General features: G+C 39.0%; 2 protein-coding genes across 5 annotated transcripts; both read left to right on the top strand.

The window, feature by feature from the left end:
• The first annotated feature begins 7,226 nt into the window (after positions 1 to 7,226).
• On the top strand, positions 7,227 to 10,077 carry LOC109409721 (protein KRI1 homolog). Its single transcript, XM_019683212.3, has 4 exons — positions 7,227 to 7,491; positions 7,555 to 9,038; positions 9,113 to 9,288; positions 9,348 to 10,077. The coding sequence occupies exons 1-4, from the start codon at positions 7,365 to 7,367 to the stop codon at positions 10,012 to 10,014; spliced, it is 2,454 nt and encodes an 817-aa protein (XP_019538757.2). The 5' UTR covers positions 7,227 to 7,364; the 3' UTR covers positions 10,015 to 10,077.
• Positions 10,078 to 10,922: 845 nt separating this feature from the next.
• Positions 10,923 to 89,133, top strand: LOC109411467 (death-associated inhibitor of apoptosis 1). Of its 4 annotated transcripts, none has more exons than XM_019684995.3 (2): positions 10,923 to 11,135; positions 87,262 to 89,133. In XM_019684995.3, exon 2 carries the CDS (start codon positions 87,649 to 87,651, stop codon positions 88,855 to 88,857), a length of 1,209 nt encoding a protein of 402 aa, XP_019540540.2. In that variant the 5' UTR covers positions 10,923 to 11,135; positions 87,262 to 87,648; the 3' UTR covers positions 88,858 to 89,133. The 4 variants fall into 4 exon arrangements, with proteins under 4 accessions (XP_019540540.2, XP_019540538.2, XP_062710543.1 ...); XM_019684993.3 differs by lacking the exon at positions 10,923 to 11,135 and adding an exon at positions 71,023 to 71,434; XM_062854559.1 differs by lacking the exon at positions 10,923 to 11,135 and adding an exon at positions 71,077 to 71,441.
• Positions 89,134 to 127,879: the final 38,746 nt, after the last annotated feature.

Raw genomic sequence — 127,879 nt, 5'->3', positions numbered from 1 at the left:
ATAGCATTGTTGAGCATCATAGAGAGCATAATTTATATTCGGTTTTCAATATAGTTTCTTGTTACTATGCTAAGAAATAGAGAGATTCAAAAGTTTTTTTTCTACCTGCACCAGTGAACTTCTTGAGTAAACAGCATTCAACATCTAAAATTTAGATTCTAAATTGTTCATTCACTAATGCGATTTTCTTATCACCCTGCCCTGTCTTAATTAGAAGATATAAGTAATGCAGAGACATCCCATATGCACTCTTGCATTACATAATAAGGTTGGACCCTGCTGCAATCAATGTCGTTATGCTATCCACTCCTGAGTTTATAGTTGCTATAAAAATAATTTCGAAGAAGTGAAAAAGAATAGTACGAATCAACTTGTTAATAAAATGCTGCTACTATTACTATTACTACTACTCTTACTACTACTACTACTAACTACTACTACTAATACTACTATCAAAAGTGCAATGAGTGATCGTTGGCTTCCCAGTCTTGTTAGTAGTTAGAGGGTTAGTATAGACTGGTAATAAGCCCTGTCGGTCCCCCCAACACTGCGCGTAATCAACTGTTGTTAGATCATGCGACAGCGATTAAGCGTATGCTGGAGGCATGACAAATCAAGCGTTTAAATTAAAGTCAATAAAACAATGATATGATCATTCAGATTCTATTTTAGTTTAATTTTGTAAAGAAATGCTTTAATTCAAAACCTAGTTACTTTCAAATACTATTCCATTTACTATTTCATTAATTTTCGTTACTATATTTAATTTAGCTAATCTATAATTATAAAAGACTAAAATTGAAATTATTTAAACACATTTTCACTATATGACGACGCTTGATAAGCCATCGTCAAACCCATCACTCTTGGACAGGGAATTAAAATTAAATTAAAATTAAATTAAAATTAAATTAAAATTAAATTAAAATTAAATTAAAATTAAATTAAAATTAAATTAAAATTAAATTAAAATTAAATTAAAATTAAATTAAAATTAAATTAAAATTAAATTAAAATTAAATTAAAATTAAATTAAAATTAAATTAAAATTAAATTAAAATTAAATTAAAATTAAATTAAAATTAAATTAAAATTAAATTAAAATTAAATTAAAATTAAATTAAAATTAAATTAAAATTAAATTAAAATTAAATTAAAATTAAATTAAAATTTAATTAAAATTTAATTAAAATTTAATTAAAATTAAATTAAAATTAAATTAAAATTAAATTAAAATTAAATTAAAATTAAAATTAAATTAAAATTATATTAAAATTATATGAAAATTAAATTAAAATTAAATTAAAATTAAATTAATATTAAATTAAAATTAAATTAAATTTAAATTAAAATTAAATTAAAATTAAATTAAAATTAAATTAAAATTAAATTAAAATTAAATTAAAATTAAATTAAAATTAAATTAAAATTAAATTAAAATTAAATTAAAATTAAATTAAAATTAAATTAAAATTAAATTAAAATTAAATTAAAATTAAATTAAAATTAAATTTAAATTAAATTAAAATTAAATTAAAATTAAATTAAAATTAAATTAAAATTAAATTAAAATTAAATTAAAATTAAATTAAAATTAAATTAAAATTAAATTAAAATTAAATTAAAATTAAATTAAAATTAAATTAAAATTAAATTAAAATTAAATTAAAATTAAATTAAAATTAAATTAAAATTAAATTAAAATTAAATTAAAATTAAATTAAAATTAAATTAAAATTAAATTAAAATTAAATTAAAATTAAATTAAAATTAAATTAAAATTAAATTAAAATTAAATTAAAATTAATTAAAATTTAATTAAAATTTAATTAAAATTTAATTAAAATTTAATTAAAATTTATTTAAAATTAAATTAAAATTAAAATTAAATTAAAATTAAATTAAAAAAAATTAAAATTTAATTAAAATTTAATTAAAATTTAATTAAAATTTAATTAAAATTTAATTAAAATTCAATTGAAATTTAATTAAAATTTAATTAAAATTTAATTAAAATTTAATTAAAATTTAATTAAAATTTAATTAAAATTTAATTGAAATTTAATTGAAATTTAATTAAAACTTAATAAAAATAAAATTAAAATTTAATAAAAATTTATTTAAAATTGAATTTAAATTAAATTAAAATTGTATTCAAATTTTAATTAAATTAAATTTAAATTTATTTAAAATTTTATTCAAATTTTATTTAAATTTAATTAAAATTTCACTTAAATTTTATTAAAATTAAATTTATTAAAATTGAATTTAAATTTAATTAAAATTTCATTAAAATTTTAATAAAGTTTTATTAAAATTTTATTAAAATTTTATTAAAGTTCTATTAAAATTTTATTAAAATTTTAATAATTTTTTTTGAAAATTTAAATTAAATTTTATTAAAATTTTATTAAAGTTTTATTATTTTTTTTTAAATTTTGTTAAAATTTTCATAAAATTTAATGAAAATTTAGTTAAAATTTTATTAAAATTTATTTAAAATTAAATATAAATTAAATAAAAATTAAATGAAAAATAAATCAAATTAAAATGACTCACCGACACGATGAGGCCAAACTTAACGGAATCGGACAGTGTTTTGGAGATGACTGGTTCCGGCAACGGTACGACGAGAATGAACCGGACTTATTGGCCAGAAGCAGCGGCGAGGAGCTGACGGGTCGGACAACGGAACGACTGAAATGGTTCTTACCAGGTTGTTACGGTTTTAACCTCGGTTTTAACTAATTGAAACGCGCAATTTTTATCATTTTCCCGACCGACGAACGCTGCCCCAATCAACAAAGTTATTTTTTTAACTGCCGTTTAGGCAACTGTCAACATTGCGCGAAAAAATCGAACATTGAGCATAATTTCGGGGCTATGATCTATGTTCTCCAGAAATTTTCGATGAGCAACATATCTAACAAATGCCTAACAGTGTCGAACGCCTAACTTCCTCCGTGCTGGGATAGGTCGGAGCATTTTTCCCACAAGGAAAAAGTGACAACTGGTTTGATCGACACAATCATCACCATCACTTGCACCATCATCATTGATCATCAAGTTCATCGATTATTCTGTTCCAGCTGAGTACGGCTCAAGAAATTTTGACAGAAAATCGTTTCTTGACCGTTTCTTGGCCTATCTTTTTCTACAGTACTTGCGAGGTCAGTACCGCCCCTTAGCTGATTTGGGAATTGGTTGAACAATCAATCAAAATATGTCGATTTGGGAATCGACTGCTGATTTGGGAATCAGTAGATTGATTTGACAATCAATCAAAATATGTCGATTTGGGAATCGACCTGACTTAGCTGATTTGGGAATTGGTTGAACAATCAATCAAAATATGTCGATTTGGGAATCGATCTGAGTTAGCTGATTTGGGAATCAGTTGAATGGTTTGACAATCAATCAAAATATGTCGATTTGGGAATCGACTTGAGTTTGCTGATTTAGGAATCAGTACAATCAATCAAAGTATGTCGATTTGGGAATCGACCTGAGTTAGCTGATTTGGGAATCAGTTGATTGGTTTGATTGGTCGGTTTGGGAATCGACTTGAGTTAGCTGATTTGGGAATCAGTTGATTGGTTTGACAATCAATCAAAGTATGTCGATTTGGGAATCGACCAGAGTTTGCTGATTTGGGAATCAGTTGATTGGTTTGACAATCAATCAAAGTATGTCGATTTGGGAATCGACCTCAGTTTGCTGATTTGGGAATCTGTTTATTGGTTAGAGAATCAATTGAAGTATGTCGATTCAGGTGTCGATTTGGGAATCGACTTGAGTTTACTGAGTTGGGAATCAGTTGATCAAAATATATCAATTTGGAATCGACCTTAGTTGCTGATTATGGAATCAGTTGGTTAATTTGAGAATCATACGAAGTATGTCGATTTGTGAATCGACCTGAGTTTGCTATTATGGGAAACAGTTCATTGGCTTGAGAATCAATTGTAGTGTCTATTTTGGAATCTACTTAAGTTGACTAATATGGGAATTAGTTGATTGGTTTGAAAATAAATTTTGATTTAGGAATAAACATTGGTTTGAGAAAAACTTATCCATTGAATCAAAGGTTGATTTGGGATTTAGTTCAACTATTTGAGACTCCATATGGTAGTGTTGATTTGGGAGTCGTTGAGGCATAGACAGGATTGAAATAATTTGGAATCCGTGAGCCAATTGAAAACAAAATCAAGTGTGTAAAAGTCCATTAAAATATTATACTGCTTTGGAAAACAGTTAGTGGATTTGAGAACCAGTAAATGCATGATACGATTAAATTGAATTAGCCTAGGAACCACTGATTTAATTATTTCTGTTAGCCGATTTAAGAAGAACTGACTAGTTTTTATGCTTTATTGGTTCGAGAAGCGAATATGGAGTTACAACTAAGATGAATAAGAAAAATAGAAGTAGTACGTAGTTCAAGTATAAGATGATCAACTTCACCAATGGATTTAAACAATAGTCAACCGATAAAAAAAATGAATGTAAGAGTCCTTTAAGGGCTTCTAATTGGTATATCGGTTAATCAATTAGTCCTTGGTTTACTGGATGAGAAGTTAGATTCTTCAGCTAATTGGATAAGACTAAGGGAGTTATTTGGATCCGAACATCGATAGGTTTGTTGATACTCCAAATGCATCTGGTTCGATAATTTATGGCTGGGGACAATGGAACAATAAGTTAACAAATATAGCATAGAATTATGGTTTTAACCTGGTTTTACCTATATGTAAGAAAAATCTTAGAAAAAGCTCAATGGTGAAGATAGTTCACCAGCAACAAATGACTGTTCGGGAGGTTGTATTTCTGATATTCAGATAGCACGTTTGTTATTATTGTAAATTAATTAGTTTAAGTTAACTGTTGATGCATTTTTTTAATATGTTAGTTTTTGAGATTATGAGGTGTACAGTTGTAAATTTGTGAAGTTTTCTTAGATATATTTCTAGAGATAAGCTAAACGAGCATGGCAGTTGAGAGCCTGGGAAATAAATACAAACTGCTATTCAGCGGACTACAGTTGACGTTCGATAACTGCAACATGTTTAAGTTTTACTTAACGAACGGTGCAGTAACTGCAACGTCTTACAGACGTCAACTTTCAATATATTAAAGTTAAACTAACGTTCAATTCACCAGGCTGTTGATTTGGGATAATTTGGGTACATCATTATGACAGATAGTGGTGAAACAACTGCAAATTTGTTGCACTTAACAGACTTGAAGTTAAAAAGTTAAAAAGCATTGCAGTTGAACTGTTTGCTCATACCAAACGTCTACTGTAGTCTGAGAGTTTAAAAAAAATACTCTGTATGAAAGGGCAGCATAGGCAAACCTGCAATAGAAATAAATTTTGATTTTAACAGTTTTTCTACATTTGAAATTTCACGGAGACAACATTTTTTCGATATTTTTTTCTCAACTTATATGCTGTATATAAGTTTACATTTTTAACGCGCTACAGTGCCGTGCCATTAAAAAAAGTATATGAAAAAAAAATTAAAATCATCTGGAAGGAGGGGAAGTATCATATTTATTGGGGTATGTCATACACAAGCCCAATCATTAGGAATTTCCGGATAATATAAGATAGGAACATGCACATAATCATTGCTTATGGAAGTAGATATTCGTCATACGATAAGAGGCTCGGTAGAATGAATTGAGATAGAAAGACTGCACTCAATTATGAGGTATTTTATGACATCAGGGATGATAACAATATTCTTCGGCATGTTGTATGGCGTAGCCTCCTGTTGAATTTGCATTCATAGAATGTGGGACCACAGCTGATACGAATCGGTTCGTAAAATGAAGTGTTATAATATTCATATTTTTCTTGTTTTAGAAGAAAGGTGGGATGTAGGGTCTGGATCAGTGACGCACTAACACAAGAGCACGGAGAGAGACGAGACTACCTGACGAGGAGGGGACTTTGGGGCGAGAGGAGTGCGCGGGGAGACGTGTTTGGTGGCAGCTGCGATAAGGAAGCGGAGAATCCGGCTCTGGCGATTACCTGGACCAGAAGACGTAGTAGCGGAAGCGATCCGAAATGCGGTCACCGGCGGATACTACAGATATGAAATCCAAGAAAATAATGATTGAAACCATACTCCCTACTGTACCAAGGTCAGTGTTGGTAAAATCACACTCAAAGCACACTCATGAACCGCTCCTGCGTGAGCAAACTCGCGCGCGATTCTGAATCATTTTCTCACGCGCGAGATTTTCATGCAAAATCTCGCTCTCGCGAGTCAAGCGCCGAAATCTCGTTCGCTTGTAAAACGAATCCAAATCAATTTGAACGACATCCAATGTTGTTGTACGATAGGTTTGCTTTTGTTTTATCATATAATCCTAAAAACATCGATGTAACTAATAAGAATACCAAGAAATAAAGCAATGAGTGAAATCGCGAGTCAACTCATGCATGATTTTTTCAGCGGTGAGTTTGGCGAGTCAAGAATCGCGCATGAAAAAACTCAAGCATGAGATTTGAGAATTTGAGTTTTTGAAAAAAAGTGTCGCTAATCGAAAAGTGTCGTTAGTCAAAACGTCGCTATTTGGTTTGGTGCTGGCGCCATAATATTGCCGTCGCGGTTGAAACCCGAAGTTTCCCCGCACGCAACAATCGAATTTTCTCCAAATCCATCCTGAAATCCATACATTAAACCTGATCTGGCGGATCTGGCCCTCTATCCGGCGTACTTTGCCCGACGTAAAGCGGAGCTGGTATACTGTAACAGCGCACCACTACCGAAGCTAGGACCGATGCGAAAAATCCAACTTCGCTAGTCGAAAACTCTGATTTTCAACTGGATTGATATTATGCTTTTGGTCGAAATACAAAGTGACCGAACTTGCGAAAATTGATTTTTAACCTACTTAGAAATGTCGCAACTCAATTTGGATTAGTGCGTATTGTTGCTCTTAATTAGCTTAATGATGCGCAACAGAAAAAATATATTCAAATTTACTTCGCAGCTGCAACTTCGCATGTGCTTCTAGCGACGACTTCGATTTGGTGGTGCGACGATAATATCCTGATTGATATTTAATATTCAATAGATTCAAATTGGTGTTCCACAGCGGTGTATGAAAAAAGTTAACCGTGCACGATAGTACGCAGCCCAAAAGAAGCTTTTATTCCCGGGAAGACGTCAAGTCAACCTGTTTTGACGTCTCACGTCGAGTCATCAGGTTTGTTTACAAATGTATGCTGTCAGTTCCACGCACAAACAACATGTGCTCCGTCGTTTAGAATCTGATTTCCCTTATTTTTGTTGAAATTGTTATAAAAACCAGCTGTTGACCGTAATATTGATAGGATTTGTGCAGGCACGATGGGTAAGATTCCGCTTTTCCATGAATCGGACCAGGAGGATGACGGCGAACAAATCGAGTTCAAAACCAACAAGAGCTACGCCAAGCACTACGATGAATTTCGTAAGAAGGAAGTTCTGGGTCAATGTGAGTACCTGTTTTTTTTTAATAGTTTTTCCGGTATGGAACTAATTTTTCGAAAATTTTCAGTGAAAAATCTTGAATCCGAGGGCGAATCATCGTCCAGCGAAGATGAAACCACGGACGAGGAAGTGGTCGATCCGGAGTTCGACAAGGAGTTCTTCCGGACGCTGGCCTATCTGAAGCGGCGAGATCCGGCCAAGTACGAGGAGAAACCGCAGTTTTTCGAGAATGTAAAACCCGTGGAGGAGGTGGCGCTGGAGAAGCGCAAGAAGAAGGAGAAACCAATGACGTTGAAGGATTACGAGCGGAAGGTGATTCTGGAGAAGGGTGGCGTGTACGAGGACGAGGATGAGAATCCGAGGCAGCAGGCGAGGCCTGAGTCGCCGTCGCTGGTTCAGCAGCAGGAGCAGATAAAGGACGAGATCAAGCGAGCGCTGAGCAGGATCGACACGGATGATGAAGACGAGGATGAGGGCAAAGGAGGATTGCTGAAGGAGAGGAGTAAGAGCAAAGAAGAGAAGGAGCGAGATCAAGCGAATTACTTGTCGTGGTTGGCGGATAAAAAATCGAAGGAAGCGCCCACTGAGGAAGTGAAACCATTGGAGCCGCTGAAGGAGTTCTGGAGCAGTAAGTCGCTGTCCAAGGAGGATGCGTTTTTGAAGGATTACATCTTGAACAAGCGATTCGTAGACAGTTCCGGCGAAGTTCCCACGTACGACGACATTGTGGCCACTTCGGAAGATGAGGAGGAGTTGGAGAAGCAAGAGGAGTACGAACGGCAGTATAATTTCAGATTCGAGGAACCGGATGCGGAGTTTATAAAGAGATACCCACGAAACGTGGAGGAATCGGTTCGTATCGAACGCAACAAGCGAAAAGAGCAGCGACAGGCGTTGAAGGAACGTAAGCAGCGTGAAAAGGAGCAACAAAAGCGCGAGTTGGAAGAACTCAAAGCAATCAAGCTGCAGGAGATCAAGGATCGGATTCAAAAGTTGAAAGAAATTGCAGCAACCGAGAACATGAACATAAATGAGGAGGAACTGGAATCGGATTTCGATCCGGAAGAACATGACCGGAGAATGCAACGGATGTTCGATGAAGATTACTATGGAGTCGACGAAGGCGACCAGAAGCCGGAGTTTCCCGATTTGGACGAGGAGCTTGGAATCGAGAACTACGATCGGGAGAAGGTGGACTCGGATGAACAGGAGAAAGCAGACGACGATGGCCCGTATTGCGAGGATGATGACTTTGTGATGGATGCCGATTACGAGGAGAATCAGAAGAAGAAACAGGATAAGAAAAACTTGGAGGAAGAACTACTGGAAGCAACCGGCGGCAAAAAGAAGAAGAAAGGCAAGAAGTTGTCCAAGTTTGCGGAAGTGTTGAAGAAGGAGAAACCTCTGTTCGATCCGGAAGATGAGAAAACCTATGGCGAGTACATAGATGAGTACTACAAGCTCGATTACGAAGACATAATCGGAGACACTCCGTGTCGGTTTCGGTACGTGGAAACCGTACCGAACGACTTTGGATTGAGCATCGAAGAGGTAAGTTGAAAAACTTCTGGAGTTTACCTAAACATATAGAATTATTCAACATTAAATGCTCAAATTCATTGCAGATTTTGATGGCTAACACACGAGAACTGAATCGATGGGCCAGTGTCAAGAAGACGGTTCAAATACGACCAAAATATTCAGAGCTCAGTGAAATCGAAGTGTACAAACGGAAAGCTCAAAATGAAGAATTAAAGAAGAAACTTCTTCCCAGCTTGTTCAAACAACAAGAACGTGAAAGGTAAATATTGAATAAGTAAGTAATAGATGATAGAAACAAAAACGTTTTTTTTCTTGCAGCGATGAAGACGAAGAAATCAAGCAAAAGAAAGTGAACACAATCACTGAGCTGGACGTTGAAGACTCCACAGATAATGTCGAGACTGCTCCTGCAGAAGGTAAAAAGAAGAAGAAGAAAAAGAAGAAACAAGTACTTGAGCAAGAGTCTACTAGAGATGAGCAACCGAAGGCTGTCCCCGAAACAACTGAAACTCTAGACACGAATAAAGAATCCAAGAAATCTAAAAAGAATCGTAAGAGTAAAGAACAACACCTTGAAGAACCAACTGAACTAAACAGTACGGAAGAAACCCCACCAACAGAAGACAAAAAGGGCAAAAAACGGAAACGAGATAAAGATGAACCGCAGACAGCCCAAGAAAGCGTACCACATCCGGAGAAGAAACCTAAAAAGTTCAACAAAGAGCGCAAACAGGGCCATTTCAGCGCGAGCCAGCAAGCGCCGTCGAACGTCACCGATAGTCGACTGCGGGCGTTCGGTATCAACCCGAAAAAGTTCCACAACAAGCTGAAATATGGCGGTGGCAGTCAGAGCCAACAAGCGGCTTCTGCTGGGGAGCAGCATGAAAACAGGCATCATGGCCAGAATGGAAAGTTTAGCCATAAAGGAGGAAAGTATAAAAATCAACATTGGAAGAATAAGAAGCGGAATTTCGGGAAATCTTAACCATCCCGCTTGGTCTAAATGTAAAATTGCTCTGTAAATAAAAATGTGTTTTAAATGTTCAACCAGATAGTTAAACTATTAATAACATACCTTTTGAAAGTATTCTCCAGTACGTCCGAGCTTTCATTGTATTACGAATTCCTCACTCTACTGGACCTCTTTCGCAGCTAGCATAAGTGCGGGATCATGAATAAGACTGCGATTTTGCATCGAATCATGTTGGCGTCTTCTGCGCACTTATTCATTTTTAAGATGGTGAATAAGTACGCAGAAGACACCGACACGATTCGATGCAAAATCGCAGTTTTAGTGCAGTGGGAAATGTGCAATATATAAAACTTTCAAATTCTTCAATTTATTAAACGATTGCTATTTCTGGGCAGCATCCATTTGTTACGTAACGCTAAAATCGGCATTTTTCGACCCCCTCTCCCCTTCGTAACGCTTTTTTGTATGAAACTTCGAAATTTTTAGTATGGACTGTAACGCTCGACAATCCTCCCCTCCCTCCCCCTCGAGCGTTACGTAATTTGTGGATGGCGCCTTATGCAAAAATATGTCCTCATCGTCCTCTTCTCATTGTTTTTACGAACTTAAGTAAGGCGAAACATGTAAGCATTCCCGCATATACGAAACCATACGAAGTGCTCGACCACCCTTTCGGGATACAATTCGAACAGTATACGGTCCATTGTATATGATGGTCTATTAGGTTTCTTTTTGATTTTTTTTGAATAGCAACTTTGTTTTTGAGGATCCACCCTATAGTGAAAAGGTCATTAAGAGACAGTACGCAGCCAGCTGACGACTGACAGCACTACTGAGCTTTTTTCTGCTGAGATCATCGTGAGGTCGTTCACGTTCAAGCTTTGTTGGTGAGAAAGATTCGAGTCGAGTTAGCGAGTTAGCTTGTGAGTCTTGTGTCGTGGACGTCGTGTCGAACGTTGTGTGGTCGGTCTAGTTTTGTGAAAGGTGTTTTTCCCCGTCGTGAAAAAACAGTTTTCGTGAGTTTTCCATCGTATTTCCGATCGTCAAACAGTTGGAAAATGGATTCGCAAGCCCCCGTCCATCATCGTTAACGACTAGGCGCGCGCTACGGAGGTGTTTCTCAAAGGCTCAAGGTAAGTGAAACGAGGCTTTTTTGCCTTCTTTGCACACAAGGGGGAGATTTATAGTTCGTGGAATTCCACGGTGGAATCACACAATGAACTCACCAGCAGTATCCACGACAACGCGGGGCAAAGCAGGAAACCTTGTAGCTTTATTTGGGCAGCTTTTTTGCGTTGCATTAGTGTGCGTGTGAGATCCAATATAGTCCAGTGTTGCCAGAGTTTTGCAAACATACATACTTAGACCTTCATAATCATTAGGGTGGGCTAACGTTGTATGTAAAAATATAAAATTGGGTTGTTTAGTGAATAAAATATTACTATTTTCTGTAGCCTAATCGAAAGAGCTAATTTTTCTGAGTATAACGTGATTTTATTGGATTCAAATACCTTTGTTTTGATGGTTAAATTAACAAAACAGTTTTAATTTTCGTGGATAGAATGACAGTTCAATTGATAAAATGACAGTTCGACCCGAACAAAAAAATTTCCCCATACAAACTTTAAATGCATTTTAAAAATAGTTCCCGGACTCCAAAAATTATGAAATTTTGGATTTCGACTAATTTTCGGGCGGAGAATCCGAATCTCAGATAATCCGGATACCCCTAAAGAACCCAATTTATCTGATTCAAAGATTTTTTAGATGCTATTTGAGATCCCAAACAACTGTAAAATTTGCGTATGGTTGGTTTAGCCTACATTTTGCGTATCGCGATTAAAGTTTGTATGGGTTTTTATATTGGAAAACATATTTCTGTATTTTTCTTGAAAGTTGCTCAAAACTGTCTTATATTATAAACATATCCGATAATGTAAAAGTATAGCTTAGGATGTGTCGGAAAACTTTGTCGAAGACTACGAAGCGATCCGATGCATGTGGAAAATGGTATACTGTAGTGGTAGTCAATTCCAGCCAACAAGTTAAATTATTTAATTGAAATATAAATTGAATGATTAAATAAAATTATTTTATTATTAATGTTCCTGGCTTGCTGCTTCGCGTTTCAGGCGGTTGAACAGTTCTGCCACCGTTTCAAATGTTCTAGCGATAATGTCCATGTCGTCCGCAAAACACACTTGGAATCCACTACATTTCCCGGCAAGCTTGAAGGCTGCTTTGTCAACGAAATTAAAATCCCCTGTTCTGTTTTCAAACAGGATTTCATCATCATCATAAGCGATGCTCTTGGACACAATCTTCTTCACTGTCTAACTCATATTGGCACATATCTTCATCTGAATCAATATGAAAATCCACCTGTTCAGATTCCGACGATATTTATTTTTCACATCACAGTGTTTCAAGCTTTGAAAATTATTGTCACCAGTTAACGTTGAACAAATCGTCATCATCAAACATTTGAAAGCAGTTTTTTCGCTCAAAACAAAAGTCTTTGCTATGAAAATATATTCACTGTACAGGCATACCTCGATAGTACGTACACCACCGCTTCGTTTAGTGTACGTACTATCGAAACGTACGTACTATCGAATCACAAATTTTTATTTCAAATTTCATTTTCAAATCAAAGAATGTTATTTCTAGAACGTCAGGATTGCCAAAAAATTACATGTGGCCTAAGGGTCCGTTTATTAATTACGTAATTTTGCTTGTTTAGGATCCTATCTTTATTGGAAAAATCTTTTTGTGCTCTGGGAATGCTTCGTAGAGGCATCTCGTCTCTGGGAACTTATATTGGTTTTATTGGAATTATCTTTTAGAACCATCCAAACTGGTCTAGGTATAATTAAATCGATCTAGATCAGTTATATCTTGTTATAGCAACATTCTAGAAGTATTTTCTCCTGCAATATTTATTGCCGTGATATTTTCAAAATCTTTTGAACATTGCTCTTTCTAGTACACCTCCAAGAGCTTATTTTTTTTTCGAGAAGGGATTCCAAGAGGTATCCCGGAGCTCTTGGAGGAATCCCGGAACTCTTGGAGGAATTCAAGGAAAAAATATTTGATGAATCTTAGAAAGAATTCCTGCAGGTATCTCGGAATGAATTTCTGGAGGAATCTTGGAATGAACTCATGGAGAAATCCCGGAACGAAATTCCTGGAGGTATTCAGGAAGAAATTCCTGAAGAAATTCTGGAAGTCCCAAAAGTATTACAGAAGAAATACTTGATAAAGTATCGGAAGGAATCTCTGGATTAATCTTTGAAAGAGACCCTGGAATCTCATTAGGAATCGCAGAAGAAACTCCTGGAAGAATCCCTAAGGAATTCCAGAAAGAATTCCTGGAGAAATCTCGGATCCAACACCTAGAGGAATTTCGGAACTGGAAGAAACTTGAAACTTGAAGAAATCCCTAAAGCAAGCGAGAAAGCGAAATCCCACAATTCCGGTTCACTCCGAAACAATTGAATTGGTACAGCCTATAGGACAATGCAAGCCGCGGTTGCTAAAGATTTTTTTTTCTAAGTTTTCGATGTTTTGTGACCTTTTTATTTACGTTCGGACTTCAAGAGATTTCTTCTAGAATTTCTCAAGAAGTCCCCGGAATCCTCCAGGATTTTCATCCGAGATTCTCCAAATAGTTTCTTTTAGGATGTCTCTGGATTTATTTTTTTGACCTTCCAGATGGTATTCCTGGAAATTCTAGCAACTTCACCCAGAATTTCTCTAGGAGTTCTTTCGGAAATTGTATCAGAAACAGTGTTGGTAAGCTCACACTCAAAGTACACTCATGAGCCGCTCCTGCGTGAGCAAACTCGCGCGCGATTCTGAATTATTTTCTCACGCGCGAGATTTTCATGCAAAATGACGCTCTCACGAGTCAAGCGACGAAACCTCATTTGCTTGTAAAACGAATACAAATCAATTTAAACGGCATTCAATATTGTTGTACGCTAGATTTGCTGTTGTTCTATCATACAATCCAAAAAACTTCGATGTAAATAATAAGAACACCAAGAAATAAAGCAATGAGTGAAATCGTGAGTCAACTCATGCATGATATTTCGGCGATGAGTTTGGCGAGTCAAGAATCGCGCGTGAAACAACTCAACCATGAGATTTGAGCATTTAAGTTTTTACCAACACTGATCAGAAATTCTTACCGAGATTCCTTCAAAATCTCCTTGCAACAATCTGTAAGGATTTATTCCTGGAATTTCATACGAGGTTCTTCCCGGAGTATCTTCTAGAAATTTTTCAGGAATTCCTTATCAAACCTTTCAAGAAATCCTACAAGATCCCTGACAAGAACTTCATTCAGTATTCAAAGGTTCTCCGAGATCCCTCCAGGAACTTCTTCTTTCTTTTTTTCGGGAGCTTCTTCTGATTCAAGTATTCCTTCTGGGATTCCTACAATAATTTCACCAGATAATCTTTCCAGGATTCTATCGGAAATTCCTTCCGGGATTCCTCCGGGAATTTCTTCTTGGTGACTGTCAGGAATTACTTTTCAGGAACTTCTTCCGGAATTCCTCTTAGAGCTTCTTCTAGGAATTCTTTCAGAAACTGATTCCGGGATTTCTTCGAGAACTTTTTCCAGGAATCATCTAGGAACTCTTTTTTGGTTTCTACCAAGAGCTCCATCAGGAATTCCTGCAGACCCTTCTGGAATTTTTTCAGATGTTTGTAATAGAAATCCTCCTGGAGTTCATTATGAATTTTTTGGAGTATTTTGTTTTTGGAATTCCTTATGTAGTTTCTATAGGATTTACTTGAATAAACACAGGAAAAAGCAACTTAGTTATAGCTCCCTCTTAAAGGAATTCTAGAATAAGTTTGTGGAGAAACCACGGAAGGAATACCTGGAAGAGTTTCAGGAAAAATTACTTATGTAATCCTAGAAGGAGTAATGCTGAAGGAAATAATTTCTACAGAAATCCATTAATCTCTGAAAGAATCCCGGAGAACTTCCTGGAACAATTCTGGAAAGAGTTTTTGACGGAACTCCAGGCGGAACCTCTTAGAAAAAAAACTCCTGGGAAAACCCCAGAGGGAACTTCTGAAGGAATCCAAAATAAACTTCCGGAAGAATTTCATTAAGAGCACACGGAATCCCAGAAAAAAAGTCTACAACAAATTTGTGGACAAACCACGAGGGAAGTCCCGGATGGAATTCTTGTGGAATCCTAGAAGGAACTCCATGAGGTGAGCCACCAAGCCACCATCAAGTTATAAACAGCACACACACGCATACCCCCCATTTTGAATTAAATCCAACCACTAATGCGAGATCTGACGATTTTTTAAGTCCGAATCGTAAATAACAAAGCCATGCAACGTCAAAAACTAAGAACCTTTTCCTTAGCTGCCGCGGCTAAGTGCCCTACGGTACTCGAAGTTGTTTAAATTTCCGAATTCATGAAGAACTGTCAAATATGTTACACGTTTCGCAAAAAAAAACGTTAATTGTTGGAAAACGGAACAAAAATAACAAGTAAGTGAACTGAAATCAATGGTTTGGATAAGTACCTTGATGGGTTTGATTCATGTTTTGCAGAGCAATGTTCGCCGAGAAAGTAATTGTTTTTATTACCACGCAAAATAGAACCATCATGTGCCTTTTTATTTTATTACAACGTTCTATTGGTAAAGAAAGCGTTTATTTAATAACTGTGCAAGTGCTTATAGACTACTAAGCTGAGAAGCAGTCCTCCCCAGTAGGGATGTAACGCCAGAATGATGATGCCAGGGAGAAAATATCTCTGTAAAGCGAAGAATACTGCAATCATTACATCAAACGTACTCGTTCATGCCTTTCATTTCGCTACATTTTAAAACTGTTTAATACTGAAAATCCGTGTTATAGGAGTCTGCATAATACAAATTCATAGTATCGGAGTCTCTGCTATACGTCTACTAATGATTCGAACTCATTTTTGTAGATTAAAAACTAACTTAATTTTGGTGTACGTACTATCGAGGGTACGTACTATCGAGGGTACGCACTATCGAGGGTACGTACTATCGAGGTACGTCTGTACTCCACATGAGGAGTAGAATGCAGTGAATATATTTTCACGGTCGATGTTTTGATTTACTGCGAGCAAACTGCTTTTTATTTTCCGAAAAATTATGACGGATGCTTGAGCCTTAAACGAGACTTGTATTTCGACAATGATTTTTCATAAGGGCCTAACTGACTTGATCGATTTCTCTTCGTCAACTCTCTCTCTCTCTCTTCTTGGCGTAACGTCCTCATTGGGACAAAGCCTGCTTCTCAGCTTAGTGTTCAATGAGCACTTCCACAGTTATTAACTGAGAGCTTCCTCTGCCAATGACCATTTTGCATGCGTATATCGTGTGGCAGGCACGAAGATACTCTATGCCCAAGGAAGTCAAGGATATTTCCTTTACGAAAAGATCCTGGACCGACCGGGAATCGAACCCGTCACCCTCAGCATGGTCATGATGAATACCCGTGCGTTTACCGCCTCGGCTATATGGGCCCTTCCCTTCGTCAACTCTATCTTTCGCTAATAACTTGATCAAAACGAACAAAATCATTATTCTTTCTGTTTCTATAGCAAGATGTAGTCATCTTCTTCAAATTACAACCAAAAAAGTTTGGGAAAACTCGATACACATTCTGTAATAACACAAAGAGAGGATCGATGAAGAGAAATCGAAAATGTCAGGCCCTAATGAAGTATCAGTGTCGATTTGTTCAACATTAAATTCAAAATTGCAAGGATTTTGTTTTGTGAAAACCGTAGGTGTTGCGAAGAGGCATTGGCTGCACCGACTCTTTTAGCAGATAACTATAAAGCAAACACATGATTGCTATTGGACGGACCTGCTACAAAGCTGCAAGTATGATTTATTCAGTCAAGGTGTTCAAACGAATCATTGGCTTTTTGCTTTTCAATGATTGTTTGCCTCGCGTTTTTGAAGTGATAAAAATCTGTCAATTTTGCAGCAATGCAGCAGAAAAAGTATTATTGCAGTCACTGCGAGTGAGCAAATAGGATGATACTTTTTCATACGAATTTTCGCTTTGGTTGCAGAGAATTAAAACTTTGAAATTTCGAGTCACATATCCAACATGGCTGCCGATGCTGATGATACCGTAAAAAGCCTTAAATAATATTACAATAAATATAAAATGAAACTTACAAATTCGGTGTAATTATAGTGGAAATATCTATCTGGTGTCCAACCGTGACCTCCTCACTAAATAATTTAATTACATTGTCTTTTGTCATCAGCCGTCAAGCATTGTCATATAGGAAGCTCCTAGGGTGTGCATGTAATTGAAATATTGAAATCTAAAGAGCGCAATTATGCGCAACAGTAGGAACGTACGTACAGATCAAATTTGACACGACCGAAACGATCGACATAGGTGCTAATTCTGTTTCTATTCCCTTTTGTTTGGGCGGGAGCATATTTTCTTGCCTTGCGAGTGTCACTGCGGCTGTATGACTTGCGGGCGTACGATCGCCACCGGACTCTAATAAAAGATAAGCGCGACAATATCATTCTTGTGTAATAAACACGCGAAGTTCTTATTAGCCTTTGTCAGTCATAACTTAGTGAATGTGATCTAGCATACCCAAGTGGTGGATACTTCGAAACAGTTTCTGAATAGGTTTAAACACCGGGTGTCCAAAATATATACTTACGAGGGTCCAAAATGTATTGAGGTGTTCAAAACAGTGAAAACTGATGCTTCAGAAATCAGTTATTTCCATCAATTTTTCAGTCAGCAATGGCTTTGTGGGTATTTTAACGGACAATGGAGGATTTTACGATCACACTAACATAATCATTATGTGTAACATCCTCTGAATCTGTTTGATTTTGGCTTAAATTCAAACTAATGTTTTCTTTCGACCGTTACCCCACATTTAGGAATTATTTCCAGCAAATAAAATTCCTGGGGAAATAGTTCATAGGTATATACTGCCCCCACTCGCATAACAGTCCCATTTGACTTTTCATCACTTTTGAGTTAACGTTATGAATAGTCATCATTTTTGATGTACTTCCAAAAACAACAATAAAAACCCGATTTAATCCACCTATGGTGCACAGAACCCTTCTTAGACTTATTAAAATTATTGTAGTATTATTTGTATTTAACATATTTGTTTTGTGGAATTGACCAAAAGTTCTAGGAAATATTGTGGATTTGGCATCTAGTGGATTGGTTTCTAAAATAGCATCATGGACCATGGACTAAACTACCAGAAATGCCAGACACTTCCTAGAGTCTTGTATGGAATGTTTAAAAAATAGCTTACATATTCTGGAATTTTGTATCTTTTATTAACTGCTAAAAGATCTTGAATCGATTAACAAATGGGTAAGAAAATCAGCGAGATACACTTTGTCTAAATCAGTCAATTAAATTAGCTCCGAAGTACTTGGTATTCATGGTTATGGTGTAAAAACGACAAAAATGATATATCTACTAAGTTAATCAGTTTTGGCATTAGCTAGTTATTTTGGCTGTCTGGTTCTTCAAAGCTTTCATTTAACATATTGTTAGTTTCCATAAAATTCCTGTGTATTTGTAATTTGTAGCTTTCATTTGATGCTGAGAGAACTCAAATCGATTGACACACGGCTGATTCATTTATTATGAAGCATTTTGTCAAAGACCTCTTAAAAAGTTAAGTTGTATTACTCCAAAGTACTCCCCGAAAGATATCTCGGTTACAAAATGTCCAATCGGAATGAAATTCAAAAGCGTTCTTCTAGGGTGCAGTAGCTTTCGTTTCGGGCCTTAAGAACCCGAATCGGTTGATAGACGGCTGAGAAATTTATGGTGATACACTTTGTCAAAAATATCTAAAATAATTAAGTTGTACTACTCCCTAGCACTCTTTGAAAGATATTGCGGTAACCGAACGTCCAATCAAAAAAAAATTCAATAGCGTTCTACTAGGATGTAGTAGCTTTCGTTTGGGGCCTTAAGAACCCAAATCGGTGGATAGACGGCTGAGAAATTTATGGTGATACACTTTGTCAAAAATATCTAAAATAATTAAGTTGTACTACTTCCTAGCACTCTTTGAAAGATATCTCGGTAACCGAACGTCCAATCAAAATAAAATTCAATAGCGTTCTACTAGGATGTAGTAGCTTTCATTTGCTTCCAAGAGAACTCAAATCGGTCAACAGACGGCTGAGAACCGTGAGTGACATTTTTTTGTAACATACATACACACACACGCACATACAGACATTTGCTCAATTCGTCGAGCTGAGTTGATTGGTATATGTGACTCGGCCCTGCGGGCCTCGGATCGAAAGTCGGTTTTCCAAGCGGTATTTATACCCTTCTTATGGGTGTAAGAAGGGTAAAAATACGAAGTTTTATGTCAATGTGTGAAAAAAATACCAAGTTATGAGCATCCCATATCATAAGTACCCGCATAACAGTCCCATCATGGATTTTTGTGTTACGTAACATAAAATGAACAACTTTGTAGTGATTGTAATATTTTTTACAGTTATATATTCATGTGCAAAGCAATCTGTGAAAGTTTCGAGATGATCGAAATATTTTTCAAATTTTGGCGATTTTTCAAAGTTTTATATGGAAACAAGTTTTCAAACTTCAAATGCCGTTTTCTCAATTGGGTTGTTTAGTGAATAAAATATTGCTTTTTTCTATAGCCTAATCGAAAGAGCTCATTTTTCGGAGCATAACGTGATTTTATTGGATTCCAATACCTTTGTTTTGATGGTTAAATTAACAAAACAATTTTAATTTTCGTGGATAGAATGACAGTTCAATCGATAAAGTGACAGTTCGACCCGAACAAAAAAAATTCCCCATACAAACTTTAAATGCATTTTAAAAATAGTTCCCGGACTCCAAAAATTATGGAATTTTGGATTTCGAATAATTTTTGGGCGGAGAATCCGATTATGAAATAATCCGGATACCCCTAAAGAACCCAATTCCTACTTTTTGCAAATGGGACTGTTATGCGAGTGGGGGCAGTATACATTCTAGCAAAAGTTCTTTGAAAAATCCGCACAAGTTTTTGATGATTTCTTTTCCCCAAATATGCTCGTTCTATAGAACTAATACTAAAGTATATAAAGAATACTAAAACCAGTATTTGCCTACATTTATAGGTGCCTCTCAAATGACTTTTTTCATGGTAATGGTTAGCCTATACAAACGAAATTATGAAGAATGAGCTGTCGCATGGTGCACTTTTCAGCAAAACCGGAATCGTCCCTACCTGAAACGTCCTTACTACAGGTTCCGCCGGGGTACCCCAGGTCTTCCTAGGTAGGCCAAAAAATAGTTACTGTACGTCGCGTGTGTCCTAATTTTGAACGGTGTGAAAGAAGATCGCTATTGTGGAAGGATTAACCCCGTGTCGGGACTGTGTACGCTACAATTCAGTCCACAAGAACGACTGTATTCACCACCTGAATTCTGTATAAGCTTGGTTGGTAGGCTCGCATACACCCCGACATTTGGGTCTCGAACTGTCACTCTCGACTGCGGAAAATCTCTCATACATTGTTGAACGGTCGATGGTTTCGATCGGTAGTATCTAAGGCAATTGTGGACCAATTGACGTGCAAGGCTTCTCTCTCCTAACGGCCAGTATTTAAGTATCATAGTTGCCAACAACTGTGGTGCAGCATGCAACAATCTCTCATGATAGGATTGAACAAGTTTCCTGGTAAAGATGTGATGGGCTAGCAGAATTGGTGGGTGCTTCTCATCCTCCGGCTCCTGGGACTGGTTAAGCCTTTCTCCGATACGCAAAAGTCCAAACTCCTGGGAAATATAGGGACAGAACCACGTTAACGACGATTTCGAGGATACAGATAACCTCTTGGATAAAGCTTTCCATTCTTCCGGGAACGACTCCATTTGAACTCGGCGAATGAGAACTTGTTTGGCGCTTTTCTTCTCGGTGATTGTTAGAAATTCCGTTTTCGTCCTCTGGTTTCGCGGCAACTTGAGTAGATCCATCAGTTTCAACCAGAAAGCAGTTCGACGGTGCAGAACATCGAACGTATCTCTTTACTGCCTATGATCGTATAACTGTCCCATATGAATAGGAAATCCAGCAAATATGGGACTGATATGCGATCACAGGCAGTTTACGTGTCTCCAAACAATGGCATCCACCTGACAGACCTTGAATTTTGACACTCTATTTGCGATAAATGTATCTGGTAGGGTAAATGTACCAATAATGGTGCTATTAGTGGCTCCTTGTACTAAAATAATTCAATAAGATTGATAACACCACAAAATAAAAAGTCTGAAGACGTTAATCGGTAGCTTTTCACTTACATTTGTTAGAAAAAATGTTAAAACCATTGTTTATTTCAGTTTTTGCTGATAAATTACTTGCACCAACTATAGGTACACCGTTCCTATTGTGGAGGTAAAATTTAACATTGGTTCCTATAGTGGCGCATCCCATTGAAATCTTATGGAACCCACCATTATAGGAACACTACCACCACTATAGGTGCAAAGAAGCAAAAAAGTTAAGGAAAATAATTATTTAAAATAGGCTTTCCGCTAAATCCTGAACACAAAACTGAATTGATGTTATTAGTTAGGTATGATACATCTATTAAAAATGCCATTTGCAAGCTTTTTGGTCGAAATAGTGCTAAATTGCCACTACCACCACTATTGGTACTACCTCCACTAAGGGAGCTTTTACCCTATCAGAAGGCCGGCTCCAGAGGCACGTTATCCTCCATTTGGGACATTTCTGCCATCTCCATAATAATAGCCTATTTCATCATCTACCTGAGGGAAAGGGAAGGAAACAAGGATAAGGGCAGGTAGGGAAATAGGAAAAAAAAACCCTGGAAGAGGGTACTAATGCATAAGCGTACCACAATGGGTTCAAACAGCGCCCTGAAAAGGGCACTGTAATAACGCATAAAGCGAAAGAGAGCCTATAGCTCTTTACCACAGCGGGTTAAGAACAACAGAATATCCTGAAGATTCAGGTTACTGAAGTCAGTTTCACTTAATAAGTGTTTACCGAATACTCGGAAACGCAGTTGCGCAAAAACTGGACAGTTACATATCAAATGATACGAGTATTCCATAATGATCGGATTCACAGCTATCACATGCAAATGAATCAGGTTGATGAATATTCGCCATGTGATAGCTGAGCCGGCAGTGACCAGTCAATGCTTTGACCAGCATGCTGCAATTCTGCTTTTACAGATTTGTAAGATACTTCGCCACCCTTGGGGATGGCTCAGTACAATACAATTTAGTTTGACGACATGACTCCAAACTATTCCAGTATTGTCCGTGTTGAGTGGCAGCCCAGGTGTGAATCTGAAGCTTTACCCAACACTTCGATATCGGAATAGTTGGCTCAGGGCCAATGAAGTCATGTGATGCTCCAGTGTGAGCTAACTCATCAGCCATTTAATTTCCAGCGATGGAAGAATGGCGAGGTACCCATACAAGGTCAACAGCGACAAGCGATAACTATCTTCGACCTAGAGTTGGCCGAAGCAAGTGCTTTAATAGCAGCCTGGCTACATGAACAGAAGTATATTACTTTGCCCATTACGTGCTGCTGAAGTGCTGATTGCACTCCGCACATAAGAGCAAAGATTTCGGCCCGAAAAATGGTGCAGTGTCTACCACGTGAGTAAGACTGATACAGCCTTTGCTCACGAGAATAAACACCAGCACCTGCTCGACCTTTGAAAAGGGGGCCATCAGTATAACATACGATGCCGTCTGAAATACTTCTTTCCAGATATCCAGATGTCCACTCTTCCCGGGAAGGGAATTTCGTGGAAAATGTCCTATATGAGAAATTACAAGCAATTGTAGGATCACTTGGAGCAAGGAAAATTTTGTCCCAATGCACCAAAAGTGGAAACAACGAGGTGTGTTGATGTGCGGTTCACAGGAGTTTCCTATAGTAGACCGAGTACTCGTATACGGTAAGTGCTTCTTGTTTGAGATGAATGTGTAGTGGGGCAACGTCAAAAAGAACTTCGAGCGCTGCCGTGGGAGTTGAAAAGAACGCTCCAGGCATCGCCATGAAGCACAACCTTTGGAGATGGCCTAACTTTGATTGGATCGTTCTCATTTCGCCCAGCAGTTGTGTAAATCCATGTGATATACTTGGGTTTTAGACCCCAAGTTGTACCAAAGGTTCGCCGGCATTGCCCGAAGGCCATACAAGCTTTCTTGATTCTGAACTCAATATGAGGTGTCCAGGAAAGCTTGGAATCAATAATGACTCCAACGTACTTTACCTGTTCAGTCACATCGATTTCAGAAACAAAGAGACGCAAAGGTGGAACACCATTACAGTTTCGCCCTTCCGTATAAAGAACAATAGATGTTTTACTCGGATCAACCGAAAGGCCATATTGGCGACACAAATCCTCAATTACCTGCAGGGCGCTTAGTATCAGGTCGAAAAGGGTGCTGTTGCACATACCAACTAACAATGTTAGGTAGTCGTCGGCAAAACAATAAGTAGGAAAACCGCTGTTCGCGCACATAAGAGCGTCTGTACTGATCTGTCGGTATCTGATTAATCACTGGAGTTCCACAATTGATAATCACTGAATATTACGCGGTCTGTCTGAATACTTCGTTTATTGGTCGAAATAATCGGGTCTGGTTTACACGGAACTTGGTTGGACTGTCTGATTTACTCCACAAGTACTTAACTTAACACAGTAACTGTATTTCGAGGACGGAACTATTACAACGGACGCGGGACTTGTAACACGATACGATATGGACGGATACTTCGACACAAAAATTATATTGATACTCTAATACTAATGGATTAATACTGATTTGGACTAGAACATGGCAGTGGTTAAATACGCCCTGGCCAAGTTCGCAGGGGTTGACGGTATTAAAGTGAAGGAGTTTCATTTTGATTATTGTAATATAGAGTTCTTTAGTGAAACATACAGGGGATAGACAAAATGATCGGGACAGGCAAAATTTTCACTTTTCAAAAAATGTTCAGTTAGCTGTAACTTTTCAAAAAGTGCATCAAATATTCTCAATTTTTTACTGCAAGTTCTTCAACTAGTTGTGTATTAGTGAACAAAATTTGGAAAAGATCGAACAATTCTTCACAAAGTTATAAAGATTTTTGATAATGGTAAAATTATCAGATAGTCAACTTTGAGCTGTTATATCTCCGGATTCAATTGACCGAATGTAATGAATTTTTGACCATTAATGACTTATATAATGAGCTATGAAAAACCATTGACTTAACTTAATATTCTTAACACGGAAGAAAATTATAACGATTAGATTATTTTTCTAATAAAACACCAAATTATCCAAAACATCAACATCGTTTCAAAATTTAAGATGCAAATTATAGTTCATTTAGTTTCCCTCTAATTGACTTATATATAAATGCGTTTTGAAGGAAAGTAACAACATAGCCGCCAATAAATTGAAAAAGTAATGGGATGCATATTAAAAATAGACCAATTTACTAAAAAATCGTGAAAAAAATAAAATCGCTATAACTTTTTCGCTTGTTAAAAATTTCAAGTTTAGTCAAATGTTTTCCTGAGTTTATTATATAAGTTATGAATGGACAAAATTTCATTGCAATCGGTTCATTGAATCCGGAGGTATAACAGCTCAAAATTGGCTATCGAATAATTTTATCTTTTTCAAGAATCTTTATAACTTCGTGAAGAATTGGCCGATATTTTCCAAATTTTGTCCACTGATACACAACTAGTTGAAGAACTTACAGTGGAAATTTGAGAATATATGATGCACTTTTCGAAAAGTTACAGCTAGTTGAACATTTTTTGGAAAGTGAAAATTTTGCCTGTCCCGATCATTTTGTCTATCCCCTGTATCACCTTTTAAACACTTTAATGCGCCTCCAACGGTTCATCACGAACCGGCTGCTGCAGATGGAGTATGGCTGATCATATGCATCAGACATGCTCGATAAACAGGAGGAACCGCCGGGGCTCAGTAGAGTCTATTCCCAAGCAATAGTTCCAAGTCGGTTGGATTTGAGAAGGTTTTGATGATCGTTACAAATCCTAATAAAAGTATTATAGGATTTGTGACAGGTTGTGGTACCTTTTATAGCCAGCTGACTTCAAAATGTTGTTTGGGCTCTATTTCCCACGTTTCTCGGTTGATTTTGATTAGTAATTTATTAATGTCATAGTCGCTTTTTCGAACTTTTACAATGTTGAAGGAGATTTGCAGCACTTAATTGTGCTGATAGATTCGAAGCTAACGTGCGAACACTTAAACGCATTGTTGACGTCAATGCGTTCGACGTGACATTTTGGACAAAAACTGACTGCTTTATATTAACTGAACAACGTTACTTGTGTATGACTAGGTTGACATTTCTAGGCTACGCTTGAGAAAATGACATGGTTTATGTAGGTAGGACCGATAGGACAGTTGAACGAATTTTAATATTTTTCATAGTATTTGTAGGGGGATGAATACATAATAGTTGACATGCAATCTTTATTATTTTGAAATTTTATTGCAATTAACTGCCCTCCCCCTGGATATTCAATCTTGACGCGATGGGAGGGCTTAACCCATTAGCACTTTAGTGCCAGTTTATTCACCACTGCTTGGACTTTGAGCTAGATATATCTGGTTTACGAGTTGAGCGCAAGTGAAGGAATCGGCCGTAAGTGCTAATGGGAACCAAAGGAGTATCCGTTGTGCATTTATCACAAGTTCAAGACAAGTTATAATTCAGCTTGCATAGACCTAATCTTTGTATTCATTGAATTTTCTCCAATTTAACAATAATTGTTAAATTTAACGTAACGCAAGAGTGAGTAGGGGAGGCCTCTGCGTTACACTCATCATTCATTACTTGAAATCGAAAGTACACAGGACAGGGGACGCTAGGATAAGTTGACTTACAGCCTTACAAATTAGATTCATTACAATTAGAAAATTATGGACTGATTAGGTAAAGATAAAACTGTTGATTATAGGAGTTATATTTGTATTTCTTATTTTTATGGGTTTTGTGAAATTATAAAAGTTGACAAATAATCATTATCATTTTTCAGTTGACTGAACTTTTTTGTTTTTATATCTTAGACGGAATTATTTCACTGATCAAAAAAGCAGGAATTTAGTTAGGACTTAGGACGGTTGACAATGTAAAGGGTTACGATGGATATTATATTTCTTTGGACTGAGATGATCACAGATATGCAGAAGACGACTAGCGAAATTAGGAACACAATTTGATACATTATTGACTATATTTTGACAAATAGGGTTTGACAAATTTCTTTACAATATCGAATGGAAGCTCAAAAAGTGTTATCTAACACTAATATGAGAGTTATTTGGGGATGATGCTGGTGCTGTCAATGACTAACATCGGTTATTGACACTATTGGTAATCAGCTTGAAATGATTTTCAGAATGTATTATAAAATAATTGAGGATATTATCTGAATATTGCTCGGGGAAGCTGTCAGAAAAACTAGTTGCCCATATCGGCTAAAAACGCTAGCTCTGGTAGCTGTCTTCGAATAATTTTCAGAAATATCAAATGTTTAAAAATTAGCTACGACACATTTTTTTTTTCTTTTTGCTCTTTATATATTTCTTAAGAATAGTACTCTGAAGGCGTTGAAATAGACATAGACACCCTTTTTTATCTCTGAATGTTGTCCAATGACCTCGGAGATTTTCGATTATTGTAATATTGTTCAATTATCAAATCATCTTTGGAGCTTCCATTCGATCAAAACACTAGTGCGATGGGAAAAGTTAAAAACAGTATTTTAAAAGAAAACTACTACGACCTAATGCTAATTACTACACACTTTGCTCAAGTTGATCGTCTAGTCCATCGTGAGTATTAGTCCTAGTAGGGGGAAAGTTGGAAAAGGGTCCAGGCTTTGCTATCAGCTGTCCTGCAGCTCCACCTGGTCACTCTTCAAAAAAAAAAAAAAAAAAAAACATGGCAGTGGTTAAATACTGTTTGGCTGACTATTGAACCCTTTGGTGCATTGTACTGTGTGATGAATGCGCTTATGTACATGATCTATTATTACTGATGGTTACAATTGCTGCATTGTTGCATTTTACTGAGCGTACAGACAAACTCCTCTAATGCGGCTCAAAACCTTATTTCAAGCTTAAACAACCGCTATTATTGAGTTGCCTCAATAGCGTATCTGCTACGAGATTCCACAAAAGTGGTGATAAGACTCCGCCTTGGGGGCATCAACAAACACTCAATTTCCTAATCCCTGCTAGACGCAATATTGAGAGGAGATATCGGTTTTTGAGCATTTGATGAATCCAATTGGAAATCATTGGAGATATACCATGACTCCGTGTGGCTTCCAATATGGCATCGAAAGGCACATTGTCAAAGACACCCTCGATATCTAAGAAAACATCCAAACAAGATTGCTTTTGGGCGAATGCTTTCTCAATATCGCATACAACCTTTTGTAAGAGAGTCATAGTGAACTTACCAGATTGGTTGGCATGTTGGTTCACATGAAGAGGCACGTTGGCCAGATGAACATCACGGATGTGATGATCCATAATGCGTTCTAAGCATTTCAGAAGAAAAGAGGTCAAACTGAGAGGTCTGAAACTCTTTGCTTCTTCATACGACGCACGACCAAGTTTCGGAATGAACTTCACAGTAATATCCCGCCAAGATTTGGGAATATACCCTGTAGCAAAACTGCAAACAGGTAGATTTTTCAAAACATGTTTGAAATAATCAAATCCCTTCTGAAGCAAAATAGGATAAATCCCATCTGTCCTCTGTTGTCGTGGTCTCCCGTGCCTACGATCTTCACGCCCATTCAGGTGCTCATCGAAGTGCTGCTTCTACCTTTCGATCATCTCACGTCCGTCCTTATCCCTGCATATTTCGGCTCGCGGCACGAAGCCGTTGCGGGATGCCTTGAGCATCTGGGAAAACTTCCGTGTTTCATAGAAACGGCCCAGCATTTCCCCCCAAAGAGGCGGGTCAGCTATTTCCGCCTCTGTCTGTATCGCTCCACATTTTGTGCTGCAGCCTGGATCAACTGCTGCTGGCTGCTCTGACTGTACTCCACCAATCTTCTAGAGAATCCGCATCGAGCATATCCTCATCCGGCAATACTGCCTCGAGATTCGTCGCGTATGCTGTGGCAACATCCGGTTACTCCAGTCACTCTAGATCGTACCGAGGCGTACGTATACCGTACGTTGTTGACCATGGCGAGTTTCTGGCTCGTTTTTATCATCATCAAATAGTAATCGCGACGATAGGTTCTGACGTCGATAATGTCGGAGAAGTGTCGTACATCAATCAGAACGTAGTGATCTCCAAGTGTAAAGATAAGGGAGGCTGTGCTGAAAAAGGTGCTACGAATGACTTTGCGATTTTAGCCCGTAAACACCCGGGACGATCTACTTTTGGCAAAAATGCAATATCTTCTCTATTTTAAAACATTTTACTTTGGATTTTTTTTATAGTCGAGGGGAATAGTTGTGCTAATTTGTGCGTAGTACCTCCCCCCTTTTGCTGGTAGCCGAAAATACGAGGCTTTTTTTGAATTTTTTATAAATTCTCCATGTTTTTTGCTCAAATTGCATCGTTTTGCTAATCATCAATAGTTTTCACTGATCCTGGACATGCAATGTATTACTACTCATCATAGTCTGGTGAAGTTTTGATCCCAGAGATATTCTAAGGCCTCCAAAGTACTCCGAAGTTTGTATCACAAATCCAACATGCTATACCAAATTTTATTCACGATGAATCATCACAGAATCATCACATAGTCTACGGTGTCCAGAAAGCCTCAAAGCACTCCTAGAAAATACATGAATTTGGTGATCTAGGTCATCCAAACTACTCTGAAATTCATTTTCTCAAGATCCACAACATCTGCCATCATTTGTGTTCACTCTGCTCAAGAAATGTAATCACGTTGATATCCACTAGACCTCGCAATGCTACGAGCAACTCGATATTGTGGTAGTTGGACATTCCTTGAAATACAAATGGCCTCCAAAACACTTTGAAGTTTGGGTTACGATATCTACATACTGTATTATGCTTAAATTGTAAAAAATATTCGATGAATGTACACCTCATCCTTTTTTTACGTCCATGCTTGGCTAAGCGACAAAAAATTCTACCGCTAAGACAATGAGCAAACTCAACAGTTTTATATTTTTTTAAACATCTTCGTGATTATCAGAAGTGTACAAAAATATAAAAATGTGTATTTTGATCATTATTTTGTCGGTAGAATTTTTTTTCGCTAAGCCAATAGTGGACGTAAAATAAGGTTTGGGTGTAGTCTACATATACTGCTGATGGACCCTCAGTGCACTACTGTCATGCTTTTGGTACATTCATGGGATATTCCAGGCTTTCCAAACTATTTTGGAATTAGGACCTTCAAAGTCTACAGGCTCTACTCTTGTTTTTGTTGACTATCGGCATATTTTTTTTTCACGATTGCGTCTGTTGCACCACATAATATTACGAGTATCTCTCTGTGTTGCTAGCTATTCAGGTGTCCACTGTTGTCACATTTATGTACACATGAGAAATGGGAACCTCTGGTTCTGGGACTCAAATAGAGGGCATCTCCGGAGCGTAATTCCTTCCTCGAAAGCTGGTGCGCAAAAGACCTCTGACTGCTTCCTCCCACGGTACCGTTTAACAGCCCACGGACGGACGACGATGACAACGACACGACGTCGCCGACCGTCGTCGTCCATGACGGTTCTGATTGTTAATGCGTGCGTGTGCGCAGTACGCGGGGGAGTTGCATTGGAATGCATTCGTCCATTTTTGTTCCGTCGCCGTCATAATATGAGCCTTAAACAACAGCCGCATGCGCACAGCGGATTGGAGGCAGTTGTTTTTGCTTTGGCTTTGCATTTGTGCACTTTGCATGCATGAGTTTATTTTTCTCTCAAATTGCAACTAATGCGATGGAATGTTTTGTTTCGATTAATTTGCGCAGTTGGGCTGGTGTTTATATTAACAATTGATTGAATATCTTAGACCCATTCAATGAACAATGTAAAGAAAAAATCCCAGGCTGGATTGATGTTTATTCTTGTGGAAAAATAATATTTAGCATTACAATGTGCAAATAGCTAAATTGGTTTCTCTAAATTCAAACAACGATTCAATTCTGCTAAATCTAGAAGTGTGAATTGGTTACAAGAATTTTGTGATGATGTTGAAATGTTGTTCAAAAAACTTGTTTTAAAAATGTAGCAATAGAAAAAAACCCCCAAATTAATCCACCTAGAGGTAATAGTGCCTTTCTCGTCGTATATGTTCTTACGATCTTTCCGTCGACGTAAGTCAAAGTGTTCCTGAATCCTGATATTTTTTAAGAAAAGCAAGCATTTTATCAAAGCCATCATTGAATTGACTAAAAACTTATTGATGGCACATACTCCGACGTTGTGTTCAGCGTAAAGACAAAGCTGAATAATATCAGATTTCTCAGTTGACTGCTTGAGTACCTTCACTAATATTGGGGAGCTGATCAATATCAAGACGATACTAACAAGCTAAGATATAACTTTTTACACATTCACAGATCACTTTGCGGTCTTCGATAAAGTTTTTTCTGCACATTCTAGGTTATATTTTATTGACCGTTAAAAACAAGAACATAGTGAGTATAGTGAAACGTCTGTTTGTATGTGGGTTTAATATGTCAAGAATTTGTTCTCTTACACATATTTATCGCTTGCATTGATTTTATTTACTTTCGTAGTTCCGGCGAAGCATCAAACGCTGGTTGTGCAACCCTACCAGTAGTCTTTAATGTGGTATGAGCCTATTTTCTAGTTAACCGTTCCTCAGGTTATTAAAAAAGCCGTGATGTGATGTATCGCATGGTACATTTGGTTACTTTCCGGAACAGGTTCCGGAGCACCACCGGGTCTCCCGAATATAGTCTGAAGCAATATCATTGCTAACGTACATCAGGTTACCTAAAAAACCACGATTTGATTTATCTTATGCATGGGTACCAATCACTTTTACATTTGACCACTTCCAGTGGGACACCCAGAACTAGTTTCGGGACACTACCGGTTGTCTAAAATATGATCTGAGGCTATGTTCTTACGAATCGATCATCGTGTTATCAAAAAAGGGTCTGCAGTTGGCATAGTGGTTAAGGCTATGAATCGCCAATCCGGAAACGGCGGGTTTGATTCCCGTTCCGGTTGGGAACATTTTCTCGACTTCCTGAGCATAGTGTATCATTGAACTTGCCTCACAATATACAAATTCATGCAATGGCGGGCAAAGAAAACCCTTCAATTATTAACTGTGGAAGTGCTTTAAAGAACACTAAGTAGAGGAGAGGCAGGCCAAGTTCCAATGCGAACGTCGAGCTATAAAGAAGAAAAAGAAGTTATCAAAAAAGCTGCTATTTGATGTACTGTCAAACCCCGCGTATTCATCACTCTTTAATAAGACACTTTTTAACTTGTACCCCGCTCATTCGAAATTTGTTGAATTAAAAAAATGATCAAATGTCTCAGTGTAATACACTGTAAATACGAATGATACGATATTGTGATGTTACTTACACCCGCAGCGGCTCCTCGTGCAGCTGCTACTTCCGAAAGTTCTAATTTGGTGCTCTCCGACCAACAATCCGAAGCCAACAATCGTAAAATGTACAAGCTATCAATTCGTACCACCACAATATCTGTGAGATTTGTGTTCAAAAACAAATCATACAATCTAAACAAAACTAAAATAGAGTTAGTTTATCGAATTGAATGTTTACACAGGTAATTTGACAGCAATCATTGCCGAATCAGCGTGGTTTTATGGTACGACACGCATGGATTTGATTCAATTTCACATTTACAACTTTTGGTTCACATTTTACCACTTACCGATTGTCCCTGATGTGGTCTTAGACTAGTTTCATGCAAATTATTAATCAGTTCTCCTAAAAAGTCGCAAATTGATGTAATGCATGTATTGGTTTGGTTCATTCGTGCATTTCGCCAGTTCCGGCGAGGCACTCGAATCTGGTTCCGGAACACTACTGACCTGAGACTATTTTCTTGCTGACCGTTCTTCGCGTTATCGAAGAAGCCGTTATTTAGTGTGCTGCGTGTATGCGTTTGGTTTTTTTTTCTACATTTGACCACTTCCGTCGGGGCACCTGGAACCGGTTTCGGCACACTATTGGTTTTCCAAAGTATGGTCTATGATTTTTTTGTTAATCGTTCATCAGCTTACCTAAAAAGTAATTAAATGTGTCGAATTTATGGGTTTGGTTCTCCTTTACATTTGACCACTTCCGATGGGGCAACCGTTGTCCCCAATATGGCCGGAAACTTTTTTTTTGTTAAATCAAGATGCCTTAAAATCCGCGATTTGATGTGTCGCTTGCATGGGTTTGGTTCCCTTTTATATTTGGCCATTTCCGGCGGGACACCCGGAACCCGTTCTGGATCACAACCGATTCAGATATGTTCTGAAAATATTTTCCTGCTTACTGTTCATCAGGATATCAAAAAAGCCACGATTTGATATGTCCCTTGCAGTGTCGCGAAGCATCAGTGTACAGGTCACAAAATATCTGATAAACATCAAACTTGTATCACCCTGTCTCTGCGGTTTCTGATTCGCTCTCTCTACAGTCGCTAACACCAGAAAAGACAGAATCCCATCATAGTCACCCGGTCACCCTTGTTTTGCTACAATCATCCTGACTTGGATACGGCTCATGTGAGTGTCATGACTCTCTCCGTCGCCTCAAGCAGATGCACGCGCAACAGCATGTAAAACTATGCATGTGATAATACAAGCACGGTACTACGTCATAAATCCTATTCTTTTTGCATTGCTCAGTTTAAACGCACACATTGAGCGTACCACGCAGTTCGCCCTGGCTACGGCAAACGCTCTCACTTCGCCCGTTCGTTGCTCAGAGAGATTGATTCTCTAGCAACCCGCCTGAAGCATACTCAGCAACTGCTATCGCTGCAAAGCTGCGAAGGGTGGAACCCACAATATGTTTGTCATTCCAGGTATGACATGCTATCTGGTTCGTATCACCTTGGGAAGGGTGACTCCAGAAAGCGGTTCAAGTGATTGTCTCGTGATGGTCGCGATTATTCGCAAGACTGGTCCCTTGTATGGGTTTAATTAACTTTTATACTATGCCACCTCCGGCGGAACATCTGGAACCGGTTCCGATACGGTCTGAGAATGCTTTCCTGCTAACTGTTCATCAGGTTATCGAAAAAGCTGTGGTTTGATATGTCACATGCATGGTTTTATTTCAATTTTATATTTGGCCACTTTCGACGGGACTCCCGGAACCGGTTCTGGGACTCAACCGGTTCAGATATGGTCTGAGAATATTATCCTGCTTACTGTTCATCAGGATATCAAAAAGGACACTATTTGATATGTCGCATGCATGGGTTTGTTTAACTTTAATACTTGGCCACTTCCGGCGGGACATTTGCAACCGGTTCCGGAACACTACCGTTTCCGATATGGTCTGAGAATGTTTTCCTGCTTACTGTTCACCACGTTATCGAAAAAGCCGCGGTTTGATATGTCGCATACATGGGTTTAGTTCACTTTTATGTTTGGTCACTTCCGGCGGGACACCCGGAACCGGTTCCGGGACCACTACCGGTTCAGATATGGTCTGAGACTATTTTTCTGCTTACCATTCATCAAGTTATCGAAAATGCCGTAGTTTGATGTGCCGCATGGATGGGTTTGTAGCGTTTTCATATCTGCCCCCTTCCTGGGGTACCGGTCCGGAACACCTAAATGGCCATAACTCCGGAACGGCTGGACCGATCTGAACCATTTTCAATAGGAAACAATGGGACCAGATTCCGCGTCGAATGAACCGTCGGTCAATAAAATCGGTTGAGGTTTACTGCCAAAAAGTGATGTGAGTTTTTTTGTACACACACATACACACACACACATACACACACACATACACACACACACATACACACACACATACACACACACAGACATCACCTCAATTCGTCGAGCTGAGTCGATTGGAGGCTCCGGAGGCTCTATCAAATTTTCATTTTTGGAGTAAACATATAGCCTTTCGGTACACCTTGGTGTACGAGAAAGGCAAAACACGTTTCTGTTTTGAAATTTTGTACACTGAGATGATAAATTATCCTTTTCTGCTATGAAATGGCGCAAACAACGTGGGTATCATGATTTCTTGTCTTATTTGCTGCTGCTTGACCAGATCTTTGAGTCACTGTATTGTTGTATTTTCCATTTCTTGTTTCTTCAACAACACAGTGACTTCATATCTTGCAAGATTTAACTTAAGTGATGATCACATTTGCGGTTTCAGCAAAAAAAAACATAGGGTCACGGTGTCAGTAATAATCTTACTCTCCCAAATTCATACTGCTTGAAATCAAAGCGATTACGGGACCGATTTATTTTGATTTCTTTGTTATCATACTTGCTCACTTTTCACAAAAAAAAAAATACAAAAATAAGAAACAAAACAGTGCTCGATTTTTTATGTTGAGTAGGATGAAATTGGGAGCACCCTACCGAATAGGTGGAACTTCGTATGGAATATGAATTCAGTCATCGCGTTCCATTTAAGCGGCACAAAACGTGCTCGCTGCCCATCAGACACGGATGAGGCAAGTGGTCAACGTTTGAAGTCGAACATGTTTAAACCAGTTTGACTTTCGGAAATGTCACCCTATACCGCCAGCAGTAATTGTGCATGGAGTTAGCAACAATCGCTCGACACGGTGAAAAAATCACTCAAAACTGAGTATTTATGGAATAAAAACGGAAGTGTGTTAAACACTTCGCCGGCCATCACTTAGAATAGGGCTTAATTACTTACACTGTTGATTCATTGATAGATTAAAATTTATGAGAACTCGACCCTCAGTCTAGCCCTGGAACAAAAATGTGGTAATAATAATTTGCTGTTTCAAAATTGCTTAGTTTTGTATTATTATTATTATTGTTGTAGTTTTTGATTATCCTTGATAGATTCACTCCTAATCAATTGTGAGTGAATCCTACTCAATTCATTTTAACTTTTTTGTTAGCGTGTACTTCATAAAGCTCTCTTATTACGAGCTCTCAACGGCCAAAGGTTTTTGCAAGGTTTGTTCGCCCTCAAGGGCCCACAGAAGACAGTGAGGGCTACAAGCCAATGGTATGCAATGTATAAACAGTAAACACTAACTAATCGTCGTCTGAGTGCAACCAAGAGAAAAAAGAGAAACGGGTTGAAAAACCAACAGAAAACCTCCAAGTTGGTAATTCCTTTCATATTATTATTAGACTTCCTGTCACTGTCTGTCTGCTACCACGCCGGAGTGGCTATAGTTATCCCGCGCCGGGAGACATAAAGCACCCGGGATTGTCTCCAGCGAAGCGATCGTAGACTGTCTGCATCCTAAAAATAGTCGATCTTTTAATAATGTGCTACACCACCATCCACCAAACTATCTATCTCTTCATCTGAGGAAAATTCGACTGTCAGTCCTGAATTTCACTTCAATATCCATACAAAATACGCAATCGATAATTACTAAAGCATATCATTCGTTAATTGCCAGCCAATCTATCGATTTGACAATCTTTCTGATGGATTGTGATTCGAACCCCAACACTTCTAATTTGGTTCAGTATCACTGTTGAATCCGATCTAACTTAGCTAGCGGAGGCCCCTACCGCGGGACACGTTACATGTGATGGAATCGTGCATATGGATGGCCCCATTTCGTCATGACCAGCACAGAGACCTACACAGAATGCAAAATGTTGTCAAAAAGAACATCGAAAGTCGCGCAACCGAGACGCAGACGGATGGAGCAACAAAAACTCACTCGATCAAAGAGAGAGAGGTTCTACGGTTCAGCGAACCGTGCCACACCGCAAACCAAACTTCCTCTTGTGATGTGTGTTTGCATGCGGGATGATATGCATATGATTACTGGGTTCACATTTTTGTACTTCATCTTTTATTTTTTTCTGGCGTTACGATTCAACTAGGACAGAACCTGTTTCTCAATTAAACTTTATGAGAATTTGCACAATTCTTAACTGAAAGCTAGCATAGTATATAGCATTCCAGTTCATTTGTTTAGTTCAACGTCAAATCCATGAAAACACTAAGTCCTCAATTACTGCGTATACTGCCCCCACTCGCAAAACAGTCCCATGTGAATAGGAAACCCAGCAGTTTTGTACACCGTCCATCGTTGCTTTTATCCGTCTAGTAAGTTTCCTGAAAAAGCTGTTTTCTAGATCTTTCATAGCTTTGCGCGGTCGAAACTATCATATGCCGCCTTGAAGTCGATGAACAGGTAATGCATTGGGACATGGTACTCACGACATTTCTGGAGGATTTGCCGTACGGTGAAGATCTGGTCCGGTTTGATAACTTTCCACGAACTCATTTACTTCAGGTAATAAACGATGGTAGATGATCTGGGAGAATTCTCAGTAGGCGGTAATCAAAATAGTAATTGCTCGAAAATTCTCACACATTATTGTTGCCTTTCTTGTAGATGGGACAAATTATCCTTTTTTCCACCCCTCCGGAAGCTGTTCGGTTTCTCTGATCTTGACTACTAGCTTGTGGAGACAGATGACCAGCATTTACGTGCCCATATAGATTAGTTCTGCTGCGATACCATCCATACCAACTGATTTGTTGTTTTTGAGCTGGTGGATGACATCTTTAACTTTCTATAGCGTGGGAATTGATTTGTTCTTTTACTCTACATTATCTACATTCTCCTCGCAATTCAGGTGCTTGTCGGAATGCTGCTTCCACCTTTCGATCATCTAACGTTTGTCCGCCAGGAAATTCCTATTTTTAGAAGTGTAGAATTAGCCATTTTTTTAATGAATTTCCTCTAAAAGCTACGTCTGTTTGTCTCTGTTTCTGGCATCCCTCCAAGCCAACTTCCTTGTGGTACCGTTTCCCAACCTTGGCTGTCGTGATTCCTCAGTATGTTGTTATCTGGCTTTTCGTTGAACAATCAAGTTCCACCAGCAGTACTTCCAGAAGTTTTTTCCAGTAATTTCTCTGGGAGTTTGTCAATTAAACTTTTTCGTGATGGCTTGTCAGTCTTATCAATCTTCAGGTTGCCATGCATGTGTTGCGTTCTCTATAACGCAGTTGGTCGGCAGAGTGTCCGACCCAAGGTCCAACCGCGTTGAGCGTTCAACGCATGCTGAGCAGTCGAATTTCACTATCAACATTCTAAAAAGGATACGCTCAAGTAATTTTTGCTCAGCCTAAACGCTCATTCGATTGAAATAAACATGTTTGAGCAGTTTGCTAGAGAGATGATCGTTTCACTTGAACAGTAAAAACCAGCATAAGAGCCGAAGGAAAGATAAAGTTGTTGAAAGACGGACCCAATTAGAGGGGCGCTTCGAAACCAGTGTGGCCTTCTATTCCGCAGAATCGTAACTTCCCAAGTAACCAGTACCACTATATTTCGCCTTTTTGACCTTATAAGGCCATTATAGGCCAATATAGAGCAGGTCAGTTCTAGACTAGCAATGTATTGGCACGCAAGGCGAATACTGCCGTTCTAAGCATATCTGTACCATGTTGTTTTTCTACGCATACTGTCCCACTGCTCTAACTTAAATTCCATTTTAAAATCGATGTCAGAAAGATGTTTAACGTTATCGTGGAATATTCATTTGTGATGCAAAATGAAAAAAGTATCAAATTAACTTCAAATGGCTCTGTTACTAAGAAAAACACGGGTAAAATGCAAAACAACATGGGACAGATATGCTTAGAAGGGCAGAATAACAGTGCCATATGGTTACTTGGGTTGTTTTGTGGCTTAGTTGGTTAAAGCACAGAGAAACAGACGTAACAATTAGAACAAATTATATTAAAAATCATCGTCACGAAATCGTTATCGCCCAATACTAATCATGCCATGTTTGGACAAGCCACCTCTAGATGGCGGTAGTGAGCAAACGTCAAGCAGGAGCAAAAAACGATGCCAGGGCCGCGAATGGTCAATTGACCAACTACCGAATATTTGAATCAATCGGTAAAAAGGTAATCGATGGGAGGCGAATAGAGTGTGACGTCTGTTTATCTGTGGCTAAAGCGCCAGAATAGCGAGGGTTTGAATTCCACTGGAGGGAGTCGAGGGTTCGGATTCCATCAAAACAATTTGGCTCTCAATTTGTTAATTAAACGCAATTTGAAGGCAAGTGTTTACGACTATTTCAGACATACTAGCCGACTGGTATAGCCGGAAAAGGGCAATAAATTAGTTTTCATTCTCTGGCAATTCTTTCAGGAATTCCTCCAAAAGATGGTGCAGGGATCTCTTTTAGATTTCTTCTAGGCTTTTTTGAAGTCCTTTAAGCTATTCCTCAATAATTTATCGCAGTCCAGACAGCAGCTCTTACAGGAATACCTCCAGAAGTTTGTTTTTTCCTGACCAAGGACCTCCAGTGTGAATTTCTCCTGAATGCATTGTGAAGTAATTTATGAGGAAATTTCTTAAAATTTTAATGGAGATTTTGTGAATAAGACACAATCGGTGAAGCACTAGTTTTGTAGTAATGAGCTGTAACCTGAAGCTAAATAAACTGGTTTCCGGGCAAATGTTTGTGGGGTGGCCAAACTTTGTCACGAGAAAACAACCATCATGGTGTATTCCGAAGGTCTCCAGTGAATTTAGCTTACCCTGCTACAACAAACCATCAGGTAGATCATTCCGTTCCGGTTCCGGTATGATTCTGCAGCCATAGGTAATCCTGATGGTCGGTACACAATAATCATCATCATCATCATTATCTTTTGACTAAGCTCAAACTTATACAGTGTCGGACAAAATAATAAGATCACCAGCCATTTTTCATACAAAATGACCAAGTTTGGCGGTGTGATGCTCGGTTTCTAGTGAACCGATTTGGCTGAAATTTTCCAGACAGTCGGTCTGGAGCTCCGTGAATTTTGATTTGTATTTATTTGAATGAGTTCTGTTCACTACATCAGAAGTTATAGATACATGAAACAACAAAATAATAGGATCACTTTCAGATTGCCATTACCAAAGGATATATGAAAGCAGTCTTGCGAATAATCGCGACCATCACGAGACCATCACTAGAATTGCTTTCTGGAATCACCCTTCCCAACCAGCTAGCATGTCACGCCTGGAATGACAGACATGTTGTGGGTTCCACCCTTCGCAGCGATAGTAGTTGCTGAGTATGCTTCAGGCGGGTTGCGAGAGAATCAATCTCTCTGAGCAACGATGCATAACGGGCAAAGTGAGAGCGTTTGCCGTAGCCAGGGCGAACTGCGTGATGCGCTCAATGTGTGCGTTTAAACTGAGTTATGCAAAACAAATAGGATTTGTGACGTAGTACAGTGCTTGTGCTAATCTACATGCATACCTAGTTTTACATGCTGTGGCGCGTGCATCTGCTTGAGGGGACGGAGAGAGTCATGACACTCACATGAGCCATATCCAAGTCAGGATGATTGTAGCCAAACGAGGGTGACCGGGTGACAGGAAGAGCGAATCAGAAAGCGCAGATGCAGGGTGATACAAGTTTGGTGTTTATCAGCTATTTTGTGACTTGTACGCTGATACTTCGCGGCACTGTATGAGAGTATCTGATACTTGATGATTGATAAACAAGTACTAAAATTATGGATGCCATTTAAACTTGGGAACATTTGTATTGAATTGATCAAAAATAACCATCATAAAAATCTGGTGTTAGAGTTGCAGACATATCTCAAAAAAATTTTTTGTAGGTTCATTTAAAATTTAAGATGTTTCTAATGGATATTAAAGTCTAAACCTCAGCAATAGAATTTAGATGCTGTAAATCTTGTTTTTGTAAGAATCTAAGAAATATAATCTCATCTCAACAAAAATCTAAGATTTAAAATTACCTTATCTTAACAAAACAATCAGGCAATCATAGATTGAACATACATTCTAAAAAACACCATCTTCAACTAGAGGCTTTACAGACTGAACATTGAACAACATTTAAAACCTGAGTGGATCTATAGCCAGACTGTTAAGTCACAACGCATCGGCCAACGAGCTGGTGAAGATCGCGGACTGGAAGACGAAGCTGCAAGCAGTAATGGAAATTATCGGAGTTCTGAGCAAACAATCAGACGAAACGGTGAATTGTGGCGATTTGGTGGGAAACAAACATGGCATCGAGGAAGCGGCATCGCAGATCAAATGGACTCCTCAAGATTTGTCTGCAATTGATTGATCTACATCCAGACGATTGGCGTAGGAATGGAAAGATAGCAAGGCGTGGGTGCGATTGTCCGACAAGACGGATATTGGTGAGACCTTTTCGATTACAGTTTCTTACCGATTTTGGCAACACCCGTTTTTGTCTACTCCCGATTTTGGCAACACCCGTTTTTGGCAACATTTCCTTCCCGATTTTGGCAACACCCGTTTTTGGCAACAATTTCTTACCGATTTTGGCAACACCCGATTTTGGCAACAGTTTTTTACCGATTTTGGCAACAAAAAATTTTGACCAAAAATTTTTACCGAAAAATCGTTTGTATTTGTAAATGTAGTGTTATTTTATCCTTACTTTTCTTTAAAAAATCAAAATTCATTAAATTTTCTAAAATAGACAATTTTACAAATCATGACGTAATTTATGAACGTCACCTACATGGATCGTTTTATAGCTTGTGAATAGTCCATATTTATAATATAAGCCAAATTGACGCATAAAAGTTGAAAATTATCCACAAAATTTTTTTACCGATTTTGGCAACACCCCAATTTGGCAACATTAAATTCACCTCGTGTTGCCAAAATCGGTAAGAAACTGTACTTATCTGTCTATTTTATTGTTAAAATGCTCATACATCTTTTAACTATTTGCTATTTTCACCATCCTATCATCTATTCTGCCGTAATTCTGCAAAGTGACGTAAGCGCCATTCAAAATTTCGATATTTTTGGTAGATTATATATAATATCTAATGTAAAAATAACACTACGGTATTCTTGCTGTATTAAAATGCAAGATCTAGTCATAATCTATCATCTATGGAAAGAAACTTAGAGGATGAGCAAGAGTTAAAAAAAATGGGCCAAAACTTTCAATGTCGCTTACTTCACTTTGCAGAATTGCGGCAGTATTGGAGGCCGTTTAAGTTCTGGACGCTTTCTAAGTTGATGATAAGATTTATAAAAATGCTTGCAAGGACTTGGCCAGGTGTGTGAAAATGAGTGGTTCTATGTTATTGTAGATAGTAGCGAAATCTGTAATAGCAATGGATATACTCATCTTTGCAACTCCATCCATGATTTGTGCAAGTATTCGTACTATGCTATGCTATGCAAAATCACTTCTTCCATTTATTTTAGAAATAAGAAAAAAATTTTTTTTTTTCGGATGTCCACGTGGACATTGGGGGCGGGGGGTAGGGGTCAACGAAAAGTCCACGCTTGTCCACGGGGAGGGGGAGGGGTTCAAAAACCATGAATTTTCTGTCCACGTGGTATATGGACGGCCCCAAAGCAGTACGATCCAAATTGAAATGCTGTTGATTTGGTTATGAGTGCTTTGGACACGCAAATTAAATATAGATGACAGGTGGTAGAAAGTGTTTTGCTTTAATTCGCACCTCTCTAACAGATGTGAAGTAGTGTAGTGATGATCATGACTCTTAAGGTCCTGGTATCGAATCTGGGTGCGGGGGAACACTTTTTTTTCTAATTCTTTTTTTGAAATCAAAATATCCACAACAACGAATTGAAGTGAAGTTCCATTAATATTGAAGAGGCATTGGATGTTCTTTTGAAATTGATATTCAATTGATATCGAAGTACATAGTGCGAATCCAAGTGCCAATCCGTTTATATCAGCGTGCAGAATGTTTACCGTGTACTTTCAGCCTTTTGTGATTTCAGCCTTATGTTACGATTCTATAGTGTTAGCCTTTCGTGTTCAGCCTTTTGTGCATTCAGCATTTTATAATTCAGCCTTATGTTATCATCCCAAGTTATCGAGCTGTCATATTGAAATTGTTTTTTTTTTATATATATCCCAATAAACTACATTGTTTTGGTTTGTATGGAATTTTGACATTTCCTGGCCTTGTTGTTTACAAAATCTCAATAAGAGTGAAAGAGAAGGAGCGAATTCCCTGCAGAGCCCTATAGAGGTTTCTTCTTCTTCTTCGTCTTGGTGTTACTAGAACAAAGCCTGCTTCTCAGCTTAGTGTTTGATAGGGTAGCGAGCTACTTGGACAGTGGCCGGTATTTTGGCCACTCTTCGCTATAACTCAGTCAATTCCAAACCAATTGACTTGAAATTTTGTATACGGCTATATACTATACGTATCTCATCGCGTTCCAAAAATTGTGTCAATTGGTTCAAAATTGGCTGAGTTTAAGCAGAAAAGTGTCCAAAATAGGAGCCCTGCCGAAATGGTTTCACTTCTCTAAGTACTTCCATAGTTTTTAACTGAGACCTTCTTCTGGCAATGACCATTTGGCATGTGTATATCGTGTAGCAGGCACGAAGATACTCTATTCTCAAGGAAGTCAAGTAGATTTCCTTTAAAAAAACTTCCTGGACCGACCGGGAATCGAACCCATCACCTCCAGCATTGATCGCATAATATCGAATTCGAATCACAGAAACAGGGTGACATAGAAAACACAAAGCAACGCGTATGCGGGGGAGGCTAACAGTCTGTTTCTGCGCCTACAACAAATATGCGCAGAGCAGACACACTCTGTCTCCATTCAATTCAATTCAATTCCATGATGTCTGTCTGCCCTCCCGCGCATGACAACTCCGGCGGCAACGGCATCACTCAACCTATTCCGGTGGGCATATCCAGTGTAGCCGCCCTTTCTTTTGGACCTCCGTCATTCCTTCGCATAAGTCCGTCGTCGGTCGAACAAGCCCACAATTCAACGATTAGCATCTTCTAGTGTGAGCGCCTCCGCATCCTCGTCAGGCTCGTTCTCCGCTGGCATCAGGGCGACAGAACAAGCGCACTTGGGGTCTCAGCCGTCGTGGCAAGCAACTCTTTTGTGGCTGAAGCCTTTGGGAGACAGCCTTCAGCGGCCGCACTCGGGGAGGAATGGAACGACGACGGCGTGGGGACCCCATAGCAAGTAATAAATCGAGTCGTGCGGTCGAAACCTTCTCACGGTTGTAAGGCTTCTCGGTGTGGCCTCCATTCGCTGATTATTTTCTTAGTCAGCACAGCATCCCGCCTTCTGGGTCTCTCCCAAGTACGTTGCGCAGCATATTCCGTCGAGAGAAGTATTGTAATCATCTGGACTGGAGGTGAATTAATATTCATGTAGAACGACAGGGAGGTGATAATTGGCTTGTTCCAGTCGGATTTCGTCTAATATGTTATAAATGAAACCTGGCACCTCCAGGGATGGGCGGGTTCGATTCCTAAGTCCATTTTCCCCTTTTCCACCTCCTCGTTCATAATAATGTTTATCGTTTTTATTTTCCTTCTCTGAATTCTCCAGCATCGTCGGTGTCTTCTCACTGTAAGTTGACTGCGCTCTCTGTCGATTGGATCTTTTTTTTTCCGCCGACAGACCGGGACTTTTGTATGGCAATCTCGAGCCGTGCGAGCGAGAGCTGTTTTGTTATTATTATTCTTATTTTGACTTTTAGTGCATTCCAAAGCGTTTTTGATTACCATCGCTTCTGTGTATGTGTTTGCATTAAACAAGTAAGCAATGGCGCAGCGGCCGATTCTTATAAGAGTGTCTTTCCCTCTTGAGGCAGTGTTGGGAATACTCACTTGCAAATATTTTTTTTTTTTTATCTGTATTAACGAGATTTTTAGCCCTAGGCTAGTTCATCTCGGGACCCACGCTTTACTTCCCTTCCGAAGGAAGAACTCACATTTTGCGAGTTTGTCGGGAGTGGGATTCGATCCCAGGTCCTCGGCGTGATAGTCAAGTGTACTAACCATCACACCAGATCCGCTCCTTACACTTGCAAATAGTTAAACTCACTGACTACTACACTCAGCCAAATAACCTTAAGATTTCCATAAGGCCCAACCTATGAAATGGACTTCAAACAATTCATAATTATCCGAATGAGTTTCATAAGGTCGCTCTATGACGAAAAATCGTCTCACAGCTCGGCTTTTATATTATGTTTAGCAACATGGTATTCTCAAGCGTCGGTAGCCTTGTGGATAAAACACGGGCTCGGTGATCCCGACGTTCATAGGTCGAATCCAGTCTGCATCATTTTAAGATTTTTTTGTTCTTTTCATAGGTCTATCTTACGACAATTATCATAAGGTATTCTTATGGTATCCATAAGTTTTAGTTAAAACTTAAAAATTTCATAAGTTATTTCGATGAATTTTGCTAGTTTTTTTCGCTGAGTGTATTTCAGTATTCAAAAAATGGTGTTCTACACTACACTTCTAAACTGAAATGAGATGATTGGTTGGAATCTTTTTTATTAAGGGATTTTCTGCCGTAGGCAGGTTAAACTGAAATGAGATAGTAGCAAGTAAGTATAACTCTTGCAAGTGAGTATTCCCAACACTGTCTTGAGGCATCCCACAGTCTGGTCCACGACGCCGGACGGATGGATCGGGACGACGGGTGTGTGGGATGCTGCCGAGTTGATGATGATCGCGTCGAGCGAAGAGGTCCTAAAGGAAACTGGCAAAAACACAGAGAACTACCGCCGTCATGTTTTTGTTTTCTCCTCTTTAGGCACGTCTTTTCTTCAGCGACACGCTTCCTCCTCGCTCGCTCTTTCTCTCGCTCCATAGATCGTCGAATTTGGTGTGTATGTGGAAAATCTGCTCTTACGATGAGAGCCTTGGAGGAACCCGGCTGGCAGTGCGGTGGTTTCCCAAGAGTGAATAATAAAGAAACCGAGCATAAATTTGAGCCACAACTTGGGTATGGATGGAGTGGGGGTAAATGGTACAATTTTGGGTAGATCAGGTTGGTTTTAAAATGTTCTCAGGATTATTGTTCTACGTTCATAGTGATGTCCGTCCGGTCATTTTACAAGTTTTCGAAAACGCAAATTAATCATTGCTGCTTTCCAAGAGGAATATGTTACCATTTAGTTTCACGTACCTATAGTAATCCAAAAATGGCTACCGACGCACATATCCCGAGCAGAGGAGAATAGTAAATTAATAACAACATAATCACATAGCCTGTTTTTATATCATAATTTGTTATTGTTATTTTGCTGTAGAATAAGTTTAGTTATTATTCTTCTATAGAGAATGTACAAATATGTGATGAACAATAACACAATAATAACAAGTTCACAAATTTCCTGTTATTTAGTTGTAATTGATCTAACAAAACATGTTATTGAGTTAGTCCTCCAGGAACATTTTTTTGTTATGATATTTGTTATTTTGCCGCTTATGACAGGCAAGTTTATAACATAATATGTTATGCTAATAACATAAACAATACTGATTCCATTATACAGTTAAGCCAAAATAACATATTGTATTATGCTGTTGATATTTTCTTCTGCTCGGGATATTCGCTGATAACTATTCTCGCTGGGGAACGTGGTATTCTGAATATTGAAATGTCAAAATTACGTAAAATTCGTGATATTTTACGTGAAATTCATGACCGCGGCTGATTGAGGAATCCTTCGTTGGCGATGTCAGGCAGGTCAAGTGTCTCGATGCAATCGAAGAAAGCTGAGCTTCATCGTCGGATACTTTGAAGAATTTTTGTTGACATCCTGGTGTTATTCTAGAAGATCTTCTGTCACCTGTCACCAAGATCTTAAAAAAATCATCTCATCGATTAATCATAGTAAAAATAAAAAGGAGTTAAATACTGTTCCTTTCAATTCCAACTACACTACCCGCCATAAATATGGAATCGCATCGCCTAGTATTGCAACACCCCAGTTGAATATTGCAGCACCCCCAGAAAGTTTGGCATCACCTGAAGACTTCATCACTTTCTGAACTGTATCTCAAAAACCGTATCCCCTGCATAGTTAAGACCTTCAGCAAAGTTGATCAGAGGACCTACGGCTATCAAATGGTGGTAAGTTTAGTGCGTAATTCCGCCGCTATGTGGCGCCAGTGTGCGTTTAAAACGAAGTACTTTGACATGGTTTATCTCATGATTCTGATCACCTAGAATGTTCGTGTCTTCGGCAAAGTTGATCAGACGGTCTATGGCTATCAAATGGTGATAAGTTTAGCGCGTAATTCCGCCGCTAGGTGGTGCCAGTGTGCATTTAAAACGAAGTACTTTGACATGGTTTATCTCATGATTCTGATCACCTAGAAAGTTCGTGTCTTCATTAAATTCAATCAGACGATCTATGACTATCAAATGGTGGTAAGTTTAGTGCGTAATTCCGCCGCTAGATGGCGCCAGTGTGCGTTTAAAACGAAGTACTTTGACATGGGTTATCTCATGATTCTGACCACCTAGAAAGTTCGTGTCTTCGGCAAAGTTGATCAGACGGTCTATGACTATCAAATGGTGATAAGTTTAGTGCGTAATTTCACCGCTATGTGGCACCAGTGTGCATTTACAACGAAGTATTTTGACAAGGTTTATCTCATGATTCTGACCACCTACAATGTTCTTGTCTTCGGCAAAGTTGATCAGACGGTCTATGGCTATCAAATGGTGGTAAATATAGTGCGTAATTCCGCCGCTATGCGACGCCTGTGTGCATTTAAAACGAAGTATTTTAACATGGTTTATCTCATAATTCTGACCACCTAGAATGTTCGTGTCTTCGGCAATGTTGATCAGACGGTCTATGGCTATCAAATGGTGTGGCGCCAGTGTGCAAGTACTTTGACATGGTTTGTCTCATGATTCTGATCACCTAGGCCATACGCCGCAGTTTGTCACGCCGCCGGTTTTTATTTTTCGCGCCGGTGATCAGTGCACAAACAAAATTAATGTTGCATTCCTTCAAGGATTCCTCTTGCAATTCTTTCGGGGATTTCTCCTGATACGCTGTCGTGGATTTCTCTTAAAATCCCTTCGGGGTTTCCTCCTGGAATTTCTTTGATGATTTTTTTTAGAATTCCCACGGAGATTCCTCCTTGATTTCCTCCAGGGATTCCTCATAGAATTCCTCCAGGAGTCCTCCTGGAATTTCTTCGGGGATTTCTCCTAGTGTTTCTTCGGAGATTTATTCTGAAATTCCTATGGGGTTTCCTCTTCCCCTGGGATTTCTCCTATAATTTCTTCGGAGATTTCTCTTGAAATTTCTTCAGGATATCCTCCTGGAATTCCGTCGAAGTATTCATTCTGGACTTCCTTCAGGGATTCCTTCGGAGATTTCTCCTTGAATTCTTTCGGAGATTTCTTTTGGAATTCCTTCGGGGTCTCCTCCTAGAGTTTTTTTTTGGGGATTTCTCCTGGAATTATTTCGGGGATTCCTCCTGACATTCCGTCGGGGATTCCCCCTGGAATTTCTACGGGAACTCCTCCAGCAATTACTTCGAAGGTTTTTCGTGGATTTCCTTTGGAGTTTCCTCTTGGGATTTCTGTTGTGATTCCTCTTCGAATTTCTTCGGAGATTGCTCCAGAAATTTTCCATTGAATTCCTCCGGGGATTCCACCTAGAATTCCTTCGGGGTTTCCTACTGGAATTCCTTATGGAATTTCTTCTAGAATTCATTCGGAGATTCCCCTTGGAATTCCTTCGGTGATTCCTCTAGAATTCCCTCAAGGATTTATCCTTGAACTCTTTCAGAGGATATTTTCCGTTGATCCGTTATTTAAATCCTTTGGAGATTCTTACCCGAATTCCCTTGGAAGTTCCCACTGGAGTCCTGCTGGAATTTCTTTGTGGATAATTGTTGGAATTTCTTTGGGATTCATGCAGGAGTATTTTCGAAATTTGCTCTTGAAATTCCTGCGGGGCTGCCTCCTGAAATTCCTTCGAAGATTCCTTTTCAATTTTATCCACGGGTTCCTCATGAAATTTCTTCGAGGATTCCTCTTATTTTTTTTCGATCTTTTGAGGATTCCTTCACGAATTACTTTGAAAAATTCTTTCTGGAATTTCTTTGGGGATTCCTGCTGGACTTCCTTCATGGATTCCTCCCTAAATTCTTTCGGGGATTCCTTTTGATATTCCGTCGTGGATTCCACCGGGAATTCCTTCGGGGCATCCTCTTAGAGTTCCTTCGGGGATTTGCAGGCCCGGATTAAGGATTGTGGGGGCCCGGGGCCCGAGTGGATGTGGAGGCCCCTTGGAGAGATGACCAAAAATGTTTTTCCTTATTTTCGAACAGTACTTGAGCAAAATGAAAAATAAAGCTAATGTTAGCAACCAAAAAAGGATTTTGTGGGGGCCCCTAAAATGTGGTGGCCCGGGGCCCGGGCCCCCCAGGCCCCCCCTTAGATCCGGCCCTGGGGATTTGCCTTGGAATTCCTTCGTGGATTCCTGCTGGACTTCCTTCAAAGTTTCCTCTTGATATTTCTTCGGGTATTCCTCCTGATATTCCGTCGGGGATTCCTCCTAAAATTAGCACGGAAACTTCTCCTGACATAACTTTAAAGTTTCCTCTTGGAATTCCTGTGGCGATTCCTTTTTTATTTTTTTCGGTGATTCCTCCTGGAATTCCTTAAATTCTTCATGGAATTCCTCCTGGAATTCCTTCAGGGTTTCCTTCTTGAATTTATTCGGTGATTTCTCCAAGAATTCCTGCATTCTTCCTAGAGTTCCTTCAAGGATTTCTTCGGGGATTCCTTCTGACTTCCTATGGAAATTCCTCTTGGGGGTTTCCTCTTAAAAAACCTTTGAAGACTCTTTGAGGACAGGAAGTTCTTTCGGTGGCTCCTCCTGAGATTTCTGCATAAATTTATCCTGCAATTTCTTGAGAGATTCTTTCGAAGATTCTTTCTGGAATTCCTGCGGGGATTCCTCTTAGAATTCCTTCGGGGATTCCTACTGGAATTCTCTCAGGGATTTCTTCTGGAATCCCTCCAGAAATACCTCTAAGGTAATTTTCGTTGATTCCTCTTAGAATTCCTTTGGGGATTCTTTTTCTAATATTCTTCTAAACTCCCACTTGAATTCTTTTGAGGTTTTCTGCTGGAAAATCTTTCGGAATTTCTCCTGGATATTTTTCGTTGATTCCTCCTAGAAATCCTTGCTTAAAGGATTCCTTCTCGAATTCCCTTAGAAATTCCCGCTGGAATTCCTTCGAGGATTTCTGCTGTAAATCCCTTAGGATTTCTTCTTGAATTAATTTATGGAATCCTCCTGGATTTTCAATCATGGATTCCTTTAGAAGTTTCTACGGGGATCTCCCTAAGACGGACACTTGAACCACCAGAGATTTCTGCAGTCGTTCCTTCAGGATTTCATACAGCAGTTCCTGCAGAGATAAGTCCAGAATTTTCTTCATGGATTTCTCCAGTTTCTTTCAAGGTTCCTCCTGGAATTCCTTCTGAGATTCCTCCCTGAAGAAACGAGATTCCTTCCCTCTAAATAAATAAAACAAAAACTATAGCAAAATCTCTATTGTATTGCCTTCAATTGCAATGCAGTATTGCAACATGAACTACACTAAGGATGCGGGTAATGTCACAATAGGTCTAATCACTGGTCGCAGCGATGGATCTGAACAGGACTTACAAAAGGTATTCATTCAATCAATAGTTTATGTCATCGATGGTCATGACATAGCTCAGACTACAAATTCTTGAGCGTAATGATAACTTGTTTGCTTTGTCAATGTAACATTATGGTCAAATTTTGGTCACGCCGATTCACGCCGCCGAAAGCTGCCACCAGCGTGACGCCGCCACCGCCGGCCAAAAATGGCCCTCACGCTGCCGCCGAGCAAAATATAGTCGGCGCACAGGTAGGTCTAGGTGGTCAGAATCATGAGATAAACCATGTTAAAGTACTTCGTTGTAAATGCACACTAGCGCCACAAAGCGCCACCGCTGTGCACTAAACTAACCACCATTTGATAGCCATAACCCTTCTGATCAACATTGCTGAAGACACGAACATTCTAAGTGGTCAGAATCATGAGATAAATCATATCAAAAAACTTCATTGTAAATGCACACTAGCGCCACATAGTGGCGGAATTACGTACCAAACATTTCACCATTTGAAGGTCATAAACCTGCTGAACAACTTTGCCGAAGGTCTAAACTTTGCAGAGGATACGGTTTTTGAGATATAGTTTAGTAAAAAATAAGGTTTTCAGGTGATGCCAAACTTTTTGGGGTGCTGCAATATTCAATTGGGGTGTTGCAATACTAGAAGATGCGATTCCATATTTATGGCGGGTAGTGTATGTGTTAGCATTCATAATGGCAGATAAGTGTTTGGACCTCAACTATAAGATCGTCTTCAATGCCTCGTACTTGACTCGATTGTCTAGCGAATCGGAATAGTAAGGGGTTGTGCATAAACCACGTAGACCAAATTTTGGGCATTTCAGAATCCCAGACTTTCGTCCATTCAAAAATTTTGAAATTTGTATGGAGCGTAGACTTTGTGTAAACCCCCCCCCCCCCCCCTCCCCCAAGAAGTCCACAAAATTCTCGATTTTTGCACATCGTTGGTAATACAGAGTTTGACCGCAACTGTGAATCGTTACAATCATGAATGTCATGGGTTCAATCCCTGGCCCGTTCCTTTCATCCTTCTTTGTATCTTTCCATCCACTTTCTCTCTCTCTTCTCTACTACTCATGTATATTCATTTCATAAAGGGTGTCCACGATGAAATGGTATATTGTATAACTTTTGATTGCGTTCGCCAAAATAGCTAATTTTTTGACCATGAATAGTATATTATGTGTAGCTAATACCATACAATTTTCATTAAAATCGGTTGAGTATTGGCGCAGATATTGTCGATATCATAAAATGAGATTTTAGAAAATTTGGGAACCCATTTCAAAAAATTGCTTAGGCTATAACTTTTTTGTTACCTCATCAAAACGTTGGAAAATTTCATTCGATATTCTTAACAAAATGTCATTGAAATCGGTTCAGTATTTTTGGCGCCAGAGTTGAAACGGCAAAAAGTGATATTTTCCAAAATATTTGTTTGCACAAGATTCTCAAGTGGCAATTCCCTTGTTTCAACGATATCTCCGCCAATACTCAACCGATTTTAATGAAAATTTTATGGTATTAGCTACACATAATATACTATTCATGGTAAAAAATAAGCTATTTTGGCGAACGCAATCAAAAGTTATACAATATTTTCTGTGGGCCAATTTCATCGTGGACACCCTCTATGCAACCAAAGCGAACTGTGCCGCTTCTCCTTCATAGTGTTCACCACACAATCTATCATCTTACGAATACTATAAATATCCGCTACCCATGGATCGCATCACCGACCCAACGGTGACTCCCAGATCTCCCATCCTTTCCGTCTAACAAATATCCCAGTCCGTGCTGGTTGTGGGGATGCAGAGGTGCTCTCGGTCTGTAGTAGCAACAACCAACACACTCTAACATTCCTTTCCCTTCTCAACTGACTATAAGGACGTGGCCGGCGCCGTTATTGATAAAAAATATATGAGCTGTTTAAATTGCAATAAGTGGAGTGTCTCAGCCCTTATTCATTTGGATCTCAGTGCAATTGGTACCAGCTCAGATCAATCACGGAGGAGCAATCATTGACATGTATAGTCGGATTTGATCGTTTTTTGATCGTTCATCGAACTGTGAATCGTTACAATCATTATTCGGTCAACCGAATGACAATCGATGAAAATAATCGGACATCGTTTTTTTTTCAGCCGAAACATGCCCTATTCTGCACCCTTACCCTATCGCAGAGGAATGCATGTTGGGAAAAGATAAATGGTTGGTTTTCTCTCGCCTCTTTTGCGCATGCTGGCCACGATCAATTCGCCTTAGCTGCACCATCATCTCCGACGAGCGATCGATCGCGCGGGTTGCATACAGAGGAGAGTTGACTGGAGGGAGCCACTATGCCCGCATCACCATCAGGGCACACCACAGACCCTCTGTTCAATTACTTACACACCAAGCTCTGCGGCGACGACTAGTTAGTCGGATGCTGGGTTGGACCGAGCCGGGAGAATAAGTGCGCTGGTGGAGTACTGCAAACCAAGTACAGCTGCACTGAAGTGACCGTACCGACACCGACACGATCTTGCTGGTTGGCTGAGTCCGGAGGGAATGGGAGTTACGGGGGCAAACGTTTGACCTGGGAACACACAGCGATCCATCGTCTTCGAGACTTGATTCAGAAGTGGTCGTCGTTGGTTTGTTGGTTGGTTGGTGGTCGCTGCATTCCAGAGCGTTGGAAGTTCGGTTACTTGCCAGTTTCCTACCCCTCAGCAGTCGGTCGGACCATGATCTTCTTGTACCTCTATTAGGGTGGGTCAGCTTAATTCGTTTTGGATAGTTTTTTTCAATTCCTTTCTGGCGTGAAAACCAATTATCCAACTTAGGTTGTGTCCCTGGATTTTCCATAACAGTTGAATAATGGGTTTGAACGTATTTTTCTTGTCAGGGTCTCAACTAAAAATTTTACATTTAATGTAGATTTTTTAACAATCGGCTGTTGTGATTACCATTGAATGACCCACCCTAGATGTTGGGTTCGTGGTTTTGTTTCGAATCGATGAATGCTGCGATGCCGGACAAAAAAGGGTTGAGCAATGCAACTTTTTACCCTGAGAGACACTGGGAAATAAATAAATAAATATTTCCACTGTGAATGTTGAATCAGAGCAGATAGTTTCGCAATTTGGTTGGTCTGTTTTCTTCTTGGAAGTGAAATCGTACCTAGTAGTGCCAACTTTATATTGCTATTTTGGGGAAGCAACCAATCAATTTCGGTGTAGAAAAGTTGTTTCTCAGTTGATAATTTGAGGAAATTATAAGTATTGCAACTAGGTTGCACAGAGACAGGTAAAGTTCCAGTTGGGAAGCATAGTCGTGATTGAAAAGCAACATGATAAAACAATTCGACGACGATCTCGTTATTTCAAATTTATAATCGCTCAAGTAGTTTTAGTACAAAACCATTTGTTAACCATTAGGGGGTTCCAAATTTGTCGATATCTAATTTCCCAAAACAATAAACCATCCATTGATCGAAGAGATAGGTGCACCACAAATATGGTGCGGTGGGTCTCCTCTACGGTCCACTCGATTCGGTCAATTCCAATCGTTTTATGCACCGGCTGGAGCCAGACTTTAATTACACTCGTATCTCACTTCTAGTTCTCTCGTTTTTGTTATTGATGTTCGATTGCTAGTTTAATTCAGCTTTTATGACTAGACGGTCGATTCGGATCGGATCCACAATGCAGACACCTTTCTCTGAAGTCACGTAGGTGGATCGAGGAGAATCATTATTGTGGAGAGGACGGGTAGATAAATCCACCGATCCATTATCGATCACCGAGAGTCCTACAAAAGGGAACCCAAAAGTTTGAGAGAAATATTTTATTGGCCTATTGCTAGTCGTTCGTCATGTTGATTGTGTTCCCCGCTTGGTCGTCTCTCCGTCCAAGTGCGATAGAACTGATGTGTAGAGAAATGAATTTCGGCATCTCTTTAAGAATTGCCTACCGACAGAATCGATTCCAAGAATTCTTGGGCTGTTATGGACTAGAAACAGACCAAAACGTGGGATGTATGGGATGCTCTTGAAGTGATCAGGTTTCAGCTAAACGATTGGAGTGGAAAAACACTGTAGTACATTTTCTTAGGGGTGGGCCGCTTCCCAAGGTCTTGCTTCTTCGAGTGGTTCAATATTTATGAACGAACCTTTAGGGATAAGTTATTGCACAATAAACTGTCTGGAAAACTTTTGTCGGATTTAAGATTTGTTTTTCCTTTTCACTTCCATTATGGGATACTATGATAGTGTTTTATCAATATAAATAAAAAAAACTAACAGAATTGGACAGACTAGCTTCTCCTGAAAATTTCAGCTGATTAACTTTTAAGGAACTGTTCATAAACCACGTGTATCATTTTTAAAGCATCTCAGCCGCATCTTAACACCTTGGCCTTCTTTGATTTTAGTCCATTGTGAAATGGCATTCAGGGAAAATAAATTATTATGGTGATCGTTTTGGAAATGGTCGCCACTGAATTCACTATTATGGGACATTCGGAGAAACGTGACACCCTCACTCAACTAGATACTCAAAAACTATCTGAATAAAAAAATCAAAATTTGTTCTAGGATTTATGAAATACAGAGTTTTTCTCTGACACTATCAAAGGTAGACAAACCACCGATTTCGATAGACTAACTGCGATCCAAGTCAGCGTGTGCTCTGTTGAGTCCAGGGATGTGAAATGTCATGAAAATGTAAATTGGTTATCTGCTAATTTATCTGGTTACTGTAAAAAATGTATATCGAAGATCCCCTTAACTTTCTATTACTAATAGCCATTATCGATTGGTAATAGTCGGGGATGTAAATTTACACAGGAAATGCTGGAAACTGAAAAATGTCATGACATTTCTTCATGAAATTCCGAGGCATTTCCTATTCTTGTCTCTCCTTCAATGTCACTTCTTCTCCATCACAACTGGACTGGTATGTAAATATCACTGATAGTCCATCTGGTTTAAAAATCCTAATAAACTTTTACCGTGGAAAAAGTGGTGGATTTCTCAGTGAACCCGTATTGTGAGGTTCAGGGAAAGACATTTTTTATTACTTTGTTATTTTATTCAGTGGCGTCGTGTAACCTTACTTTTCATGTGTGCACCGACCCTAAAACTTGCAATTACAGGGAATTTTTAATCACATTCGAAATAGAAATGAGTGAAAGCAGCAATTCTCGTCATTGTCTACTTATTACAAGCAAATTTGTTAAAAAAATTAAAGAGTTTATACTTGGTGCACAGGTAGAGATTTTATTGCTTTATGGGAAAAGACATTTCGTTTGCAAACTCTTACTGGAATTGTGAGAATTATCGTGGGATTCGGGTAAGGTGACGGTTCGTCACGAGTAGAGGAAAAGAGCTCAATAATAGCATATTTTGATATGGAGATAAAAAAGTGATATGGGTTTGATTGACATAAGAGATAAAAAATCTAAAAATAAAATCAAAAATTTACTCCTGGAACATCATAATCAAATCATATTTAGATTTTGTAAGATCTAACCAATAGCAGCGAGCTATTTGTATGATCTTGAAATATCAAATTTTGATATTGTTCAGATGTTTCAGGAACATTTTTCAGATATTATTTTCAGATCTTTTATCTCTTATATCAATCAAACCAATATCATGTTTTGATCGTCAGTATTTTACCTCTACCCGGGGTACTACACAGTTGACAAAATTTTATTAACCCTCGAGTGGTCGCGCTGTTGTATTAAAAAAAAGCAAAACCTTAAAAATGTCATGCTCAACCGCCAGATTGACAGAAGGTTAAATCAAGATGAGAAGGTGTGGGAAGTGTGCTACTTTATGACTTGCTGGTGGGATTCCACCTGGCAACTCTTCCTGGGATTCCTCCAGTACTTCTTCCTGGAATTTATCTAGAAGTTTCTTTCTCGGTGTTTCTAGAAATTTCTTCCAGGATTTTTCAGTAAGCTCTTTACAAGATCCTCGAGGATTTTATTCAAGATTCCTTTAGAAGTTCCCTCTTCTTCCAGGAGTTTTTTCCCGAGATTCGTAAAGGAGTTTCATCTTGGATGCCTTCAAGATTTACTTCTGGGTATCCTCCACGAATTCCTTCCGATATTGCTCTTGAGATTCCTTCTGAGATTTCCTCAGGACTTCCGAGATTCTTTTTGAAATTTCTTTAAGAATTCCTTCCAGGATTTCTTCAAGAATTCGTTTCGAGATTATTCCTCCAGTAATTCATTCCGAGATCCCTACAGGAATTCCTTCTGAGATTCGTCCAAGAATTCTTCTGAAGATTCTTTTACGAGTTTGTTCCGAGATTACTCCTCCAAGTGTCCCGGGACACCTCTAGGAGCGCTTTTTCGTGAAGGAATTCGTGGAGGAGTCTTAGAAGGAACTTCTGGATGAATCCCAGAAAGGGCCTTTTAAGAAGAGAGCAATAATACTGGAAAGGAGACTTCCCTGAATTAACTTCCTGTTGAGTCCCAGAGAGAACTTCTAGATAAATGGTAGAAGGAACTTTTTCATAAGGAACAGTTAATCTCAGAAAATAATGTTGGAGAGTCCTGAAGAGAACCCCGGAATACCTGAAAGGAACATCTGGAGTAATTCCAGAAAGAGCTCCTGGAGGCATTTCAGAACGTGGAATCCTGATATGGAGAAGTCCTGGAAGGCACTAATTGGGAAACGCCTGAAGAAATTTCTATAGAAATCTCAGAAGGAACTGCTTGAGAAATCTAGGCAGAAATTCCTGCTTGGCCGTCGGAAACAATTCCTGGAGGAATCCCGAAAGACTTTCCTAAAGAAATCGTAGAAGGATTCTTTGAAGAAATCTTGTAATGAGTTCCTGGAAGAATGCAAGAAAAAACTCTGGGAGGTATCCTATAAGGAACATTTTCTTTGATTTCTGGAAGACCTGAGGAGACTATGAAGGCACTCTTGGAGGAATCCCTGAATGAATTCCTAGCGGAATCTTGCAAAGCGTACCTGGAATAGTCCCAGATGTAATCTCTTTAGAAAATTCAGAACAAACATCTGAACTGAAACAATCCCAGAGGAAGCCACTGAAGGAATTCTGAAATAACGCCTGAGGAATTCACGGACGAACTTCTGGAGCAACGACGGAGGCATTTACAGGAATAATCATAGAAGAAATTCCGAGAGAAATCGTAGGACGAGTTCCTGAAATACGATTTAAATTTTAGAGTAATCAGTTTCTATCAAAATAGGTATGATACAATTTTGTAACAATATGTTTGAACGTCGAAAAATCGAAAAAAAAACAATTATATTTTAATGAGTTATTAAACAACATTGAGTCACAGACGTATTACCTAGAACAATTTTCGTGAAAATCCATCGCCCAATTCACACTGTCATCGCCTGGTGGCTGGTGGAAATGTTTCACGAAATACTGTATTGTGCTATTGGTGATTTGATGTTGCATGAAGAAGAAGAAGAAGAACGATGGTGTTTTGAAAAAATCCTATCCCTATAACACAGGGGAAGATTTTAAAATGCCTCTATAAAACCTAAAACAAAATCTAATTAAAAACGGTTTGATGTATGGTGTTAGAGTTTGGACGGACTACATATTGAACGTATAAATTTATATTTAATATTTTTTCTTGAGCATGAGCATGAGCATTGGTGACCGTACACTTCGTAGTTGCTACTCCGTGATTGACCTGAGCTAGCGAAATTTCACAGAGAACCAATTGGCTTCTTTAACGGTGTTGAGATAATTTGATATTCTGAATCTGCATGTCAAATTGAGCCGAAATCCAAATTTTCATGAATTTTGGTGCCCAGGAACCTTTTTAAAAATCAATTTGAAGTTTGTATGGGAGCGATTTGTCGAATCACCCCTCGTCGCAGTTTGTACTGGAGGGAGCTGTCAAACAGTTGCGCAGCTGTCAAAAGGCGATTTCAAAAAATCTCTTTAAAATTCGTTTTAGGTACCAAAATAAAGTTCTAAAAATCTGAAAAAAATCATAGTGGCTCATAAAAAGGTGCTCTTTCATATGAAATCAAAAAATCACTTGATTTTTCATAATTTAAAAACCCAATTGGCTTGGGGCTTGGGATTTACCACCATCCTCAATGTACACGTTTCGAAAGCTCAAAATTTATTGGGTCAATAACGGCGCTGGCCACGTTCTTACGGTCTACCAGGGAAGGGAAGGAATGTTAGTTCGACAACTGTTGCTACTAGAGGTTGTATGTACTACTGGACCCTCCACAGTTGTCACGGGAAGAAGTATTGTTAGTAGGGAGAGATTGATAGTTACATCAAGGCAATCAGGGATACACTTTGGTAAGCAATGCGATCCATGCAACCGTACAACACACAATTGTGTCACCTCAAAATTAGGAAGAATGGTGAGACCATGAAATTTTTTAATGAAAGTTTATGGATTGAAAAAGATTTTGCGTCATCTCGCAATGGGGAGGACAGGTGAACCAATATGCTACTTGCCATGAAATCGATATATTGAATCAAAACTTTGTGCCGACACTAACAGTGACGGACTGCACAAACTAAGGCAAAATACTAACGCATAATAACGGATCAAATCAGTGTGGCCAACGCCGGAAGGTGGTGGACTGTACAAAAATACAGGAGAATGTATATAAAATTAAACAAAATAAATGAAAAATTTGGCCGACACCTGAAGTGACGAACTTTGCAGATCTTGTTGAGTAAATATATGAAAGATGATTACAAACTAATAGAAACATTTACTGCTTTTTCAAAGAAAAACAAGGAACAAGCTCACCGACATTAATCATTCACTTGAGCACCCGTTGACCTATCGCTAAAAACGATACGATCGTGCGACACTATTTTTCGACACTCGCAAAGAACAACACAATACTGCACACTAAACACCCGCGCATCTATTGTTTTGATTTCCAGGCGAGACAATCTAAATTTAACATTTTTTTCTTGATAAGGTACTTAATTTGTAGTCCGTTCAAAGTCTAACACCATACATCAAACCGTTTTTAATTAGATTTTGTTTTAGATTTTATAGAGGCATTTTCAAAACTTCCCCTGTGTTATAGGGATAGGATTTTTTCAAAACACCATCGTTCTTCTTCTTCTTCTTCATGCAACATCAAATCACCAATATCGTCAACAGAAGACGCTAGTTTGAAACGTCAAACGCAAAGAAAACCGATATGCGCGCCTCTGGTTGTGAAAGCCACAACTATGTTGATTTGAAATGATCTTTGAAAGCGTGGTCAATGGGAATTTCGCCAGTGTTACGTCTGTTTGTTTGTGATTGAGTTATACTATTTCATAAACACCTGCGGTGTAAAATTTGGTTATTCTTAATGAATAATAAATATCATGACTTTTTATAATTATGCCATATTTTTGCTAGAATATTAGGACTACGGGTAACTAAACGGTTTTAAAGAGGATTCTCTCTGTTTATTATCGGATTCTAAAGATTTTGTTTTATTTTTGCACTGTTAATGTCAAACATTAAAATTGAACACTTATGTTAAATTCAATGAATTTACATACTTTAGATTTTTCTCAAGCATAATTCAGTATCTTAGCATAACAGCTGACCCGCTTCTTATTCAATCCACAATGTTCAACATCACCGCGCTTCGAAATAGTCGCTTCGCTTCCAAAAGTCAACGAGTTGGGAATAGGTAAACAGTCAAAAGTGTGACATTGATGGCCTTTTCAATCATGTTGCCGCTTATGCTTCACCACGCAAATGAGCATAAAAAGCTGCATTCCTGTCCGGCAGTGTGGCCAGTTTACCAAAGTACAGAATTTTATACACCTCCGAGATCTCTTCGCAATTTTGGCAACTCCACCGCCTAACCCAAACAGATCGTCAACCACACAGCAAACAACACACACGGCGCGCTTACCTACCTGATGAGAAACGGGTCCTCCGAGCACGTTTCGGAGTTCTGGAAACGAAATATTTAAACACTCCAGCGCCTCTCCACGAACCCGTCGTTGCGCGCATGGAGAATGGTGCGCGCCGGCGGCCCTTTCTCATCTTTGTGTCTCTCTATCTCGCGCCTCAGCTCAGCTCCTCTTCGCTGATGGCCGTCGGAGCCGGTCGAATCCATCCTTCCCGGAATTCTGTCTGGGATTTCCAGTTCTTTCAGTTTTTTTTCATAGCTTTTTTGTTTACATTTCTAATACACGACGAGCTCGTTGTTGGTGGCATATCAGCTGCATTCCATTGCCCTCCCGTTTGTATTTCTCACTTTCATCCGCCCTTTCATATGATTCTTGGTGTTTTTTTTTTCTCCTAGCTGTGCTGCACTCTCTCACGTAGGCTCGATGGAGGATTTGTCTCTGCTCTGTTCTGGGTCCTAAATCTAACCCCGTAGCGGATGGTGATAATCACGCCGATGATGAAGGGTCCTTGTACTCTGTCTGCACTGCACTGCTCTTGCAATGCGTGGGATGGGAAAATTGATTATTAGAAATTTGTATGCTTGCATTGGTTTCGGTGTTTTTTTGGCTCAAGTGGTAGGTAGACAAAAATATGATTTTCTCATAACTGTTTCTCGTGTTTTTTTTTTTGTTTTCGTCGGGAAGGGTATTTAAGGGTCGTGTGAACTTTCAGCTGATGGTAACGTGACACGGTTTTGATAAACCAACATCAGATAGGGTTGATTGTCAACAAGTTGGCCGCAATTAATTCTAGAATAATGATTTTCTACTGGGAGGAAAGATCCCGATTATAATTTTTGTTTTTTTTTTCTGTCTTTTTCAGGTATGTAACAACATCGTACGAAATTGTTATGACGTATAGCAGGGCTATACAATGAAAGGTATTTTTATCAATATGTTTGTTTATTATGTACACAATATTTCCTACAATGTTGAATACGATGTCTAGATGTCTACAACATAAAAAACTAAAACCTGGATTTTTATGTGGTTTTACCTGGAACATAAATAAATGAAACAGAAATATGAACACTGTTCTTACTGTACATCAGAGTTCTCTTATTTTTCTTAATTATTTTGTTAGTGAACACTTCAGTTAAAAAAGTAGTAAATCGATATTTTAATCGCTTGTTTACGAATACACAGCCAATTTCAATTACCGAAACTAATCAAATGCGTTAAGTTAAAGAACTTTGCATTTGAATGCATGGGATTCTATGATCATTACAAACACACAAGAGCCATATATGAATGAGGATGTCCCCCCTCGTCCCTCCCATCATATCGTGTCTCTGCGGTCTAGCAGACCTGACACTACAGTACAATTTCTACGTTTTTGGACGTGTACGAACAATGTACGAAAAACAACGCAGTCAGTCGGACATTGTTTTGTAGATGGGCTAGATCACGCCCGAAGCCGATCAACGTAAAGGCAATTTTAATCTTTTTTGACGAATGTTTGAACGATAAGTGCTACCTTGTCTTGCGTCGCATCTCGTGTGTGTAGTAAAGTTTTTACGTTAGCATAAACTGTAAAAGTTAATAGTATAACGTTGAACTTCAGTAGTTTCCCACAATTACTACTGATTTCTCGGCATTTCATGATAGATTTTCAATTCGAGTTCAGTTACATAAATTACTGAACACGTAACTTAGGAGCATAGGATTTCTCATGTTCCCCGTGAAACTAGTAACAATACAGAACGATTTAGATTTCGTTTAAAACCGGATTGGTAAAGTTTATAGATACAGTTCTTGCAATTCTTAGGGATATTTCCAAATCTTCGGGATGAGTTTCTGACTGACTGTTTCCGTTGGGTTTTAAGATCTTATCTGTTGATTGGCCTTTAGTATAAGATTTCACGATTCTTGAGAATCCGTGAGGAAATTTCTGACTGAATTTCTAGAGCGTACATCTGACCTCCATGAATTGCTGCAGAAATGCCCGATCAATTCACAATCATTATTGCTGTGTAAATGTGTAGTCAAATAGGAAAACGATTCCTAAGAGCACGGCTTCGATTCCCGCGCAGCTGCCAGGAAAAGTTTTCGGCTGTGCGATTGGGCGTTGCATAGTCTGCCTATGATCGCATAATTGTCCCATATGAATAGGAAACCCAGCAAAGATGGGACTGATATGCGATCATGGGTAGTAGTGGTCTGTTGCCTAGTGTCGGGTTTCATTCAAAGAGCAAATAGGGTATTCTATTCAATAGTGGAAACTTAACCTATAGTGGACCCCTAGCAATTATTCTCAAATTTTCTGCTCAAATCTGCTTCTATCGGTAAACTTCCACTGGGAGACCATAGCTCATGTTCCTAGACAGAATGTACATCGGGTTTCTTTCCACCAAACATCAGTATTTAAGCTATATTTTCATTTGCAGAAGGTTTCAAAATATTCTATCGGCGACCATTTTTCCATGCATTTTAAATGCGAGAGAAATTGGTCAAACATTAGAATTTCATGCAAAATTGTATGTCAAACAACTCAAAATTCTGTGGAAGAAACCCGATGTGCATTCAATTTTTATAAGATGATAGTTCAGACATAGCGTGCAGTTCTATGTGACGGAACTAGGCTGAAAAGCGATAATTTGATTATTTAGGCAACGATGTAGATGTGAACAAGTCTGCGGGTCCATTATTGGTTAAATAATGGCACCGATTCAACATGGTAAGAGAATACGATCTACCCAATAGTGGACTCCAACAACCCAATAGTGAACCCCAGGGAGTCCACTAGTGGATAATTTGATCGTGACTTAAAACAATTATTTTATGAGAAACTAACTGTCTCGGCAAACGTCCTACTGCCTGCCTACTGTTTTTTTGTTTATGTGTATTTTAACATAACGCTAATTCTACACTTAAGCCTGCCTACTGTGTTTTTTTTTGTCATACAGCTTCATAGGGACGTCCCTCGCAAAGTAATTTCTATGGGAGCTCTCCTTTCCAAAGACCCCTCCGATATCAAGCTAAGAACAACCTTCCCCGATCCCAAAAACATCCACATACACACTTAAAATAAAGTACCGTATACAGCAGTTCCATTCTCGGTAAAAGTTCAAATTACCGAATGTTTAGCAAAACATTTCCGAAGTTTGGCGAAAAATTACCGAACGTTCGATAAACTGTATTGAATTATTGGTCATGTTTACCGAACGTTCGACAAAAAAATTACTGAACTTCGGTAAAACTGTGCAGAACTTCGGTAATCCAAACTTTTATTGAAAATCAAACAGCCGAATAAGTGACTCTGCAATAAGTGTGTACAAAATTTCACATCGATCGGTTCAGCAGTTTCCGAATCCATAAGGGTCAGACAGACAGACAGACAGAAATTCATGTTTGTATGTATATATAGATTTAGAAGATATGAGGTGTTTTTGTTCGGTTTTTGTGTGCAATATGTCGGACAGATATAGAGATTTGTTGTGCAGACAATTTGATTAGAATATCATAATGCTTTTGTGATCATTAGTGCAAATTTCAGTTACAAAAGAGCGATTTCTTCACCCTGGCATAAGCGTTAAACCAGGTTTAACTATGTATATGAGTAAGCCTGGCTTACCGAAATCGGCTCTAAGGGGTCTACTATTGGTACCCTAGCTCACTGGAAGCACTAAATGTGTCCGTGTCCTTCGAATCCCGCTCTGTAATGCTTATCCTTTGAGACAGATACGCGTATTTCGACTACCACTTGTAATCTTCCTCAGTGTCAGTTATTCACTGAGAAAGATTACAAGTGGTAGTCGAAATACGCGTATCTGTCAAAGGATAAGCATAGCAGGGTGGAATTAAAAGGTACAAAATTGATTGCACTCATTCGAAAGGGGTATTTTGCTTAGAGGGTTCGAAAAGTCTGTACAAGATCGAAACCGTGTTTTTTAAAGTCCCAACTGGAATTAGAATTTCATTATTCCAAAAGAATTTCTGACGAATCTGATAGACGATATCCATACAAGATTTCCGGTGGTTTATTATCAACTTTTTAGCAGTTATTGAATGAATTCTGATATGATTCATAGTGGAACTCTTAAAGTGTTCCGTTTGATTCCTCTGACAAAAGATCAGGTAAATTTTGTGGAGAGACTTTTCCTTAAATTGTGAATTAAAGTCTTGGAGTCTCTTCCAGAATGAATATCCAAAACAACACTTAAGCAAAATTTCAAGAAATAGACTGCGTTTCGCTTGCAATTCACATTCAGGTTTCAGCTGATAACATGGACTGAATACATGTGCCTTTTTCTTGATAATTCAAAAAAGTCGGTTGGTGTTGTGGTGATCAAACGATGACCGATGACCGTTGGAATATAACTAGCAAGATTAACTAGTAGCAGAGTTGGTACAGTACATGCAGTTCAGTAACTGAGGAATCGCATATGAATAATAATAATCATGAACGAGGGTTCAAAGGAAACAAACAAAAACCGCACGGCTTTCAGATTAGGCCGCAAGATGTCTTTCTTCGCTCTGACACCAACAATAACAACGACCATAGCTGATGCAAAGAGAGTAGCTGATGCAAAGTTCAAATTACGCCTTGCACTCCGAGAGTGCATGCAATGTGGTTTACAGATCATTTGTTTACTTAGAAGTATGAGCTCATCGCCCAACATGCCGGATGATATAGGTACCTTCTTGGAAGGATTTTATCTTTTTCAGGCCAGAAGCCCCCGGGAGTTTTCAATTTGAATGGATAAACAAGTTCATTCACGAAAAATGCCCATTCTTTTGGTTCCAACGAAGATTATGAATGCATTTCTTATGTGGACGCCAGCTTCCTGTCTGCATCCATCAGACAAAATCCCAATTTATGAATGAATTGAATCGAGACCCTTTGATGGGCTGAAGCTATCTTCTATCTCCCTAACATAACCAAACAAAACCCGAATCGCTCTAATTTAAATATTTAGAATTTCGTTCCAGAACTTCACTCATTGTGTGGAAGAGAGGAAGCCGCTCCTTTGTTGCCGTAGCCACCGCGCTATCAATTGAATCATCGTCGCCTTTATTCGAGCACTCAACGGCTAGCTAGGGCAGAGTGGAGAATTGTCAGTTATGGTTGGAAAACTTTAGTTTACTAACGCCCCGACGTTCTCTATAGTAGGTACTTTTCTTCAAGATAGTGGGATCGTCTTTGGACTATGCTCCTCCTTAGTTACAGACGATGATCGCTGGCTTGGATCGGCACCGATTCCGCTACCAAACCAAACAGTGAGACAAACGGAGCACAACATTCATTCATGCATGGTTCGTCGAACATCCGCCCAAAAAGACTACGCCCTGGAACATTCACAAGAACCATATGGATTTTGTTTTCTTCGTTTTGGCGTTCTCTACTTTGATCCATGTTTAGTCATATAACTAAAAAGGGAAAATTGTTTCCCTTCCAGATTAGATTTCATTCATGAGTTCGTTGAGTCAGAACGCTCGAAGTAGGCTTCGAAGAAAGCAATTTCCATGCCTACTTTGAATATGCTTCTTTCTTCGGCTAACAGAGAGTGTTATCAGAAGGCGCCTACTGGGAACGAACCCATGCAAGGATAACTGCTATGGCTAAGATACCCTTCACGGTGGCGACGACCGTCGCGTCGTTCGATAAATGCTATGTACACACATAAATGCACGAAAAAAATGCACCTTGGTACATAAACTGCTTCTGCATCGAGGACAGGGCGCACGAGAACGAGGGGTCGTGCATATTCTTCCGAAGGACAGGGAATGGGGAGAATCGTGCGCGCGCGACGGCGATGTTCGCCTGTTCATATTGGTTATACTCGCCGCTTACTGCTGGCTCTCCACATACCAAGCGATATCGTGCGGTGAAAGAGGGTGCACTCTCCTCGGAAAACCTCTCGGGACTTGTGGGAACGATCGATCGAGATGGCATATTTTTTTCTCCTTTCGTTCTTTCGTCGAGCGCATTCTTTTGACCCTCAGCTCAGCACAGCAGCTAAACTTTGCTCTGCTGTTTCCCACACTTCAACTGCTGAAGTGAACCAGAATGCCTCCTTCGTTGAATGTAGTTGTACCACGGAGAAATGCTTTCTGTCCTGTCGCCACTGTAGTGGTGGGTTTCATTCATCGTAATCGTTTACAAACATCGTGAGTAAAAACCACGATGGCACACGCGTTCTTTGCCTTTTCCGCTTTGATGGCGTGTGTGTACCCATCGACCCCGGATGCCAGGCCTGGAATGGAAGGGATCGGTCGAATAATTGGTATCGTGTTTTCTACAAAGGTTTTTCGTCATCATTGTGCAATTTTTTCGGAAACTGAAATACGAAAATATGGCAATGGTATTTAGATGAGCTCGGTCATCCAAATTGTTTTTGAGTTCAGAACATACGGTGTACAGTTGCAACACAGACAAACAGACGTATCACTTGGAACAAAATGCGATAAAAATCATCGTCACGCAAACCCAATCGCCCAATGCTAATTATGCTGTGGTACGCAAACCCACTGAGTAGATGGCGGTAGTGAGCAAACGTCAAACAGGAGCAAAAGCGATGTGAGCGCCATGAGCGAGCGATTTGCGAACTACGGAATATTTAAATAATCCGTTAAAAAGGGAAACGATGAGAAGTGAGTAGAGTGAGACGTCTGTTTGTCTGTGGTTGCAATATAATGTTTTTTCGTCACAAAACATTTTAAGATCATTAGAGATATTCTAAGTCTTCCAGAACATTCTGAAATTCAGAACACAGGTTCTACATCGGAAATCAATCTTGCTCTAGTTACAATACGTAATCCATGATATTTATTGAGCACCAAGGACGTTATAAGAAACTTCTTTGTGTAGAGTTACGCAACATAATCATCTGTTATGATTGAGTATTAAGTAAGGAAGCTCAGTGAGCAGGGCAGATGAGCTCGGTGCTCTAATGATTCCTGTTCTGGGTTCAATTCCTGGTCCGTCTCCCTCCTACTTTGAGTATTTCCGAATTCCCTCCGGAAACCTTCCGAGGCATCCTTCGTGGTTTCACAAATTTCTTCCAGAAGTTTATTCTGGGATTACCTGGGAGTTCTCAATGAGATTCTTTCGAGGGTTCATTTAGGATTCGTTCAGAAGTTCCCTCTGGGATCCATCCAGGAGTTTATTCTAAGATTCTTAAAAGGTTCCATCTGAGATACCTTCAGGAACTGCTTCCATGATTCCTTCTGTGATTTCGAGGGATTTTTTTTTGGAAAATTTCCTCAAGGAGTTCCGGAAATGGTTCAGGAGTTCCGTTTGAGAAACTAGAAATAGTTTTTTTTGGAACGTATTCAGAAGTTTTGTTTTCACTTCAAGAAGGTTTTTGTGGAAAAGAGGAACCTTCTTAAATTCCACCTGAAATTCCTTTTGGGATCCTTCCAGCAATTTCATCCGGAATTCCTTTCGGGATTCCTCCAGGAGCTCCTTCCAAAAATCCGTGAGGTGTTCCTTCCAGGAATTCCATGCGAGATTCCTCCCGCAGTTCTTCTTGGGTTTTTTAGGATTTTTTTTTCTAAGATATAGGAATCTTCCACCAACTTATATCAGTATATATTCCTTCTTGAGAAAACCCGGAAGAAATCACTTGAAGTCCTAGAAGGAACCTCTGAAAAAGTTCCTGGCTCATAGACGGAACCTTTTAAGAATTTCAGCATCAACTCCTGGAAAAAAAAACTTATAATCCTCAAAAACAATCTCAGATGGAGCATCCTGAGGAAACACATAAGGAAATCCTATAGGAATCCTAGAATGCGGAGAAAGCACGGGAAGATTGATGATGAACCTGGGCTTGTTAGTGGAATACCTCGAGTCAAGTCAAGACACTGAAGACGACCTTACAGTTGAGGTCGAAATACGTATCTGTCAAAGGATGCAAATTCTTAGTGGAATTCAAAGGAACAGTACTTAACAAGATTTTCTTTTTACTTACGGGAGGAATTCCTGGAAAAATCTTATGAAAAATTGCTGGGGTGATCCAAAAAATAAACTATTTGAAACATCTTACAGTTATTTCTATATAGAGTTACAATTCGTATTCAATGATAGTTTTTGAGCACCAAGGACATAATAAGAGTGCTCCCTATGTAGAGTTATGCAACATAATCTTCTGTTATGATTGAATATCCTAAAAGCTCAGTGAGCAGATGGGCTTGGTGATCGGGAGTCATACCGTTTCTTATTCGTATGCTGAAGCTTCGTGATCTGTCTCACTCCTCCTACTTTGAGTCTTTTCGAGTTCCATTCGGAACATCCTTCGCTGTTTCTCCATAAATTTCTTCCAGTGCTTGTCCAGGAGTTTCTTCTGGGATTACCTGGGAGTTCTTAGTGAGATTCTTTCGGGGGTTCATTTTGGATTCCTCCAGAAGTTCCCTCTGGGATCCTTCCAGGAGTTTCCTCTGAGATTCTTGGACGGTTCCATCTGAGATTCCTTCAGGAACTGCTTCAAGGATTTATTCTGAGATTCTTTCTATGACTTCAAGGGATTTCTTGCGGAATTTCTCAAGGAGTTCCAGAAATAGTCCAGGAATACCGTCTGGGAATCTCCTAATAGTTTCTTTTATAATTTCTTCAGAAGTTTTTGTTTTACTTCAAGGAGGTTTTTCTCGAAAAAATGAATCCCGGGAAGAGCTGTTGGAGGAAAACCAGATAACACCTGAAGTTCCTTCTGGCAACCTTTCAGCAATTTTACCAGGGATTTCCTCAGGGATTCCTGCAGGAGTTTTTTTTTCGAAGTAATTCTTTCCGAGCTTCCTTCAGAAACTCCATCTTTATTAGATTTCTATAGGAATTCTTTCTAAGATCCAGGAATCCTCCACGAACTTATTTCAGTATTGCTCCAAAAACTGCTCCGGGATTCCTCCAGGAACTCCTACCGGACGAATTTCTGAGATTGCTTCGAAAATTACTTTCGGGATTCCTAGGATAATTCCACCGGGAATTTAGTCTGCGATTCCTCTAGGAACTACTTCAGGGGTTATTCTGGAAACTCCTCCGAGAATTTCTTCTGGCTTTCTGTCAGAAACTGCTTCCAGTTTTTCATCAGGAACTTTCTCGTGGATCCCTCCGGGAACTTCCTCCGAGATTATTCAGGGAACTTTTCTGGAATTCTTTCAGAAACTGCTTCCAGCATTTCTCGAAGAACTCTTTCGAAGATTTATATTTGAACTCTTTTCTGGATTCTTTCAAGATTTCACTCTGGAATTCTTTCATATGTTGCTAATGGAAATACTCCAGAAGTTTATTAGGCAGTTTCTTAATGGAATTCCTCATGAAGTTCCTACAGGAGTTCCTTGATGAAATCCTCTGGTTTTCCTCCAACAGTTCCTTCCGAAATTCCATTTTTCCAAGGAAGTTAAAAAATCTTCTGGAGACATTCCTTAAGAAACATTGTAGGAATCTCGGATGAAATTCCTGGAGGATTCCCTTAACTCCAGTCCTTAGTCCTGGGAGGAGTTGCTGACTTTTAGATGAAACCTTTAAAGAATTTCAGGAAAAACTCCAGGAAGGATCCCTGAGAAAACTTCTGAAAGAACCCCAAAAAGAATCTCACATAGAGCATCCTAAGGAATCACATAGAATTCCTAAAGGAATCCTAGAATGCCGAAAAACCATAGGAGGAATTTCTGGGAGAATCTTAGAAAAAATTGCTTGTATCATAAAAAAAAAACTATTGGAGGCATCTCGGAATTAATTCCTAGAGAATTTTCAGAAGGAACTTTGGAGGAATCCAGGAACTCCGTGAAATAATGTCAGAAGGTACCCCTTACACACAGAATACCGTGTCCGGTAAAATTTCGACGAAAATAGAACAGCTGAATACAGCTATAATGCATTGTTTACCTTTTGCACCCGGTTTTGACAGTTGGTGTACTGAGCGTCAGTAAAAAGATACTGGGAGTACTTACAGCACAGGTAATGGATAATAATACCACAGACAAACAGACGTAACTCTTAGAGGAAATTCATCAAAAACTTGTGCCCGGTGTCAGTTTCATGAGCACACTGCCACAGTTTGCCACCTGTTGGTAGAACCGCGCGCGACACTGTCGCCCATGATGGATCTCGATTTGACATTCTGCTGACACGCACACTACTACACAAATTGCCTGTAATTTCGTTTGCATCATTCAGCAACGTGTACACTGGCAAACGTCAAAGCGATCGAACACTAGCGCATCTGGTGGAACGATCGCGCAAATCAAATGAAATTTGAATTGATCGTTAAATGCATGTGCCAATCCGTTTTGAAGAGTGTTACGTCTGTTTGTCTGTGATAATACATTCTTTTGTTTATTTTATTTTTTACAAAAACATGTTGTTTCAATCATTTTAAACAATTTCCGAATTCAAGCCTTACTTTACCAAACATTGTATGTAATACAATTAATGCACAGATAAAATCCATGTTGAAGTTTGCTGTTTTCATAGCAATTCATACATTGAGCATTCCACAAAAGTGTAAATTTTAATCGCAATGCGAAAACCGTGAACAGAACCTTACGTGCCCAATTTTGTACAGATTTTGTACAATTTTGTAGGCTCCGAAAGAGAAACAAACAAATTTTGATAGGTATTTGGTGATGCGATCAAATTTGAATTTTCCCATGAAATGTTGAATCAACCTTGAAAGCATACGGTAATTTGGCAATCTTCGATCAACATTTCCAAGTTCTGGGAGTGAATCAGCACATTACGCCTTATTTCAATTCTTAGCATGCCATGATTCACACCGTTCTAGAATGCAACCTTGAATGGATTAGTACGCATATTCTTCTTCTGCTTTTTCTATTCTAGATAATTTACCCGACGCATTAAAGATTCCCCCTCTCGAGTTACGTCATTTGTGACCAACAAGGCTAGTATTTCCTGTGCGCTGTTGGTGATCAGCAAAATATTTTCGTTTTGTGTGGCCCTCCGTTCGACGACTACTACGACGCGGTAGCGACGATCACAGACAAACTGACTTTTAAAGGCAAGCTTGGGAAAAGTAGCAGCAATTCGCTCGCTTCGGTTGTATTTGTACATGCTCGTCTCTTCCAATCCAACTCCACACGGAGTGATGGCTGGCAATGTTTATTATGCTGATGTTGATGATTTCCTTTTGCGCCCGTCTACCGGAGTTTGTCTGTGCGCTGTACGGAGTGAAATACACATAAAACATTTTTACGATTTTCACTTGGTTCGTTGCCGTCAGTCGGGCATAACATTTCAAAATGACCTATCGACGTATCCGTACATTGTATAACGGACATTGTTTCGTCGTTATTGAACACGACCTTTTGGAAAGTTACGCTTGAAATGATACGTGTATAAACGAGGGGATTCCATTGTGGGCTGTATGTATTCGTGAACGGAGCTCGGCGCATATTTCTTCTCGTCCGGGGATTCTCCGTACGCTACACAACTGGTTTGGCAATTCAGTTTCGGTTTACCCTCGGAGCTCTTGAGTGCGCGCGAACCCAACTACCCTCTACTGTGTGAAAAGTTTCCCTTTGAATGAGTGTTTTTTTTTCGGCAAGAGTGCCATTTGCAAGGGGGAAGAAACTAGTTTAATTACGTCATAACAGTAATTACTATTAGGGGAACGGCATTGGACTGTGTTGTGCTACGCTTCGCTTCACAATAGAAGTAACACACGACGTGCGAGAACTACGTTTTTGCAATCTAAGTTGAAGGAATATTGTATTGTGGATTTGCAAAACCAAGTGAGTTTATTTGCTGACGAAGTTAATTGGAAGAAATCGATCTACGATGTTGGTTGCCTGCCTCCAGGTAAGAGGTACTAGTGTTGTTTTACATCAAAATATACGAAGGAAATTCGAACAGTGTGGAAACGTATGGTGGAAAGATGCTAATTTAATTTGTAGAAGAATGAAAACGGTGATTCTAAGACTTGTTATCGTGCTTAACACCAAGAAGAAAACAAGCTACTTTTGTGGTTTCTATATGAAACTGAACATAAGCAACCACCCTAAATCATCGAACAACTTCCTGTTTGAGTTGATAGGGTCGATAGCGAAAAACTACACTCAACACAGTTGGCTGTGGGATTTCGAAAGCTTCCTACTTTCACTTGGCGTGCATCAAAGGTAAAGAGTTCGCGAGTTACTATGAAATAAACAACTAGAAAAAAACAATGTCATTGGGCACACTATGCTCAGCGCCTACTACACCTACTAGGTATTGGTGTTCCAAAGGTAAATAGATGATAGAGTGCGCCTCAAAGCTATAGCAAAAAGCTCGAGGCCTCACAACTGGTTGCATGAGTATATGCGCCGTCTGGCCTGCTTGCTACTATACTATCTCGCGAAGTTATCTCGATGGATGGCGTAAAATAAGTTCGTTCGCTCGAACCGTCGCTGTTCAGTGTGGTCGACGTTGTCGAACTGTTCCGACCAATATGGAGGGAGAGAAAAACATCCTGACAGACAACAGCTAAAACTGCTTCAAGATGGTAGGTTTCGCTGGGATCCATTTTGAATATATTTTGATTTGGTCTGGTGAGGTAATGTCTGCGTTTAAAATATGTCGATGCTTTCCTAGATGGAAACTAAAATTTTGCTGTATTTTATTTGTTACAACGCGTAAATTCCGAATAGAACTTTCTCAGAACGGAGTTCTCGCCAGACATTCTTCGAGTATTCATTTATTTTTTTTTTTTGAAATGCTGCAATCTATCCTTTTCATAAATTTTCGATTTATACAATTGAAGTCGCATGATAAAACTTCGACTTCATTTGATGTAAAGTTAGCAAAACTTATACAAGAGGATTCGAAACAACCTTTTGTTATTGAACAAAGATGGCCGTCATCGCAGTGTCCGCCCTGTATGATACTCCGACGCTACCCTTGTTAGGACTTCATAACAAAAGTTGATATTCCTTATCGCAAAGATTATCACTCAGAAGTTGATAAGCCGGCAACCGGAGGCCCATGGTCTCATTTGATTGGGCGAGGTGAAATGAGGTTCAACAAATTAAAATTGTTTATTGAAAATCGAAGATAAGCTTATCACCGTTTATTTGGTGTTGATCAAACTTACATGATTGTGTACGTGCTCGCAGTCGTATCACTGATATTTCATTTTTGTTGCTAGGACACATCCGTTTCTTGCTGTGATCTTTGTATGTAGGAATTAAACTGATTACCTTTTGGTCTCAATTGGAAAACAGTGAATTTCCTGTTCCAAAGGTGTAAATAATAAAATAAGAATACATCTATCATTGACAGAAAGGGTATTCATGATATATTTTTCAATTCTGCAAACTACACACGACAAACTTTAGCTTACAAGAATCAGTAAGCTCCCTGCAAGCAGGCTGCTTACATTTTGTAAAGTTGCTTGCAAGTAGTACTTGTATGGGTGATAGAACAACTGGCATAGCTTCCTATGATTAGTGGTTCACTGGAATTGAAGTAGACTTTAAGACGATAATCTTCTTCTTCTTCTTGGCGTAACGTCCTCACTGGGACAAAGCCTGCTTCTCAGCAGTGTTCTATGAGCACTTCCACAGTTATTAACTGAGAGCTTCCTCTGCCAATGACCATTTTGCATGTGTATATCGTGTGGCAGGCACGAAGATACTCTATGCCCAAGGAAGTCAAGGAAATTTCCTTTACGAAAAGATCCTGGACCGACCGGGAATCGAACCCGTCACCCTCAGCATGGTCATGCTGAATACCCGTGCGTTTACCGCCTCGGCATATGGGCCCTATATTATGACGATAATGTTTCTAGTATTTCACCAAAATTTATCCGGAAGACTTGTGCCAAATGGTTTATTCAAAAATGTCAGGTTTGTTTGACAAAAGCTCAAAATTTCAGATTTATACGGCATACCGTTCACAAGGTATAGGGGCTGTCCATAAACCACGTGGTCATTTTTTGGGACTTCTGAACCCCCCCCCCCCCCCGCGTGGTCATTACTCCATACAATTTTTTTTATTCGTCCATACAAAACGGTCATTGGCCGAACCCCCCCCCCCCCTCATGACCACGTGGTTTATGGATAGCCCCATATGTATATAGGGGAACTTGCGTATTTCCGGCCGTTTTGTTCTTTTCGTCATGGGGGGTTTTTTGAAACCTATTGATCTCAAATCTTTCCCAGTGAAGCTGAATGATATGACCAAGTTTCAGGCAACACCATTTGTCACCCTATATAAATAGGAAGTTTCAGAACGTGACTCCAGATAATCGAGTCTCACTTGAACTATTGTTTCGCTCCTTAGCGAGATATGTCATGTATTATGATGTGATCGACTTGGTTAAAAAAAGCTCGCTTGTGGTACACAGCGTGTGCGCGGTGTCGCTGAGGGTGGCCGAAGAAGCGACTGCTCGAGACTTCAAACACATACCATCAATCACTACCTCAGCATTAACACCACTAGATCTGCCTCTGTCTGTGTCCCCATGTACATACTTCGTCTTGGTAGAGTTAATCGTCAAGCCTATTCTCGCTGTCTTTCTCTTCAGAGAAGCATAAGCTTCCTCCTTTGTGCCCTACGATCGATGCCGATGAGATCAATATCGATCGCAAAGCCAAGAATCGTGTGCGACCGTGTGATGATAGTGCCATTCCTTTGCACGCCAGACCTCCTAATCGCTCCTTCGAGTGCAATTTGAAAGAACATCAGCCTGCTTCAATCCATCTAAGGTCACAAACGAGGTAGACACTTCGTCAGCGATCCGAATACTTGATTTTGATCTATTTAGCGTTGAGCGTAAATAGCCTAAATAGTTTCGCCGGAAAACCATGTTCTGCCATTATCTGCCAAAGCTCATTTCTTTTCACTGAATTGTACGCTGTTTTAAAATCATAAACAGATGGTGATGGTTATATTCAGAATCTGAAAAGGTAATCCCTCTGTAATTGGCATGCCCATTTTTGTAGATTGGGCATATGAGACAATGCAATCAGCTGGTAGGCAATTCTTCATCCTTACAAATCCTTCATCTTTCCAAATCTGGTGGAAAGCTGGTCGCTTCTGCGTTTAAGAAGTTCAACCGGGCTCGCGTCCTTCCCAGCAACCTTGCTGTTTTGCTGTTCCTTAAGTGCCTCCTTAACCTCATCCAGTAGTGTTGGTGGTTCCACTGCTGGAACAAAATTACCATAATGAATGACGGTCATTCATTATGGTAATTCTGTTCCTGGGGGCTCCTTCACTGCTACTATTTAACAAATCTTCGAAGTGATCATTCCACCTGGCTATTACCATTGTTTTGTTGTGTCAGCAAATTTCCTTCCCGGTCATTGCACATGGCGAACACTGGCGCAGTCTTGTGCCGCGCACCGTTGACAGCGAAACCTCCGCATATCGTTCCTGTCCATACTTTCCTGTGCTTCAGTAATCACACCCTCTTCGTGATGCCGTTCCTTTTACTGCAGTGGATTTGTTTCTCTGCTGCTCTCTATTGAGCCGGGTGCCGGACACTAGCATTCGATTTCTGGCGGCATTCTTTTCGTTCGTCTCTCGTTGGCACTCCTCGTCGAACCAACCATTACGTTGAGCGGGACCTATGACCTCTTGCGCTGTTTCTTGTCACTGCTTCATGGATAAACTCCCATAAACTGTTGACATCTCCAGATCTGGTTTCCTTCGGCTGATAAGCGTTGAATATCCAAACGCATCTGGATCCGAGTCAATGTTCTATGAAGTCCGAAAAATGTCGTCCGTCGACCAGCACTGGGCGCCAGATGTGTTCTTCGGATATTCTTACGTGCAAAATAGATACTGATGATTGTCATCCCTCTAGAAGCAGCGAATATCACAAACCGCAGACCATTATCGTTGGTAGCGGAATAAAGACTTTCCGTTCCAATGACAGGTCGAAGGAAACTTTCTCCTCTGACGATCTGAACATTTGCATCTCCGATAACTATTGTGACATCTTGTTTTGGACACTCTCTGTAGGCTTTATCAAGGCTCTCATAGAACTCATCCTTCATGTCATCAGATAATCGTTGGCGCATAGGGGCTGATCAGGCTGTAGTTGAAGAATTCGCACCTCATTCTCAACACACAGATTCGGTCGCTTCATCTGCTTCCCGATCACTACATGAAGTCAACTTCACGTTCTGCCTTATCGCCGCCGCTTTAGTTGATGTGGTACTTGTTGGCGATGGGATCCACTGCTCGAAATTCACGTTCTCCAGCTTTGGGCCAGCGTAACACCTGGATAGCTGCCACATTAACATCGACTTTCTGCAGTTCATGAGCCAGGAGCTCAACACATGCGGGTTCTTTCAAAGTACTAACGTTCCAAGATTCGACTTTCCAATCGTTGCCCTTAATTCGTTGCCGGAACTGTTGCAGTTGGATCAATCTGTTTGTTCTACTATTGCTTTTCTTGGTGTTTTAAAGTTTTCAATAGGCTACCTTATCGGGGTTGCGCTGCCTATGCACATCACGCTAAAGGGGTTGCCTCCTTAGGGATAGCTGACGCGATACAGCATTTGATACTCAGTCGCTGGATGCCAGAACAGACGCTGTTGGAGCCGCATCTCCTTGGTGAACAGACGCTCGGGACGTACCTCCTCAAGTCCTCAATCTAGTCAGAAGGACAACAGTGCTCAGGCTGCACTAACAACTTTTTTTTTCTGTTCGGGTGAGCCACTGCGACTAATATTTAGATCTTTTGTGGCATTACCCGTATCCTTAGTATTTAGTGCATGTCGTACTACTCCATTGTCATTGAGAGGCAATGAAGCATCGATTTTTGTACAGTTCCTGTTTTGTTATCCCAGAGGTGCAAGAAATAAATTGCGATAAAAAGGTCCCGTTATCATAGAGATTTAAATCCCAGTGAAAGAGCGCCCCTAATCAAACACAATCTATTTGAATTCCGAGAAAACAAAACGGTGGTACTGATATTTATCCATGCATCGGAACTCTAGCCCCATCCATGTCTTGCTTCTAGTTTAGTCCCAGGACAACAAAGAAAAACCCGGGACTTTAGGCTAGTTACAAAACTCTGTCAAATTAGAGAATGTGTTCTGCAATAAGTATGCACGTGAGTCCTTGAATTACTAGAACTTAACAGTCCTTGATAGGTTAGTACGCAATTAAATACGTAAAGCATGTTTGTTTTCCTAACATCAAGTGTAGTCTCGGGTGGGCAAAGTCCGATTCTTTAACTATCAGCAAGGCAGAATAAATGCAATTTTAGAAACTGTCACCAGTAACAAGTACTTTGTATAATGAATCCTTATTACCAAAACACATTACCCCAACTTGACAAACCGGATGTCACTAGGGTTCGGTTTGGTAGATCTTGAACCGTAACGCAACACATAAAGGCGATCTACCTACGTTACGGGCTCCGTTAAAGATCGAGCATATTTGAAACCCCCTCAACCATTCATCCATCAGCACGGGTCGCCTGACACTTTGGATTGGGGTTCCCTGTTTAGTGGACTTTTACCCCCGGAACAGGTGGTCCGTAGTGTTATTCTTAGCCAATTGAGACAACCGCTACACAGCTATCTAGGCTGATCGGGAAAAGAAGTTAATATTGATGATCAACTTCATACGGACCCGAACAGCACTAACAACTTAGCACACACCTTTTAGGTGGCGATCTTTGTCATCGATCGAGTCATGGTAGAAACTTTTGAGGACCAGAGCTCTTCTTATCGACTCACCGTTTTGCAGCCCAATGTTTCTTCGTTATTCAAAGAATGCATAATCTACCCCAACCAGGATCATGTTAGTTATTCACTAAATTAGAATGTGAAGAACAACTAGGATTTGACAAGTTTTTAGCTCGAGATATGTTTAAACATTGGTGGCAAACGACATAGGCCAGACGTCAGATCATTTGATCCCTACCAGAAAGTGAACAAAGTTCTACAGGTCGTAAACTGCTGGATACCTGTCACTAAGAATTGGACCTTGCCTTGGAAAGTCAGGATGCCGACCAGACAATCGGAAGCGTACCTTCGAGTTGTTTTTAATTGTTTGATTGCCCCTTGTATCAAGTACATTGCTTTTCCAGTCCATGTTTGTTTTTAGATGATAAGAACGATATTGCGCCGTCGAAAAACTGTAGATTGTTTGCCTTGTTTCCATGAACTAATTGCAGCTTTTTGAATTGGTTCATTAGGCATTAAATTACCTTTTGAAGTGGAGAGTGTAGAATTAGCGACTAGTTAAAATACACATAAATAAAAACAAAAAAAAAAACTTTTGAAGTGGAGCGTGTCCATAGGACTTGTCAAGTACAGAATTTTATCTTTTTCTACATTTTTTATCGCTTAGAATAGGTTTATTGCATTGAACTGTTTGGTATTGCCAGTTAACACACCTGTTGTCGTTCTGATCAGTATGACACAAGTAAGACTATGTCATCTGATTTGTTTTTAGGGTGTGAAAGTATGGTCACACCCTAAAACAATCCTGTTTCTCTACATACTACACATATGTAGGTACAGTTTCAGGGAAAATACGTGATTGATGCATTCCATTTACGAATCTACTTGATAACGTTGAACCATTGTTGCTACATATAGGAATCCGGTCTCTTATCTGAAATACACTTGCAAAAATGTTGTCCTCGAGTTCGAATGATGTTTCCCAGCGATTATGTCGCATGTCGACCCAATTTCGTCCATACTTCCAATAACTCAGAAAAGGGCACCACATCTGCTCACAGCTCCATTGGTGTCCCTATTACAACCATCTAACAGTGGCGATACATTCGCCTGCTCACGATTCTCGATCTGTAAGATTGCAATTTACCATCCCTGCGCTAACCGTGTCTATCCGTCTCAGTCTGCTGTCGGCCTGCCTGTTGGCTCGACTCTTTGTCCAATCTGCAGGAGGGCTCAAATGCCATTCGCTCCTCGACTCGGTTAATGCGGCCCAAACCCAGGTCTGCTCGGAGCCTGGGAATGGAATGCAGCCAACAGTCAGTCAACAACCGCAGACAATCTCCCGAACTCCATCTGCGTCCGTCCGCCAGGCTATAGGTGGTACACGGAGATCGTTCGTTCATGCTTGGTATAATGTACAACTGCTCGCGCAACCCAATCTCGGATTCAGTGCAGAAGAGGAACGGCACAAAAACAGACCTCAATGCGGCCAGAAATGTTATAAATAAAAATAATTATGTTCTTCTGACTGCTGTTGCTGTTGAGGTCTCTCCGGCTGCGAGCGAGAGTTCGAATTCCTTTCCGAAGCTGTGGCGGCTGTGGCCTTTTACCTCGCCCAGGTTTCTTGAATGAAAGTCGTGAGATTGTTGTTCGAGGCCCTTCCATGCTCGCGACCTATGTACTTAATAGCATTCCCGGGGCTTGCGGGTCTGTTTTCTTGTTATCTTTCTATTACTGTTATTGAGAACAACAGCGCAACGAACTCCAGTTTGAGCTAATTCAGCGAAGTACTTACCTACCTAGATGATGGTTTCCCACACCGATCGTAGCAGGCGAGGCACTCCCCATATTGCACTGGCCTACTCCGTTAGAAAACCGTTAGATCGCTTGACTAAATCTGCTTTTAATCGCAGAAATAAAACAGGCACTATCAGTTGAGTATTTTCCAATCGAACTAATCGAATGGACGAGAAAAACCCAGCGCGTACCACTCCGTCCACCGGTGCAAAACAATAAATGATTAACGCGACACCTGTCCGGTCGTACTGGTTTTCAAACGACTGCTTTTCCCCATGTGCTGGCTCCGACTTACCATTCTCTCAAATGGTCCGCTTGCTTGGATGGTTGGCACACGCTTCTCAAATACTTGGCCGGAATCGATTATCCGGTCTCTTCAGAAAACCTACCGTAGAAAATTACGAGACACAGGAACGACGCATGGCAGCGGGCGGCACAGGAACAAAACATCTGCCGAATTTCTTTCGCCCCGGGTCTTCCACTCTCTGTCTAGGGTTTCCATCCGTTTTCGATGATCGTTTAGGCGAGGAAACTCGATCGACTCGGTCACCCTAAATCGGCTCGGAAATTGCAGCTGTCGCTGCCGAATGGGATATTGAAAGGTTATGATTGTTGTTCCTTTTCTTCGAGCAACACACAAAAAAAAAACGCCATGTGCCGGTGGTGAAGAATTTTCTGAAGCGGGCACGTGAAAACCTGAAAACCCATTGAAAAAAAAGATACCGACGAAATCCAGCTGCAGTGCTCTAGAAAATTAAGCAATGCGTAAATTGAAAAGAACCATCGCCGGACGAACGTCCTAAGCTTTAAGAACGTATAAGAACACCATATGTATATACAAAGTACATATAAGCCTTTGGCATGTGTCAAAAAAGATGGCACCACCATAATGAGGGAGGTGTTTTTTTTTGGATTCCTGATGTGAGTGAATCATCAGCAATTCATAGACGACAGACGCAGCTTGCCGAGCAGGTTTGGACATGACACGAAAACGACGCATATTCGTTTTCCGTTAGAGCAGCTGTGCCTGGTGGAGTTCGACGAAAAGGTCGGGTTGCTTTGATGATGGATTAGCTTTTTCTTTCGGTGGATTAAGTTCGGATGGCTTGCAATGGAATGGCAATTGGTAGGTATTGGATTGACTGAAGACAAATTTTACATTTTTGTACGCTTCTTTGAATCTGAATTCTAAATGATTAAGCTTAATACAAAAGCTCAGGAGCTACAGAAGTTACTGTTCAGATTTTTAATATTGATACATGAAGAGGCTTTACTACATCAACATATTAGACTGAATTCAATTACAGTCATAAAATTGATTATACATTTCTCGGAAACAACTTACTCAACTATTCAGAGCTGTTTTGATTCAGTGTGTGCGTTGTGTTGAGGGGTTCCCGTAGGTTATCAGCTACAAACACGTCAATGTTGAATTCAGCACCAACATTACAGAAAGGCGTAAATGGCTTTTTGAAACAAGACGCTCTTCCAAAGAAGCCATGAATTGCATTTTACCTCTCCCACACGATGCAGCACTAGAATCGGGAAGAGGAATTATTACTCTTCTTCATTTTTGAAAAAAAACTTGTTTTGTGTAAGCAGTTACGTTCTTTTGAAATGTTGGCACCGAAGTGTTGTTATCTTGACTAGACCAGAGTTAACATTGCGAAAAAAAAAACTCAACGGCGCCTCGATGCCTCGGACAGTACAAACAGACGTAACACTGGAAAAATTCTGTCAACTACGCTGCTTTCAATAATAAGTTTGAATTCATCCTAGTTGAAACTAGCTGACCCGACGTGGCTAGCCACGTTTGCTAAAAGAGTTTTCACACTTCATAGAATTGACATAATAACTTAGAAACGTCTGCTTTAAGTTTTTTGCTAATCTACAACTCTGTTCAGAATATACATTCCAGAAATTTCTCCCAATTCTAAACAGAAAACTTTAAAATATGCTATTATTCGTGGAAAACACTTGAACGTGATTGCTACGAAGAATGTTCGAGAATGTTCATAAACCTTCGAATTCATCTTCTGGTTCTCACTGGAATTTACCTAAGATCTAATATCTGCTCCCAGGAAAGTTTCAACAATTGTTTTTAATTTGAAAGAAACAGTTCAAGAACATTTTATTTACACGCTTTTTATTTGTCCTTCTTTTCTTTGTTCCGGAAACATTCTTTCATTTATAAAAAGACAGCATATTATTTCCTTCGAAGAGTGTTCTAGAATGTGCTAGAAATTTATTTGTCATATTTTGCTTTTTCCTCATTGCCCAGGAAGGTTCAAGTTTTTTTTTCATAATTGAAATAGATAGCTCTCGAATATTACATTGACCTTCTTGAAGAAATGGAGTTTCTTCGATTACGCCGAAACAGAAAAATCTCGAACACTCGTGGAAAGTTCTGGAAGAGTTTTTATAATCGAACTCCCATTCTGTTCTTTCTTTACTTTTTCTTCTCCTTATTCTCCTTTCCCTAAATCATACAATGCCCTCCCCACCATTGCACGTTACGTGAAATATTTCAGTGAAATTTAACTATCCGAGACGGGAGGACATACAGACAACTCCGGGATTTATTTCATACATTCCATCCATTAAGGAGATTTTTGAAACTTCTGGAATAACATCTTCCAGAAGTTTCCTCAGAAGCCATTGTATCAATAAATATGCGAAACATTCCACTCAGCATTGAGCTCATTCGAAGCGCCAGAAGGTATACTAACATGTATCCACCTTTTGATTGTAAATGACTATTGTAGGGGTCTTGTCCATTGAATGGAAGAATATTCTAGAAATTAGCAGACCCAACGTGGCTAACCACGTTCCTAGAAAAAGTAATTTTCTTTATCCAATGAAGAAAATCCCAGATTCTCCTGGAAAGAAAATTTCTAGAAGCTTCCTTGAAGGCTTATGTATCAATGCAAATGTGAAATATTTCACACAGCATGGTGCATCTCTTTGGAAAGCGCCGGAAGGTATGCTATTATGTATCCAACCTTGAGTAATATATGACTGTTGTAGGGTTCTAGCTAATGTAATAATGGAACTTCTAGATCTTTCTACTGGATTGATGCAGCAATGCAAAAATGCAGCGATGCATCAATGAAACGATACAACAATATAGCGATACTACAATGCATCGATGCAACAATACAATACACCAATGCAAGAATGTAGCGATGCACCTATGCAACGATGGACCAATTCAGCGAAGCACCAATCCAACGATGCACTAATGCAACGATACACCAATGCAGCGATGCACTAAAACAACGATGCACTAATGTAACGATGTACCAATGCAACGATGCACCTATGCAACGTGCACCAATGCAATGATGCACCAATGCAATGATGCACCAATTCAGCGATGCAGCAATGCAACAATGCAATGACGCAACAATGCAACGATGCATCAAATCAATGATGCACCATTTCAACACAGGTACAATGCTACAGTGCAATGGATATTGAAGCTTTTATTATGTGAAACATTTCAATGAAACATTTCAAAGCGTGACGGAAGGACAGACAACTCTGGGCTTTTATATACAGTGTATCAAACAATTGTCCGTACAGCAATTTTTTGGTCAAAATAATTTTTCATTCAAATGTTTATAGCTTTTTTATACGTCAATCAAAAACGCTGAAATTTTGACCAATCAAGAGTTATATATTAGTGCTCCATTGGTGAAATTTTGAGTGAGATCGAATAAGTTTTCTGAAAGTTATAGAACTTTTAGTAAAGCTTATAAGATTTTTGAACACATTTTTAAAACATTATATCTCAATATGTACTCGATGAAACTTTTTCAATCTTTTTTGTGTTACAGCTTAAACCTAAGGCTTTAATATGCAGCTACGTTTGAGGTTTTATATTCACTACAAAAAATATGAAAAATGTGCTTATGTAGTTGACGATACTTAAAAAATTACCATATTTTGCACATATAATCTGCCAAACGTTTTCCACAAATAAAAGTGCATTAACTGAACGAAAAATGCATAGGACCTACTCTTCCTATGTAGTTTAGTAGGTCCTGTATAAAAATATTACATTAAGAGAGTTTTTAAAAGTTGAAAACACTTGGCACTTTTATTGATCAAAATATGATAAATTTCCAAATAATACTCTAAACATATACAGATTTTTCATATTTTTGTAGTGAATATAAAACCTCAAACGAAGCTGCATATTAAAGCCTTAGGTATAAGCTGTAACACAAAAAAGATTGAAAAAGTTTCATCGAGTACATATTGAGATATAATGTTTTAAAAATATGTTCAAAAATCTTATAAGTTTTACTAAAAGTTCTATAACTTTCGGAAAACTTATTCGATCTCGCTCAAAATTTCACCAATGGAGCAATAATATATGGCTCATGATTGATCAAAATTTCAGCGTTTTTGATTGACGTATAAAAAAGTTATAAACATTTGAATGAAAAAATATGTTGACCAAAAAGTTGCTGTACGGACAATTGTTTGATACACTGTATATGATTCTCACCCTCAGAAGCCCGTGCTGTGTTAAATGGCCTTTCGTGCAATTGGTTTACTTGGGGCGCTACACTGAGGGAAATCGTTACAATTGTTTCTTCTGTTTGTCTGTGGTACTTTTATCTTATGCATACCTGCCACATTTATACAGGAAATTCCATAAAATATATGACAATTACTCGTAGAACGGCAGATCTGTCATAAAAGTAACGTATATTGCAATGATGAAATTTGGACGATTCACGTACGAAGTGTAAGGCAGGTGATCTTATTCTATTTTTGGTAGCTTCCTTCTCTTCGTCAGAGGGTGTTTTCTAAAACACAAAGTTGGCCTGAACGCGTTTCTTCTCAAATTGAATTATATGACCAAGTTTCAGGCAATTTGGCCGACAAAAACCTCTCACGACGAAGAGAACAATACCCAAAGTCACCCTCTTTGTATTCAGTAATAACGAAATGCCTAAAAATAGTATGAAACGAGCTCACCAAATTTAGTTTTGTGAGTATTTTTCTGTGAGAACAGCGCTTTTCCAAAAGAGCTTGCATGTTAGATCATACCTTGGGTTGTTCTATTGCTAAATGCTCTTCATGCAATATTTTGAAAAACAGTAGACGTTCGCTAACTGCAACATGTGTACGTTTCACTTAGCGAACGAAATTCCACGACTGCAACAACTGACAACTGTCAGTTGCTGCAAAATGCAGCCAAAGTGCATTCGGAAAACATCGCACTAACCGCACAATCGCACATCAAAAGTGCATGCGAAAATCATCGCATCGCTGTTGACATAATATCGTTTTAAAGGATAGTGGTGCGAGCGGTGTGATAGATGCAATATTGTTGCACTTAGCGGACTTGCAGTTGAAAAGCATTGCAGTTAAAGCGTTTGCACCGACCGAACGTCTATTGTGTTCTGTAACCGAAGGAAAAATGCACTAAGAAAAACGTCTTATTTTTGTATGAGTCGTCGAAAAAGCGTGAGACGTTTTTACGTAGTTTTTTTTAATTAAATTTTGATATGAGTTCATATATTAGCGCGGTACGTAAAGACCTGGCTGTATCATTTTTTAAAATAGACAAGATAATTCATACACACAAATACCGACCATAGATAGGTAACGGAGCCACTTAGGCAGTGGCTTATATTTTGGGCAGTTTCCGCTATAACTCGGTCAATTTTGCACCAATTGACACAATTTTCGGAAAGCGGTAAGGTAGTTATAGTATCTAGCAGTGTACAAAATTTCAAGTCAATTGACTGAGATATAGCGGAAAAGTGCCCAAAATAGAAGTCACTGCCCAAGTGGCTCGGTACCCTATATAATGCAAATGACAAAGCCTTTGCAAACAAATGTCTTTATCAATCATCAAACATTCAGCATTTTTGGAATTGTTTTGCTCGTCATTTCCGTTCCACCAATCATTTGGTTATCAGGAAATACAGTCACTCACGACTCTTCAGCATATCATGTGTTTCTGGAAACTGTTGCTGATTTCGTGGAAAAAAAAAATGGTGTTCACCGTAGAAACCGGGCGCTGTGTCACTTGAGGACTGGCGCCGCTCCGCCGGGGAAACTTAATCGTTTTCAACATTGTAAATATGTATTGTGTTATCAGCCGGCTCAGAAACGTGCCAGTTTAAGTATTTTCACAATATTGCGATTGTAAAACAGTAAACAAATTGTGTGTGTGTGTTTATCTCGAGTACTTGGGCGTTGTTTGAAGTTAGGTACGTCATATCCGCCTCACAAGTGCGCTCTCATCGTACATGTATGAATGCACAAGCCTAATATGACTAAGTTAAATGTGTGTTATAACAGATGACGCTTGATAAAAAATAATCAAACATATTCCGAAATGGATCGAATTGCAAACATGTACCTACATAGGAGTAAATTGATCGATCGAGATCATTTTCGATTCGGGCAGGGGGTCCAATTTTGGGCGCTTTTCATTATAACTTTCAATATTTTACCAATTGAATCTAATGGTATAAAATTGATTAATTTATAGTGGAAAGTGTCCAAAATAGGGCCATCTGTTCAAATGGTGCAACACCCTACATTTGCCTTGGTTCACGAAAGATCGTTGTTCAGGCCAGACGTGATGCACATTCCGTTGATAGGTGTGTACATAATAGGATTGGTCCTACGTCTTTTTTCCGATCGCTTCTAATGGAAAAAAATCATGACATGCTGCGCTTTAATAATCGGATTGCACTAGAACTAGACGAACAATATTTCATATAAAATTTATCCTTAATATCCTAAGGAGCAACTCCATTTCTTAGAACACTAAGTTAATAACTGTTTTTCAAAAGGATGGTTTGCGCATGCATTTCCAAAAAGAATGGGTATGGATTACTCATACTAATGGCTGTTATCAGACATTTCCAGCATGTCTGATGTCTGTCTGTGTGCTGTGTCCAACCTATTTTTCTCAAACATTCCACTTCTTTTGACATCATGAATGGAACTAGGGCATATCAAAATTAGTGTACTAAAAGTGTCAATTTTTCCCAACAATGCTGTATTATTGGGTCACGTTAATTTTTCAAGAGGCAACCCTATACCGCATACCTATCTTATCTCTCTACCTTTTTGCAGATAACATTCTGCGATATAATGATCTATTGTAACAAACGACCCTTAGTCGCATATCGCCAGTCGGGCGGCCGAGGGTCAGACAAAAAAAAAGGTTTTTTTTTTCGATAGCTTTACACTGTGTGAAATTTAGTGGAACAATATATGGCAAATCGTTGTTAAATACTGTTCAACAGTAGTGGAATTGTTATTGTAGTGAAAGCTCATTGACCAAAAAATCGAGTTTTCATCAATTATGTTCAGTATGTTTGAGGTGAATAAATAACAGAGAGTATGTACAAAACGTCGGTGGAGTTATAAGCGTCTATCACAATTAGCCAGATTTGGTGCAACAGGTGGTCATTTCAATATCTGCGATCAGTAAATTAATATTTGCATTATTGCAAAGCATGAAGAATACAATCATTATTTTAGCTATTAGCTTTGGCTTTAAATTCTAATATCGGTTGAAAAGTATAATCGCATACTCTTTACAACGTTATAAAAGCGTTATAAAAAACAATGAATTTGTTTTATTGATGATTTTTGTGTGGTGGTAGACTGCAATGACAATGTTTTACAGACTTTCAGCCCTTGGCTGGTTCGTCTCTCGTATTTGTATTGTATTTATTAGCTTTAACGTAAGCATGGCAGTTATAAATGATTGTTCAAGTCAAGGATTATTGTGATAATCCTTTCACCATTGTTGTATCATGGGAATGATAACAAGTATTCATAACTGGTCGTACAAACCCACCGCTGTCATTGCCCGCAAATTGAGCGACTTTCTTGAAAAATTGTTCAAAACCAGCTCGAGAGTGCAACTTTCTACCGACAATCGATGGACCCTGTACCAGGCTACCAAACACAACTATCCAAAGTGAAACGATCCGGTGGCACAAGTCGTCAACCAGCTGCTCTCCCACAACCACCCTTTTCCCATACCCACAAAATGCAGTTTTCCACCGGATTTCCACTCTACCTTTTTGGGAAGGCTCCCCAGCTTGTAGCCTCCCGCATATCAACCCACCCAGGCAGGATAAACTTTGCTAAATAAGTCTTTTCTTTTCTCTTTCTCTTTCCATCTTTTTTTTTCTCGCGAACGCTGCCCGCACATAGATCGACATTTTCCTCCCATCCGGACCTGAACACCAGCTGCAGCATCCTCATCATCGTCTGCATCATATGCATCGCCTGCATTGAGTAAGACCAGCGTGTGGAACAAATACTACTGAGAGACAGAGAGAAACTGCATTCTCTCGGATACGAGATAGCAACAGCTTGGAAATCCCCAGGAAAACTAGATCGATTCAGTCGCTGAGCAACAGCCGCGAACTCAAGATCGTTTTCTTCGCGCCGTAGTCGTCGTCGTCGTCGCCTTCTTAGTTGCAGTCACCTTCGGATTGCACTTTTCATATCTTCTTTCGTCACACTCTTACACACCCCGTCCGATCTTTCGTCTCTTTCGGCAACGTGATCGCGAGAAGAGGAGCATCGACCGTGGATATGGCTCAAACGATGATGGCACAAGTATTGTCAATACCTCGAGACTTCACCGATAACAAAGTTAAAGAGGAAAATTCCTACGGGCAGACCGGATCGTCGGTGCCGATTTCGTACCACACGGAGGTTTCCCGGCTAGAGTCGTTCCGGGACTGGATGGTGCCCTTCATCAGCAAGACTGAACTGGCCCGGTACGGGTTCTACTATGTTGGGCCAAACGACATGGTAAAATGTTACTTCTGCCGAGTGGAAATCGGCCTGTGGGAACAGAACGATAATGTCCTTTCGGAACATCTAAGATGGTCCCCGTACTGTCCCCTGCTGCGCAAACGACAAACAAACAATGTTCCGATCGATGCTAGTTTTCTGGATCAGCTACCGGAACCTAGCTACGACACTTGTGGTATTAGGATAAGAGAAAACTCCGTTGCGGAAAATGCCTATTCCTCGTCGGATCGAAGCAGTAGCGGTTCGCTTACGTCGCCACCTAGCTCGCTTACGTCCGAGTCTAGTATGGCATCGAATGGACCAGTCGTTCAGCAACTAGTAGCTCAGGCATCCATGCCCCAACAGAAACGACCGGAATATCCAAACTACGCCATCGAAGCCAAACGTCTGGAAAGCTACGAAGATTGGCCAAAGTTTATGAAACAGAAACCTAAGGAACTAAGTGACGCCGGATTCTTTTACACCGGCAAAAGTGATCGTGTCAAGTGCTTCAGCTGTGGCGGTGGCCTCAAGGACTGGGAAGCTGAAGATGAACCCTGGGAACAGCATGCCATGTGGTATAGTAACTGTGAGTACCTGAAACTAATGAAGGGCGAAGCATACATCGCTCAGTGTTTGGCCAAGAAGGAGAGCTCTTCGGAACAGCCCGGCTCGGATGTTGGCCCGTCCAATTCCCCCCAACCCTCAACTTCCGGAGTGGCATCCGCGGCTACATCCTCGCTTCAGTCATCGCCGGCGTCTAGCTTTACCGCCTCGGCCGAAGAAGAAAATACCGCCATGGTCGGGTGCAGTAGTGATGAAGATGAACCAAATAGAAAACAAGACACCAGTCGGACTTGCAAAATCTGTTATGTTAATGAGTACAATACGGCATTTTCGCCCTGTGGTCATGTGGTAGCTTGTGCTAAGTGTGCTTCGTCTGTAACAAAGTGCCCGCTGTGCCGGAAACCTTTCACCAATGTGATGAGGATCTATTTGATGTGAGATCCTTAATATTCGATTGCAGGTTTCACGGCGGTCCTGGGAAACAGGAATTCAGATAAGCACTCACAGTGCATTCTGCATCTGTACGTTCGAATGCACGAATCCCGTACGAAAGAAGAAAAAAGAGTAGGACACGGTTTTTTTTTTCTGAATTAGTCGGTTTTCAATTGACATCTCACTGAGGCGCGACACAAAAAAAAAGAAGTTTTACTTTAGGTCCGTTCTAACTCTACATGTACATAAATCATAAAATTAAAATGATATCTAAAAAGAGTACATTTTTGGTGTACAAGCACTTTATTATGTGAAAGAAACTCCGTATATGTGTGGAAGGGAGTCGCATTCCTTAGTTGATAAGGCAGGCTAAATTTCTGGGATTATCTTTCTTGTTTCCATGTGACGAGCTTACTGCAACCCGCTTTGTCAAGCGATAAAGCTTTGTCTGCAAATCTGAGTCGAACATTCATGCAGCTGCTAGGATTAGCAAGATTAAAAGAGATACGGTTATCTACTACTATAAAACGCAAAAATTTCACGTAAGTATTTGTATACCCTGTAAATTGGTATGTAAGTATAAAAGAATTTCGAATAATATAGATCTGATCTTGTACCTGTGATAAGGCATCGATCAATATCACATGCCCTTGAGGTTATTGGAGAGCAACTGCTGTTAGCATACCCAGTTATCGTTGTTATTTGAATATATCAACATCTTTGTTTTCATGTCTTTCTCGACCTCCGTAAAAATGAAATTGATGCACTCTTTGTTACATCGTGCCCAATTCTAATAATTGTTTATGCTTCTCAATTCCATTCACACCATTCAAAACTAATAGGTAGCGTCAACGGCATCAGGAACCATAAAACGAGCTCACCATTTTGGGTTCTTCATCCAATGGGTGCGTCGAGCTTTTAGGAAGAAGGGACTTAACCTTTACATACCCGACCCCCGACAACTCATTTTGAAAATGCTGGCATTTCGTCAATTTTCATCCGATTTTTTTTGAAGTTGCCCTTAATCGATCATAAATTGGTGCAAGTTTATTACATTCAAGTGGTCATATAATATCTGGAACCATTCCGGAGATATTCCGGATTAACCCTCGAGCGATCGCGCTGTTGTATTTTGTACAACACGTTGAAAAAATCTCGCTTTTTGTGTTCCGCATTAGCGTGGTGCTGTCGGTAATGGTCAACCGCGCGAGTAACAGAAGATAAATTATAACTGCAACATGTTTACGTTTAACTTTCCGAATAAAGTTTGATAACTACAACAACTGACAGACGTCAAAGAACTGTCAGTTGCCGCTAAAGGCTGCCAAAGTGCATTCGAAACACGTTTATTTTGACAAATAGCGGAGCGATAACTAAAAAACGGCTCTGTGTAATTTGACATTGGTCGTTGAAGTGTAGAATTAGCTATAAGTTAAAATACACATAAATATAAACAAAAAAAAATTAAGGTCGTTAGGCATAAGGTCACTTGGCAAAACGGTCATTAGGCAAATGCACACTTGGCAGAACAAAGAAGGGTAGGGTAGAAGCTTCAGTTTTGGCCAGTCCGGAGTTTTGGCCATAGTGCGGTTTTGAGCCTGTTGCGATCTAAATCGGCGTAAATTTATTTTTTACTAGAAGTTCCTAATACAATATGATGATTACAGCTGTGAAAACCACACATTTTGATTAAAAACTGGAAGAAAAAAATATATTTCCTTAAAAAATCTGCTCCCATATATCTATTTTGGCCAGGGTGCTTCTAATTTGGCCACTCCCATAAGAAATACACGTGATTGGCCAAAATAGAAACCAAACTTAAGAATATGGCCAAAACTGCGGCAGAGCTTCTATTTTGGCCAGGGCCACTTTTAAAACAAAAATCAAGTATTGGCATGATTTCTGCATTTTTCCTTCAAAATATAGATTGAAACCTTTCTTTTGACGCATTGGTTGTTTTCATAGGATTATTGATTATTTTTATAAAAATGATTTCCCTTAGACTGGCCAAAACCGGTGCCCGCACCCTATATTCCGATTTCAAATGTCGATTATGCCAAGTGATCGTTATGCCAAATGTATTTATGCCAAATGACCTTATGCTAAACGGCATTATGCCAAATACTTTATGCTAAATATTCCGCTCCCCTGCAAAACTGTCGCATCGAGTGAACGTCTACTGTATAAGGAAAGATTGAAAACTGTAAAAACTTGCGTGCAATCAACTTCATGAATTGAATCACTGAAAATTAATTGTTTTTCGAATGAATCGCGACCAAAAACTCCCGCACTGCCCCCATTCGCACAACAGTCCCATTTGAATAGGGAACCCAGCAAACATGGGGCTGTTTTGCGAATAGGTGCAGCGCAGCGAGTGTTTGAATCGCGTGGTTGCTGGAAGACGACGATTCTAGGCACTGTATTATTCGAAGTAGCATTGGATAAGTTTAGCTGAGACATCGATTTTTGTGAATCGATTCGAATTGAACTAGCAGAATAGACTCACCGATTTAATCGAAAGCTTTGAATCGATGTTTTCACATCGATTCGATATTATAAAATGTTGCAAAATCATAAAATGATCCTTTTGCAGCATGGAGTACTAGTTCATGGGATGATTAATTTGTCTAAACAAATTTAATATCAAAAATTTATGTTGTACATCGAACTGTCTCTGGAGGAATTCCTGAATGAATCCGTGGAGGAATTCCTTAAGAAATTCCTGAACAAATGTCTGGAGCATATTCTGGAAGAAATCTTGAAGGAATCCCTGGATGAGCTCTTGGAGGAGTCCCTTAGAGGAAATCTGGGAGGAATACCTGGAGAAGAAACATCCTGAGTAATTCCCGGACAAATCTTTAGAGAAATTCTTGGAAGAACTTCAGGAGGACTTTTTGAAAAAAAAAAAAAAACGCTGGAGGAACCTCGGGAGGAATGCCTGGAGGATTTTCTGCACACAATTCCTGGTGGAACTCCTGAAGAAATCCCTAGAGGAATTCTTAAAGAAATCCCTGAATAAATTCCTGGAGGAATTCCTGAAGAATTACCTGGGGTAAACCCTGGGGTAAATACTGGAGCGATTCTTGCAGGAATATCTGAAGGAATCTCTAGAAGAGCCCTAAGAAGAATCCTTGCATAAATTTCTGAAGAAATGCCTAGAGGAGTTCCCAGAGAAATTCCTGAAGGGAACCCTGGAAGAAATCCCGGAGGAATCCCTGGAATAATAAATTCCTGAATCAACTTCTGAAGGAATCAATGGAGGATTTTCTGAAGAAATTGCTGGAAGAATATCTGGAGGAATGCCTGAAGGAATTCCTGAAGAAATACCTGCGGTAATTTCTAGAGAAATTATTGGTAAAATTTCCAGAGGAGAAAAATGCCTGGATGAAATCCTGGAGAAATGTGTGGAGGAATGCCTGGAGAAATATTCCTGGATAAATTCCTGGGGGCATTTCCGAAGGAATCTTTGGATGATTTCCTGGATAATTTCCTGTAGGATTCCTGAAAAAAATCCTTGCAGGAATTTCTAGAAGAATCTCAGAAGGAATCTCTGGAGAAATTCTTGGAATAATTCCTGGATTCTGGAGATATTACCGTGCGTAGGTATGGTGGAGGTATTCCTAAAGAAATTCCAGGAGGAATGCTTAGAGCAATCCCAGGAGGAATTCCTGGAGAAACATCTGGTGAAATTCCTGAAGACATGCGTGTAGGAATTCCTAGAGGAATCTAACGAAATTCCTTTTAGAAATTTCTAGAGGAATTCCTGTATACATTCTATGGGGAATCCCTGGAGGAATTCTTAAAAAAGTCCCTGGAGGAATTCCTGGAGAATTTCCTTGAAGAACTACTGGAGCACTTTCAGGAAGAATCTCTTGAGGAATTCCTTTAGGTATCTCAAGAGGGAATACCTGTAGGAATCTCTGAAGGAATTCCTAGAGGAATCCCTAGAGAAATTCCCGGGGAATTCCTGTAATTTTTGTGAGGATTCCATGTAAGAATTCCCAAAGGAATCCTGGAGGAATTTCTGGAGGTATTCCTTGAGGAATTCTTTGAGGAATATCAGAAAGAATTCTTGAAGAAATCTAAGGATCAATCTCTGAGGGAATTCTAGGAGGAGTTCCTGAAGAAATCGCTGAAATTCTAGAGGAAATCTTGAAGGACTCCTAAAAAGAGTACGCAGAGGAAGTTTCAGTGCAATCCATGTAGCAGTTACTGAAGGAATCCATGGAGGAGTTTCTGAAGAAACCCCAAGAGGATGCTTGAAAGCAATCCCAAGAGGAATTGCTAAGGGAAAAAGTCTTAGATAAATGCCTGGAGTTTCTGGAAGAATTCCAGTAAGAAATCTTAAAGGAATCCCAAGAAGAGTTCTAGGAGGCATTTTCAAAATAATCCGGGAAGTTATTCCCGAAAGAATCACAGAAGGAATTCCCAGGTGAAATTTGTGAAGAAATCCCATGATGAATCTCGGAAGCAATCCCATGAGGAATTCTTTTGGGAATCTCACGAGAGCTTTCTTAGCGAACTCCTGGAAGCATTTCTGTAGGAATCCCTTAATAAAATTAAAAAAAAATCCATGTTCGCAGCAATATCTGGACGAATTACTGAAGGGAATGCTTTGACGGACTCTTAATGGATTTTTCAAGAAATTCCTGGATTAATTTTTGAATAATCTCTAGTAAAATACTTCGAATGATTCCAAATGAAATTACAGGAGCAATCTCCAGCGGAACTCTGGAAGGAATATATTATGTTGAAATCCTTGAAGAAATTTCTAAAGGAATATCTGCAGAAATACCTGAAATGAACCTGGTGAAATTCCTGTAGGAAACCTCGAAAGCAGAACTTGAGCAATCACTGCACAACCCAACTAACAAAAGTAGCTGCATAAGAGCTTATGGAACAAACGCTTATGTAAAAGTGGTTGATTAAGTTCTTATACAGCAAAAATGTTAGTTGGGAATGGTGCACGAACCAGATTTACGAGGAAAGATGCTTTCAGCGCCTTCAAATGATTTTCTACATTAATATGGTCTTCTACAAAGTTGTTCCTAAAAATAAGGCCCTCTTTTCAATATACATGAAAATTAGGGTGGTCCATATTTTCAAAGAAATTGGGAACCAAACTATAAAAATGGTTCTTAGACAACTTTGATGAGAAATTTGAAACAAAAAAGATAAAGCGTTTAAACTGTTTTGACCAAATTTGGAGCGTTTTCCCATAGTTCTCATAGGGTGACGCTAGAACAAACCGTTTTATTGCTTTATCTTTTTTGTTTCAAATTTCTCGTCAAAGTCGCCTAAGAAACACTTTTAGAGCTTCCAAAAACGTGCATTTTCGTGCGCTGAAAATGTTGCTACATCATTCCGTTCAAAAGATATTGATGATTTTGTAGAAAAAAAATAGGCACTTTTCAAGTATTTTTCACTTGAGTTACAAAAATAACACCCCTCTATTTTTTATATGTTTTATAACAGCATTTCTTCTTTTGAATGCGAGCAAAAGATATTTTTTATGTTTGCTCCAACCCATCATAAACCCATTTTAAAAAACTATGATTTTTAAAGAAAAACGCTTGTAACTTTTGAACCAAAAGAGATAACGACCATCTCAGCGCACGAAACGACGCGTCTTCAAATGCTCTACAAGTGTTTCTTGGGCGACTTTGATGAAAATCGAAACTGAAAAAGTTAACGCCAGAAAACCGGTTTTTTTGAACCACCCTAAGCTTATTCAGAAAAATACCTCTAGCTGGGTCAATTTTGAAGCTACATAAAAAGTGTCTTCAGCAAAGTTGTTCAAAATTGATAGATCTACAACTTTCCCGAATAATATACACAGTAATTCTTGCAAATAAAAAAGTTTGGTTACCAATTTCTTTGAAAATATGGACCACCCAAATTTTCATGCACATTTTATTATTTGTGACAACTTTGTAGAAGATCATATTTGCCTAAAAACTCATTTGAAGGCGTTGAATGCATCTTTCCTCGTAAATCTGGTTCGTGGACCACTGTGCACTGTAGGAACCATTAAAGATATCCCAGATGAATTCTTAAAGTAATCTCTAGAGGAATTCAAGATGGAATCACTGTAGCAAGCTTTAGAGAAAATCCTAGAGGAATGGTTCATACTCATATAGTTTACGAAACTAGTAACAAATCTGAAACAATTATTTTGATTCCTCAAAACTGCAATGCCTATTTGCATATTCACATATCCTCCTCCAGAAAAAAAAATCCTAGCTACGCCAATGATTTTACGATTCTGTGTCGAAAATTGATATAACGTTAAGACAATGCATTCTGAAGAAAATTTAAAATGTAATATTTTTGAATCGAAAGAAAATCGAATGAAAAAAATTGATTCGGTCGATTTTGCGGGGTTTCAACATCGATTCTAAAAATCGATTAATCGAAACAAAAACATCGATGTTGCGAACATCGGTTTAAAGTTGCCCAATGCTAATCCGAAGAACCCAAGTATGGATATTACTGGTGAGCTCGTTCCATATATTGGTTTTTATTTATAAGCTCTTTCTACATTATTTGAAAATAACAGTAAATAATCAATGTGTTTTATGACTAACACGCCCAGGTTCATCATCATCATAAACAAAGTTTCTTTGAGAACCCCAAAATTGAATGATTTAGTAATTTCTTCTTCTTCTTCTTATTTCTGGGTGCTCTTTTGGTTACAAAAGAGCGAAAAATGGCGCAGCGATCTAGCGCTATATTGCCAGTTAATCTTCGTTTATACTCCGATGGAGTTTACTTTCTGTGAGCACGCCGCGAACACGACCAAACGTGTTGATCGCTGCAGTCGTACTGATTTAGTAATTTCGATCCAATTAGATGTGATGTTTTTATAACAGCAAAGATGTGCTATTACATATGACAAATATTTGGCCGGTTGTATTCAAGGCATGCTACGATACTTGAGATTTATCCATGTTTCAACAGCATGAAGAGCGAGTACCTACCGTGTATGTATTGCACAAAATCACGTTTTTCGGTCACGTGTTGACCACAAATTAAGCATGGCTTGCAACGGTATTCAATGACTAACGCGATTTTGCACGAACCTATAAAAATTCCTAGCTGTGATGACGCCAAACCGTCGCCAAGATAGCAAGCCTTTTAAGTTACAGAACTAGATCTTTCACGGCGCAGTTGTTTACTTAATGGGTTCCACCCACAATGCTCTCGATTGTTTGTGTCACTTGTTTTTTTCATAGAAAAAAAAAACTAAACGAAAAACACAAGATCCGCTTGTATGATGATGATAATAATCGTCGTCATCATGAGCTAAATTGTGTACGGCCAGCTTCGCGTTGTAGCTGCGCTGTCAAAACAACCTTCCATATACAAATACGAAACACTTGTGAAGATCTGTGTATGAGCTAGTGCTAGTAGGTGCATGTGATCATCATCTCTCTTTCGTGTTTGCGCACTGGCTGAGATCACGCTTGGGTGACCCACTGCTGAATATCTGGAACAAAATTGTATACCTAGGTACCTACTGCAAATTGCATTCGACACTACTAGCGGCCAGCAGTGTCCAGTTCCATTGATAGAATCGCAGCAACCCGTGACCATATTCGGGAACGTGCGCACAGCCTACTGCTCACCATGTCAGGTAGATCGTTTTAAGTTACACGCCCGCAGTCAATAACTCGCCGTGTGACGAGATCACACGCACGCTATCGATCACAGACAAACGGACCTCGAAATCGGCTGATACCACTCCGCTGCTGGGTGGGTGGTTTCAATTGAGTTGATTGTTTTATCGTTTAACGATGGGCAATTGTATTCGGAAAACAAAGTGCGATTCGCACGACCAACGCCCCTTCGAAAATCTATGGTCGTTACGGTCAAAGAGCCGCCGCCAACGCTGCTGGGTTGAGGTCGTTTACGGCTTTTGCGTATCAGTCAGTTTGCTGCGCAATGTGAACGAGTCTATATGTGTTTGTCGGTGCATTTACTTGTTTAGCCCGACAATAACAACAATACCTCCTACTCAATGGCGTGTCGACTCGACAATTGTTTGTTCCATTCAACAAGCTGGCCAGAAAGAATCATTCGAGAATGAATTCTCGTTTCATATTTTTGTTGGAATAAAATAGCAAGGTGCAAAGTTTGCGGATGACATAATCCTACCAGCAAGTGGGTAAAATTTATTCAAATCGTATTTATTAACGATGATACGAAAATGCTCGATGAGTCAGCCTGTCATTCCATAAAAGGTCGTTGGGGTGGTGCAAGGTTCATGAAAAAGGTCATAAGCTGCAGCCCTGATAGAGACTGATAGAGGCAAATTGCAGCGTTATCTATATTGTGCATTCTGCACTCGTAGCTAGGTGCACTAGGTTTATAGGGCGAGTGCCTATGAACACAAAGGACTATCAGTAAGTAGATAATGTATCTCTGACTTACAGGTGAAACGTAAAGACTTGAAATAAACTTAACTGCCTAGAAGCAAATGAAATTTAATTTGTTGTTAACCCTAGTCGTGCATTGGGGTCATTATAACCTAGACAGGCACGCTGAGCGTACACTACAACTTCAGCTAATGCACGAAGAAGGTTCATGCATATTTCTAACAGTCTAAATATTAGCGTGGTTCAAAAAATCTGAACCACACCGCTTATTCGATTCGTAACCAGATTCTAAGCCTTCTCAAAAAAAAAAAAATGAGCTGATTTGGTTGAGAATTGAAAGTGCACAAGCCCTTCAAAGTTTGTATGGGAATTACTATGGGAAAAGGCCGTATTTCGTTCAATTGACCGTAGCATTTCGTCAAGTACCCGAGAGTGTTAGTTGACCCTTGGTACTCCTAGACTACTCTATCAGCTACAACTTTGCCGAAGACCACATTCAAATCGGAGCCCTCATTAATTAGTTATCGATTTGTATCCTACTGCAGAAACTTTAACAGTGATCGTTCAGCTTCCCAGCAGGCAACATTGCTGCACATGGTGCCAAAGATAGTATACATTAATCATGGCTACTATGTTTCAAGGGAAAATGCAGTGATGCCTATCGAATAGTGAATAGTGAATTATCATGATAAAATATTTTCATTCTGGACTAGCTGTTCCGGCAAACGTCGTTCTGCCTGCCTACTGTGTTTTTTTGACATGCGACTCTGTAGAAAACGGCCCCGCTAAATGGAATTTCAAATTTTCTCGTTTTCGGTGTGTTTCTGGCCGATTTTCCCAATTTTTTCGTACGAACACGTCGGAGCCCTGTTCGAATGAATCAATGAAAGAATGGTGTAGATCCGTTGTCCCGTTCCCGAGCCTATTCGTGACATACAAACACCATTCCATTTTTATTTATATAGATAGTGTAGTAGGCTATGAGTATGTAGTTCCTAAGTTATGTCAGAATAAAGGAAGAGATAGTCGGAACTAGTCGTGTTTGATTGACGGTCTACAATTTCAGAAGTGGGATATACTACCCGTGTTCGAAGACGTTGGATCAAAATTTTGAGTCGTCAACTGAAACAACCTCCAATTTTGAAAGAATCATTGAAGAAACGGAACGTATGAAAACTGAACTGGTCATTGGAGGACGAAATTAATGTTTGAAATAGATGCTGGACGTTAACGCATTACTCTCAAGCTGGAAAGACTGCGAGAGGAGCTATGAAATGGAAGGAGTTAGCTGTAATCCAGCTACTGTGATCTATGGAGAAGTGTGGAACAAAGTATGGAGGGTAGGCGCATTACAACATCGGAGAATACATCACCGAGTTGGAGAATGATGATAACTGACAATAGGCTGATGCAACACATCGAGGACGATGTGTAATGTCAAGATGGCCGAACTGTAGTAGGCTATGAGTATGTAGTTCGTAAGTTATGTCAGAATAAAGGAAGAGATAGTCGGAACTAGTCGTGTTTGATTGACGGCCTACAATAGATAGATTAAAATCAATAACTAATTAATGAGGCGTCCGATTTGAATGTGGTCTTCGGCAAAGTTGTAGCTAATAGAGTAGTCTAGGAGTACCAAGGGTCAACTAATACTCTAGGACCCTTGGGGGAATGCTATGGTCAATTGCATGAAAAACTTCCTTTTCCTATAGTTATTCCCATATAAACTTTGAAGGGCTTGTGCACTCTAAATTTTCAACTAAATCAGCTCAGTTTTTGGATGAAGGCTTAGAATCTGGTTACGAATCGAAGAAGCGTTGTGGAGCAAAAACGATTTTTTGAACCACGCTACTAAATATATTCTATCTAAAGACTGGACTCGAAAAAAATGAGACACAAAGAATAATATTGTATAACTTTTGATTGCGTGCACAAAAAGGCTGATTTTTTGATCAGAAATAGTACATTATGTGTAGCTAATACCATAAAAATTTCATCAAAATCGGTTAAGTGTTGGCGGAGATATCGTCGAATCAAGAGACTTATCATTTGAGAATTTTGGGCCAAACAAACACTTTAAAAAATATTACATTTTATACCTAAAACTGTAGAGCCAAAAATACTGAACCGATTCCAATGAAAATTTTTCTGTTCAAAAAGTGTGTATGTAGATGTATTGTGTCAAAATTTCATTCAATTTGCTTTGCCCTTAAAAAGTTATAGCCATATATATACCGTATTACCCCGCTAATACGACACCGACTGTTGTCGAATAACCGGGGTAAACTTTTAATTCGACAAACTGGTCACTAGGGCAGTTCAGACTATAAACTTGTCAAAAATTCAAAGCTCCCATATGTTTATTACAAGCCTTGGTGCAAAACCAGAGTCCTGTCAAATTTTCAGCCATTTCGGTGGTGATTTAATGGTGGCCCAAAAGCAAAATAGGTTTATATGGGAATTACTATGGAGAATTCTCAAAAAAGGTTCTCCACGCTATAGAGCATCAATACATGGATGAAGTCATAGGGTCAAAGCCGAATTGAATTCTTCAGACCTCAATGATGAATGTTGCCGAAGACCGCAACTCGTTTCGACTCACGAGACAAAAGTTATTTATCAATAATCGTCCATGTATGCTTGAACAGAGGACCACAGCTCTATCCACACGCTTGACACGCAATCATAGTATGCGTGTTACCTTCTTGCACACCTTGTAGGGCATCGTGTATGAAGATGCGCATGCGAGTGAGAATTTGTTGAATAACTTTTTACCCGATTATCGAAATAAGTTCCGGTCTTCGGCAACATTCATCATTGAGATCTGAAAAATTCAATTCGGCTTTGACCCTATGACGTCATCTATGTATTAATGCTCTACAGCGTGGATAACCTTTTTTGAAAATTCTCCATAGTAATTCCCATATAAACCTATTTTGCTTTTGGGCCACCATTAAATCACCACCGAAATGACTGAAAATTTGACAGGGCTCTAGTTTTACACCAAGGATTGTAATGAACATATGGGAGCTTTGAATTTTTGACATGTTTAAAGTCTGAACTGCCCTACTGGTCACCCTACACCACATTGCTCATTGAAATTTGGCAACTCTATTTTTGTTTTTGTTTTGATTTCCGGATTTGTTATGAAACATGATTTCAACAGATATTGCGGTGGTGCGAATGAAAAGCTCGTTCTTTTTACGATTGTTGCCATCCTCAGTCGATTCCGGTTGATCTTCAGGCGGTTTGAGCGTCAAATAGCAAAAACACTGATCTTCCGAAATTAGCGTCTGCAAGAGGAGCTGCTGCGGGTGTGAGTATAAGCGCAATATTAAACTGTTTTGCATTTACAGTGTACATCGCTGTGACATTCCAACACTTTTTAATTCGACATGTGTCGAATAAGCGGGGTACGAATTAAAAAGTGTCGAATTAAAACGTGTCGAACGAGCGGGGTAAGACGGTATAGCACTATGTCACAATAAGCAGATGTGGTTTTTGGTATAGTGACATTCAAGCTGCTCTAATTTTTAAAATGTTCAATCAAAATGGCTGAAATTTTCACTGAGAACTGAAACGAGACCGGACAATACGTAGCTCGATATGGGGCCAAAACGGACCAGCTGCTGATTGGTTGATTTTATGCTATTAGAAAAAAGCAAAAACCATCCGACCGTTCACGACCGCGTGTGGGCAGTGTTGTCAAAAGCGATTGAAAATACGATCTGCATACATTTTCATTATGATATAAGTGCATTATAATAATGAAAGAGAATTAGTTTTACCATTCATTATAAATAATTGAATGAATGAAGAATTTAATAAGAAATTCAACATTCAAATACTGTTATTACGAAGATTATTTCATCTGCAGAGTTACAACATCTCGGTGACTATTTTGTATGATAATCGTGAATTGTGATCAATTTTGAAGAAAATCTAGCTTCAGCGTAAGGGTATTTTTACCAAAGAATTATGTTTGCAAACATCATTTAGAACTAATCCTTCATTACTTTTTATTTACGAACACGCTATGGACAATCAATCAAATTATGGAAGTTATCTCCCTTTGCCCGTTCCCCTAAACTCATGACAACATTTATGGGCTCTTCTCATTTTTGTTTCATTCGTCCTATATTCCAAATTACTCAAATAAAATATTACAATGATATTCACCGTAAAAACTTTGATCTTGAAGCAACATAAAATATTTGGCAACACTAGCCCGAACGACGATCGAAGCGAAACGTAAATAAACAACAAACATTTTGGAAGAAAAGAAGATCAATAAGAAGCCAGTTGTTCGGTCTCGTCTCAGACTGAGAACAGATCTGCCGTGTGCAGCATATTTGTCCCATGTTCCAAAACAGCAAACTGAGAAAAACGCTTTTTAAGCTTCTGCCTTGTTTCCTTCTCTTCGGACAAGTGTAATAAATACACAAAGCGAATCCATCAGGATAGCGTTAGAATTGGTATTTATCATTGAAGTATAAAAAAAAGGTTCATTAACATTCAATTTACTTACGGATTTTTTAAAGAAAAAACTCTGGTGGAACTGTAATGCCGATAAATCTAGTAATTTTCAGGATTTTCTCGGCATAAGCTGACCCATGTCATGTGAGATGTGCAGCACAAGCTGTCCCATGTTGTAATTTACATCATAAGCTGTCCCATGTCGAGTTTTGCAAATAATATCAGGATCTCCGGAGAATGTTCAGAATTCCCTGAGAGATGATCGGATAGCTTTTTATGCGAATAAATTGAACATGGGATAGCTTTCGAGAAAAAATAAATGAACATGGGACAGCTTATGCTGCAAAATGGAACATCGGACAACTTATGATGACAAAACTGAACATGGGACAAAACGACTTGATGTTGTTTTCATGGAGTTTCTGAACAAAGTATACTAACCGAGAGTAGATTCTAAAAGTATACGCAAAAATAGACCTTTTAATGATAAAATGTCAAAATCGTCAAAAAGTAACATGGGACTGCTGCACACGGCAGAGATTAACACAACGATTTTACACTGTCAAAGTTTCAAAAAAAAAAAAATCGGGACAGTATTGCCAATACTACAGTCAAAATAATGCCCACTGATTTTAAAATGTTGAAAAGTGCCCAAAATTTGATAACCCCGTTTTTTTTTTGTTTGAATTGTTAAAAAAAGTACTGAACCGATTATAATCCAATCGATTTGAATTTTGGAATACGATGAGATACTCACAGTTTCTAGCCTTGTACAAAAATTCATATCAATTGGTTTGAAATTGACTGAGTTATAGCAGCAAGTGCCCAAAATAGGTCCCCTGCCAAAATGGTCCCAGACCCTACCGTCATGAAGAAGAATTGGCTTCTTCAGCGGTGTTGAGATAATTCCATATTCTGAAACTGCACGGTAAAAACGGGGCAGAAATCTAATTTTTCATTAATCGACCGGGAACCGATTTGAAAATACATTTGAAGGTTGTATGGGAGCGATTTGATAAAACATCCCTCATCTGATTTTATACTGAGCACAGTTGTCAAAAGGTTATATTTAAAAATCTCTTTGAAATAGATTTTAAGTAACAAAATGAAGTTCTAAAAATCCGAAAAATATCAGTGGCTCAGTAGAAGGGGCTCTTTCATATAAAATTTAAAAATCAATTAATTTTCCAACATTTCAAAACTCAATTAACCTAACCTGTATACTAGTAGTAGTACTCACATCACACTTACAAAACGACCGTTTTTGATACTTAAGGACAAACGTCTTGAAATCCCGCTTCCAGAGTACATCAGAACTTCAGACGCACAAATCCAAGAAGCAAGATTCAAACAACATTGCATTTTATTATTCTGTTCTTGCTCGCTTGCTTAAAATAAGAAGATCAGATGCGCTGGTTTTCTTTACGAAGAGATTGAAATCGTGAGTATGTACCAAAGTCGTCCATTGTGGCACCTATTTTGGGATTCTAACAAGTCTGTCCTTAAGATTATTGTATCAAAATTTCAGAAAGTCTGTCTTACAAAACTGTAAATGTAAAACCCAATTTGCTGCTTTACACGAAAGATCTATTATCATTGCTTTGTAACTATATGTCCGAGAGCCGTTTTGTCCCGAGGGCGCGCACCTCAGAACATCGTACATTTCAATTTACTAAATAAGAGACGCAGAAAATCGTGTCGATATCTCAGCTGTAGGTACTACTTCTAATAAGGCGTTAAATCCGGAATGAGGTGCAATCCGACGCCGACCGAAAACAAACATGTTTAAATCAACCGATAAGATTGACACGATAAGCTAACATTTGGACCGAGATAAAGTGTTGATTTTGTTGTTGGAAAGATTTCTGCAGATGTTTTTTTTTATATTTCCGAAAATATATTCTTTTTAAATCACGTTTTGTGGTTATTGTTCGCTAAACAAAAACCCAACTTATAATACGACGTATTATAAGTTGAGTATTTGTTTAACTGTAATATATTAGTATTTCGCGTTTTTCATCGTCATCTATACGAAATACCGTGCATAGATAATAGTTATATGTTCCACACCACATCACTTCGTTGTCCACAGCATACAATACAAAAAAATGGAGCGGTCCTGATGTGACGGTTAAATCACACTTCTTTCACGCGGAACTACTGCTGGGATCCCTCTAGACATTTATGGAAAGAATCCTCCAGGATTTAATAGAAGACTCTCAAGAGTAATAATTTAACCCTTTGATGCCGGAATTTTTCAAAGTGTTTATAGGGTTCATTCTACGTATTTCTGTGGCTTTGGTGTTCAACAGCATAGAAAAGGTAGAATATGATGCAGAATATTTTTTCTGGATCATCCAAACTGTTCTTGAGTTTAGATCCTAATGTCTACGTATGTAAGAGTAACATCTTTAATCACATTTATAAAGCTACGATTTGTATTTTATCATGTCCGGCAAGTCTTCTGAAAGTGCAATAGACAGTATCAGATCAGTTGGGGTATACTAGGACATCCAAACTGTTCCTGAGTTTATGTCCTGAAGCCTACGGGTGTAACGGTAACTTCACAGACAAACAGACGTAACACTGACAAAATTTCCATCGTTTTAAATCTGCGCAGTTATCACTTTCACAACCAGAGGCGCTCGCATAGTTTTTGTTAGCGTTTGACGTTTCACACTAGCGCCTGCTGTTGACGATATTGCGAAGCTCTGTGCTGCACGCAATATCGTCACCAGCTGGTGCCAGTGCTAGTGTAACTGAGTATTTTGGAATGTCTCTGAGTTTCACAGAAGTTCACGGATCTGGGTTGATTAGACGAGGTAACATAACTTTTTATAACACATGACTATATCAAATGCAGATTTCAAAAAAATGAGTTTCATATTAGTTTGAATAACCTTAGATGTTTTAAAAGTTCAGAACAATGCCTACTTGTCTTTGAAAAATATTAGTAAAAATGGTTTATTATGTATCATTATTTAGTGTAGCAAGCTAGCATTGCAAGTGTAGATGTAAAGTTGGTGAAATATAGGATGACCTACATTATCGCAAATCTATTATCAAGTGACCCTTGAGAGTTAAGAGGTTCATTTGATTGTGTAACGTTACTATCTAAACGAAATCACCTCATGTTACGGTTGTTTTATCAACTAAGCTTCAAAACAGTAAGGATGACCCCTAATATCTCAAAAATATATAAAATAAGCGTTTGTTCCTCGAACTACTTGGATAAATACAGTGGATATAACAATGCTTAACATACTAGCGAAAGCTATTATCACAAGTGTAGACCTAAAGCTATGGTCTTCGAAGTAGTATGGTTGATCTGGAATATCTCAAAACTATTTCGGAATGACTCATAAAATACCAGGGGGACTACAGATTACAGTTGGATGTGAAATGTTATAGTTCCGTGGGAATAACTACTAACTGAGCTAAGCTTCAGAATAATTTCGACGACCCTTAACCCTTTGGAGCCGGGACGTTTCACCACTGCTGTCGCAGCCGCGCTGGTCTCGAACACGCTTGTTATGCTAGGTTTCATCGCCGGGGTCATATTGACCCCTCCGGCTCCAAAGGGTTAATGTCCCAAAGGTTACGAGTGTAAATCTGCTGTTACGAGTGTAAATCTGAAGTTCTGAACTCCAAAATAGTGTGGCTGAACTGGAATATTCCTATAGTGTCTCTAAATGACATGTGAGATTTCAAGAGCTTTAAGGATGCCAGCAGATTTGGCAATGCTATTATTTATGGTGAAAACACATAGCGTTATTCTTGTAGACTTGAAGGACCACCTTATAGGACAGTTTGGACGACCCTGAATATCCCAAAGGATTATAATAATATCAAGTAGACTTCAGATTGGTCCAATAATCACGGGTGAATATGAAACGTTACTCAGTATTGCAGATATGGATGCTGTTACGAATGTAGACCTGAAGTTCTGAACTCCAAGGTAGCTGACCGGAAATACCCCTATAGTGTTTATAAATGACATTGTAGATATCAAGAGGTTCACGGATCCCAGCAGATTATGTAATGCTATTATTAATGGCGAAAACTCATACATTTTTTTATAGATTTGAAGGATTTAACTACAGGACAGTTTAGAACACCTAAAACATCCCAGAATATGAAACACCTTTTGATATTATTGACGAAGGTTAAATGAACACATATGAACGTAACCCATATCCCAATTCAGTTTTTAGAACAACTGGCATGCCAATTATTTCGTTTCTCCATACTTTATGGTGTTCAGTAGGCCGTCCCTTATTTTGCAAAAATTAGAAATGTTATAAGTTCGTTTGTGGAAAATGATCGTTTTAGCTAAGAAATGATCGTGTCAAAATTTGAAGTCCGTATCTCAAGGCTAAGTGGTCCCTCAAGGGGCCTAAAGTTGTCAAAAATTGTATGGGACCAAAAAAACAAGAAATTTTTATCGACAAAAAAAATACGCTATTCTACTAAAACCGGTGATTTTAGGACCCTTAAGGGCCAAAAATGTGCTTAGATTTGCGATATCTCTACTCGTTCCCGAGTTATTGACAAACAACAACCGAAAAATCAGCAATTTTGACCATTTTTTTTAGATTTCAAAGGATACCTACCCTATTTTGTTCAATAACTCAAAAACGAGTGGAGATATCGCAATTCTAAGCACATTTTTGGCCCTTCAGGGTCCTAAAATCACCGGTTTTAGTAGAATAGCATATTTTTATGACGATAAAAATTTCATGTTTTTTTGGTCTCATACAATTTTTGACAACTTTAGGCCCCTTGAGGGACCACTTAGCCTTGAGATACGGACTTCAAATTTTGCCACGATCATTTCTTAGCTAAAACGATCATTTTCCACTAACGAACTTATAACATTTCCAATTTTTGCAAAATAAGGGACGGCCTAGTGTTCAGGAATGTCTAGGTTATCAGTAAAGTCTCAAATACAAATATTCCCATTTTTCCTTTTAATAGAGGACTCAAATTGCAACAACTTTGTCGAAGACAGTATTTTGTTTTATTAAATGTGTGAATTTATACACCCGTTTCTATGTTGGGGTCATACAGAGGATACTGAAAATAACTGGGACAGGTGAAATTTTCACTTTTCAAAAAATATTCAACTAGCTGTAACTTTTCGAAAAGGGCGTGAAATATTCTCAAATTTTTACTGTAAGTTCATCAACTAGTTGTGTATCAGTGGACAAATTTGGAAAAGATCTATTCTACACGAAGTTAGAAACATTCTAGAAAAGAGTATAATTATCCGATAGCCAACTTTGAACTGTTATATCTCCGGATTCAACAAACAGAATGTAATGAAATTTCGATCATTTATGACTAATATAATGAACTTTGAAAAACATTTGACTTAATTTGAAATTATTAATATGAAAGAAAGCTATAGCGATTTCGTTTATGCTATGTTTTTTAAGTAAATTTTTCAAATTTTTCATCCTATTGCATTTTTAATTTAATGTCGGCCAAGTGGTTGCTTTCCTTCGAAACATAAATATATTCATGTCAATTAGAAGGAATTTAAATGAACTATAATTACTATCTCGAATTTTGAAACGATGATTAAGTTTTAGATAAATTGGTAGTATGTTAGAAAAATAATTTAATCGTTATAATTTTCTTTCGTATAAAGAATTTTAAGTTTAGTCAAAAGTTTTTAATAGCTCATTATATTAGTCATAAATGATCAAATTTTCATTGCATTCGGTTTATTGACTCCGGAGATATAACAGCTCAAAGTTGGCTATCGGATAATTATGCCTTTTTCTAGAATCTTTCTGACTTCGTATAGAATAGCTCGATCCTTTCCAATTTTGGACCACTGATCAGGGCTGAAAATTTCATTTCGGCATATCCAAATTCAACCACATACAGCTCATTTTAGAAGCTGAACCTGAGAATATGGTATATGACAAACTTGTGCGGCCAGACCAGTTCTACAAGAAAGTCACGGAAAAATCACACTTTTTGAAATATTTAAGGTAAATGTCACGGTCCACCTTCGAAAAATGCCGATTGATATTCACCATGAATATCAATTGGCATTTTTCGAAGATAGTCTGACATTTACCTTAAAAATTCGAAAATGAGCGGGTTTTCCGTGACTTTCTTGTAGAACTGGTCTAGCTGCACAAGTTTTACATATACCACATCCTCAGGTTCAGCTTCTAAAGTGAGCTGTATGTGTTTGAATTTGGATATACCAAAATGAAATTTTCAGCACTGCCACTGATACACAACTAGTTGATAAATTTACAGTAAAAATTTGAGAATATTTGGTGCACAAAGAGCATTTCTTAGAAGAATCCTTGAAAAATTCACTGATGAATTCACAGCAGGAATTTCTGGGAGAACTTCAAGAGATTTCCATGAAACAACCCAGCAGGAATACAAGGAAGAATTTTTAGTGGCACCCAAGCAGGCATCCCTACAAGAATGCCGAGTGGAATTGCTGGAGAAACCTTCGGAAAAATCCACCAGGAATTCAGAAAATGTATGATGGGATTCTACTAGAAATTGCTGGGATTACTCCATGGATATCTCCAAGGGTTCCTCAGGAAATTGTTTCTGGGTCTTTATTCATGAACTCCTTCCAGAATTTCTCCAAGCATTGGAGTATTCTTGCTGAGAATAATTCTCAAGCATTTCCAGATGGTATTTCTGCAGTTATTGCTCTTAGGAATCCTCCACGATTTCCTAATGGATTTCTAGTAGGAGTTGCTTTAAGAATTCCAGCAAGCGTTCTTGTAGGATTTCCTCCACGAATGCCTGGAAAATCACAGTAGCATTCCAGTAACAATTTCAACAGAATTCCTCAAAGAATTCCTGGATGAATCACAGGAGTTCCTGGAGAATTTTGGAGGAAACCCAGCACGCATTCTTGGGGAGTTTCCAAGATGAATTTGTGGAGGAATCTTAACAGAAATCCCTGTAGATATCGCAAAAGGAACTTCTACAGTTATCCTGGAAGATTTCCTAGAGGAATTCCTGAAGAAACTGTTGGGGAAATCGACGGAGAAATGCCAAGAGGCACTCTTGGGGGAACGTATGAAGGAATCTTTGGAAAATTCCTCTTGAGATTACTTTACAAGATGGGAAATTTTTGTTGATATATTTCCACGTTATCATATACAAACCCTTCTTGGGGTTTCTCCAAGGATTGCTATAGAAATTCCTCTTATCTTATGAACAGTTTTGCAAACCGTCCAATGCTGCTTTGATCAGTCTGCTCAGCTTCTCAGGAAAGTTGTTTTCGTCCATGATTTTCTTTAGTTATGTACGTACATCTCCCAACCAACCACTTCGTAGTACTTATGGGAGTGTCACTGAATCGGAGGCCTCTTAAATAAGTGCTACATCAACGTTTCCTTCCCCTATCCCAAGTTACTGAAAAGATGGGCGTGGCTGGGAATAATGACATTTGTGCTTTTGATATTCTTGCATAAGATTGGCGCAATGTTAACTCCCCGGCCTTGTTCCGAAAAGCAATCCGAGCAAGATTAGCACAAGGTACATGAATGTTGTTAGTATCCAATCTACGAAGTATACCGTAACTACGCTAACGCTAACGCTTCTGCTAATGCTAACGCTGACGCTATGATTTTCTATGAATAATCCTTATGAACTAGAGAGTCCTAGCGACTCTCTAGCGCTAGAGATGGTTCTAGCACATTCTTCTCAGGATTCTAGGTTAGTCCATCTCTAGATTCCGAAAACTAGTTTTTGAGAACCCCTCTCAGGATTCTAGATGAATTTCTCTTAATAATGTGGAGGATCCCTCTTAGGGTTCCGGGCAATCTCTTTGAGGATTCTAATGGGGTGTCTTTAAATACTACAGGAGAATTTTTCTCAGGATTCTAGGAGAATCCCTCTGGGGATTCTGTGGATATCCGTCGAAGCATTCTGGGAGAATCCCGAGGAAAAACTTCTCTCAGGATTCTGAGGCAATCCGTCACAGGATCCATCTTGGGAATCTGAGGAAATCCCTCAGGATTCTGGAAGAATTCCTCTAAAGATTCTGAGAGAATCCATCTCAGCAATCGCTCCCAGGGTTCTGGGGAAATACTTAACAGAATTTAGGGAAAATTCCTATTGGAAGAGTCTTTCTCTCTTTTCTGGAATAAGGATAGGATAGGATAGGGTGCTAGTGTGATAATTTTCAGCATTTTGAAGAAATCTCACAGAATTTTAGAGGAATCCTCACAGTTATTGAAGAGTCCCTTTATAAAATATGGAGGAGTTTTTCTCAGTAGTATTATATGGGATTACCTATCAAAGTTCTAGGGAATCTATGGTTTCTAAGGGAATTCATTTCAGTATTTTGGGGTATTTCCTACCAGGGTTCCCTACCAAGGGTGAAATCCCTTTCAGGAATCAAAGAAATTTCTGGATGATCTGGGTTGATTCTTCTAAGGATTCTGGAAGACCCTTACTTAGGATCCCACTCAGAATTCTGAGGAAATCTTTCTAAAAAAAGACACGGACATCGTCTTCAGCCAGAGGCTGTACAGACTGAACGAAACATAACACTAGACAACGGACATAACACACATTACGAGCACCAGTGGATACGAGGAAGAAACATTTCTTGCGAAAAGTTTCATCAGTTGGAGCGGGAATCGAACACCATGGTATGCTACGGTTATACGCTTGGTGACGCTAACTGCACGGCCACGAGGCTCCAACATTCTCAACATTCTCAGGAAATTCTCTCAGACTTCTTAGAGACTCATACTCAGCATTCTCAGAATTGTGGCGAAATTCCTCCCAAAATTCTGAGGAAATATTTCTTAGGATTCTGGGGGAATTCCACACAGGGCTCAAGTGGTATCCTTTTCAGGATTCTGCGTTAGATCCTTTTAAGATTCTGGGGAAATATCACCAAGTTATCTGCGGGTACTCCTCCTAAGATTCTCTGAAAATTCGGCTTTCTGGGGAATCCCAGTCAGAATTCTGAGGAAATTTCTCCTAAGATTCTGGGGAATTTGTCTAATGATTCTGGAGAAATCCTTGGGATTCTGGGGCATGATTCTAGTGCACTTTCTTTTGATTATTGAAGAATTTCTCACGAGATTCTGGGCAGAATTCTCTAAATAAAATTTGATTTTGGAGAATTTGTTGCATACGAGAATCCCTATAGAATTCTGTTTTCTGTATTTTGGAGCAGTTGCTCCCAGAAACCCTTTTCAGGATTCTAAGAGACTCTCTCTTAGAGATTCTGGTGTAATATTTTTTTTTATTCTAAAGGAATCACTCTACGAGACTTGCTTTCTTTTCTAGATAATGTCACTCGGAATTCTGGTGTAATCATTTTTAGCATTCTGAAGAAATCTCTCTCATAATTCTAGGAAAAACTCCTTTCAGAATTCTGGAGGAGTCTCTTTAAAGATTCTGGGGAAATTTCTCTCAGCATTCTGCGGGAATTTATCTCAGTATTATATGGTAATACTTCTCAGAGTTCTGGGGAATCTCAGGATTTCAGAATTTTTCTTTCGATTCAAAAAATATTAAATTTCGTTTTTTTTTAGAATGCACTTTCTTGGCGTTATATCCATTATCGAATCAGAATGTTCGATGTGCAATCTCAAATTTTGACATTGAATATATTCAGACAAAAAAAAACACATGCAACAAACGACATTTTTTACAGATTTGTAATATTTTATACATTGATTCAAAGCATTCGATTTAATTGGTGAATCGATTCTTAATCTGATTTGAATCGATTCACAAAAATCGATGTCTCAGCCAGATTTGCCCAATACTAGCTGTTTACATTGACCAGCGGGAAATTTACGCGCTGTTTTATGACATCTTCTTCAAGGTTTCTTTTGTCAAAAGACGAAAATGACAGAACGAATCACGATTTTTAAACAAATTGAGGTTCAAATTTTTTCCCAATCTTGGAAACAGAATGTCACGTCGGTTTTTCGGTGGTTCCATTACCTCGCACTCCGCTTCTTCCAGACGGCGTTTTTTTGTCCCGAAAGAGGCGGGTCTGCTATTTCTCGTGTTTGTATCGTTACACGTTCTGTCAGGTTACATGCTGCAGTATTACCGTCCGCGCTGCGTTCTTATCCAAAATCGTTCTGCACTCCTGGTTGAACCATTTGTTCCTTCGATTCCCTTTCACGTACCCTTTATGGATCTTTTTGGGAAGTTGCCTTTATTAAATTATTAAACTAACAGATTTTTGTGGGCAAATGGCGAATATTTTGCCGGAAATGTTGTGTCGTAACAAGGGCGTAGCCTGCTTTTCGGTCGGGGGGGTGAGGGGGGGTTGTTTAAGCACCCTTAGCAAATTTGTACCTACTAGCTTTTATAACTAAACGCAATACGATGAAATTGAATATAATAACATTATATTCTAGAAGCATTATTTAACCCTTCAGCACAGTTACGCTGTTGTATTTTGTGCAATACGTTAAAAAGCTGGTCTGAGCTACAATAATCAACATGGTGCTAGTAGCGGTGACCAATTTCTGAAAGATTAAGGATTTATATTCACTCGTGCATTATCTTGCTCTGTTTTTTTTGATAATGTCTACAAAACATTCATAAGAAATTACAGCTGAATTCTTATGGAAATTACAAACTCTTCTGAGGACTAACCTAGAATTTCCTGGTTCCTGTATGAGTCCTTTTAAAATTATCTACCAAAACTCTTCGCTGGTGGAATTCCTCCAGAAATTCTTGAAATAATTAAAAAAAAATCACCAGGTAATCCTGGAGAAGTTCTTGGGTACATCCCTGAAAAGATGATTGAAGGATTAGTGAAATTTCCGAAGGAACTCCTGAATGAGTTTTTGAAGAGAACTTGAGAGGAATTTCTGAAGAAATCATTTGAGGAATTCGTGGAGCAATCCCTGGAAGATTTCCTGGATAAATCCCTAAAGAAACACCAGGATGAATCCCTGGAGCAATTCCTACAGGAATGCCTGGAGAAAGCCCTGGAGAAATTCCTGGAGGAATCCCTGGAAGAATTTCTGAAAGTCTACCTGGAGGAATTCCTGTGTAAATAATGGGAGGAATACCTAGAGAAATATCTGAAGACATCTGTAGAGGAAATCCTAGAAAAAAATCCTAGATAAGTTTCTGAAGGATTCCTTGGAGAAAACTCTGGAGAAGTTCCTGGAGGAATTCTGAGAGGATTCCCTAGAAAAATTTCAGAAGAAATCTCTTGAGGAATTCCTAGAGGAAATCTTGGAGAAATTTCAGAAGGAATCCTTGGAGGAATTGTGGGAGAAATCCCTGGAGGAATTGCTGAAGGAATCCCTGAAGCAATTCCTGGGAAAATCTTTAGAGAGAATCCTGGAGGAATGCCTGGAGAAACTTCTAAACAAATTCCTGGAAGAATTCTTTGATGAGATCCATCACGAACTCCTGGTGAAATGAATTCTTGGAGCAATCCCTGGCAAAATTCCTGGAGAAACCTCCAAAGGAATCCTGGGAGGAATTGCTGGAGAAATTTCTGAAAAAGAAAATCCCTTGAGAAATTCCAGAAGGAATTCCTGGAAGAACCCTTGGAGGAATTTCTGGAGGATTTCCTGGAGGAGTCTCTGGGAATATCCCCGGAGTAATTTGTGGAGAAATCCATGGAAGAATTCCTGAAAAATTCCTGATAGTATTCCTGGAGGAATTTCTGATGAAATCTCTGGGGTATTTTCTGGAAGAATTCCTGGAAAAAATCCTGGAGAAATTCCTCGATAAAATTCTGAAGGAATTCCTAGAGGTATTCGTGTGGGAATTGCTGGAAGAACCTCTAGTAGAGGAATTTTTGAAAGAATTACTGGATGAATTACTAGATGAATCTCCACATGAATTCTGGGAGATTTCTATTTCTGTTATTTTTTTAATTCTTAAAAAAATCCCTTGGGAAATTCCTGGAGGAATTTCCAGCGGAATTTCTGGAGAAATCAGCGAATTAATCCCTGGGATAATCCTTGAATAAATTTGTGTTAAAATTCCTGGATAACATTCTGGAGGAGTGCCTGGAGGAATTCCTAGAGGTATTCCTGTCGGAATTGCTGGAGGAAGCCATGATGAATTTGCTGGAGGAATTCTTGAAATAATTACTGCATATATTAATAGAGAAAACTCTAGGAGAATTCTGGAACATTTTTATAATTATTCTATTTCTGAAAAAATCCCTTGAGAAAATCCTGATGGAATTTCTACCGGAATTTCTGGGGGAATTCCTTAACAAATCCTCGAAGGAATTTCTGAAGGAATCTCTGGGGGAATCCTTGAAGAAATTTTCGAAGAAACCCCTGGAGGAATCTCTAGAGGAATTGCTGCAGGAATAACTGGTATTCCTGGAGAATTTCCTTAAAGAATTTCTGAAGAAATCCCTAGAGGATTTGCTGGAAGAATCCTTAGAGGAACTTCTGGAGGAATCCCTGGGAAAATCCCAGGAGAAATTGGAGGAGAAATCCCTGAAGCAATTCATGAAAGAATCTCAGGAGAAATTCTTGGATAAATGCCTGGAGGAATCCCTGGAAAATTCCTGAAAGTATTCTTGGAGAATTTCCTGGAAGAATTTCTGAAAAAATCCCCAGAAGATTTTCTGTAAAAACTCATGGAGAAATTGCTGACTTAATTTCTGAAGGATGTCCAAGAGCAATTCCTGGATCAATTCCTTTGTCTGAAGAAATTCTTGGGGTAATTCCTGGAGAATTTCCTGGATCATTTGGGAATTGCTGGAGGTATCTTTGGAGGAATGCTTGCAACAATTACTGGATGAATTTCTTGGGGAATCCCTAAAGAATTTCTGGGAGCAATTTCTGAAAAATCCTATGGGAAATTCCTGAAGGAACTTCTAGAGAAATTCCTGGAGAAATGCTCGAAGGAATACATACGCTAGTTGCAAAATTCGAAATCATCAACATTTAACATCCAGCATCTAACAATTATGCGTAGAACGGCAATATATAAACGTTGAACACACATCACACAGATCAATCTCCAATTTAATCGAAGAACCACGAACAACACATTGATTTACAACGCAATTTCCTCTACTTTACAACATGTGGGGGCGTTCACATGTTACCGAAGTAGCACGCTCGTCGATAATTGATCACTGGGAGCTGCTGATCTGGAATATTTAACTTTCAACAGATTGTGAGTGTGGTTTCCCGCTCGAGTAATTGCTCGTAATTTCATTATAAACAGATACACATCTTCAAGTGAACTGGAGAACTCGGCATAAGGCGGTGGGGAACCTGCTTGAGCATTGAACTAGAGTCGCAACCGCGTTTGATCTTCTCGCTTCATATTCCCAATTCCAAATGAGGAAAGTTGCTTGCCTCGGTTCGAAAGCCAAGCGTGATATCATATTTTCCTCGACTCCTACGCAGAATTTGAATTGGTTCACGATCATAAGTGATTGCCAATAAATTGGAACCATATGCGATTAAAAAACGCATCATAGTAGTCCGGTAAGTAAACAATCGCTATTACTACCGCAGATGGAAAATCCCTGATCACTAATCATCGCCAGTTTGCCATTCCTGGTGATTCAGGACAAAACGACATTATTGTTCTTGTGTAATTCCTCTCGGCTGACAAATAGTTAACTGCATCGCTATTCAGTCAAATGCACGGTGGGTTGAACTGCAATTTTTTGAACTTCTGGTTTTGAATGAAATGTATTTTTTGTTGGATTATTATACGTTTAGAAGAAGAGTTAACATGTAATCACAATTGATGTAATAACTTATTCATGTGAAATATAAATAACTGATCACTACTACTATCAAATTAAATCCATTCAAACCACTGTGCAGTAGTGGCGTCTTCGATCCCAAACAATCCATACATTCCAAGCAATTGTTGTGCATTGCTTGGTGCATCATGGTGCAAAATTTCCGTCAAGTAAACGTGAGAAAAATCTAAATTTAGCACGCGCTGATGTATCACCTTTTGGCACAATGCCAACGATATAATTACGGGGAAGCCTAAGCATGTCATGGGAACCGCGTAATCCACAGTTGGCCCCACCTAGCTCTGTGGTAACTAGATATGAAAAACTTCTACTCATTGATTGTTCTGTATAATCCAATTTTTGAAAATATTTTTTCACTGAGTTCTAGACAAATGAGGCAAACGACTGCCAGGTGATCGAAAACATCTTTGCCCCTAACTCCATGCTGGTTCATACACTACCCGTCATAAGTACGGACTCACAAAAAGTATTGCAACAATATTGCATCACCCTGACTCACCTCGATATCTCCAAAACCTGAGGACTTACAAAGATGCTGTCTTTAGAAAAGTTATTCAGAAGACCAAAAGCAACAACTTTTCTGAAGGCGGCATTTCTGTAGGTGTTCTGGTTTGAGAGATATCGAGGTGAGTCAGGGTGATGCAATATTGTTGCAATACTTTTTGTGAGTCCGTACTTATGACGGGTAGTGTAGGTAGGGTAAAAGCTCCCTTAGTGGAGGTAGTACCAATAGTGGTGGTAGTGCCAATTTAGCACTACTTCAAACAAAAAGCTTGCAAATGACATTTTTAATATATGCATCATAACTAATTAATAACATTAATTCAGTTTTGTATTCAGGATTTGCCGAAAAACATATTTTAAACAATTATTTTCCTTAAATTTTTGGCTCCTTTGCACCTATAGTGGTGTGTCCCATAAGAATTCAATGGGATGCGCCACTATAGGAACCAATGTTAAATTTTACCTCCATAATAGGAACCGTGTACCTATAGTTGGTGCAAGTGATTTTCAAAAACTGTAATAAACAATGATTTTTACATTTTTCCTTGCAAATTTAAGTGAAAAACTACCGATTAACGTTTTCAGGCTTTTTATTTTATGGTATTATCAATTTTATTCAATTATTTTTCTACAAGGAGCTACTAATAGCACCACTATTGGTACATTTACCCTACTACCAAATGATCATATTCTTATAGAAAGCAGCTTTGAAAAAAAAAAATATCCCCAGCCCAAACCCAATCTATCATGCAATAAACAACTAAACAAACTGCCGTCTATTGACAAGGTCGCTCGAATTACATAAACTGACTCACGCATTGGCTTTGATAATTCTTCCGGTCGTCGTCACCCGTAACTCCCTTCCATTACTCGGAAGTGAACTCATGGCTCACTAGACCAAACAGAGATGTGTCATATCCCTCATCAGAGTAGACTTTGGAGCCATTTGCACCCGGTGTCAACAAGGACCGGCTGCATTTTTTCGTAATGAGACTTGACTTAACTGGCGTGGCGGCGCTTCTAGGAATCAGTTGTGATTGAGTGCAACAGCGATGGTGTCCTCTTACCGCTCCTGCTGGCTTTATTGTGCATTGAGCAGCTCTTTGCTAACATATTAGCGTATCTTGCCTCGGCCCTCTGTATCACGTGCCTGGCCTGTCGACAAATGGCGCCAGCTCTCTTCTCCACATCGATTTTCACTTTCAAATGGCGAGCAATCTCCCCCTCTTTTACTCTGGCTTGCAATCGATGGGAAAAGTAAACAGCTTTTACGAGCTAGTCATCAGACGCCACCACAACAGACGGGGCCAGTTGAGTTCTGACGCTCCACCGCAATTATAAGCACCATTTGGCGCGACTTGATCCTGCATTAGGACTTTTATTTGCACGAATCTGCACGTTTTCCATTATTGGACATACATGGGTATACTACGGTCAACGCGATCTAGTAGACAAGAATAAGCGACTGCCGCCAAGGTGACCATATGCGTGCGTAACTCTCAAGGGTTACGCCGCTCATCGTACTTGTATACGCGATAGGCCCAAGGTGCACCGCACTGATTACTGGTTAGCATATTGATAATTTTTCATGTTGCGAATTTATATTAGCATGTGCGTTTGTCAACGAAAATGCAACCAGTTGGCACACTTTAATGTCTGCTAAAACGGTCAACCAGTTGTTGCCGGAGGAGCTGCGCGGTGAGAAGTTGTCGAGAGTTCTACTAAGTACATTGGCACACATCCACTTACTAGGTTACTCATTGCCAATCAAGATCGTTTACCATATTTGAAGCGATAGACTGCGGCCCGCTGGCGTCGAAGGTGGCGTCGCGTCGCGTCGCTGTCGGTGACACTGACGGGTGACGATTGTTTGTCATGTTTGCGTTGGCAGGCTGATCTGTTAGGAGTGATGATCAGCGGTAGATATAAATCTTGTTTTATATTTTGTTACTTGTAATTTACTTACTTAAAAATTATTTATGGAATAGAAATACTTATCTATTTTCGGTAACGAACGAATTTTCAAAGATGTTCTAGGGCATGGTTTCCCAAACTGTGGGTCGCGACCCCCCAGGGGGGGTCGCCGGCCTTCATCCAGGGGGTCACGAGGGACAGTAAAATATTTTACTGTAACATACAACAAATGAGGGAATGGCAAAAGGGGGTCACGCGACCTGAAAGTTTGGGAACCTATGTTCTAGGGTAATCAAAAACTTTTGCGAGTAAAGGCCTGAAGATCTTCAAGCATGGTTCTGTAGAGAAACTAATTTCCACAGACGTTCTAGGTTATCCAAGAGCTTTCGCAAGTAAGCGTTTTAAGATCTACAAGCGTAATCAAAAAACTGTTATTACATTATTGATACGGTGCAACATCCTAGATACAGGCCCATAAAGCATTATTCTGCAAAAGACTAGTTCCCAAAGTGTTCTAAGCCCAAGCAACACACATGTTATAAAAAAGTTACGACAGCGCAAGTTTTGGTTGTATAGAAGTTTATTTGACGTAATTCTATGTGTTGAAATTACGTAAAATAAACTTCAATACAATCAAAACTTGCGCTGTTGTAACTTTATTATAACATGTGTGCTGCTTGGGAGTCCTTCAAGAACTTCCGCGAGTGAAGGTCTTATGATCTACAAGCGTTATCAGAGGCTTGTTATTGCATTACTGATGCGGTGTAGCATCCTACAGGTCCATGGAGTACAGTTCTGTAGATAAGTAGTTTCCAAAGATATTCTAGGTCATCCAATAACTTCCGCGAGTAAAGACCTTAAGCTCTATAAGTGAAAGCAATGGGTTATTGCTGCATTACTGATACGGTGTAGCATCTTATAGGTCCATGAAGCAAGTAGTTGTAGAGAACCAGTTTCAAAAAAAAATCTAAGCTCTATTAGCATAGTCCAATGAAATGTTCTTCAATTACTGATACGGTACAATATCCTACAGGCCCATGCAATGAACTAATTTCCAAAGGTGTTCTAGGTCATCCCATAATTTTCGCGAGCAAAAGCCGTGATCAATAAATTGTTGTTACATTACTGATACGCTGCAACATCGCCGTACAGATCCCTGGAGCATAATCCCTTTGAGAACTAATTCCCAAAGAGGTTCTAGGTAATCCAAGAACTTTTGTGATTAATGGCGTTAAGGTGTACAAGAGTTATCAATGTATTGTACATTACTGATACGGTCTGTCATCCTACAGGTCTACGGAGCATGGTTCTCTAAAGAACTAATTTTCAATAGAATCCTTAGTCACCTAATTATTATTTTTGAGTGAAGGGCTTAGATCTACAAGCTAAATAATGGATTGTTGTTACATTACTGATACGGGTGTATTTTTGTGCATACATAGGATATGCTAGAGGAACTTCTATCCCTCACTAAAAATTCTTCAGGTAATTTCTCAAAGAATTATTTCAGGAATTACAACGGGGTTTCTTACAGAATACCATCCAAAGATTCCATACGTTCTTATAGAGATTTTTTCTCAGAAAATCAAAACAGTTGAGTTATATGTGAACTTTCTCCAGGTGAAGCATTGTCTATTGTGCGGACGCAAGGTATAATTTATTGTAACGCTCGAAATAATCATAATCATAATTCTTTTTCAGCAGTCTGATCATAAACTAGTCCTCTTTCAATGGTGAAAGCACAGACAAACAGACGTAACACTTGTGAAATTTCCATCGACCACGCTTTTAACGATCATTTTAAATTTTCATAGTGGTGGCTTTCACAACCAGAGGCGCGCGCATCGTTTTTCTATGCGTTTGACGTTTCACACTAGCGCCTTCTGTTGACGATATGGCACAACACAGTGATTCGTGCAACTTTTCCACCAGGTGATGGTAGTGTGAACTGAGCGATGGATTTCCATGAAAATCGTTCAAGGTGTTACGTCTGTTTGTCTGTGGTGAAAGCTTCATCGAGTTTCTTGCAACAAATGAAAAGTTATTTCTGATTGAAGACCAGGGAATTCCAAGATTTGGCCTCAGGACATTCCCAGGCAGCAATTTGATGCTGAATAATTTCTATATTCAGCCCCTAATCATCTAATTCTAGTGATTTTATCCAACCTTTTAAGCTGATTTGAGGTTCATTGAAAGACTGATTTAAGGCTTAATTGGCGCTTAGTTAGCAATCAATTAAATTTATTAAATTTGATAAAAAAACATTACATTTACACCATTTGTGGCTTTCTATTTCCAGAAGAGATGCTTCGGAATGTATAAATTAATCTATGGGAAAACTGGGAATTGAACTCAAAACTCCTGATTTATAGTCACCCATCTTATCACCTACACCACATACTAATGTATATATGTCCTCGAAAACGAGAGCAATGCTTGTTGTATCTGATTAATCAAGAATATGAGTTGAACTAAAGCTGTATTGAGGCTGAAGAAGTTATGTGGACTCTGTGAAAACACTGCTTGGGTTAGCCGTCTAAAATTATTTGAATAAAGGTTGAACAACAGATGATTAACATTACATATTGGTGTACGTTTCAAAGCTGGTTACAGAGATGAATAATATTCTATTCAACTTGATATTCAGCTATCTATGTATACCTGATTGAAGAGGTTGAACAAGCAATACTTCAGACCAATATTCAGTTGTCATTGTATTCAGCCACTGCCACCATCAAACAGCCAATGTTCAGCCAATACTCTCACTGTTCAGCATTCCTTGTTACTTGGGTTGTTTTCTCACATCACGATGATGACACCAAATGTGCACAATGATGATAGCCTCAAGAATCACTTCCCGTGCAGGAAAACATAGCTGAAGAATAACAAACTCAGGTAGAGAAAACCGAATACCTACAACCTGAATGAGGTATTAAGAAGCCCTGCATAAGAGGTAAAATACCTAAAATAATAACTTGTGTGTATTCTATGCATAACGAGTGAATAATGACATCAGGAATGGTAATACCTAAATAATATTCAGCATTTTTCCATACGAATAGTGATTTTTCCATAATTGAATAATACATCTAGCCGTCCTCAGCACCAAGCCATTAACTCTTTGAGGTATTTTATGAATACCTACAAAATACCAAAATAAGTTATTTTCAATATCTGGACAACCGAACAATTCCTTGTCGTGGCATGATACCTGACTTTGGCATGCTGCAGTTATGGGTCAGTTATTCATTCCTACTCTGGTTGCTGCTTTTCAAAAATGCATTTATTTTCACGGACTCCTTCAGAAATTTCTCCAAGGATTCTATTGAAAATTCCCGCAGTAATGTATCCAGGAATTTCTTCAAAAAATCATTCATGTTTAGATTTCGTTAAGAAATTCTGAAATTTCTTCAGAAATAAATCCTAAAAACGTCTACAGAAGTTCTTTAGGAAAATTCTCATTGGATTTTCTAGAAATCTTTGCAGGTGTTTAAGTGTTTTCCCAGGGTTTCTCCAGAATGGGGCTTCGTGGCCGTGCGGTTAGCGGCGTCAGTCGTCTAGGCGTTTCGTAAGCCTCGGAGTGCGGGTTCGATTCCCGCTCCAGTTGGGGAAAACTTTTCGTCAAACGGAAAATTCTCCATTGGGCCACTGGTTGTTATGTGTGTTGTCCGTTGTCTCGTATATGTAATGTGCAGTCTGTACAGCCTCTGGCTGAAGACGGGGTAGTGTCTTTTTTTTTTTAGAATTTTCCAGGGATTTCTTTAAAATACGTTCGTAAATTTCTCCGAGAATTGTTTTGTAATATCCTCTGGGTAATTCACGCTGGGACCGGCCCACTATTTACAACTTGTCTTCAAAAAAGTTTAAGGTGTCGATTTTCTGATAGTCCTCGCTAAAAAGGTAAGGAAAATGCATCTGGTTACTCAAATTGATGGACCCCCTGTTAGTTATAGCCAAAACAATTTTTGCAGACCCCTCGATTTTGGTCAAATTGGTAGCTGATTAACAGCTTATTCAGCTATTTTTTTTTAATTAAGCTAAAGAGCGGTTTATTCATCTGTTGTAAAGCAATAATGTTTGTTGGGGTTGTCTCCGGATTGGCGATCCATAGCCTTAACCACTAGGCTAACTGGAGAACCCATTGTGGTGGTTGCCATCATGGTGAAAAAAATGTTTTGGTATAAAAATCCAAGATGGCGGCCAAAATCAATATGGCCGACCAAACTTTTTATTATTGTAAATAGTAGCTATATCTTTCCTCTTTTCAACAACAATTCGTTTTGAGGTGGTTTTTGGAAAAACTTTCGAGTTATAACAGTTTAAATGAGCCACCATTTGACCAAAATCGAGGGGTCTGCAAAAATTGTTGCGGCTCTAACTAACGGAGGGTCCATGAGTAACCAAATGCATTTTCCTTACTTTTTTAGCGAGGACTTTCAGAAAATTGGAACCTCAAACATTTAAGAAGACAAGGTGTAAGTAAATAGTGGGCCGGTCTCAGCAATAATTACCCCTCTATGAATTTTTGGTTAGGGAATTCTGCAGGATCTTTTTGCTAAATATTTATTACAAATTACTATAGGAGTTCCACCAATGGTGTTTCCAAGTATTTCTCCAGGAATTTCTTCATAAACTACCTCCAGATTTCCGTCAGGAATTTTCCTTGGATTATTTCAGATATTCCGCCAAGGATTTTTAAGAATATCCAAAAATTCTTCCAAGGATTCCATCAAAAATTCTTCTACGGATTCTCTCAAACTGCTACAGGGATCCCCTCAGAAATATGTACTAAGGATTCCTTCTGTAGTTTAAAAACATCTTCAGAAATGTCAGTAAGGCACTTCTTTAGAAAAAAAATCATGGATTTTTCTTTCAGAATTTCATCTAGATTATTTTTAAATTTTTGGCGTTTCTTTCGGAAATTCTTCCAAGAATTCCTCCAAGAATCCCATTAAAATTTCGTCAGGGTTACTTGAAAAAAATGTCTAGAAGGTTTCTTTTTGGAATTTCTTGGAATTTTGGAATTTTTTTTCAGAAATATCTCCTGACATTTCTTCGGAGAAGTTTTTTTTTTATAAAATTGCATAAAGAATACTGGAAAAAATATTCATGGGTTCCCCGAAACAATATCCAAATAATTCCCTGGAGGGAAAAGAATTTCCTGAAAGAATCCTTGTAAAAATGTCTACGGTAATTTGAGCAGGAAGGTACTGGAAGAAGTTCTGAAGCAAACCCTTGTAGAACTACTGTAGATTCTTCTGGAGGAATTCTTGAAAGAATTTCTTGTTAAATGACTGAAAAATATTGCAGGACAAAAATCCCTGAAGCAATTTCTGAAGTAAACCTTAGAGCCTAGACAAATTATTGGAGGAAAATTTAGCAGCAGAAATTGAGGACAAATCAGGAAGAATTCTTGAAGGAATTACCAAAATTAATTTCTAAAGAAATTGAATTTTTGCTTCTAAAAGAATCTCCTGACAATTTTCTAGAGGAATTTTTGAATAAATGGCTAAGAGAATCCCAGAGGAATTTCTGAATGAACCCTAGAAGAAATTCCCGAAGCAATCTCTCGAGGAATAAAAATGTCGAAAAACTTCCAAAAAGCAACACAATGAGATACTCCTAATGTTACGAGATACAACAGATACAATCGTGAAAGAATTTCGCTGATAGAGAAACAAGAGTAGAGCCTGCAGACCTTGCATGTCTCATTTCCAGAATAGTTTCAATGACATAGATCACCAAGTGTATACCGCAAAGTTATTATATTTGCAATAGCAGGTTCTAGAAATTTCACAAATATTCACTACAACGAAAATCCGATCCAGTGCGATCCACACTTTTAAATAAATTAAGATCATGTATGACAGTGGACACCCTCATAACAAAATGAGATACTCGTACAATTATGATATATGTACAACAGAAATACTCGTAAAAGAATCTCATTGATAAAGTGAAGAGATACAAGAGTAGAGCTTGTAGAGCTTGAAGGTCTTAATTCTAGAATAGTTTCGATGACCTAGATCACCAAGTGAATGTGGCTAAATTATAGAAATTGCACTCTGAGGCTCTAGAAGTAGCGTAGGTTATAATCTGCGAGCATTCGTTACAATAAAAATATCCTAAGATTACCAGATATTGCGACCCACACTTCAAAATACATTGGGGTCCATTTGCATGCCTGTGGACACCCAACTAGCAACACGTAGAGATACTCATAATATTATGAGGTGCAATGGACATAATTGTGAAAGAATTATGCCGATAGAATGAAGAGAAACAAGAGTACATCCTGTAGATTTTGAAGGTCCTAACTTCAGAATAGTTTGGAAAGCCTGGAATATCCCATGAATGTACCAAATTATCATGGTTGTGCACTGAGGGTCCATCAGCAGTTTAGGCTACATTCCACGATTTTTTTTTACAATTAGAGCATGGTACAGTAGGTAGATATTGTTACGCAAACTTCAAAGTGCATTGGAGGCCATTCGTATTTCACGGAATGTTCAACTACCACAGTACCGACTTGCTTGTAGCATTGCGAAGTCTTATAGACATCAACGTGACTAAATTTCTGGAACAAAGTGAACACAAATGATAGCAGATCCTGTAGATCTATAGTAAATGCATACCAGAGTAGTTTGGATGACCTAGAGCACCCGATTCATGTACCATGATTTTTCTAGCGGAGCTTTGAGGCTGTTTTGAGTACCGTAAACTTTGTTCTGTGATCATTCATCGTGTATAAAATTTGGTTTAGAATGTTGGATTTGTGACACAAAACTTCGGAGTATTTTGGAGGCCTTAGAATAGTTCTGGGATGAAAACTTAAACAGGCTATGATGGGTAGTGATACATTGCATGGCATGTCAAGGATCAGTGAAAGCTATTGATGATTAGCAAAACGACGAAATTTAAGCAGAAGCATGCAGAGATTAAAAAAAATACAAAAAATAAGTCATGGGAGGGTGCAAAGGGGGGAGGTCCCATCTATTTCTTAGCACAACTATTCCCCTGGACTATAAAAAAGACTCCAGGGTAAAAGGTTTTAAAACATTTCTACCAAAAGAAGATCGTCCCTGGTGTTTGCGGGTTAAATACTTACCTAGAAGAGTATAGAACGTCGTTAGTTTAATAAAGACGGCGTAGTCGAAAAATAATTGAATTTATTACTTTTTTAGTATCAGAAGTGCAAAATCGCACCAAGTAATGTAATCTTATTTGTTTGTGTAGAAATGTAACAGTAGTTTCGCTTCGATGGACCTTTCCAGATCCGCTTATTTAGAATGTACAGCATCCAAGACAATCGTCAGACAATCGTAATTGAATTAAAACAATCGACAATTAGCAACGATCTGGCGTGTGAAATTAATCATTCAGCGCAAAGTGTTGGGGATATCATTGCATGTAGGACTGGTATTACGATTACGGGGGCTAGTGCAATTAATCTGGCTTAGTCAGACTACACTTCACTGCACTGACTGCAACAGGTACCTACTAATGCACTATGCACTCACAGCATTCACCTTCAGAAATGTCTCGACACTAGGAAATATCGCATGCATTTGTGATAAGGATAAGATTGACCTCCTTGAAACTCACTTCCTTTTGTTCTGCTCCAGACAATGAGAAAATGTTAAAATATCTCTCAGCTGAATGCTTCAAGTTCATGGATACTTCTGAGGTCCCTGTTCAGCAGCTACATTTGTCCCAATGTTCAGCCGATAAAGTCAACAGCTGACAGCGACCTAATGGTTGCCGATGCGATCGCTAATTAATTTAAAGATAATCACCGCAATTATGGAACTGCGTATTCATCGTGAAGACCGGTAGCGCCTTCGGTTTAGCATCGCTCATTACAGCGCATAACTAATGTGATTGTGGAACCGAATGCCATGTAGGTACATATTGGAGATTGACAAGACATTGTTGCCTATCTGCGGTGGAAAATCTCATCTGGACACCGCATTGTCCATTTAACAAGGGCCCTCCTCCTCCTATTTAGCAATTACCTACTATTAGACGCGCTAGCGAGTACAACCGACTTGAGAAAGAGAGAGAGAGGGCCAATAAAAGAGCTTTATTGTTCTGGCGATCGCCGGCAGCGATTTCAATTAAAGAATCTCAAGAATCTAGGTCAATTTGGATGATGACGATGATGATGTAGCTGAGGAATGTGAGTATCTATCTAATACACTGGCAATAATAGAACGTTTGCGCAGCAAGCGAAGGAAGAACATTGCGATTCACGAGTGAAATTCATAAGATGGAATCGGAAATGAGTTATAGGGTATTGGTTCCCTTCTTAAGCATGTGGCTCCCATTTTCATCCTACGAAAAACAAAGGATTGAAGCGCTATTTGTTTTGTTTCTTATTTTTGTATTTTTTGTTAGTAGTGAGCACCCATGAAAACAAAAAGAACGGAATCAATCGGTGCCGTAATCGCTTGTTTTCGAATAGGATGAATATGGGAGCGTGAGATTAATGATGGCACACATACCCTATTTCGAACGAGGAAAAGTTCAGCTTTAAAATCTGCATTGTTTTTTTTTTATCTTTATTAACGAGATTTTCAGCCCAGGGCTGGTTCATCTCGGTTCTGCATTGTTATACACAATAATCTTAACTTCCGTACGTAAAAAATCAAAGCACAAAATGCAAACTATCAAATCAGTGTTTAGCAGAAGTTTTGAAAGTGCGGACCTGTAAGATAATGTGATATTCATTGCCATAATTCATTCTTTTTACGTTCTCATTCTCAATGACAAACGTTCCTAAAAAACATTTAATTTGCTGACAATATCTAAACATTTTTCGCAAGACACCAAAGAGTAATGAGGTGTTATTTAAAAAAAGAGAACACTACATGGAGTATCATGGATAACCATGCGTCTCCATTTGTATCGAAATCAGTGAATCAAAATTCAACCATCGCGCAACAATAATGAAAATGTCACAACCTGTATTTGTTGCGACATTCCACCCATTGCGACATAAGATTGTCCCAACTTGAAAATAATAGGATAAACATCGTACACCAAGAGTTTAGAGATTTTTCAGCCTTGCGTTGCGATTTTCGAACGATAACTTCGAGTCGGTAAACACTGCAACTCTGCCAAAGATCTATCATCGAACAGTGTCGACTTTGGGTTTGTAATAATTGATTATTCACGAGTTGAAAAGTACGCAAAAATTCAGCTTCTGTTTTGTCTGCAACAAAAAATTTCGAGATCATGTCATTATCTGTTACCAGAAGGGATGAAGAATAATCGTCGCGCCTTCTTTGTTGCTTGTTTTGTGCTTCTTTTGTCTGACAATTCTCTTGACTTCGAAATATGTACTTAGGAGTTTTCCATGATTGATCTCAACATTATTATAAAATCACATGAGCACTCCATAACACAGCGAAGATCGTTGTGAAATGAAAAAAGGCTGTCTAATGTTATGAAATCCCGACATCGTTCATTCATGTTTCAGACCAGGATGCGTTCAGGAATGTTTTGCTTTGATCCGTTTTACTATAACATGCCGGGTGCATCTTGATTGTTGTTTCCATACATGAAATTTCCAACGCATCTAATAAGTTTATCTGCTCTGTATGTTGTTGATAACACTAGTTTACAAAATAAAACGAAAGTCGTGAACTTTTGTCAACGACCCAAATTTTTTAAGCACAATTCAGCACTGATTTCGAAACCGTGCTTCCAAAAATTTAAGTGGAGCAGTTTTTGAGTTTTACAACTTTTAAAAATATGGAATTTACTAAAATTTGTTGGAAGTTAGGTAGCGTTGAACGCTCGGGTAGCGTCGAACCTTCAGGTACGGGTTTGGAGTGTTGGAGCGAGGTAGATTTGTTGGCGTAGGTATGTTGTTATTAAAGAAGATAGTCAAATTGTATATACCTGGAATGAATAAAGAGTGTGACGGTTGCTGATTGAGGTATCAGTCGGCAGCCGTCTAGTTTGATGGAAGATGTCTAGCGTTTTATTTTCATTGTAATTTAGA

This window comes from Aedes albopictus, chromosome 2, assembly GCF_035046485.1.
Source record: "Aedes albopictus strain Foshan chromosome 2, AalbF5, whole genome shotgun sequence".
NCBI classification, from domain to species: Eukaryota; Metazoa; Arthropoda; class Insecta; order Diptera; family Culicidae; genus Aedes; species Aedes albopictus.
The sequence above is the reverse complement of the archived record's forward strand: the minus strand, read 5'-3'. Positions and strand labels throughout refer to the sequence as shown.

Bases quoted from the DNA above. Each gene is read 5' to 3' on its own strand.
- LOC109409721 (XM_019683212.3), top strand. From the start codon at position 7,365: ATGGGTAAGATTCCGCTTTTCCATGAATCGGACCAGGAGGATGACGGC. The intron at 7,492-7,554 runs GTGAGTACCTGT...GAAAATTTTCAG, and splicing joins GAAGGAAGTTCTGGGTCAAT to TGAAAAATCTTGAATCCGAG. The intron at 9,039-9,112 runs GTAAGTTGAAAA...AATTCATTGCAG, and splicing joins TTGGATTGAGCATCGAAGAG to ATTTTGATGGCTAACACACG.
- LOC109411467 (XM_019684995.3), top strand. From the start codon at position 87,649: ATGGCTCAAACGATGATGGCACAAGTATTGTCAATACCTCGAGACTTC.